Source organism: Spea bombifrons, chromosome 7 (assembly GCF_027358695.1).
Source record: "Spea bombifrons isolate aSpeBom1 chromosome 7, aSpeBom1.2.pri, whole genome shotgun sequence".
Classification (NCBI taxonomy): domain Eukaryota; kingdom Metazoa; phylum Chordata; class Amphibia; order Anura; family Pelobatidae; genus Spea; species Spea bombifrons.
The window spans coordinates 41,172,339-41,316,517 of NC_071093.1; the positions used below are offsets into that span (position 1 = coordinate 41,172,339).

The 144,179-nt window shown below is 39.3% G+C and overlaps 1 protein-coding gene and 1 pseudogene across 1 annotated transcript; both read right to left on the bottom strand.

Moving 5' to 3' along the window:
* Positions 1-21,617: 21,617 nt before the first annotated feature.
* Positions 21,618-85,704, bottom strand: LOC128501325 (heparan sulfate glucosamine 3-O-sulfotransferase 4-like). Its single transcript, XM_053470759.1, has 2 exons — positions 83,556-85,704; positions 21,618-22,527 (listed from the first exon to the last, which is right to left on the bottom strand). The coding sequence occupies exons 1-2, from the start codon at positions 85,238-85,240 to the stop codon at positions 21,891-21,893; spliced, it is 2,322 nt and encodes a 773-aa protein (XP_053326734.1). The 5' UTR covers positions 85,241-85,704; the 3' UTR covers positions 21,618-21,890.
* A 4,041-nt stretch (positions 85,705-89,745) lies between these two features.
* Positions 89,746-89,915, bottom strand: LOC128502492 (uncharacterized; annotated as a pseudogene).
* Positions 89,916-144,179: the final 54,264 nt, after the last annotated feature.

Here is a 144,179-nt window from a genome sequence, read left to right on the forward strand (position 1 = left end):
TTTTTTTTTTTAGTTTTTTTTAAGGAACTGGAAACTGTTTATGTGAATTTTTTCCCTGTTCTTGCACTTGTTATAGAATTTTTTTTTTTGGAGCAGTAATGTATTGATCGGAGATCAGGAAAATATTATTTGATAGCCAGTAGAAGAATCAGTAATTATTCTCCCCCTCTAAAAACTGTTTAATGTTTAAGCCGCGTGAGCCTTTTGGGTAGAACGCTCAGACTTTCGAGAGCCATAAAAGGGAAGATATTACTGATTGTCAGGTAATATTTGTTATAGTCAAAAAAGCCTTGAAGAAGCAGAACATATAAAACTAGAATGGATGTGGAAAGAAAATCTATTTTTTTTTTATTTTTTTTTAAGAGTTTGAAAAAAAGACTCTCAGCAAAATAAGAACCTTTCTATATTAAATTAGTGGAGAACATTTTTATTTTGCTTTATATGTACCTAGAAACTTTTTAAATGATGTGACTCCAGGACTCTTCCAAAAAAATAACCTTTTTAGTCCAAAACTAATAGTAAACACAATGCCAGTTTGGAATTTTCCAATATTTCATAAATAATGGTAGACAAAATTTAGCTAAGTATTGTTATGTTTCACTTGTACCCCAAAAAACCCCCCACTAAAACTGGAAAGTCTTTTGTTTTCAGCCTCGTTGAGATGGAATCTACACGTGCTATCCGCAATCTTCTTACCCGGCTAATATGACCCGGTGGTTCTAGGTAGGAATGGGAAGGATACTAGAAACAGAACATGTTAAAGATTCGGAGTCTCCAGGACCATGAAATATAAGTAAAATAGAAGCGTGTATTTTTTGAAAAGGTTCAATAATAGATGCAAGCTGTTGAAGTCAGCGGAAAAAAGACCTACAATAGGGTTAGATCCTGGATACCATAGCATGTACATGTCTATATGTCACCACGCGTTGGATTTCTCAGTGTTCTTTAGATGGTTATGTCAGCAGAACAGTCTCCATGGTTCTGAATTATATTGTTGCATTTGATTCGTGGAGCTTTTGTTGTTGGAAGATTTTTATTCTTCTGGTTACTTAGTTGCAATCTTTGCCCTTGGGGCCCGACTTGAGCTTCACAGTTACTCTGTTGTTGTCAGAGGATTAGGGATGTATAATGTGTGTAGGAGGAAGAATTGTAAAGGTTCCTTACATTGTTTGCATTCTCTGGTTTCCTTTCTAACAAAGTGTAGCCCTGATAAATCTATATTGCTTGATGCTGAATTACCTGTAACATGCAAGCCAACTTTTTTTTTTTTTCTGATGGCTTACATTCTTAACATTTATCTCTTAAACGTAATGGTCTACAGGGGCTATGTTGCCGATTCTCTGCATTTACGACAACAGCATTTCGGCTCCTGGTGATATGCCAAGTTTTTTCAAGCCTCTGGGGTAGAAATAATGTCCACATTTTCTGGGGTGCACCAATATCAGTCTCCAACCAAGACTAGACTGAGAACGAAGAGGTGGCCCTTACACTTTAAGGCCAGCTGCCACCAGCTGCATATGAGAGGCTGCATGCCACGTTTTTGTGCTCACATAGTGTGCAGCTGGACATATTCAGCCTGTGGCCGGACAGGGAAACTGAAGTGCCAGATCAGGTGTGTATGGAGCGATGTTGGCCAGCAGCCCACTATGCATTTGCTCGATGGTCCAGATGGCCAGTGTGAGCTGGGCTCCAGTACACATGTATGCATCTTTCCGTGACGTTACTGATGGTATCATAAATTGTCACCTATAACACCTGGTCTGCCAGAAAAGACTTATCCCTGCTCATCACAGAAAATTTTTTTTTTTTTTTAAATGAATTTTAAAATCATTAACCCAAGCAATTGAAAAACTTAATTTTTTATTCCAGGATCAAGTAATGGGGCAGAGGAGCTGGAGCACTGACTTAAAACTATGTAACAGTCAAAGAACAGAAAAGAGCAATAATAATCCCAAGATAGTGAAGGGAATGATTACTTTAGAAGTATCCCATTAATGAAATGAAATAAAAGAACTAGCAGACAGAGGCTTGCGAGACCAAAGCCTGCAGATATACTGTAATTATGTTACACAGAGGGCAATTAAAAGCTGTTATTCTCCTGTTCTAATTCTACCATAATTACATCTCTGTTATATAGATAATAACTAAAAGGTTGGCTACTCGTGGACTGAAGCAATGTAAGTAGAAAGAAATATTTTCAAACGAAACGTAAATGAGCTGATTTGTGGAAAATCAGCAGACCCATACTGTTTAAGTTGCTTCAGCAGGATATTTTCAGTAGAAGACGAGTTGCTGCGTACATTTGAGGAGCAAGACCCTAAAAACTCAGTCTTCAGGCATTTTTTTGGCCACAGCTGGTGCCGCCAGATAAGTACCTTAAGGAGTTGTCCCCAACAAAGAGCAGAAGAGAAAGAATAGCCTGGAGTTCCAAAAATCTTACACCACTATCTTGTCTTTCCGTAGTCTTTCCATTTACCCTCACATTTGCAACTTTGGTCCTTGTCATAATAAAAAAGTGCACAGGTTTAGCCCTTGCATTGAGCTAAGCCTGAATAACATAGACATATTTAACTAGATAGGTATGAAGACCTCTTACAAGCCATAAGTAATGTCATTTTTTGTGACCTGTAGAATTATAATCAAGATCTCCAGATCCTAAAATCTCCTGCATTTGTGGACAAACTTGAACCATGATGTCAAAGGAGCAGCTGAACTGTCCTTCTGAGCCAAATTTGAGATGCTCAACCAAGAACAGACAGCTGCTTTATAGCTTCTCCCATGCTGCATCCCCATTTGGGAACATCTCATGTTTAAGCTCTCTTGTACCATTACAGAAGAAAAATCTCCATCAACATATCACTCTAACCCCACCGCAAGGACAGCCCAGACCCAAAATATGAGTAAAATTTCCCCTGCGTGAGGGAGCCAACAAACCCAGATATACACTTTAGCCTTCATTTGCTTCTTCAGTGGGGTATGGTAGGTATCCATCTAAGTGTCCACATCTGGACTCACCTTTACACTTGAGGTGGGCACCAAGAGCAGGGGAAATTTGCATCACATATCAGATGTCTCCTCTTCATTGTTAAATGTAGGTTTATGGGACAGGAGACCTTTATTTCCTTTTACATAATAAAAATGCTAGCATATAGCATCGTACACTGCAGCCCCCAGTCTCAGCTATTGCTCACAAGATAGGGTACAATGTATAGAGGCCTGTGCCTAAGAGGATCTGACTCCCCCTGGCAAAATCAATATAACAGAGAGGATTCTGGGAGTGCAATATCTCATGGGCTTAATAGCAACCCGAACCCCCTGATTCCCTTATAATGATGCTACTGTATCACCGGTTACCATTTCCTTCTTAATATCTCCTGTTCCATTTTTCTTTTATTACTCTCTTTTCTATATTAGACCTTAAAGCATTCAGCGCTTGAAACATGTGAATTATATTTCTATTGATCCCCCTTCAAGCCTACAAAAAAAAATTAAATCTCTTCTATTGTTGCTTTGATACGGCTTTATATACATAATTTCCCCTTTTCACAAATAAGATGACAGTTAATCTATTTCCATGCGCCTCCGTACATTTTTTTGTGCAAATTATTTTACTAGGTCTCCGCTCAGCTCATTAGCTCAAGAGCCGCATTGGACAAAGCAACAAACATTACTTAACAAAGGGAGAGAGTATGGAAACACATTGGTACTCACCTCTATGAACATACACAATTTATTTGCTTTATTAGCTGAGTATTTATGTTCTATTAGTCGTTCCAGACATATTAACCCCTTAAGGACAATGGGCGGTCCCTAAACCCATTGAAAACAATGCATTTTGAGGCCGTACATGTACGGGCTTTGTCATTAAGGGGTTAAAATGTAAAGCTAGGCAGTTAGAACCAATGGGTTCTGGAGTCGTTCTGCCTCTACAATAGCAAGCTCAGCGTCTTCTCCAATATGTCTTTTAATATAAGGGTTTTTTTTCCCATATTTTCCCTTTTCTCCTTTATTTTCCCCTTTTCCTTTTTTTTATTTTTCCTTTTATATTCTCCTTGCATTATTCTCATACGAGGATACTCTAAGGCAGGGGCGTCCAAGGTGCGGCCCTCCAGCTGCTGCAGGACTACATCTCCCATAATCTCTTTCAGCTAAGGGGCTGGCTGAGGACTATGGGAGATGTAGTCCGGCAGCAGCTGGAGGGCCGCACGTTGGACGCCCCTCCTCTAAAGCATGGGCACCGGTATAAGCTCACTGTATGATGCAGTTGTATCTAACTAAAGTAGCAAATGTACATTTGAAGTTAATTATCATTATTATAGAATACTATGTAAGCCTTTGTTTTAGAATATGTTAGAGATGTATGATATACATATACAGTAATATAATTGTATCTTAATGTTGAAAATAAATGTTCCGTTGCCTAGGACCAATGTGCTATTTATTTATAGCTTATTTATAAGAAACGTATAGTTGCTTATTCTTACTTTCAGCGTAGCAGCGGACAGATCAAGGTGAAACAATCTCTGCCACTCGACAACAAACACTAAAGTAACAATTGTTGAGAGACATAGCATGAAGTCAGTGGCACGGCTAACATCTGGCTAAATGACATTATCGGACGACATCATTCATCAGAGAAAAAAAATGATGACTTTTTTCATTTCTACATCTAATGGCTGTTTAATTACCTCCATATGCAACACGGTTTGGTCGACAATGAGCACATTAAAATATTATTAAGACTCCATGGAGGGCAAAAAAGATTCCACAGATCAGATATAAACAAGGACATAGAGTATCTGTAGACACATCAGTTCTATGGTGGGTTTTTTTTTTTTTTTTTTTAACCCCTTAAGGACAATGGGCGGTCCCTAAACCCATTGAAAACAATGCATTTTGAGCCCGTACATGTACGGACTTTGTCATTAAGGGGTTAATAAAAAGGATATCAATATTGACTGATCTCGGCAAGAATGATACAAGCGCTGAGTCGGCTTCGGAGTTCAGGATGAAATCTCCTATGGAGAAATTGTTCGATTAAGACTCTACTTCCAACCTCACAAAACGTTTGCTTTCAAAAGTGCCTTTCTGAACCTTCACGTGGTAAGATAAAAAGATGTGGTTGAAAAACCTACAGCTGTTTATTGTTGTAGGAAACTAACAATACACATAAAAATGTCGTAACGTCTCGAGAACGTTTCTATGAACTGCAACAGGCTTGAGATTATGGTTAATCGTATATGTTTTAGGTTATACATTTATGTCTTCTTTTAAAAAGGATAGGACCAATTATTTCTTTATAGTAAATATGATTTGAAATATTATTAGTAATATTATTATTAATATTATTATGTATTGTTTTATATTGCGCAATCATATTTCGCAGCGTTGTACAATGGGTGAAATATAATTGTTTTTCAATGATTTGCTTAGTTGATAAATGTATTTTAATACATTCACTGCATATATATACCGTATTGGCTCGAATATAGGCCGCACTTTCCCCCCCCACACTTTAAGTCTTTAATGTGGGGGTGCGGCCTATATTCTAGCGCCCGACGCCCGGGACATGCAGTCGGGGGGGGGGGCTCTTGGGGGGGGGGGGACGACAGAGTGGCAGCATGTCTATTAAACAAATATTCTTTAAAAAAGCACCCAACTTTTAGGATGCAGCCTATATACAGGGGAGGCCTATATCCGAGCCAATACGTTATTACTAGGTATTAACAAAAAAAGTACTTTTGGGAGGTATGTGCATGCATATTGTAAAAATAGATTGTAAGCTTCTAAGAGCAGGGCTCTCTTCTCCTTCTATTCCTGTACGGTTGACCTCTGATATTTAAATTGTCTTACTTACTGTACTCTATTGTAACAGGGTTATGGAATCTGCTGGCTTTATAAATAAGTGTAATGTAGTGTTATTATGATTACTGGTATCATCATCAGGAACGATAGATCACAATACTTTGGAGAATCCAATCATTTTGATGTATTCCTATGGACTCCGTCTCCACTACCATCTCACCGGTAATAAGGGCACAGGGTTAAATTTAAAACCCCGTACTGTAAATGTAATCTTGCCTTAATAACTCTCCCACATAGAATCATTTTCTCCTATTAACACTCACGCTATGAAAACTGTCCCCCCCCCCCCCTTCCTCATAAAGGATAGAGGTTTCTTTTAATATATAATGGACGTTTCTCACGGGTGCTGCTGCACTAACTGATAGCCTAAGAGCTACAAGGCAGGATCTTGTATGGTTGGACACGGAAGCCGCACCACGAACGGACCTGATGCTATACCCAGGTTTATGCTAATATATGTAAATAATTATTTACCCCAGCATTGAGCTTTACCTTCACTTCAATTAACATTCTATAAGACGGACGGACGGACGGACGGATGGACGGACGGACGAACCTGGCTCCCATATTACCCATTGACACATAATCCTTGCTCCTCACTGGGATCTGGTTGGCTGTGTGTAAGACCTACTCCTGATACACTACAATTCCCATCAGCCTTACTTCAAACCAAGTCAAAATAAGATGTTCAACTGCTCATTGTGGAGCTTTTAACATAATAATGGAGGTTAAATCACCGCCACTCTCTAACTGTATACATATACTGTGTATATATATATATTCTACGTGGTAATTATTCTTCCGTGAAATGTGTCACCTCGAAGACTGACAAAGCTATTTTGCGCAGCCGGTTGTTAAGAGAGTTTTAAAAATGACATACATTCAGACACAATAACATATATCTATTCATTCTCTTAAATCACTGTGTGAAAAAAATGGCACTCCCTGCATTATTTGAAAATGCATGGCTCTCTCGTCATGCACAAGGCAGGTATCGGTTATATATACAGAAAGTACGTTGCTTTTATTTTTTCCTTTTATCTGATAATACTCCTCCTTACTCGCCGTTTTCTTGTTCCCTCTGCAATCTGCTCGTACTTTCTTCTTAAGGCTGTTAAATAAATTTGCTGAGTTCCCCCCTTAGTGAATGAAATCTCCAGAGCAGGGCACTCTGCCAGAAGATAATAAATTATGCCTTATATTGCAGCCAGATTTCTTTATATATATATATATATATATACTTCAATATTTTTATTTTTTATTTTTTCCAATTTGCTAAATTTTTCTTTTGTTAAGGCAGTGGTTCTTAACCTTGTTGGAGGTACTGACCCCCACCAGTTTCATATGCGCATTCACTGAACCTTTCTTAATTTGAAAAATAAAATATGATTTATTCAAATTCAAAACATAGGTATATATTTAGGTATATATTAATGCATAGGTATATTTTTATACATAGGTGCACAAAATGAACAAAACCATTAAAGAACAAAACCATTAAGAACAAAGAACAAAACCATTAAAATATTAAAACATGATTTTCACACAAAAACAAAACCATAATAATGAATATTTACTGCAAATCAGCGCGGCTTCTGCTGTTGCCTTTCAGAGACCAGTTCAGAAATGCACGGCTTTACCTTGGCAAGTGCCACTCTCATGTCATTGTCGGGCGTGTGTCTTGACCTCCGCCGAACCCACAAGACTGACTCACCGAAACCCTGGTGTTCGATCGAACCACTGTGTTAAGGTATAGGGACTGCATTACAACACCAGACACCATTACATAAGTTATGGTGAGTAAAGATGATGGAAAACCCCTTCCACTAAAATTAAGGGGGTAGTAGAAGTATTATTAAACACTCATCTACAGACACCAGACAAGCCAGAAGGTGTGTTTTTCCCTCAGAAATCTCATGGTGCTGCCACAACCACAAGGGATTCTGGGTAGGCGCATGCAAATAAGGTAAACAATATATATATATATATATATATATATATATATATATATATATATATATACCCTACTGCTCCCCTACTGCTCAAAGACTCAAATCCCACATTAGGATAGGTATATTTTTCCAACAAGACCAATTAAAAATATCATTGTTTTTCGATGGTTTACGTCAGTCTGGCCTAGGCCTAGGGTGGAAGGTCCAAACGGCAGCAGAATCTCTGCCACATAACACCGAGTCAGCACAGCATCTCCTACCTGGCGCTGCTCATCCTTGAGCACTGGGATGCGATATCATACCGGTGGCTCAGCGGGACCAGCTGGAGGCACTGCCTTGGGTTAGGCCTCTCATCATGGCAACTGGAAATTCTGTAGAGGACGGGAAGGGAAGGCTCAGGAGTGCCATACTGTCTAATGCTATGGTCCTTCCCTTTCCTGGATTTATTCATGCAAGGTCCCATATCAACATACCTGGGAACTTGTGGGCTCCGGCTACCCGGAGCCTATCCTTGCAGGACGCGGCCAGGACTGCCCGCTGACGTTGAGGGCGTTCCCTCTGATATCAGTGGGTGTTCTCGCTGACATCGCTGGAAACACCACCATTTAAAGGGGAAATGGGTGAGTAGTGGGGTATGTCAAGACCCGGTTGACCCAGAGAAGCGACACTTCTCCACGAGTTCTCCGGGTCAAACCTGGAGAGCTCCTAGGTATGCATCTTGACCAAGTTGACTATATTACCATATTTTTTTATTATGTTTTATATATAGTGCGCCAACAATTTCCAAAGAACTTCTTACAGTCCATACATTAAAAGGGTCTGACAAAAATAGAACCGACAGACACATTAGGTAAAGATGGCTCTGCCAGCGATATCTGCTGTGTTAACAGGGGCAGAAGGCTCTCAGTGATACGATGGCGCCACGTCCTTGGCAGCTGTTGGTATTCAGGGCACAAGACACGATGCAATGTCCAGAGGGGAAAACTGTGAAACAAAACAAAAAAAAAATCTAATTTATTTGACAGACCAAGGTTGAGACAAATAACAATCATTGTAAAAATGGGAAATTGAATACTTCCTTTTTAGCACAATGGTAAAATCTGAGCCCATGAAAACCGTTTTGATATATGAAATATCTGTGAGATTGGAGGTGTTTTGTTTGGAATTCTAATGTTTTGTATTATGTTGCAGTGAGAAACCAGGACAAGAATACAAACTTATTCCCCTAAACTTTGGTTTAGATCTATATATATATATATATATTATATTAAATATTATATTATTATCTATTATATATTATATTATATATATATATATTATATATTTATTTTTGAAAAATAAGCATTGGGACATTTCATATAAGAAACCGGTATGTTTTTTTATTTATAAATACATCTTTATTATTCTGTTTCTGAAAATATGGTCTCAAAATAGACTATTAGGGATGACAAAGATTGCTATAGAAACCTGAGAAGTGTTCGAGGCCTGTGACTTTACACAAGCACTCTGGGTAAAACATAAGCACATTCTATTCTTTCAGCGAGAATGCCTCGGAAATTATCCACTGCGGCCCTTCCTGGCATCGGTGATATTTAGTATAAACCTCAGAAGATCCTAAGGTCACTCGCAACGTCGGAAGCAATTGATTACATATCGGTAAACAATCACCACCATTATTTCCCTATTGGTCTAAATCTGGCTTTGAGCACCAGGAGTCTTCTCTAACTACCCCCATGAAATGGCAACCAAGCAACAGGGAGACAAAAGGGCTTTTTATTAAGGAGGGTTGATGGGTTGCCAGCATCTCAGTCAGTTTAGAACTGGTAGGAACCAGGGGTCGGTACCTTCATTGCTCATGGTGGATATTTACTGGGGTCTGTGGTGGACAATTTAGCGATGTTCTTTGGACCTTCAGACCCCTTCCCACAGACACTGGTGTCCTTGTATATACATGTTGCCTATCCTCGGCAGGAACTCATTATGGAAGATTGTGTGACTTGAGCTGTAGAAGACATAGTTGATACTCTAGGGTGATCATTATATTGGGGGCAACACTACAAGCGTTAAGGTGGCAACATTTGAGTTTTGGAGCTAACATCTCATGGGTCAGTCGGTGAAATCAAAAAATCTCATCTAACCTGTCTACAAAAATGTGCATGGTGAGGAAGCTGAAGTTTGCGTTCCCACTGATATAGGGCTCATTCTCTGCCCTGCCTGGGGTAAGATGCCACCTCCATGTGCGAGCATCCTTAAGAAACATAAAGTCTTGAAGACTAGTGGTGGACAAAATATATTTTTTACAGTTTTATGAATTATATGTCATTGGAAACTGTTTTTATGCTGTATTATTCATGTAACAAGAAAAAAAACAACTTGGTCCAGAGTCAATAGTCAGAATAACTCTGAATATTTGGTGGTTAATTGTATACTCAGTCATAATCACAGGTCAATCTGGCTCACAAGGCAGCTCCGGTCTAATACATCCTTTTAATATGTGGTCGGACTTAAATCTTGTTCCCGTATCTATTTTGTTAGAGGTGAAAAAAAACAGGATTCTTTATACTTTGCAATATCTTTTATTGATTCAACATAAAAGTGATAGAAAGCTGTTGTTGTGCAACCACGTTTAGGACCACATAAGTCTCTTTTATATGACATAATCCCTAAAAAGAACCAGTTGCAAGGCTTCAGAAGTACAAAGGCACCTCTATGACATGCATAACTCAGAAAGGTATATGTGTGTTTTAGGGCTAGGAGATTTTATCCACACTTAACATATGAGGTGACTGTTTGGAATAATAGATATTAGATAAAGATATAGCTGTATTGGTTCAAGAGAAACTGAGTTTTTAGCTGAAGTTGACACTTTTTATTGGACTAAGGAATGAACATTCTTAAATATACAAAACATAAACAAAAATAAACAACGAGGACAAATTAGAATTGATAATCCATAGGAAGTTTGGCAGACCCAAAAAATAAATCTGACTCCATTAAATAACGGAAGTAGATAGAATGCCTACATTATTAATCAATAATACACATGTAGACACGGAAGCTGTAACCAAAACACAATAATGAACCTTATACTACAGGATTCCAAAACATCAGACACACAACTCAACTATTACACAGGTTATGGTGGGTAAATGTGATGGAAAACCCTTCCACTTAAAATTAAGGGGGTAGTAGAAGCGTTATTATTAATCTACATAATAATCTACAGATACCAGACAAGCCAGAAGACTATGAGCGGTGATCTGGCCACTGCACCTCTTATCTGTGTTTTGTCTAAAGGCTGTCCTGTACAGCGGGCAATTACTTTCAAGGGTTCCATGCATAAAGTGGATATAGAGGCAAAGGTGATAATTGTTGACCTTATTTGCATGTGCCTACCCAGAATCCCTTGTGGTTGTGGAAGCACCATGAGATTTCTGAGGGAAAAAACAAACCTTCTGGCTTGTCTGGTGTCTGTAGATGAGTGTTTAACCCCTTAGTTCCCCTATAGACGTACCGGGACGTCCAAAAAACGCCCACAAAGAAACCCCTATGGACGTCCCGGTACGTCCAGCCTTTCGTGCAGCGTCAGGGACACATCCCTGCCGCTGCACGGGAGACCAGGCTGTCGTTTGACAGCCTGGACTCCCCCCTGGCAGCAGAAGCCGGCATTGCCGGCTTTCTGCTGCCCGATCTCCCGTAACAGCTTCCGGCATGAAAGCCGGTAAGCTGTTACGGTTGAAAGTGCCCGATCGCGCGATCGCGCAGTTGAAACGCGCGATCGGGCATTCCCTTCCGGGTTACGTCACTGCTGACGTAACCCGGAAGGTCATCGGAGGACAGGATATCCCCTGCGGGGATATCCTGCCCTCCGATGAGGCACAGAGACGCTGCGATCTCTATGCAGGTCTGTGAGGACCTGCATAGAGATCACAGTGTGATCGGTGCAGGGGGATCGCGGGGAGGGGAGTGAGAGACCATCTCTCTCACTCCCCCTCCCGTCCTGTAAGAAAAAGCAGAAAAAAAAAAACGGTTAGTCATTTAAAAAATAATATTAAAAAAAATCATTAAAATATTAATATAAATAATACAAAAAAAAATTATAATGTGGGCTGTGATGTCATTGTGACATCACTGGCATGTTCAGGAGGTCCCTAGGAGGACCTCTAACCATTACTGTGTAAAAATAATATATAAAAAATAAAAAAAAATGTAAAAAAATTAAAATAAAAAAAAAATTAAAAAAAAATATATAAAAAAAGATAATAAAAAAATTATTAAAAAACCTTACTTCCCATTGCCCTAGCATAACATCTAGCCATTATAACCCTCCTGCCCCCGTTCACAACCCCCAAACCCGTTAAGCCATAGGCATACAAATTTTACAAAATTGTACACCTAATAGAACGCTCCCTGGTGCTGGGAAAGTCTGGAAAATCTATATAAATTAGGTATTTCTGAAATCAGGACACCTGAATTAATAAACTTGGAGGGGATTTTCCATCACTTTACCTAATTTTGTGAGGATTCAGAGGGAAAATGTAAAAAAAAAATTAGTTTAATTTTCTAATCTTCGCTAGTTTTTACTAAATTTCTCATTCTAAATTTCCAGCTAATCATCCAACTATGGTATCAAACGAAAGCTCTATCTCTCCTTGAAAAAACGATATATAGTTTACATGGGTACACTATTCACAGGAAAAGAGAATCATCGCTAAACCGACATACCCCAAAAATGGCAAAATTGCTCTGGGCTTTGAGGTACCAAAAACCCCTGGGATTGAAGGGGTTAATAATACTTCTACTACCCCTTTAATTTTAAGTGGAAGGGTTTTCCCATCACCTTTACCCGCCATAACTTTAGTAATGGTATTTCTCATGCTACCCAAAGCCTCAAATATTGTAACTTCATGTTGATGAGTCTTGCTAAGGGTTTGTTAAGCGCTGATTGCTGTGTTCAGCGCTTCATCCATGCTTTCTGGCTGGTGCTCTGTGGTAAAGCTGGACCCAGTAACTCTTCAGCCAGACTGTGTTTTTCTGGCTGGGTTGATGAAAGGCTAGCAAGGCTTGAAGGGACCCATTGCACATAGCTTTCTGACTTGGATGAATTGTAAGGAAAGCTGGGATCCTGAGCCTTCTTGGTGTAAAATAAGAAGTGTAAAAAGAGATTACAAAAAAACAAAAACAGCATCTGGTTACTGCACCTCTTCGCCCGAGGCTGTCTTGTACAGCGGGCCATTGGTTTTTTTGGCTCCATGTATAAAGTAGTTATAGAGGTAAAAGATGATCATTGTTGATCTTATTTGCATGCGCCTACCCAGAATCCCTTGTGGTTGTGGTAGCACCATGAGATGTTTGAGGGGAAAAACAAGTTTGTCTGTTGATGAGTGTTTAGAAATGCTTCTGCTACAACTTGATTGAAAACTCGACTTATATCCAATTGCGATGAAAGCGTGACTCACAGAAAATGTTCTGCGATAGCCCTGCTTAAGTAAAAAGCCCTTCGCTTTTTGCCTGAACTGAAAGGACATGAAACCAAAATTCATTGTCTGAAAATAAAGACCAAAACGAAACAAAATATTTGTCTGAACTGTTTTTGGTCTAATATTTACTAGCTAATAGTAAAGAATAGTAATATTTGATGATTTTTTAAAAATGAGTAGCCTGTAAAAAACTCTTTTAATGACTAATCTCTGGGCAACCTGGGAAAAATAATGCCGGAGTACCTCTCTGGAGTCAGAAGCCTCTTTTGTGAAAGGAATGATGCTGTAAGAACCTTCTAATGGAACGGAAGTCATGTTTTTTTGCTGGTTCTGGTGGCTTTGGGTCAGCTCGAGTTCACATTCCTACCAATATACTGAACCCAGTAAACCTAAACTGGGCTGTCGAGTCCTAGACTCAATGTAGGGTCCCACAAATCATTCCAATATTCATCTTGATAAAAAAACGGTCTTGAAAATAACTCTATAAACATCTTGGTGATTTAAAATCAGTGTAAAGCATGAATGAATCAACCCAAGTATCCATGACCATGAGAATTCCACTGTTTTACCTGAGACCCGAGAAAAGTCTGTACCCAGAATACACACGGCAGTTTGACTCTCAATCAATACAGGAGATTAGATAGATGGAGAGATAGATAGATAGATGATAGATAGATAGATAGATAGATAGATAGATAGATAGATAGATAGCCAGTCCACCTAGATTCATATCTATGTCAAATAAGCCTCTCCAAAACCATTTGATTTTGTCAGCGTAAACTTCCTTCCTTTCGAATTACGTCTTGCACCAATAATACTTTAGATACTTAACAAAAGCTCTAGAATTGTTGTCTTTCTTTCAGTCATTACCTGTTTCACATACAAAGCAGCAGTAACCTCTCTTTATCTGCAAATTAGAAGTAGTCAACTATAAAATTACTTAATTATTTGCCAGAAATGACTTTTCAATAAGTTCAGACATCAATCACAGCTTCATTAGCCTCTATTAGTGAGTAGCGTTGATTTCCCTGGCGTGGATCCATCATCATCCTGCGTTGTATGCCATACCAGCAGATGGGTTGGAAGTTGGAATATTCCAGTCTTTGATTATCACATGCAGCCAAGGTCACGAATACCAGTGGTTTTCAGCTACCATTTTTTATTATTATTTTGGTTTTTTTAATCCAAGCCCTTTTGGCCTATACTGTAGATATATTAAAAGGTGACGCAGGCTGCGCACAAGAGGCAGATGGGCAAAGCATGGAGAAAATAATCAAATTGGTGTGTGGGAAGGAGCGTGAAAAGTTATAGAAACTTATGGTAAGCATGATAATTTGGTAAGACTACTGACTTAGGCAAAGCCACCGCATGGTGGGCACACTGCTTGCCACTCACCAGAGACTCAGCCCACCATGAGTCGTGCACTTAGCTACTAGTACCACCCGAATAAGCCGTACCTCAGACAGCTAACATCCAGACTCATGGTGGCCCCCAGGGACCCCCCGCCAGCACTGATCTGTCCAAATCAGCAGATTTGTCCAAATAGGTCTGAAGTTAGAGAAGCTCTCCTTTTTATAAAAACGTCCCGTGACTCCTGCTCATAAGTTTCTTCTCATGTTTAATTCCTTCTGCCCAGTCCACAGTAACCTGAACCCTGGACGCTGTGTCTGTTAATGATATTCTATGCCCAGTCAAGCAGTGTCTTCATTAGTACTAAATCATGGGTTGTGATCTAAACTCTAAAGCCCAAAGACCCCTATCCTGAACCTATCACTCCATATCTTAATGAGTTCCCATGAGCTCAAGCGTCCCTGTTAATGCTAACCTCCTGAGCTTACACATTAAACACTAAAATGCCCTAAAGTGTTAATTTTACCTGGAAATTATGAAGATACACCGGGGCAGCCCTTTCTTAATGCTTATTCTAAGCTCACCAGCCCGGCCTACCAAACCTGCTCTCTACACCGTCTATTCTTCTGTGTCTACTGTAATGTCTGTTGCTCTAATAACTGGCTACATATATTTCATGAACTTGACCCTTGCACTGCCCATACCCAGGCGGTTCCCCATTTCTCAAACCCGAAATAAGAGACAGACACCAGCAGGATTGGATTTAGAAAAGGCCGAGACATTTATTTAACAAATGTCTCGACATAACTTTATTTAACATCTTATAAATTATTGTAAAAACACTTTAATAATAACTTCTGTATAAATACTATACAGTCTTCTGTACACCTGTGTACAAACAGCTGAGGGTTCCCAACCTAAACACAAAACAATGGCTTCACACTACCCCTTCCGCCGGATACCACAATCGCCCAAGCGACCGCGGGTCGGATAGGGGAGCTCCACCTTAACGCTTTGGTTAATCCTGTACAGGGAGGGCATTAACTCTAACCTCTAACCAAAACCATCAACTTGCCACTCCCATTATCATTCAAACTTCTCCAGGGAACTCCTCCGCCACAGCAAAGAAAACGGATCCTGCAAAAAGAAAGAGGGAAAGGGGGAAAGAAAAAACACACAAAGCCAAAACAAAAACACAAAGCAAAAGACAAAAAGAGGGAGGGCGGGCGGGAAACTGCTCCTGTGGTGTTCAGTAATTGCCCCTTGCACGTGTGCTTAGAGGGGCTTTATAGCCCTGTCCCCTTCCCCCTACAGTCACGTTCCTTGTGACTTCCCCCTCGTTCCCTGTGCATTCTCACCTCGTGCTAACCCTTGCTGAGTTAACCCTTTCCTGCCCTAATACCATGTGCACCGTCCTGTAGTGCTGGCAGGGTCATGTTCCCCTTACGCCTATGACTCCAGGGTTTCTTTCCATGCAGCCCTCAGGGACTCAGGGACGGCTCCCAAGAGGGGGCAGAAAGGTTATTGCTCCCTGGGCTGGAGGTCAGGTCTACGCTGGAGGGTCTAGAGAATTTTGTTAAACAATTACCAGGGTTCTATCAACTAAAAACGTCCATCATGGTTCAAGTGTTGTCCTGTAATGAGTGTTCAGCTATTTACTCATTTTATCATCTCTAGCGTAACGTAGGATTAAAAAGGAGTCAAAAGTTGAATTCTCTTTTTTAGTGAACACACCCTAAAATCTTCCAAAAAATAAAAAAATCCTTTTACTAAAAATAAAAGAGCTTCCTACCTTTTTTATGTATTTAGATTGCCGCATTGCCAAGAATTTGTGTGCACCCTTAAGGACCATTGCCATTTTGTTGTTTTGCAGTTCTAAAGCCATATGTAATGTATTACATTTTTTAAACTATTTTTGTGGATTTTTTTTTTTAGACTTCTACTTTGTATTTATATAGAATTGGCTGTGCAGTATTAAAGTTCTGAACCTTGTTTCCAGGCTCCTGAAGAAATCTGCACCGTTTAATTTTTTTTTCGTGTATTTTATGTTTATTTTGTTTTGTTTTCCTTTAAGTAATACCCAATAAATAAAATGCATACAGCGAGCGCGGCTCATTAACAAGTGTTTTTTTTTTTCATCATTCTTCATGATCTTATAGCTATAGAAAGGATTCAAGGGCTTTAACTGTTGCGGCGGAAGATTGCAGTGTGATAAGTGCCTGGGGAAGAGCTTTAAATCTGGAACTGTTTCTTCTCGTTTCTGCAGGATCACCCGGCAAAAAGTGTTTCAAACAAACAGCTCCTCTCGACGTTCCTTCAGAAGAACCCACAACCCTGTAAACAAGTCATTCAAAATCAATAACCACGTCCAGTGTCTGAAAATAGCTTTTATTTATACAGTAACATTTTTTTTCTCTTCCATAAATTTACAATGTGTTGTGTATAAGCTGGTTCTTTTGTTTGGCCTTCTTTAAGCTGAGAACCACACGTGTATCTAGAAAGGGTAGAGAAATGCAGCATTGGAATGAGAGTAGGTCCTGTCCACCCAGAGGCTTGTGCTGCACCATACCTCCCGATAGTCCCGGCTTTCCCAGGACAGTCCGGAAAAAAAAATGGACAGCAGTAAGGATCATAAGCTGGTTAGGGATATCATCTGATCTCCCCTGACCAGCACAGGGGGCTGTCAAAACAACAGAGGCCTGTGGCTTTGCAGCTCCGTAGCAGCTCCGTCATGGCCACCTTGTGACGGTTTGCAGCTGAGCACCGCAACAAGGCTCTTAAGGTTGGCGGGTGACCACGCCCTAGCTCCACCCACTTATGTGGGTGTGGCCTCATCTCTCAACGCCTCTTGGCAAACCCACCAACACAGGTGTCACAAGTTGGACACCTGACATTTTTGGGGGCCATGCTGCTTGGATGGGATCATCCCTACAGTCTCTTGAAGTCGCAGATAAAATATAGGTTGTTCCCATTAAAAAGACACCATTCTTGCACATGTACGGGTTTCTGTGGGCAAAATAACAGATTTTGAAATCAAAATTCCACAGAATGCTGGATTTTGAGATCTTTGTTTCTGCTAACAGGCTAACTTTGCTGCGGAATTCAACCTTCTAAAAGTGGAATGTGTCATAAATAACGAAAACTGACATTAAAAATGTATGTGTTGCATTAAAATGTTCGATACGCCGGTCTGCTTGTAGTAAACATTATGGTTTGGGTATTTTGGGCATTCCCCTGGGCCCCTTCTTTTTTTTCCTGTTTTCTATTCCAAAATGTTACAATTTTTTTTAAAAAAAGCTGGCTCTGTTGAATTTTGGAACCTTTCCTCTTTTTCAGAAGAAAAGATAGGGAATATAATAGCAAGTAGCGTAAGAAATAGAATGTATCAAATAGTTAAAAACTGCCGTATGTATATTGAAATGTTATCAGAAATAGTTTTTTCTTTAAATAATCCCTATCGCTTGATATTATCACTTTTAGTTGTCAGATCTGCGTTGAGAAGGCCATCTTTAATCGCGTATAATAAATTGCTCGGCTGCATTACTTTGTGCAGCGTGTCTTCACCGCCATTTTTTCTTTTGTCTATGGCAACACGACTAAACACACACGCTGATTTATATAGATTGCACGCGGAACCAGTTTTGCCTGCCCTTTTCTCGGGAAGAGCCACTTGAGAAAACTTTTAGAACAGGAAGCTCCTGTAAGAACTAACAGGAAGTTGAGAGTGCAAATTAAAAAGAATCCCCCAAAAACCCAGAAGAATAATTCCGGATTTTTTGTTCTATGTTAAAATAAAAAATATTTTTACATATATATTTAGGGAATAGTTTATTCATATCTCTCTATATATATATATATATTTTTTTAATATTATTATTATTATTTATTTATTTTTTAAACTTGTATTTAGGGTAATTGTGGTTTTGAAGATCCTGCACTGCATCACCATTGTTGGGCTAAAAATATTTTTTTGGGGGGCATAATCACAAAAAAACATTACAGGCCATGGAGTTTTTTTTTTCTTTCTTTCACAAAGTCTTAGGAAACAGAACATGGCATTGTGCGTTGAGGCGTAGCGCTGACCGCCCCAATACAGACTACAGACTTCTCTATGGCGGGGAGATATTGAGGTTACACTCACGCTGGATCTCTTCCATTTAATTACGTTTGCACAAAGGCAATTTCTTCACTGCAACATTATATGAAGAGGCACGATTCCAATATACCATCTCTGAGTTTGACAAATTAATTAACTTGTCACCAGTTATCATGCAATCTCTACCACACAAGGTGGAGGAGATGCTCCTCTTCAATTCACTCATCTACTACCACCGGGCATCGCAATTAACAATCATGCGGTTTTTTTGTAATACATGTGACAGTGAAATAATTAATTCTTGACCTCAGTTCTCTGTTATTTCCTTTTTTTAACCAGTTTGGTTCTAAAACCCTTAATGGTTATACTGGTTTGAGCCTTGTAGTTGTAGTTAAAGGTGTTATCTTACGAATGAATGATTGGGTTGTTGGACGTTGTAGCCGGAGCTGTAAAGGATACACGAGGATCAGGTAATTTGAAACCTTCGCTTGGCCGTGGACTATAAATCTTTTTATCTCAGCCTTTCAGATGGTGATGGAAGTTGTAATCCAGGCGGATGCTAATTCATTGTTCAACCTTGTCCATATTATGTGTAATAAAATGTTAGCCAATACTAAAGTCTTCAATTGGAGGTCAACTGGTCCAACGGGGTCATCAATTATTTTTGTTTGGCTGCTAGTCTGCCTGCAAACTATAGAGCCTCGGTAGCCCTTATTGTTATACTAGGGAATTTAGGACCTCAGAGGTCTGTTCTGGCGATGATTCCATCTGAAGAAGAGACCTCTGAGGTCCTGAAAGCTTAAAGCTTATGTAACAAAACAAGTTTTTCTATGTTGGCCCGATAAAAAATGCGCTAATACGTCTGTATCCATTTTTCTTACTTTGGAGGCTCCGTGAATCACGGCTGATTACCGGATCTGGAGCGTGATGTTCGGTTGCATCGGGTTTGGATCTGAATAATAAAATGTGTGTACCTAAAATGACTTGAAAAATATCTATGCTAAATCTGTTAAGAGTTTAATGGTATTTATATCCTTTACAAATATATAGTCATTTTAACTATTAAAAAAATAAATTGTTTTTTTTAGGTCACCTTTATACATTTGTTTAGGGTATACGTGCATCATTCCGAATAAATTTGGGGTATCTCACAATGTATCACAGTATATATAACCAATTAACTTTTGTATCAACCTATAAACTTAGGGTAATAATGAGTTTTAGAGCAAAGTTTACCCAGACGTGGCTACCAAGAAGGTTAATGTTCCCAGGGTTGTGTTGTTTTGAAGAACATTGCATTTTTTTATATTTTCTCACGGTGTTCAAGACCTATTTTACTTAGTTCTCAGCTATCTTCATGGTGCTGAATTTTCATTACTACTTAACATTATGATAGTAGCGTCCTGAATGGACTGGACATGGAACCATGAGTTGCACATAATCTCGTTCCCAATGGAATTGTCTAGGTTTCCAACTCATATTGGTTTTCGGCCAATTTGAGGGACAGCTTACCTCTACATCCACTGCTTCATGGCCACAGACATTGTAAGATAATACCTGCCACATTATCGTTATTCGTCTGGTTATGCAAACATTTATATTTGTGTATTGTTCCCAGAGAAGAGTCGCTTACTTCCGAAGATGGAACCTCTGAGGCCTACATCTGTCGAATGTTCACCGACTAATACATATCACACATTCTGAAGACTATTCGCTTGGCAACAAATTATTTAGGGGGATCCTTTAACAAAGTTTCATAATACCAAAGGAAATGTGTCACCTGTCTTAGTAACAAATTAAGATGTAGTATTCCATTTATGCAGCAAATAAAACCATTTCAAAATAATATCAATAATTTGACACATTCTTGTAGTTTTTCAGTGTTCCCAAAAGCCTACAATTCAACACACACAAACCTATGATATATATGATATATCGTAAAGGATCTTATCAATTAGGTCTAGCCAGATACCCTTTCTTTTGGCTATTTCCCATGTTGCAAGTAACAGGTGGCTGGACTATACAAGCTGCGTTGGAGAAGGAACGCCAGTCCTTTACCATGTTCCATCACTTCTATTGTATTTAATGTAAAGCCCATCATCATATAACTGTGTCCTTCCACCTACCATCATGCCCCAGGTACTTCCCAGGGTAGGCCACCTGGAGCTCTCTCTCGTCTAGGGAGTGGCTTTTGAGTGACAGGTAGATGTGATAACCTTAAATTAGGAGTAGACCGGGAAGAGCGTAGGGAGTGAGTATGGCCAATCGCCACTCCCTTGTATAGAGAGAAAAGAAAGCAACCCAAAGCAGCCTTTTTCCCCAGAAACATTGGGAAAAACCCAGAAGGTTCCCAGGTATGGCCTCCATTAACATAGTTCCCATATAATAAACAAACTACTGTATATTACTGTGTACTCTGCAGATTCTGTTTCTTAATATCTTAGGGGCACTAACCGAGAGGAATTTAGAATCATTTTATTTAAGCCTAAGTAGATAAAAGGATTATCCGTCCCATCTATGTTCGAGCGGAGACATGTTTAAAAATCTGTCTCTCGTGGCCTTTGAGAACCGAGCCGATGGTCTGTAACAATGTAACTCAAAGCGCATGGAATCATTGCATGCCTTCAAAACTGCATTATTAATTTATGCGTTCATTTAGCAAAAATGTAAACAGTATCATTGATACAATGTTAGCCTTTTTCAAAGGTGTGTTTGGTTGTATATATATATATATATATATATATATATATATATATATATATATACAAACACACTGGACGCTTATAAAAGCCCTCTGGAGATTTGGCATTAACACAATTGCTAGCCAAACAAAAGTAAACAATATCTGGGAAATGTGTAATAAATACTTGCTCTGTGTATTATCCTATACTTCCTAGAACGACTTTGTTCTTGTACGCAGTACTTCAATTTGCTTTCTTAATTTAATCCATATGGTGTAACTCAGTATGCATTTATCTCCATAATATATGAAACTATGCATATATATGAATGGTATAGTCATCAATATTCATATATGATGTATAGCTAGAAACCTGCTTTATTTAATTATGTGCGATCGTCACCAGCGTTCTCTCTGCATTGTTCAAACAAGTTCCCCCCCCCCTCCCAATGTGTGTTCAACTTAATCTAGCTTTCCAATTCTTCTTTCTCCCACTGGAAATCCTCCCCTGTCATTTGGTAGAACATAGCATTGAACGGTTTGTAAAATTTCTTCAAGCGGTGAATGACGTCCGGGTCAATTTTTGGATGAGTTCGACCCTTGGATTTTCCCAGGCACCTGGGAGCTCCTGTGTCTTCTGGCTTCTTCAGACATGGGAAGCCTTTGGTTTTATTGAAGTAGAAATATTTGTCTGTAATTATTCTGCGTAGCCCTAGAAATTCTTGGACTTTGGCCAGTTCCTCGGCTGGGTTGCTGATGAGACGTTCTCCGCTCACAAAAAGGATTTGGGAAAGGGGAAAGTACTGCATCCAACTTTCTAAGTGTAAAGCATAGATGCCTATTCTCAATGCACTCCAAGAGGCATCGATCAGTCCCAGGGTTCTGTTTTTGAAAGCAAGAACTTCAAAGGTCGGAATCTCAGGTTTTTTGGAAAGGGTTTGCGTGTAGTCAGATATGGCACGTGTCACTGGGTTCCGAACCACCACTATGAGCTTGGTGTCTTTGGCCATGGAATGGATTCTCCGTGGTGCTTCATTTGTTACAAAGTAGCTGGGAGTTTTCTCCATGGTGATCTGTCCTTCTACCGTCCTCGGCATCAGATCTCTGCACGCACACAAAAAAAATACACAAAAAATTAGATTTAGTGATCTACTCAAAAAGAAGTTGAAACACGCTGAGAAGCATTCTTACATTTTAGCCAAAAGCTAAGAAAAATAATTATCAGGCCCAGACTAGCCATCTGACCCAACGGGAAAATGCCTTTCGTTTCTAGCCATTGGCTGTACTTATTTAATTAAAGTGCAATAATAATAATAATGATAATTGTCTTTTAAAACCATTCGATTACTAGATGGGATACAGGCATTTTTTTTTTTGGCGCCATTCACTAATTTCTAAGTCCCCTATCATTATATTCATATTATATATATCATATATATTGTGTTCTTATCATATACCGTATTATATCCTTTAATACGAATGTAGCCTCAACCCTCCTGAACTTATCAACTGAGGTTGTAAGATCGAGCAATTTTTACCATTTTATGCCTCTTTATACCATTTTACCATTGGTATTTTTACCAGATTCTAAAATATATAAACAAATACCCAAAATGTATACGGTGCTAGGTCAAAGTCTAAGTCAAATATCTCTAGAGCATTGTAAAGATTTCACTCATGCACCATCTGGTAATAAAAATAAAAAAAGGCTTCCATCATCAGACCTCATAAATCCACTTTCACTCAGGAATTCTGCATGCGCAAGCCCTAGACAACTTTCTAAAGACACATAAACAGCAAAAACTTTTTTTTTTAATGGCTGATCTAAAGTGTATAATTTATTATAGTTTTTAGAATATTAGGTGTCTGATTCCAAAAGCATTTTTGTAAGCATACAGATAAAAATTCATTCATAATTGACGATCATAAAGGATTTTGAAAAACTGTAGTCGTCCTCATAAGTCACATTCAGAGGATCGGTACCGCCAATAGAGTTTGTTTGGCAATATGGAACTTAAATAATATTGGTAAAGATTTTCTGCCTATATCCTCACATTCTTTAATTATATTAACATATATAATATATATAATAATATAATATATAACATATATATAATATAATAATATTAATATATATATATATATATAATATATAATATACATATATAATATATATATATAATATATAATAATATATATATAATATATATATATATATTATATTATAATATATAATATATATATATATATATATATATATATATAACATATATAATATAAATATCATATTTTTTTTTCTTTTCTTAAATTTCTTTTAATGGATAAAATATGTTTCCTTAAGTTTCCCAATAATTCCAATTTCTTTATCAATTTTTTTTACAAATTAAAAAAAAACAAAAATTTCGATGACATCACATTTTTGGATTCTTAATAGTTAATACTTTCAGGAGTAATAATCATGTAAAAAGTCAACTCTTTGTTATTTATAGCATAAAAACGTAAAAATTTTTAGGATATCATTTTTACGAAAAAGATCAAGTTTGTTATTGCAGAAAACACTATAATATTGCACATAACCTGTGATTTTTTTTTTTTTTTTAATTTCTACAACAGAAGAAGAGCTACATGATATAGCATTGAGATGACAGGTCATTTACTCTGCTATGACTAAAGAAATAAAAAGCCACCATATGTAATATGATGTGTCGGCAGAACTCGTGTGCCAATGTTTGCTCCGGCAGAATCCCTTTTTTTTGTTAATTTGCTGTTTTTTCTGCACTCCTCTTGATAGGTTATATATGATGGACAGACAGCAGATGGGGTCTGGAAAAACGAGTACCTGGGAAAAGGCCATTTGTGTAATATTTATTTGCTGTGTTCCAACGAGTTATTTATTAAGGACAGGATGATTGGGGCTGGCTGTGCGTATATTTGGCCACGGGATAAGACAGGACAGAGCTGCGTATGGATGATGAATGAGCCTTGGCAACAAGACTTTTTCTGAGCTTTCAAAAGCATCATTTCCATATCCCTTAGCATTGGCCAATACGGAACATCAAAGCGTTCGACGGAAACTTTGAAGACATAATGATTGATGCATCGCAACAGCGTCACCATTCAAAAAAACTAAGCATTTGTATCCGGAATCTATTGCTTTTTAAAACCTTCATATCTTTTTTTATGATTTTATGCAAGATCATTAATCATTAAATACTATAGGAAAAATAGATTTCACCAGTAAGGGCAGTAAAGTTATGGAAAGCAACCCCAAAGAGAACAGCATGTCAGGTCCAGTGCATACTTCTTAGCAAATATATTTTGTATTTAATCAAAAAAAATATGTTTGTCTTTTCCCACATGGTGCTTTACTTTGATTTCCAAATTCTATTTAATTATCTATTTTAACTAGCAGCAAGAAGTGAACTCCCTTAAGGTAGTTCCCCTGTAATCAGACAGAAATCCTTAGGGACAGTTTGGGGAGTCAAATGCCACAAGCCCAAGGCTATCTATGTCACGTTTTGACCCTTCTGTTAGGGTGTACTCATACTCATACAGTGATATATTCTGGACCAGGTCTAGGACAGCGGCCCCCAGCCCCCAAACCCCAATGTAGCAGCTTAGTTTGCTTCTTGGTCAGCCAGCCATGTATAATTTCCAGCAAAAGATTTCACATTTGGCGATTGCGCCACAATACTCAAAATTCAATGTTATGATAAAAGAAACAATAATAATAATAATAATAAAAATATATATGAGAGTTACAAGGAGAGGAGAAAGATAAACGTACGGGGACTGGTTAAAATAAGGAGGGAGCCGCAGACAACGAGAGATGGTAAGTCAATAAAAAGGAGCAGGCGGGGGCTGGGGAAAAAAAAACGAGAAGGAAGAAAATAAACAGAGAAGGAGCTGTGTCCTGATTAATGCAAAAATATGAGTATCAAATGCGACAGCAGAAGTGAGAATGATTATTTCAGAAACCGTATGAAAGCTAAATGGCAATGCTTGGGTAATTCTATGTTCTGTAACTGACAAGAGGAAGGATTAGACAGATTATAAATAGCAGAGAAATGAAAACAATTAGAAAGGAGGAACGGAAGGCGAGTTAAAATAACTGTGTTCTGCCACCGAAAAAGCCTTTATGTCAATCACATTTAGGGTAAAATATAATGAAAGAATAGATTTCCCCGAAGGATGTTCCATTGGATTAGACATGGAGGAGAGAGAGAGAGAGAGAGGATGCTGATATAAACCTCCAACACGCCACCCCTCCTCATGTTTAGATTGCAGGACGAACCGGAGTGAGAAGGAATGAAGGGACCTGTCAGCGGAGAGAAGGTCCTACAGGCGTTAGAAATAATAAGAGACCTTCGGTCGCTGCTGTCTGTCACCGGAGAGGGATGGAGAGGCAAATAGACAGGGTACCCCATAAAAAGGTAAAAAAACAGGAAAATGACAAAGGAATCTGAAAAAGATGTGGCAGAAAAACAGAAAGACCCGGGGGGGGGGGGCACTACCTGAATATGATATGATATATGAAGAAACGGTCAAGAGGAAGAAGCTTTACATCACACAGTGAATACAATGTATAATGCTTAGAAAAATGTTCTGTTCCTAAAAAGTAAAAAAAAATGATGATTCCATAGCAAATGTTTTTAAAAACTATAGAATTTTCCTTCTATAAGAAATTGTGAAGAACATATCTATTTTGCTTTGAAGTAACAGGTAGGATGGACAATGTTCTTGATCTGCGACTCTCTGGCTTCTTGGCCATTGCACCTAATAGGGATATTCCATATTTAATCCCATCTGTATTGTCTTTAGTAATTGTGAAAAGGACAGGTTTTAAATGTTGGTTGCTAATGTCCCTGGTCCAAGTGAGCGTCCTTCATTCACCTTGTTCTTAGGACCAATGGTCCTTAAACATCTGGTTCATTGAGATACTGTCAGAAGTACCAAATGGAATAAAGGTACCTAGAACCTTAATGAAAGCATCCTTTCTTTATGTAGCATCAGCTCAGGGTTGTCCAACAATTGAGAAACGAAGAGCTTCAATAAAGACTGTAGCAGCTTCCATGGGCAATCAGTAGCTTTGGATCTTGACTAAAACTTCCTAGAGCAGGTCAAACCCAAATTTTGAGGTCCATTACCGTGAATCCAGGAATAAACTTCATGCGTAAGTGAAAAATATGGAACTATTTTAAAAAAAAGCCCCACAACACTCAGGGACAGCAGTTACTCTAAAACGTAGAGTGAGCCAATTACAAAAATCACTTATGTTCTGCTGAAGATAACCATGAGAACCCTGAGAGCCTATCTCAACTTCTCGGGTACGTTCTGTGTCCTTAGTGCTGTAAGGATGTGATATCATAATGGGTTGCCTTCATTCAATGAAGCTACTGAAGAATAGTAATAAGCTAATGAAGAATGGTAGTAGAGCAGAAATGGAGATTTGTGCCATTGGAGGAACAAAGCTGTGTCTTCTTATTAAACATCAATATTGATAAAAAATGATGCACAAACCTTATCTTCTAATAATGCACGTTAGGAATGAAGACTACAGACACTGAGCTAATGATGGCGGCACCACCGGCACCAAACTCTCTACCATTCTCTCTAGAAGCAGCATTTAGAAGAGGGCAACAGAGATATAGGCTCACCTGGAGAGCTGGAAACCTTGGGGACAACTCTCTGCAGAGCTACCATGTGTTGGTAGGCTTCCATTCTCTACAACCTCCATTGTCTTGAAAATGCCGCATTCCATTTTATAAGTAAATTAACTCTTGTCACGGGGATAAATTTGGCCTCATTTGGGAAATCCATGTAATTGTTTACATTCAATAAACCTTATACACTGCCACAAATGTCTCATTTGTTAAGAGTGAGAAAGCAGCTGACTGTATCTCTATAAGTAGTTTTTTTTTGTTAAATTTCCCCTGAGTGTAATTAGCAGAAAAAGTATCTTTTTCACATTTTTTTTTTTGGTCAAAGTTTTAAGTTTGAAGAAAATGTACCCTACCTCCAAAGCGAAAAGAAAGATATATCTTGTGGATCCCGGTAAATGGAATCATGCTTAAAATATCATGGAACTTGGGACTTTCGCTTATGTTTTTGTTGATGGTTCACCCGCCGCCCATCACAGAAGGAACTGGAAACACTACAGACTAGCTCTGCCGGGAAAGTAAACACATTTTTCCGGCAGAGTCTCCCTGCCAACATTCACCTCAAGCCTCCTTGAAGTAAAGTGTTTGAATAACTGTTTGAGAATTTAAGTGCTTTAACCACGCACAATGGAAGTCGCCCCATTTGCAGGATGTGTGAGTTTTTTGTCATCGCAGCCAACAAGGCCTCTGTGGATTATTTAAATCCAGATTACTTTGTTTATTTCAGGAATCACAGCTGTCATTTATCCGCGTGTGGCTTGAGCATTTGTTAATTTGATAAGATTTTCCCGCCCTCGAGAAGATAATCCTACAAAAAAAAGTTAAAAAGATCCCTTTTTTTTATTTTTTTTTTAGGCAACAGCGTGTCAAGCTGCAGATGGTGAACCCTGGGTGCTGAATTCTTCTCTGACGTGCCTACAAAAAAATTTACGGTATTTTAGACACTCACTACGGTTCGATACGATTGTAACCAACCACAAAGGCCGTTAGAAGATTATATTTTATGAAAATATACACATGATGTGACAAGCACCTGGAAAGGACCCGCAAAGGAAATAAAAAATATTAACCCCTTAATACCTTAACTGTGGGGATTCCGCAATAAACACATTTTGTAATGAGATGGCCTTGTGTAACATTAACTTTTTGTAACCTAGTAAGATATTACATAACACACAAGCATACCTTTTTACGCAGGACAGTCCTAATTTATTCAGGCACCATCCTGCTGTCCTGCCTTGATGGGGATCATGGGTCCGTTAGGGGGATCCTCTGATCTCTCCTGACTATCCCAGCATACGGTGAAATCAATAGTCACAGTACTTGTCTGTGCTATTACATGGTTATACAAAAGGGTTTCTAATAAAAAGTAAAGTGAAAATATACAGTTTGATGTAAACCCGGAGCAGAAACAGAGAAACACACAAAAAAAACACTCACAACTTGCATAGAGAGTTGATTTGATGTAAGTTTAAAAACAATTAATTGGCAGGGAAATGTAGATTGGTATATATAGATATACTCCTGTGCATCAGCAGCCCCAAGTGGTTGGAGGATGCATTGCATCCTCCATTGACTTCAATGACTCATTTGAAGTCTATGGACCCCATTCAAATCAAAGGGGCCCATTCAAGTCAATGAAACACCTGGGGCCAAATGAGGCACAAGAGTATATATTAAGCAGTCATTTTACAATATGTACTACCTGTTTTAGAAGATTAAAGGATATGCATTGATATTTGCTGAAGAGCTGACAATAATACAAATATAATTTTAGAAGCTTTGAACCACTCTTGGGTCCTAAAGGGCCGCAGATTCTAAGCATCACAGATTGGCATCACAAGTTAATAGAACGATTGTTACAATTACACAGCTTTTAGATGCATTTTTTTTGGATAAATGTAGTTGTGTCATAAAATTATTCAGTAGAATATAAAAGATACATTTTCCACAGGCAGTTGAATCTGGCCTTTTGTTTTTTAATGTAACGATTGGACGGTGTCCACCAAAATAGCTTATCGGCTCAAACGTTGAGAGGATTTCCAAATACTATCTCTTCCCTTTCCGTCAGAGTGGGTTTTATGAAAAGCTTTAACCGTCATATGCCGGCCCCCCCTTCCCATTAAAACTGCTAGGTTGGACTAGCGCAGTTAGTACAACGGTAGCCTCAACGTCCTGAATGCCAAATGGAATTTCATACTTCAACGCGGACTATTAAATCAGAACACTTTCATTACACATAGACACTTAATAAAAGACTGATTCATCTTTTTTTGTGTATTTTACTTAATGGGAAATGTCACAAAATTACGTATCGTCCAAAGGCAGTGATTTAATGGTTAATTTCATGCCCATGTTATTTAATTTTTATATTTGCGTGAGATCGGAAGAGCGTGATGGCGCCAGCTATTAGGTTTTAGGGAAATGCTCATGCTAAGCTCTGTCGCCTCTCCGAACGTAATCTAATTAAGCGCCCTTTCCATCAATGGTTAACATTTATATTGATATATATCAGTTTCGGAGATCTCTTCCTAAAATGACATAATCTACACATTTTCATATGAACAAGAGACCTCCGAGGTCCTGAAAATGTATGTAACGTTACATGCTTCTCAACTTCAACTAACAGGGGAATTTAACCCTTTCCATGCCCAGATTTTGCTTGTTATTGAAGCATGTTTAATGAGTGGGTTAATCGTCTTTCCTGGCTATTTACCAGGCGCCATTAAAATCAATCCGTAATGAGCATGAAATATTTAAACATATATAAGCACATTTAATTAATAGACGTACCTACGTACATAAAGATGTGATTGAAATGAAAGCCAGTAAAGGAACGCCTTTATGGTACGTAATAGAATTCAGTTCTTCCTTCGTAAATAAAAAAAGAAACAACAAAAGAAATTGGGTAGAAGCAACTAAATGACATTGCAGAAAATACACAGCTATTTCAGCCCACACATCAATTTGAAGAATTCTTTTCCAATCTGAAAATCATTCTCAAGCAACAAATTGGGACTTATTCCTGCATAGAATGTTCCGTTAACTCCTTTTTGAGCTAAAATAACAACGGGAGTATTAAAAGAAAAAGGGTAACTTTGGCTTCCGTGGATTCACCTTGAAGATAATGAAGAAAAAAGAATGTCCTATAGCAGCTTGCAGCTGTCAGTACAATCTCATTCTCGGAAAACAAAAAAAAGACAGAGACGCGCTTCAAACAGGCTATTAACACACTTTGAATATGTCGGTGAAGTACGTGAATCTCCGTGTTCTCAGAAGCCCCCGACATACCATTCGAATCCAGATTATGCTGTTCATTTCATAACCACAGCTGTTGGTTGTTTGTATGTGGCCAGATAACTCATTACCATAATACGTTTATAACATCCGCTGACTTACCAGCCGTGCCTGTAATAATAAGAATTACTGTAATTATTATGATCTGCATATTATTGATTACGCAACATGGTCGGACTAGACCGTCATCGTACTAGGTGTCAGAGAGACCCATGGAAAGACTCCTATTGGTATCATATTGGCAGCCTAGCTTGGGAAACACCACCTTATGGACATGTATCTCATGAGTTTTTAAGCCAGATGTTCTGCCCCCCGTATTAAATGGTATGGTCCAGTACCTTTTCTGATCAGTTTAATTGAGTATCCTTCTCTAAATATATGGTGGTGCCAGATGTTTGTTTAAAGGAACGGTCTTGGAATGCTTTGTAGAAGAATAAAATTGATGTCCCATTATCTTTTCTGCGCTTCGTTACAGTGTTTCTGTGCCGAACACCATGTAGAGACCTTAAATCCCTCTCCCTTTGTTGATGTTCTCAGTCTGAGACCCCAGGGAGAAATGAACTGGTTGTGAATTTAAGTGGTTTTATTGTTCATGGAAAATAAAAAAGTGTGTTAGGTATGAAGAGAGTTAGTGTAGAGTCATTAAATTTCAAGTCGCTTGGCCCAGGAGATGAGAAGTTCAAGCCAGAACCATGCTGGTTAAAATGCCTACTCCAGCATTTATGTCCAGAAAGACATGCGCCAGATCAATATCTGGTGAGCGAGTGCGGATCGGATCAGCTCAGGTCTTGGTACAAATCCTACAATCTAGAAATGGATCGACATATGGCGCATATATATATATATATATATATATATATATATACAGTATATACGGTATATATGTGTGTATATATATATATATATATATATATATATATATATGTGTGTGTGTGTGTTTAAATTCAACTTATTGGTTAAATGTTTTTGAATTTGTTCATCAAAAAGATGTTAGCTTTTAGGTTGGAAACAATCTCTAACTGGAGATGTGCAGTGAGGCATATGGCTGCGATTGAAATCCAAACCAGCAGGGGTACTGGGGTCAGCTGCAAATTAGTTCAGATATCCTGGAAGAACTGAACCTTCGGTTCACATCACATCTCAGACGGGCACATAAGGGAAGAAGGGAAAAAAAAGAAAGCAAGAAGCAGGAACATAGAGATAGATAGATAAAGATAGACAGATAGAAACGTATATATGGATAGATAGATAGATAGATAGATAGATAGATAGATAGATAGATAGATAGATAGATAGATAGATATGGATGGAGGGATAGATAGATATGAATAGATATATATATATGGATGGATGGATAGATAGATAGATAGATAGATATGGATGGATAGATAGATATATAGATAGATAGATAGATAGATAGATAGATAGATAGATAGATAGATATGGATGGAGGGATAGATATGGATAGATAGATATATATATATATGGATGGATAGATAGATATGGATGGATAGATAGATAGATAGATAGATAGATAGATAGATAGATATGGATGGAGGGATAGATAGATAGATAGATAGATAGATAGATAGATAGATAGATAGATAGATATGGATGGATAGATAGATAAAGATAGGCAGAGAGATAGATAGCTAGGGCACCATACATCGATGCATGTTGTAATAGCCATTGAATCTTTATTACACAGATTACGTTTGCATTTGCACAATATAATGTTTTATATAAATAACCACAAGGAGCCGCGCGGTACACCCCGCAGCGCAATAAACAGCCTGGGATTCTAACAAGATACAATATTATTCCAGAGATCAATCTCCCGTCTGACGGGAAACACAACAAGTCTGAGCTGACATCTCCAGGAGCATTTAGTCCTCGAAGCCTGGGCTCTTAAGACTCTTGTGCAAACACTCAGTCTCTCTCATCGCCGGTGACATAATCCCTCCGGCCTATGTGTGTTTATAACCGGTCGTTGTCACCGCTGCCAGCTCCCCAAAACCCAGCAGGGAGCGAGTCGGGTTATCAGCTGGAGGGGAATAAAATGCACCGTTATCTGAGGCAGCAGAAGCGTCTGACAGCTCTCCGGATGGACATTAAATCAGCGTGCGTGGAAGTGATGGAAATCACTCAGGCAGCTCCGATTCAGCCTCCATGAACGGAAACTGCAACTCTGGCCTCGACAGAATGAAAATCATAAATCTTTATTATTCCCTGTCCTAGTCGATTTCTAACAAACTACTTGCATTGGAGGTAAATGTCCGTCCCCCCCGCCCAACAACACCACATTCCCAGTGCCCCCCCCCGCTCCTTCTTCTTTGGTGGAAAATCTATATTTTTCATATTTTTATATATGAACTCAGCATGAATCTAACGCTGTCCTGAAGAATTGTGATCTAATGTTGCCGGCGAGTGAAGGGTTTGTGTAAGGGGCGTACAGATGAAACTTTAGAGTGTTTAATTCAAAGTTCTAGAACCTTGACTAGAACACGATCTGACAAGCAATTGCCAAGCTGGCCTGAGAGTGGCCCTTCCCGATTATATACATGGATTAACTTAACTATTCGTACATCTTTAAGTTCCATTTTTAGCTAGTTTGACTTCTTCCATGCTCAGCGCACCTTCTCTGTGTTGCAAAAGTGGTGCTACTGAATTGTGGAAGTTGGGAAATAAATTGAGAAGGATGACCATTTCCGCTCTCATAATCTTGAGTTATCTTGAGTGCGCCACAAGTTGTCTGCACGTTTAGCGTAAGATAAGGGTTTGGTGAGTTAATGGCTCAAAGTGTCACCAGCTGAATATGGAACCAGATAAATATCATTTGGCAAATAAGTCCACCAGTCCCCAACTCAATAGATGGATCAGCAGCATCGGCAGAGTTCTGAATGCTAAGAGACTCAAAGCATTTAACTATGATGTCATACTTGTGCACCCTTAGTCTGTGCTATTGAAAACAAGCAAGGGGCAGTATCCATCCATGTGTTAAATAAATATACCGTACATGCTAATGAAAACAGCCTACAAAAAGGCTGCATATTAGAACTTTATTCAAGGTAATATTTCCTATTTATCCTTTAGGTGGCCCTGACACTTCCCCAAATCCTACATTTTACAGTTCTGCACATTAAATAAACATATGTATCAGGGTTTACAGACTAAACTAAGAACTATATAGATATATGGTGTTAAAACCCACTTTATATGTATATTCTGTGGAAAAGTATCAACGTCCTGTTCTCTGGATCACTATAATCATCATACCTGGGGACCCTCAGGTTTGACCCGGAGTCTCCGGGTGAAGCCCTGCTTCCTGATCTCCGGTTCATTTTATTTTTTTTTTCAGGCAGAGCAACAGGATTTGACCACGCCCAGTCCCAACCCAGTTCTCAGCCAGTTCCCACCCACTAAACGGTATCTGTCCCACCCCTTCACAAAGCCCCTCCCCCACAACAGGGACAGCCTACCTAGGTAGCCTACGCTGGGAAGTTCCTCGCCCCCTATTAACTTGTATCCCTTCTATTGTTAAGTTGCTGTTTGTTGTTGATTGGCTCAGGTAGCCTTTGTATAGACGAATGATAAGACGTTCAGGACATGAAATAAATTAAGTAATGCTGGCCACAAAGGGAATTTCTAAGGAGAAGCTGGAGTTCTAATTGACTAGGGGGTCGTTGTGGAACGTTAACCTCATTAGCTATAGGGTACAGTGGTGCAGGACATAAAATTTAAATAAATTAATTTAATTTTATTGTAAAACTGTAATCTTCTTTTAAGACTGTTATCACATTTTCAAATGATTATTAGCCAGATGACTTGTATTTTTTTTTAAATTCTAACGTAATCTAAATGCAATCACTTTTATGCCTGTCTTTCTACAGCTCTTACCGCTTTTGTGTTCTCTCGAGGGTTAACATAGTGGGAAGCCTGCCAATTCTGCACTATTTATGCAATCAGAACGCGACTATCTATTTCCGAAGAGTTAGAAACATAAAACAGTAATTATGAAAAACACTTAATTAAGGGGGTGATGTTTTAAATAAAAAAGAATGCGGCGCGCTGGAAGGGAAATTAAAAATCCACGGCCTTATTTGCATGCATGATAGCGAAAAGCATGCAGCTAATTACCAGCATGAGGTTATAAGAAATAACTCACACCGCTGTCTGGGACGCCAGTCTGTAGGGGACCTGGAGCAAAAGTTACATTGGCTTCAATGCATCATCATGAGTAAATGCGCATGCACCCGCCTTTCCCATGACTGTTTTCTGATCCATTATCTAATTGAGGACCCCCTAATTTTCTGCCGACATCCAATATTAAAAGCCATTAGGGTATGTCACATTAAACCCCCTTTCCCCCGATATTTCAGGTGTTCAGATGGTGACACCTGTATTGGGGTTGAGGTTAGAGGAAGAGAAGATCATGGCCACAGGGTGGGGGTTAGTCGGGCAGGACCACCATACCACCATGCAGCCACCAAATATAATAAGGTGGCAACAGCACAGACTTCTATTGATCTTTTCAGTTTACTGGGAAAGTCTAGGAACATTAGAAGATCTCCCAAACCAGTCCATGGTCCCCCATTGCCTGAAAAAGCTAGGTGAGTCAATGAGACCGCCCGAAAAATCGGGTGGGACTGTCCGACGAAAACAGTGACACTTGGGATGTATGCATTACTTTATTAGAACTGTGTCTGTATAAAAATCCATATATATATATATATATATATATATATATATATATACCCAGCTCATATGTATATTAAAGAAGCATCCCTCTAAAGTTCCTGTTATTATTATTAATATTTATTGTTTTATATATAGCGCCACCATATTCCGTAGTACTGTACTGTCAACACCTGCACAGTAATCGTTGCCCATTAGATTATCTCTTTAAGATTACAGAAGTTTGAAGCCATTGCGGAAAGGTCACATGATCTGCTCCTTTTGTTTCTATTAGAAAAATACACACAGTAACAATGTAACAGTTATTTATTTTTTTTGTCCAAGACATATCCCTGTGGGCCAAGGATCCGCTTTTATAATAGCAACATAGTCAACCATATTTGTTGGAAAGCTCTAAAAAAAAGTTTTTTGTTTTTTTTTTGTCTTTAACCCCTTAAGGACAATGGGCGGTCCCTAAACCCATTGAAAACAATGCATTTTGAGCCCGTACATGTACGGGCTTTGTCATTAAGGGGTTAAATTTGTACTTAGTAAACATCTATCAATCGATGCTCATTAAGGGGAGTTTTGAAACATTTTAGGGCATGTTCTCTAGATACCATATTAAAAGATACCTGCTGGGAGTACCGGCTATTTTCATTTTTAATCTTCGCTTTACGGCATGCGGTCCCTTTAATTCTTTGAAGATTTGTTTATGGAAGTAGGGGGAAAAAAAAGCAAATGATCTTTAACACTCAGACTGAACCACGCTAATTATTAACTAACAGAGAAAATGGGTCAATAGAACAAAGAGATCTGGGGTCTGTATAAAGAGATTTACTGGTGCTGGATGGCCCTAGGATTCGAATTCCCCTGATTAGTACAAACACCAAATACAGAGCAAATTAACAAGGCCTAAACCTGCTTATCGCTTGTCATTTACGACGAATATCCAGCCAACGCTAAACACTGGTATTGATTTAACATTAACAGCTTGAGATCCTCTCAGAATAAAATGCGGAACAATAAAGGACGAAGGAGAGGCTTCTCGTTAATGGTCCACATGCGCCGTTAACACTTTTTTAATTGCTTCCTGTAATGGAGATGGATACAAGGCATACGAGGAGGACTTAAGATCCCCAATGTCGTTGTTTTAAAGGGGCACCGACGTTAAATAAGCTCTTATTTGGCACGGTCTCCATTGCATCTCTTCACCTGCACATCCCAGAAGACCCAGGTCGAGGTAGGTAGGTGCTGGAGATGCTGGGTCAAGTATAGGGTAACCCATCATATAAATACCCCGCTAACTGCAAATTAAAAATACATATGGATACATGACTAGGTGCTTTAGTATGTTTTCAAATATACCCGCCGCAACATATGAAGAATAAGTTAGATTCTTAGGTGAGTTCTCAATAATGACCTTCTGAGATCCTTTCTTGAGTTATGGCTACCTAGAGACATAAAGTGAGGTGGCAGTGCTGTGCTGACATGCCGAGAGGGAGGCAGCCCATGGCAGCTGCATAAAATAAAGCATTTTATAAATGTATAAAATTAATTGCACATTATACAGCTAAATTCAATAGAAAATTAAATTTTTTGAAAGTACTGCCCCACTATCTCTTGTGCTCCTACATAGAAATAAAGTCTGAAAATATTTAATGCCATGTAATACTTGAGCTTGAGCCAAAGTTGGATCTCCAAAATATGATTCCGAACAGGGCCGGTGCTAGGGTAAATTAATTAATGGATCACCCAAGGACTTATTCTTGGACCTTGCATCCAATGAGGGGAAAAAACAAGATTTCAGGCTTCAGGCAAGACTGGCTTGTGTGTCGGCAACCTATGTGAATAAAGACACACTAAGAGTGTAAGCACAAGATAACGCAGCAATCGCGCAGGTTCAGCATTTTTCAGCAGCATAAGTCCAAATTTCTAAACATCAGCACTTTTTAAATATGCCCTGAGCCACGAAACCCTCTTACGGACTGCCTTGATTCCAAGAATCCAAGAAATACAGAAGTCCCCATTAGTCAGATTGACAACTTACACATAGATACGCATACTCCCCCCCCAGTATATAATATTGATATTAACTATTTAAACGCCAGATGAATTATTAGCTCAGCACTAACCACGGAGCTGTCCACTACTGCAGCACTCAACACATTAATACCGATGTGTCAAGATTCTCATTAATTGTGAATACAATTTTATTTATTAATATCCTTTCACATTAGATCACCATGACTAAGAAAAAAGGCTGAAAACGTAATATTAATAGTCTGCTGTACGCGGGGCTGACTGCTCTCATAAATCATTGAGATTCATCGTAAGCATATAAATATATAAAACGGTGGTTTGTATGATTTATCTAAAGGTTATACAGACTGTATTACAAGGTAAATATAATCTAATAACAAACATCTTTGGGCTTTGAGTCTCGGGACCCGGGGGTTTATTTTTTTTAGTCCCGAGTTAATCGTTGGAAGCTGAGAAGGCAAACAGTTATTAACAAAGACTGAAAGGCATCCAGAACTCTCCGGATTCGGCACTGGAACTTTTTCGGGTCTCAATAGAGAGCGGCCGGTGTTAGGTAATAGCTGTAGAAATTCTTCTATGCATGGTTTGCGGAAGATGTATTAAAAATGAGATTCCACGACCAACGCTGATGTACTTGGACACTCCGTTCACCAAAGAACAACAAAAGTTCTAAAAAAGTTGTTATAGTTGAGTTCTGCCCAAGTTCGACTGCGTTCCGCGGGAAATATCCCTTTATCTACCTTCCTAGCCTGATACTTAGTGTTCATTTTGTTAAATTTGTTAATTCATATGAATGTCCAAAAAAAAGGAGGACGCCAATGAAACAAATAAACACAAAGAAGAATGCGGTGAATTTTTTTTTTCCTTACTTTCTCTCACTCACTCTCTCTGACAACCGTGTCTTCAAGTCCACTTCTCCTTCTCCTCTCCTCCTCATCTGCTGCCCCGCTGCTCTATCTCTGATTCTGCTTCTCCTTCTCCTCTGCTACTTTTCTCCATCCCCAATTCTCCTTCTCCACTGCGTCACCTTCGCCTCTCCAGGTGCATTCTTCTATCCTCTTCACACGTACCACGGGGACAACCTCTCCCCCCAATTGGAAGAACAAGAGGAGAGGTTGTGAATCAATATAATTGTTTAGAGATGTATAGTTTGAATGGTCACTTCATGAATGCTGATTTCGTGGTCTCTTATCCCATTCTTATAAAGGCTCCCTGAACCAATCAACAACAATCAGCACAATATGGTAGAGATGACGCAACGGGGAGGTATATTCATGCAGGGAAGATGGCTGCTCCCATGATAGATACATTGGATGAGGTTCTACCACATATATGTTCGTTATACAATCACCGAACATAATAAGATTGGTTAGGATAAGGAAAAATGGTAGATATCAGTTAAAGAAGCAATGAAATAGGAATAGTAAGTCGATAGGGATAAGATACTCAGACACTGCTCCCTAGGTACTGTATATCTAAAAAAAGAGGCCAGAAATGTATGCAACGCTACATGTGTTTTTACGTTGGCCCAATATAGGGTATCCCTCTGTGGTCCATGTTCTCGTGGACCACAATGGCTATATACATTTTATATATTCCTGCAAATTAATAAATGAAAAATAGGGATTCATAGCATATGCTGCCTCCAAAGAAAATTACTTTGCTGCTAGATTTAAATGAAAAACTAAAAATATGCATTTAAAAACATGAAAAATATATTAAAAAAAATCTTATACAAATATACACAGCTTATTCTTTTTTTTTTTTTTTTTATTTACACTCTACTATCAATCAGACCTAAAGTGTTACAGGCTTTGTATCCCCTGGTACGTCATCAAATCCATTTCTTCTCATGGCTTCTAGAGGTTACAAACAGCAAATCATCCGAGATATAATCTTTTCCCTGAAACTAATCTTTATTGAAGAACTCGTAACCTCTTGTAACCTTCCTCCTACCGCCTCGCAGCTCCTGTCCTGCTTTACCGGAAGCCTGACAGCTTTTTGGAAGGATGCCCGCCCTGGGAGAATATTAGATAAGAGTGGGGTGGGACACATCCTCTCTGAAAGGTGTCAGAAGGGTTCTCTGTGATTTAAGCCCTCCGTTGATCTGGCCGCAAACTGCAGGTAATGCTTGTCTCCTGGAGTTCTTTTCACCACAAATGAACCATGAACATAAAAAATAATAAGAAGAATAGAGCGACGGTAAAAAGAATCAAACAAACTGTGATCACACTGCAGTTTATGATCTGTACCTGGTATCCTTTTGACATTGATACTTCAAGGACCTCTATTATATATATATATATATATATATATATATATATATAAGGCAGAAGACCTTCCAGTAGTTGGCCCTAGCTAAGACATTTTTAAAAGACATCTCTATAATAAGACAGACTTGGGTAACTAGTTAGCTACTGCATATGTAACTTCATTGTTTTCCAGCTGAAGAGCTTAGTAGCGGCTTTTACGGCTTTTTAAAGCTAAATTAACAGCAAATCGCTCAAGTACCATCAAAGTCAAATACAAGTACCCACAGTTTATACCCCAAATGCTGTTTACAAAGCGATTTATGATATGTAAGAATTATCTTCCTGTCCGCTGTGTCCCCGGAACCACGGGTTTTATTATCTAGTACGAAATATGTATGAACTTTCTCACATTATTCGCCCCTTCTTTAAAACGTATAGAGAAATCAGAGCTTTAAAATGTTAACCTCACCTAATTAACTCCCGGGATACTAAACATACTCCTTTGGCTCAAAGATACAGTAAACATAAAAAGAAAAAGCACTAATATTGTCAATGTCAAAGAACACAATGTATTTTTTTTTTCCATAAAATAAAAAAAATTCAAGCAGTTAGATTGCTTGTGCTCGGTATTTTTGCTGGTGTCTTGGTTACTGATATCCGGTGGATGCTGATACTGAATAATACGATAGGCCAAATGACTCAAACGCTTAAAAATACATTGCTAAATTTGGATGGGTGGATTTAAAAAGGTCCCCCCCCCATTAACATTCGCTGGATACATTCATAGAATGACAAGCTTTCATTTAACTCTCTTAAATCTTTACAACATTCTGTATAAACAAAAAATTATAATCCCAAACTAGCCCATAGGGTCACATTTACTGTACCTATCGAAGACCTAAATAGACCTCACATTACAGGGAACCTCTAAGACAGTTAAATCAGAATATCTGGGAGCTTTTAAGAAGGCAGGGGCCATGCTTTGAGACAAGCGCCAATGCTAGCCAGACATAGGTGCATGGATAGCACTAAAAGGCATAGGAAAGTTTAAGCAAGTGGGACCTGCCAAATGCTGCCCCTGCCCACCAGGAAAGGTATTTCTGAAGTCCGTCAGGATCCCAGGCATGCATTTCAGGTGACATTTGGATGACATTATGTTCTCCTTTTAATGCCAATGTCATCAGAAGGAGGTAGATTTACAGTCAGAATGAAATTAGAATGGTTAAAGCATGTATAGGGATGGGATACAGGCAGAAGAAGATGCCATACTATTCCGCCCCAAGAGATACTGGTTTGGGGCTGCCAAGTAATTGCGATTTCTGGGCATTTCCCACGTATCAATGTAATTAACTGATTTGATAAGCCTTAAAAAGAACTACGTATATGCCAAGGCCAGTCAACACGACTTCAGATTGACAGCCATCTATCTTTAATTGAACTGCAGCTCAACCAGGGCCATATTAATCTTTGGCCACCAGCGCCAGAAAGATGGCACTCCTCCCCACGGCCATTTTTCTTCTGAACGCCTGATATGATGTCATATCCCGGCACTCTGCCCGTAAAGCACACGCAACTTGGTGCAGTCTTCCATAGTTTTAACTTTTAATAGCATTTTGGCATGATTTGGGCTCATAAACCCCTGGCAAACTGGAACCAGCCGAACTCTGAATACATGAAAGCAATGTCTACCCATATGATATAGGGAGAGACGCCTTCAAATGAATCATACGTACATTGATCATGATCAAAGATTGAACTGAAAATCTATCATGTTAATACAAAGTAATTGTCAAAAAAAAGAACACTAAACTTGCTTGATGTTTTATGCCTTTAAAAAAAAGGTAATTAACCTATTACCTGCTGAGAGGATGCAAGCAGCATGTAATATATACTGCCATGATGCCTAATGAGAATACAGTGTTCTGATCCGTGTGCAAGAACATCAGGGTATTTCTAATAGACGGGGATCCCACGCTGAGCATTATGTGAGATCACAGATGATGGTGTAGCAATATTCGTACAAAGTGTGAATGGAAAGTAAGAGGTGGCGTCTACCGTTCTACGTAGGCTGAAGTCGGAATTCACTGGAAACGTTGCAGATTCAAAGCATTTTATTTATAACTTAAAATCATGGCGTAGAAATGCTCTTCTTCGATTCTTGATTTTGTAGGGGCCAGGGATTGGGAATTTTATCAGCTCTAGGCTACCATGTCATCGCTAGATAGGTTCCCAACTCAATTAGGAATCTCTTGATGGACCTAGATTAATCTGGGTTTCAAAGTCTAGCAAAGCACCTGCTGTTTGAAGTCAGGAAAGATCTTAGTAGAGCAGGTAATAGTTGATGGGTACCAACCAGGGGTTTTGGAACCGCGGAGTAAATACCTAAACAAATGAAAGACACCTTCTTATCTAGAGTGGAAAACAGCAGATAAAGGGTCTAGTCCAGTAGATGAAAGATACTTGGTTTAATGGATCTCTGTAATTGAGTCTCTTTTAACTCTAATTATTAAAGCTTCATTCCATCAGTAGTAACGCCACATTTCCACTGTATTCCACCTGAATTTCATCATGCAAAAAAAAAAAAAAAAGCCGGAAACATGACTATGATGTCATACCAGAGAAAAATATGTCCTCCCTAACCCAAATACTGCAGCCCTGCCCATATATATACAGTATTAGCGAGGGGCAGCCAATATGGGGGCTTATCAAAGGAGAGTATTTTTGGATGAATGAATCAAGATTAACCCCTGATTGGACCATGCAGAAGGGAAAATATACATACTATATTATTTGGAACGTTGGGGGGGTGGCTTGTATTTAGAAAATTATTGATTACATTAAGTTTCGCGAGATTGCCATACATTTAAAGAATGAAATATAAAACCCACCAATATCTCCCTGTAAATCCCCTTTAACGCACCAGGATCTGCAGTTTAGCCATTAACATAAAGCTTAGAACATCAACGCGGCGAGTGCTTCTTCTATAATAATAAAATATCCGCCGCACAGGAAAATCATCGCAGCGAGGGAGATTAAAAAATAGTGTGAATCCTGCCAATACGGGTTAAGAGCGACAGAATGTTTCTGCTGAACATATGATTAAATAAAAAAATTTAAAAAAAAAAAACCCATATCTACGGGCTATATTAAGAAGACCGTAAAATAAAACGGCAATGGATTTGCGAGGATTAATGTTAGTCTAATAAACTACACTTAAAAGGTCAGCGTTCCTATCAACCCGGAGCCAGCGCTCCCTCGCAGGTGAACCGGCCAGCGCTAACACCCTGAGTATAGCCAAGATTAAAATTCTGTTCTCGGGCTGCAAGCAGACAACATAAAAAAACCTAAAAGGCACACGGCAGCCATCATATTCACTAAAGTGTATCGTAGCGGCATAGTCCATTCATGTTGCCTGTTTTGCAAACACATAGTGGGATTTTGAAGAAGCCCCCCCATATGCATTTGCGTCTTTACCCACCCTCATGTGTTAAAATGTGTTGAAAGTGCTTCCTTTCAATCATCCCCGCTGATTGGCTGAAAGAATAATCAAACTACGGAGGAAGAGGGCAGCTGCTGCAGCAGGGCTGCCTCTTCTGTGTAAGCAAAGTGCTTCATTTATTTATTTACTTATTTATTTGGGCGAGAATACTAAAGGCACTCACAGAGGGTCACTCACAGAGTACCCAAATATACAGTTGAAAAACGCGTGCCTTTTATTTCTCCTTCCCAGTTTTATTGGTCAATGTTTATTCACAGAGCTGTTATTGGACTTGGTTTTGTTTGCAAATTGGAGATCAATATTTATTAAGCTCAAACACACTGCGTTATAGGAAAATCCTGATTGCTAATTAATCCTCATTAAGCAGCTATAATTAAAACCGGTGATCTGCATTGTTGATTAACCACTCCGTTCTCACCACCGTAAGGAGTAAGCAAAGGGAAGAGGATTCATGTGAGTCAGGGTGGTAATAAACTATAGATCTTTTGAGTCACTTGTTACACTTCATCTAATTCTCATTTTAGGTAAGGTGGATCAGACATTATTGAAATCCGGCTTCGGGAAAACCCTGACTTACAATTGATACCAGGGATGCTTAAAACAACCATCCACTGAAAACAACCACTTAATGAGGTTTGAGGTCTAAGAGGCAATTGAATTATTAATAATTAAGAAATACTGTATACATTCTAATAGTCAATGTTTTTAAGGATCGGCACCCAATGGTCATTGACGGGAAAGGAACTTTCAGACCCATTACGTTTCAGCTGCCCTCAGCCCAGATAATGGAGGTGCCCAACGCATGATGGTGATTCTGTGAAAGAAGGGTCTACAGAGTATGCTACGTCCCCAAGTAAAGTGTAAAGGGGCATTATTCTGCGGCGATTTGCCGTAAATATTTACCCCATCCGGAGGACATCTTTGTATTCCTTCACCCACTAGCACACCAAGGATGATTCCTATGCTAGAGAAGTCAAACCTCATTATCTCACCTGTACCAAAGTCAATGGAATTTCTAGGCCTCAAAGTCTAACTCAGAGCCTTTGTTTAGCTATTTTTCACAAAGACATAAACATTCAATAGACTGACATGTCCAATCAACACATGAGATATCCAGATACTTCTAACACTACATTAAGGCTCAAAAATGACCTTTAATATTACATTCCCATCCACTGAAGGTCAAAAGTTGATGGAAAAATCAATCTATTGGAAAAATGTTAAATAAACTTTATTGAAAATGCGGTTTCGTAAACAGACTGCTCAACTTACAGTTAAAATATAGTTCCCATAAATACTGAAAGAGAGAAACATTGAAATGTTGTCATCTAAACGCTACGGGAATTGTTCAACTTCTAAGATACAGATTAATTAAAAAATATTGATATATTTTTAAAACAAAAAATTCACATTTGGAATATTTATTCAACAGATTTTTTTTCCGATTGTAATATGCGATAGATAAATATATTATCTGAAAAATAAGTTTTGCTAAAAAAAGAGAAACATTTAATACTAAAGCACAGACAAACCCTTATTTCTCCTTTATTATTTAAAAACAAATGTTATTTTCTATTATGACCAAAAATGCGGAGGTAAGATTGTGAAAATGTAAGAACAATTACATTCCGATAATGTTTTTTTTTTTTAATATAGAATATTGTGACTGTTGCTATGGTAACAATGGCATGACCTTGACTAGCATGATTGTACACTCAAAGCATGGGTTTTCGATTTTAATTTTTATCACATAATCCGGTCACATCACCTTTTGCCTTCATACTATGAATAAATACAAGTTTCAAAGTAATTGTTCCAACCAGATTCAAAAAAAATTATTATTATTTTCATATTTATATGTTAGTTTCAACCAAGAGCTCCTGATTTGCATGTGGAGCTACATGTTAATGTCACAAAGGGGGCGGAGTAATATTTTTATTTAAATCCTGTTTCCTCTTCATCCATGCGTATGTTCGCTTCCTTAAAAGTATGATGTCATATCCCAACAGTAAGAAGGGCAGAGGGGGGCTGGTAGAGCTGTCCTGGGTTAGGGGGGCGATCAAGGGTTAATCAATATCCTTTGTGAATCGACTCTTGGAAAAGGTTCTGATTTTGAAAAAAAAAAAACACAATTGTTTGACCCAAGAAAAAAAACCCCCACCAGTTTCTATAGAAGTTGGGATTCTCTAAGTGTCTGCTTACATCATGAGAATAAGACACCTGACCTGCCAGACGATGTGAAGGAAGCCACAGTACAATTTGCTCTGACAACCAACATTTTCTAATTATGCCTCTAACAACAATTCCTGGAACCCTCGCTTTCTCGTACGTCAGTTCTTGTTTTAATTGATTTAATAACGTTCCACTGTAATAATGCATTCACTGGGGATCCTAGTCTACATACCAAAGGAAGAAGAGAATTTCCCTTATTCATACGCAGAAAAGGTAATGAATGAATGCCCTCCTTGAAACGACTCAGACATCTCTCTCGCTGTCACTCACCATAACACCAGGACCACAGCTACTGCCATCATATTGTATTATCACAGCGACAAGTAATGTTTACAGATTAGATCTTTTCAAAGTATTACCTAGAAATATCAATTTCCAGTGGCCGTCGAAGGGGCTTTCTGTCTGAAAATGAAAATCTTTATATCTACGCCAAGAAAGAACCTACAGAACACTATTCCTTAAGCTCCGCTGTGTTGAATAATACAAACAGCTCTTCAGGACAGCCATGCACTCAATTACAGAATGTAAATTAAATCCGACGTTTGAAAAAAATTATTTAGTATAAGAAATAAACCAAATATTCAAACATTCGCAGCTTGTATGGTAAAAAAAAAGGATTTTTAACTAGAAACGGAAATGGTTAAAAGTCTTATTTAAAGCTGAAAACCTATATTTCTAAGAATTCCGTTCAGATTGCTAATAACATTTGATTGAATGTAGGGCTAATGTTCGAATTATATAGAAACATACAATTTGACGGCAGATAAGAATCATTCTGTACAACTAGATCAAATTTAAAAGTGTTTAATTGAACGTTCTAGAACTTTGAACAAAACACAAAAAAAAGCCACAGCGCATCATTTAACAATCCAAACAAAAACAGAAACCTTTTTAGCGCTGGGGACTCTAATAATCCTTTGGAGTGGGAAAGAATGTCTTATGGAGAAGTAAAGTTATAGGGTAACGATGGGCAGGATTAATGTAGGGATTGGGCAAGCCAACGAGCCTCTCTCTAATACCCCATGGGCAGAAGACCCTTGTAGCTAGGAAACCCTGCGGTCCTTGGGGCAAATGAACCGAGATACCTGCCCATAACATCAAGCATGGCTAAATATTAACAGCGGTGTTGCGTTTTCTCGAACTTTTGATACACACATTCACGTTACTTTAGAATAATAATGTAAAACATTAGTTATAGCCCGAAAATCAAGAAAATCAGGGTGTCTATAGATGATTTAATGGGAAATACGTACATAAAGCATAAATCCCTCTACAAGCCAAAGAGCCGCAAGACATGGAGAATGTTTTCGATTTGTTGGTAAAATGTCTTAATTTGTGGCATTACTAAATGCTCCTACATGATTTAGCTGCCAAAATGGTGAATAATTCATTTTTATGTAAAGTCTCATAGTTCAAACCAATGCTTCATATTAGTAGCTTTTTTATTTGCAACTGCAATGTTTCGATGCTTGGTGCTGTACATGTTAAGAAAAAACTAATCCTCAGTAAAAATGAATGAAACAATATTATGTCCAATAGATTATATAATTAAAAAAAAACTAAGAATAATTCCGCTTAAAATGTTTGCTAAAGATGAGTCCCTAAAATATTTTCTTCGTTTATGAGGAGTCATCCAAGAGAAGACAAAATCCAAATGTTTAGCGTAGGCTTTTGCTGGGCACTTGCTGGTCCACGTTGGACGTACGGGCTTTCTAATGACTTATGGTCTCAGCGCCACGCCGCTCACCTCAGAGGGAACATTTGAGACGAGATTATCAGAATTCACCAGTCCCAAATAAGTCTTAGGCGGTACAATCACTGGAGCTAAGGCTACATCAATTTATATTTTATTTAGGAAGAAGTAGAATTGGTGGCTGGAAACGGATAGATAATCAAGATCAATATATAGTCCCGCATGTTCATTTTCACCAGAATATGAAATGCCTTCTCAAATAAAACTCAAGGTTGTACAAGGTTTTATTCAAACAGAACCCTGTTCTCTGCTGCTCACAAGGTCGCCACGTACCATGAAATGTTAAGAAATTCTTTTGATTCTATAGCCTGCTCTGAGCTAAAATATCATCCATTTGATGTTGTCAACACTTCCATTGTTTTTATGTATTTTTTATTTTTCATAAGCATCTCGAAAAATAAATTCTTTACTGCCTATTATTTAAAGCCTCAACTCATTGTCATTTAGAAGGCTGAACACTCTGTTTCAAAAAGCTCAATATTAGTAAATGTAAATGTCTGTGAATGGATATAGAAAAATCAAGGTTAAATTATAGATTTTTTTTTTTTAGAAGGAATGATCGCATCTTGTGATGTAAAGACAAAATTACTGGGAAAATCATCTTTTGTTTTAATGGGTTCTTGGGATGTCCTCCTTGAAGGCCTCCATCCTCCACATCCCAATGTTCCTCCTCTTTCCAAATATTTATTTTTCCATCCTACTTTTCCTGCTTTCTAACCACTCCTCCTAAATCCTTTGGTTATGACGTCATCCTCAGGCATGTAAGGATGTAACTAAGCTGCAGACCCTCTGGAGCCCAGGAGAAGCAAGCGTGCAGAATGGTAGCCCACCGACCAACAATGGTGCAGAACCATAGAGATACTAATCCAAAAAAACAAGGTAACTGTTTGCAGGAGAAGGGTTGGTTTCTTGGTGGGTTTGGCCAAGTGAAGCCCTAATTCCCCAGGTCTCCGGGTCAGTTTTTCCTTTCTCTAGGCAGGATTGCCTACTCACTCTCCGCTCAATAAAAAGCAGGGTTGGGCTATCCCTGCCCCTACGTGCTCCTGGTAGCCTGGGAAGGTCTCAGACATGTGCATGACATCATTTCTCATATTCTCATTACATCATTGTGGGGCTAGACGTCTTAGACTGTAGATTGGTTGGAGAAAGGGCAGTGTGGCACTCCCCCATGACCTGATATCAAGGAGGAACTGTCCTAGAGGACCATCAATCTGTTATTAGACTCGAAAGGGCAAATCAATAGCCAAGATTCCAAATAGACCGCACAAGCATCAAGCACATCTCTTTTTAATATCAAACACCGAGGAATGAACAGTATACAGAATGTTCAGGTGTTTATCACTTGTAATGAAACTGCTCCAAATGCAGACAGTTTAAAGAGATGGTGATTAACTGTTACGGTGACCCCGGTGTTGTGCCATAATTTACCGCAGACATTTATTAGAGCCATGAAATTACGCGATAATAATTATTTGTTGGAATTATGTTATCTGGCAGTCTACAAGAAAACATCCAATTTATTGTTATTATTAGCGGTTGGTGTTTAATTGTGAAATGTTTTATTGAATAAACCCAGGCAAGCTGAAATGGTCAGTAAAAAAAAAACAAATTCGAACGTAATCTAGATAATAGCACACGGAACGTAGTGCTAATACTATAAAAATGCTGCTGGAGGAAAGAGAGAATATAATATCCGTATGAAAATGGAGTAATATAAATTGGTACAAGAGTACAAGAATTCCGGTATAAAACCGGGGATAAAGCAGGTTTCTACTAAAGAACGTATCATTCATAGGTTAATATTTTCTAGACAAGGCATCCTTAAAAACAGACAAGGTAGGGTCAAAATAAGCATTACTCTACATATCATTGTAGCTTTAGCATCTAGGATTTAATAATGGAGGTCAATCTATGACAAGTAAATAATAATAATAAAAACAATAATAATAACTAATAACTGAATAGCAATCATCACATGGATTGCAATGGAAACAAAATGATAAAAAACAGAGATATAGTTTCCTAGATTCCACTTTAATTCCATATGATAGCTGAGTGTTCCCTTTACATTTTCATCTAGTCCCTCCTGCAAACGCATGGACACATTCTCCTATATAAATCCCCCCCCCCCAGCTCTTGGGCTTACAGATGATGTATTCCGCCATGCGTTTCCATGGGGTGAAGAAACTCGTAGAAGGAACTAAAATAATAATAAAACAATATCAGATATTTTATTTTATTGAAGTTTGGAGACAGATTTCACTCCCAGAATATCTGTACTTATTTCACAGAGTACGGGAAGATGGCACAAACCTGTAATAATTTACAGTCAGGCACAAATCATCCGATACAATAGATACGGGTGACATCTCTTTTATTTGTACTCCCTTTTTTCTTTTCTTCGTGCCAGAGACTCCACGAAAAATATTTGACATCATTTTCTTTAGCTCACTGACAGGAGTTTCATATAATATAAGAATCTTCTCTGAATAGTCCCATAGAGACCTCAAATTTGTTTTTGTTTTTGTATAACACAAACTTTTGTATTATTTTAGTCCAAAACAACCTGCAAGCAAGTTCCCTTCCAAAGGAGTCAGTTGACAATAGTTCATAGGTTCTAGCGAGACGCCAAAACTGGCTACCTTGCTGGTCTTCAGCAGCCTCAATTCTCCTTGCCACTTATAGTTCAACTAAAGTATTTTGTCAAAGCGGCCATTCCACCATTGCTTATGCTGGAATGTCTTTGGCATCAGCGATGTATCCTGACTTATGCCGGCTAGGTCTAGGATGGCTGGTCCAGAGGAGGTGGTCCTCCAGCTACAAAACCAAGAGGCAGATCACCCTCTTGGGTGATCAAGCCACCCCGTGTCCCATTGCATAATGGGCCGGTAACAAGGGAAATCAGCACAGCCTCCATAGACTACATTAAAAGACAAAGCATTGAGGATGTCAACCACATTGGGGGTGGCTGGGGGCGCTTCAACGTAGATCTATATAAAAGTGTTTTTAGTGAAAGGCCACCTGTAAGCTGGTCCTATAGACTTGGCCAAGTAGCTACATACCTAGAAGGAGAAAGGCAGATGGGAAACTATGGGCTGGATCTGCCCATTCGCAGGCATAAAACATCGCATGCCGTCGCACATATCCAGCTGTTGGCCATATCTACTATATCAGGGGGCTGCTGGCCTTAAAGTGCCAGGGCTACCTCATAATCGCCAGTCAGCCCCTGCTTACCATCACTGTTTATAGCACAAGTCAGGAGAAATATCCAGATGTATTTAAATGTATCAACGGGTTTATAGTATAAAAACGGGCCCTGTCATCGCCTGCTCTCACAGCACATTCTTATAGGACCGTGATGAATTGTTGCCTGTAAAGAAAAAAGAGAATTGAATGTTGTATTTCTTTCACCTGGAAACATTCCCAAGAAATATGTCATCCACAAGCAGAGAAATGTGAAATGTGGGGGGGGGGGAAAGAGACTAGAATTTTTTAATCATTTTTAGGTGGGTTATCGCCTTTAAAAACGGCGGTTATTAGGCTATAATGTTTGTCATTATGTATTGTGTATTGCAGATACTGAAAGTTGAGAAGGCAATAACACGGAGATAGCTCTTGGTAGTGCATTATACTAATGAACTGAAGCTGATATTGAAGCTTGCAGGGGTACTGTTTACTGCAGGTCTGCCGCGGCCTCTGACGGTGTCTGCATTGCCGGCACGAATACTAATACCTTCGGATATTGTATTCTTTTCAGCCTAATAAACACTTCTCTTTTTATTATTTCAGACAACCTTCCAGTCTTTATTGCACTTTATGAACAAACACCGGGAAGTTGACATAAGAAGAAAACCCGTCACGGGTGCTTACCTTGTGCCCAGGGGGAGGAAAGGTTCTACATTTTCGAATTGTGACTTTCGCAAGAAAATAGGTATTCATCTCTGTTTTTTCCTTCCTACCGAGAATAAGGAGCTGGATATACCAAATGGACCAAATAGGCAATCTCCAACGTGTACACAATAAGGCATCTAGCATGGGGTGGATGAACCAATCAAAGCAAAGACGAATTGGCTCAGTCCAGACACCATTTTATCCAAAAGAACTTCTCCTCATCTAGCAAAGCTTGATCTCCCTCTACCTGCACACAACATGAGCCAGCAGCCCCACTCCTTACTGCACACAACGTGATCCAGCAGCCCCACTCATTACTGCACACAACATGATCCAGCAGACAAATTACCCTCAATAGAGCCTTGATATAGAACTCTTGGCTGTGCTGTGACGGTCCAACCATAGAGCACTTTGCTTTAAGCCTTCTAACAATGTGTATGGTAACAAGATATTTGTCTAATTATTATGTTTTTGGGGCATTTTCATCCCAGCTCTTTACTACTGTGTCATAAAATAGCAGAATGTTAAATAATAGTCCTGCCTAACAGTCAGTGAACAATATTGATTTCTACCATTTTAAGCAAATTAAACGCTAATCAATCTTGTTAATAGTTTAGGTTAGTATATTTAATAAACAGGGCTGCCCATGGGAATAGATTTCCTGCTATAATAACCTAACTACAATAATAATACGAAATAAAGATTAGGAAACAACGATCATTTTATTGTAACAAGAAAACTAGAAGACATTGTGCCAACTTGAATATGAATTTTTAATGTTGATGGTGAAAAAATAACATTATTATTCATATAATGCATATAAACCAAACCTTTTATTTGTTAAACAATGAAGAGGGACCATGGTTTATATTCAGGTAAATACACCATTATTAATTGATTGGCTGCAGTACATTTTAATATTATGACGCTATCTTTTATTTGCAACTTCACTGTCTGGGTAAGATTTACGGTTTCAATGATGGTATTAATATCACACTCTTGGGGACAATCTACCATTCAAATGCCATAGCGTCGCTATTTTGTATATCAATAGCAGTAGTAAAGATACCGGCAGTTCATGTTAATTGGATAAAATCAATTAAAATTTTATTAAGTAAATCCATAGCAGCCAACGTTTGTCCCTTAAATGGACAGTCATAAGGGAGAGGTTAAATGGAAAACTGCAAGGTTAGATATTATGGATTTTCCGTAACACAATTTAATTTGATGGCTCGCATGCTTGCATGTTTATTATTGTATTTTGATACATTTAAAGTCAACCACACGCTTTAAATAATTTGCATTGGCCAACAGAATATGAGAATTAAAAGCCAAAGGAACGAGCGCTGGCATACAGAAAAGGCTTAGGCTAGCTTTGCCATGGATGGACTCAAAAACTGCACTCGAAAGCCCTCCTATAAGGGATATCTAGAACTAGAACAATTTTTATCTGGAATGATGGATTGATAGAATGATGGAACCAAAAAAAAACAAATGTATATTACCACTTTCATATGCCATACAGCTTGTCCATTGTAAGCAAAGGGGTTCAAGTCTGGAGTCACCTTAATGCTTAGACACCCAAAGTATCTGTGCTAACCCTCATCATGCGACGAAGATGACCATGATGCATTATGGTGTGGCCATTGTGGAAACCAGACCCCACCACTCTTCTTTAGAGACTGCACTGCCTACAAGACCAAAGCCTAAAAAGAAGCAGATTCTCGGTCACCCTAGGAGGATAAATGCCACCAAAAACAAGAGGTACACCCCAGCGGGTATAATAGGGGGCTCTGAGCATCGATGAGGCTTCAAGGACAGAGAGCTGAGGATCTTCCTCATTTATAGGTTTTTGATGTAAGCAATATAGTTCAAGAACCTCATCGGTTAGGTGCTGTTTGGACCGATCTTAGCGCAGTGAGTAAAGAGGTTCATGTCTAGACCCGACTTTAGAACCCCAAGAAAACCCTAAAGGAAAAAAGGCACGTTCTGTCTCAACAGAGAAGGGACAGCACTACAAATTTTAGCTCGCTTGTGTCATTCCATAAAAAAATGACTAATCCCGCTCACGAGGTGCCTATTTTCAACTAAACCAGTTTCACTCCTTGGTGTGTACATATGCGTGTATTCAGAGCCGGCCTTAGGCGTTGTGGCGCCCTGTGCGGACTACTCCTCTGGCGCCCCCCCTTCTGCCCCTTCAAACTACCCCCCCCTCAAACTACCCCTCCCCTCTGCCCCTTGTTTTTTTTTTACTTTATTTAACATGAATGATTTTAAATAAAGTTTAAAAAAACAAACAAAAAAAAAAACCAATGTTTTAAGTTAAGTCCCGGGCAGGCGCCCCTGCTACCATGGCGCCCTGTGCGGCCGCACAGGTCGCACACCCCTAAGGCCGGCCCTGCGTGTATTCACATTATTATCCAAAATATGAGGTTGAATTTTACTCACGCTTTCCATACACTTCTGTTCTGTATTATTCCCTTTTCTTTCAGACTTTCAATGCCGAATTTAACAACTAGTTCTGAACCGGCATTAACCTTTGTGATGTTATGCCTGGATTAAGAGGCTTTTATTTCTTTTTTTTTGGGTCGGTTTCCCATGATAAAATAAATTGAATCCTTGATAATCATCTGGTGAGTATGAAATTAACACAGGTCAGCACTCATGCGTGGTTGAGCGCATTCGCCTTTGCAGTGCTGAGCCTCTTTGCAAATTTAGGGGATTTTTTTTCTTTTCTCTTTTTATTTATTAACACCATCTCTGCTGGGTATTTCACAAACCCGCAATTTACTTTCCGATAGCAAATTTGTTATAATATGGGCTCAGACTTAAAGATTTTATCAAATCATAATAATATTTCAGGGATCTCCTCTGGTTCTTTGAAGGAAAATTGATGATTTTAATCATTTACATTCTTCAATATCTTTGCTAAAAATTCTGTATCAAGCTATAATAGTGATAAAAAAGTTTCAATATTCTGTCAAAGTTCGAAACAGTCTCTCCACCACAGACATCTCTACGTATCTCGGTCAACGTTTCATTCTCTAACATATGGCATACGAGTGATGGATGATCCTCTAAAAGCTTAAAGTGAATATATACCTCCCAATTGTCATTCTTTGGCCCCGAAATCACTTTGTCCTCCTTTTTCCTCTTGATGTTCCTCTTTTCTAGGAGGTCAGAATGTTTGATGGGTATGAGGGTATCACAGGGTTCTACAGCCCTAAAAACTACGACAATGCATATAGAAACAGCAGTTCCTCTGTCAAAGCCTTACTCAATCACATAAATAATAATCACTAGTTTACAAAGTCACATATAAAACGTTGAAATAACCTTGCCACCCCCCAGCCACGCCACTGACCACATCCCCAGAAAAAAGGTGTCCCTCTTTGACCATTTGAAACGATGGGAGGTAGGTGAGTATGTGGTAAATCTCTTAATTCCAACCATGTTGTAATGGTATCCTAAACAGAGTGTTTCGTTATGATTTTCGCCCTGCATTAATCAAAATGAATGAAGGGCCAATCATGATGAATTTGTCCTGTGAGAAGAACAGAGTTAGCCCTTCATAGCGCATCAGTTTAATCATTGAGATAAAATATACTGTTTAGCAACTAAGGTTCCATAGCAAGATCAATCTATTCAAATCATATAAATGAAACCCAACTATTTAATGCTTCTCAATAGGTTTTCTGCCACATGGGCAAATCATGTGTTAATAGGAAACAGCAATGTATAAAATGATGTATATGACTGTAGTCCATCACTCGTCATAGAATCATCATATTTTCCTGAATGGTTGCAGCAGGACGGACATGTCCATGCTATCGGTTTGGCCTTTCTATCCTCTTTCCCCTTTTTCCTCTCCAAGCCAGACTTTATAAAGTACGCATGAATAATGACCAAGAGCTTAATACATTATTGATGCTGGTCGGGGAGAAGATGATAGCCAGTGAGTTACACACTAATAGATCACAGGTCCATCCATATGCCGATAAAATAAGCCCCTCCACAGACATATGGGACGTGGAATCCTAAAATAAACCACATTGGTAGCTAACACGTTAACTTCTGTTACTGGATCAGCTTGTCTTAACACGTGCCAGAGGCCAGAAGACGATGGCTTCTCAGGCTACATCTATGAGTTGTGTTGTTAGAGGAACCTGTAAATGCACTGAGATGCTGTTGGGCCCTAGGTAAAGGAAGAGAATTAGGGTCTCTGATGGTTATACCAACATGGTATGCCATGGTCAACGTGCAGAACCCTTCAATGGATTCTTTGGAAGGTCCAACTGAGTCTAGCTTGGGGATACAACTATGAGGTTGGAAGGGTCCAGACGGTCCCTTTAACTAGGGATGCTGATTATAATTCTATGTTTAATTGAGTTAATCAATGTAGTTTTCCATATCTCTCCCTCTCCCTCTCTCTCTCTCTCTCTCTCTCCCTTATCTAGGGAAAATCTTAGGTCACTTCCAGTTTTAAAAGCATGAGCTTAACCTCAGTTGACACAATAGAGAACTACTCAACGGACTCTATATAAAAGCTATACCTGTGGATAAACAAATATAAATAATGTGGAGCTGGCTTAGAACATCCATTACTTATGTCCTAATCAGAAGCAAGCAATTTATCCATACAATGTGCTGGAAAGAGGTCAATTTGCACATCAGCAGAATTTCCCCGGTACACAGTTAAACTGTTCAAAACTCAAATTTGCTTTATTGTTTAAATCGTGAATATGTGAACAATCAGCAAATGTGCAGATCATGAATCTAGGTGCTGCAGAATGAGGCTGTGTCAGAGTACGCAATAAACTGGTCTAAAAAGAGAATGTTGCGCTGGACCAATTTATTTTATAGCTGACCTTGGATGAGGATCTTAAAGCAGCAGGACCCAAAATCAAACTGGACATGGCTTGTTTGAATGCATTGGTGGAATATAACTTAGTATTCACTCTGGGTTCGTAGAGAATATTGTAATTAGGTGCTGATTCCGAGAAGATCCCTGCTAGTACTCTAGGGATAAGATGTACAAGGAGCCACTTAACAAATACAGAAATGGAACTTTGGCTTTTACTTCTGTACTCCAGATGAACCAGGACAAGTTAAGCTGAGCAATAAGAGAGGAGCACAAGCTCATTCCAACTCAGCCACCTCTAGAAGAGACCTCTGGGGTCTTGAGAGATGATAGTACTCTGCATTTTATTCTATGTATACTGTACTACTCCACTAAAACGTGCTAGAGTGCACTTAGCGACCTCACAATGTGATTCAGAATGTTAGAAACATGTAGCCACAGGTATGTTTGGTCTCATTTGCTACAGAGAAAGGTGGTCAAGTCCTTCCTGCTTATTTAGTAGGTTGGAAGAAACAAGGACACCGTTTAGATTTAATAATCACTTATTACAATGGACTTCAAGTGGAAACATCTTTTAGCATCTAGTGTGTGCATGTAGGGACATTTTAACCCCATTTCTCTGCCTATCAGGGCCAGACTGGCGACCTGGAGTGGTAAGTTGGGGTGAGTATGGGGTGACCATTGCCAGCAACCCACCAAGCACTTGCCCACTGTGCCAGATGGCAATTTCTGGCCTGGTGTATACCCATGTGTATAACATCCGCAACAAAGTATCATACAACAAAACTTCACATTTTGAGCAGTAAATTAAAGAGGTATTTATGGGTTTCGTTCAATGAAGTGTGAATTTTATCCTTTTTCTCCTTGGATTTAAATGTCAGATTTTATGGCCCTAATAAATACATATTATTTTCTAATATTTTACTTCAGTGCGTTTGGGAAGGATTCCATCGTGACATTTCTAAGTAAGGTCAAACCGCTCGAAACCTTGATGTAAGAAATATATGGGATTTTCCTTGACTTTTCTTAGTAATGATCCATTTTTAAGCAATCTAACTCAGAACTGCTAAGTTCTCACATTTTATTAAGTCATGTTATAGAAAGGGCTCCACCAGTTTGAAATTAAAGAAATTCTAATATTTTTAAAGTATGGTTGCCATTTCAGTGAAATCCAATGTGAAAGGAAAAGAAAGATACATTAATGTCAGTAACATTTACTTTTAATGCAGTGAAGATGCCAACCGCGGAATTAGGCGGCTTGGAGTGCTGCCTTAGGGCAACGTAAAAGGTAAGTACGTCGTCATGAGACATTGTTGTTCCTAATAGAAGGCAACAGAGAGAAGCTTTATGATTCTAATTATAAAGTAGAATAATATCAGTTCTAATGAATCTATGTTATTGCATGAGGCCTTGGGATGACTCTTTGTGGCTCTGGACTTGTGGGAGGATTTATTTCCTTCCAAAAGTCCAAAAAGCCATCCATATACCATCAAAAAATGTAAAATGTCCCAACCAGGAGACTTTTGGCTGGGGGTTGAGGTGGCAAAGCTAGAGGTGAAGGCAGATGGGGCAGGATGGCCACCTGCCTTACCCAATGTGCAACACTGCGGTGCTTAGCTTTAAGGTGTCGCTGCAGGAGATTTATTTTTGAGCTACTAGGGCCAGCTAGAAGAGGTCAGAAGATCTCCCCAACTGTCCCATGATCCATACTGTCCCCAAAATATTTGTAAAAGCTTATGTTCTAGCAACTGGTTCCACCATGGTGGAGTGGTCTTCGATGGGATTGTACCATGGAAAATGGGATGGTTAGGAGGTATTCATCCTGCTCTCTGTTGTGTAGGACATGAAAGCATAGAACATCTTTTTTTTAAGAAAGAGAAACATATGATTTTTTCCAATTTAATGGTATTTACGGTGCATAAACCGTGTGTTTTTAAATAGTTTATAAATTTTCTCTCTTTGAGATTTAGGCTTTATTTACGCTTCCCCATTAGTATTACGGCAACCATTGGTGGGTTAGTTGAGGGTCTTCCACTCCTCTTTTTCTTTCCTCGCCTTGACGAGTAAGATAGGCGGCTGGACCTAGGTAAATAAATATAATTTGGTCGGTACGGATGTGTAGAAAGGGATGAGACTGGGGAAGAAGAGATAGAGTTGGGACAGAGAATATGTGGGGGCATCAATGGATATGTGTGGAGCTGAAGACCACTCCACCATGGTGGAACCAGTGGTTAGAACATAATAAAAAGCTTTCACAAAAGGTAATAGAAATAATAATAATAATAAAGATTTATATTCAAATAACCAATACAAAGAGCCCTATATAATGTGAGCGCATTGTAATGGACAAAAAAAATAATTTAAATGCCAGGGTGATTTGCAAAATGAGAGTCTTGGAACGTACTGTATTTCCTTCAACAACCATCCAGCACCCAAGGGGTAAATTGCATACCAAGTCAAGTCCTTTAGCAGAATATGAGATGATTAATAAGTGCAGGGAAGACATTTAAATAGATCTGAAAAAACCCGGATCCTGCAATCCCTCTTCAGGAGTCAGCCCTACGATGGAAGCCTACATTCCCATGAGGATATGGTTTTAGCACCGGCATGGGCAAAGGTGTTTTTAGGTTATCCTACGTTGGCAGCAATATTACTCACTGTCTCCACGGGCTAAGAGTGAAGGAGGAATGCTGCTTCGTCTTTCTCTCGACATTTTTCAAGAAATAAATCTCCCAAGGATGGTAGTAGGGTTGCCATTTCATCACTTTAATGAGAATCACTTGCAGGTCCGAATCTTAAACAGCATAACGTCGCAAGATACATATTGAGAATAAAAAAAAATGTGGAAGAAAGATCCATTATGTGATATAATTATCCATTATGAGATATAACTCACACATTGCTGCCATTTCCAATTTTGCCTGGTTTTGTTTGAAATACATAGTCCTTCCAAAGGAGACCTGTCTCAGTATCAGCGCTGTTCGACCATTTAAAGTAACTGATATTGTATCTACTAGGAAGGAATAATTCATTTTTCAAATATTTATCACGTCAACACAATGGCAACAACACTTAAAAAGGTAGCGAAGTAGAATTTAAAATTAAAAATAAATATTTATATATATATATTTCTTTCTACTTTTTACAAAAAAAAAGGAAAAATTGCGCAATTATTTAAGCGGTATCTACTTATTTTTTTTTTTCCTAAATCTTGTGTCGTAAAGAAGTGAAATATAGTTTATCAGGCATTAAATTGTTATGAGATATTTAAATTGCATACAAAAAGCACAAATTGTGACTATATGGACTATATGGACTATATAGGACTTTATAACTTGAAGAACGTAGCTAGATTTATAGTTGGCCAGTTCTTTATACTTGCTGCGAAATACGATTGCACAAAAATACTAAAAATGTTGATTCCGGGATACAAAACCAGTACTACTTATGTAACGTCGTAACTGATTATAACATTTGTTTTGTTCAGATTGTGTGGTTGAATCAAAAGCATATTGATTGATTGAATGTAAAGATGTTCCTTGAGTTGGATTAAACAAGGACAGACCCTTGCTGTACTCAACTGGAAAAATAACAAATGCAATCAATATTCTTTCTGAACAGGAACAGTTTTTACTAAACATATATTTTTGATGCATGACATTCTATTAACGGCCTTCCTAAAGATGTAAGCAAATCACAATTATTACAACCGTGATAAGTTACCATATAGTTTTATAAAACATATCTTTTAATACCTTCAATTCGCTTTTAGATCGGGCATGTTAATGCGTTACATCATTGATTACATCATTAATAATTACTCATATTTCTGGGAAATTTCCTAAAGCAGAGGCAGCTATCGAGGGTTCAAAGCTTGTAAAGCGTCTGGGTCCATCAACACTAGAGTAGAGGTCATCATATTTTTGCTTTTCTTCTTAAATAATTTGGGTTTGCCACATTTGACCATGAAATTACCATATCTACTATAATGATGTAAGCAGATGTAACACTTCCTATATCATAATGAATTGGAGATCTTACTAGCCTGCTTGACGAAACCCACTATAAAGATGGTGGCACCAAGACATTATTACATCACAACAAAGATATTAGCTCACTAATAACAACCTTCAGGATGCCCATAAGAGTATATAGCTGAATAACAACAGCAGTAAAAAATATCACATAAGTGCACCAAAGTAATTTATTAATGAATTAAGGGGCTCATTGTTGAGTAATGCATCTTACCTCACTCAAATACATAGGGGTTTCTATGACATCATCAGATCATTTCTTTAATGATAAACTAAGGAAAACCACCGATTCATCTAAAAAATAAGGGTTCTCAAAATGGCAAAAAAATTGTATGAACTTCAAATTATATAAACCCAAGACGGGAAGGTGATTGATAGGATTCCACTGTGAAAATGTGACATTGAGCGGAATCCTAGATCAAATAATGATTCTTTAAGATGTCCTTCCTAAGCAAGTAATTGTAAATCATAAGAAGATTACTCTTATTGGCAAAACCTAGGTCATAGGATGAAGTCTTATGGACAAATCCATATGTGTGTGTATTAATTCACTGCAAGCACTGCACACAGATAAAGAGTTATTGTAGATTTCTCCATCCATGTATGGCCTCATGCGGAATTGCAGTATGATGTCATTATAATCACTTGTTAGCGTATGACTCATTTGGAACGTCTTGTTATGATGTTACATTTCCTGATTCCTCATTGAGACGTCTTGAGCGTATTTTGCGACCTGTGCTCTGGAAGTCTAAAACCGAGAAAGCAAGCGGGGACGATAGCTGACATCTTTTCAAACAGCATGTCTTAGATCATAAAACTCTGGCAGACACATAACCCCCTGACCAGGAACGTCCTGGGAGGTTGCGGTTACTCTGTGCTCAGAATAATAGGTGCGTCTCAGCTGCTGCTGAAGGTCAATCACTGAGCGCAGGATGAAAGGGGATTCCCATGGGCACCCCATGGAGGATAAAGCTCTGTGTGTGTATATCTTTTCCTTAATTGCGGATCTGACATTTCTGCTTGAAGAGTCATAGAAACGAGCGGAATTGTGCATGGGTAACCTTTTGATTTCCAAAAGGGGCTCAACGCTGTGAGCACAGGGAAGATCGAGGCGTTGAATGGCCCTTAGCCAAGAATGTTAGAGGGTCCGTACCAAACAAATATTATATATTATTATATTATATATATATTATATATATATATTGTGTTAATAAAAAGTGGTTAATTGGTGTTATCCTTTCTCTTTTGATGGCTTTCCCAGCGAACCCTACGGAGCTTTAGTATCTGCCTCTATAGTATCACCCTTTATAGATACGCCACCTTTTTTTTGCAACCAAAATATTCAAAGTATTGCGCATTAGTATCTTTTTCAGTAGATTTCAAATATTAATATTACTTGCCTTGCATGGGTTGCCAGTAAAAAGTAGACAAAGCACATAGTGGACCTCCTAACAGATGCCTTCAAGCTAAAATTAAAAAGAAAAAAAATCCCATCTGCACAAAAATATCGAATAAATGTTAAATAAGGTGCAGCTTATGATTTTTAAAGGAAATGGTCCTTATCTACTGCCAATTTATGTTTTACTATATAACTATAAGACGAGCATAAACCAAAGCTGTCCATGCATGCACACCATCTGAGAAGAAGAGCCTAAGGACCATTTGTTGTAGTAAGAAGCTCTCACGCAGCATACAAATGAAAGCTGGAGAATTATATATTTTTTCTTCTGCAGTCAAAGTGGAAGGACTATCTCTGCGTCTAAGCGCGCTCGCCCAATCATAATATTCACCATTTTCACAGCAATAATCCCCCCGTCGTCTCCCATCACTCCTGGGTAATGTTTTCTAATGCCTATGCAAAGTTCTCATCAGATGTAAAAACTATATTTAGACTTCTCAACTCTTAGATTCGTTCCGAACACGGAATGAAGAAATCACTGTAACCTTTTCATTACCGGATAAAGCATTATGATTCAAAGGTTTCCATAGAATGTTGTGTTAAAACATCTTGTGACCCGATTTATAGTGCGTATTCATTATTCATATTTTTCCCATAACTATGTATGGTTTTGTACCGGGGGAACATACCTGGGGAGTTTTTAGTGGGTACACAGCATTAGAAGTCTCTACTTTCCCTCTCCATATGGTGGACCCAGGTCAGAAGGGACATGGCTGTGGAAAGGAGTGGGGCGAAAGGAACAGAACTAGAATTGTAGCGGGTAGAGCTAATGCCGCTTACCGCACCTTGATAAGAAATGATTGCCGCCATTTAGCTGCCAGGCCAAATTCCAGGTGTGTGGACTAATCTTTATGATGTGCGTTGATGGAAACCAAAGGAACACTAAAATAGCGCAATTCGTGCGTGAAATACGTGCTGTAGACAAAACGAAATTACAGGTTATATAGGCCACCAAGAACTGGAGGAATGGTCCTGCAGACTATGTTTCATGGAGACATGGAAAGAGGCTCTCTTTTTATGCCCCCCAAGCATAGTGTGCAAGGTCATTCTTGAGTTCTTGGTGTCCTATATAATATGTTATTTAATTTCCATAGATTAGAATAGAATGACATGGATGAGTCTCCTTATTTCATGGGATCTCCAAAGATAACTCAAGTTGTAGTACCACCAAAAGCACATGAGTGTCTTACATCCAGAAGTTAGGTGGCCCTTTAAGAGTTTGAGCAAAGCTTGATAGCTGATATCTCTCAAAGTTGATATCACTTCATTAAAATAATGTTCTGGCACCTACCTATTTGCCTCCACCCCAAAAAAAATTATATATCAAGGGCAAGTAAATAAAAAACTAAAAACCTTTGCCTCTTAAAGTTCAAACTGGTGATAAAAGAAAGGAAATCCTTAGGAACACCCCGTACTAAAACACAATGTGAGAGGTTAATCCACTTGCACTCCATCTGTAAGAGTACACTTTTCCAATCATCCCACAAGAGTAACCTTTGCCCCAAACACACTATTTGAAATCTAAGCTAAGTATAAACAACTTCAATTTCCAGTTGTGGATACGGCACCAGGGCTACCCTCGGGAGGTGACCGCAGAATATAGTCCTACACACCAGGAGTGCAAATGGGTTTACCTCTTGGATTGCGTAGGCTCTAGAGGCTGAATGGAAACTAATGGCATTTTTTAAAAAAAGATCTTACTTAACGTGTGTACTGAGATTTGCCCTTATTTGGCCTTCAACTACAAGTGCAAAGTCATGGGGTTACTATATATGTTGTATGTAGTGTAATACTTCACCGATGCGACTGCATACCGCACTGCACATAAAATATAATTTGATGCATTTTTTACGAATTTTGTAAGGAACAGAAATTTTATTTCTGTTTTTTTTTTAATATGGGTTTGTTGATGAGAGTTTTTTTCCAGATATTTGAGACATAGAAAATGAAGAATGAGGGGAGAGGGCAGAGGGCATACACAAAAGACTTGTGCAAATGGACGATGCTGACACATTTTGAATTTCATTTTTGGTCCATCTCTTTCCTGCCCTTTTGGTTCGGAAGAAATTCTCAGGGCTTTGTACATCTCTTTGTTCAGAAACAAAATTCATTGCCATTCATCCTCATTCACTCTCTGATGCTCTCCCACACTCACTGTCATTCTCTTTCACACTCAATGTCCCCCTTTCTTCTTTTTCCCTGTCTCCATGCTCCACCACTCCGGTTCTTCTCTTGCCTCTTCTTGTGCTTTTTTCTTTGTCCGCTTCTCCCCCGAGTCTTCTTACTTTTGTTCTCTTCTCCATGAACCAGTCCTCCTCGGGCACCTTTGCAAAAGGGGAGGCTCGCTTCATGGAGAAATGGATGAAGAAAATAGACACGGGGAGAAGTGGATGAAAAAAGAAGACAGAAGCGTCAGGAGAAGAAGCAGAGCTATGGGAAAGGAGACAGGGACGCAGAAGTGGTTGGTGGAGAAGGTAAGGAAACATTAAGAGAGAGAGTGTGAGCATGACAGAGTGTGAATGAGAGCTTGAAATAGTGTGAGAGAGCATGAGAGAATAAGAGAGTGTGAATGAAAAAAACACAAAATGCAGATGAAAGTTTTGAGCTCTTCATTTTTGTTGTTTCGTTCACCATGGAGTCTCTACAGAGCTGTCTATCTAAAAATCTATGACCACACTCGGTACAGGTCTCTGCACAGAAAAACATATGTGATCAGTATTAATGGTAAGCTATACCCAGTTAATGGTAAGCTATAGACAGTGTGCAGTGTGATCTAAACCATCATAAATATATAGAGAATTGGAATCAGTGGTGATTGCTGGGAGCTTCAGGACAACATGGTGCCCTATGGAAACTCACACATCACTAACCAGTGCTTTACGGTGTCAGTGGGGTCTGTGGATTGTAATTAGCCGAGGCTTAATACATGTAATGTGGCCATTAAAACCCCATTTGAAAGCATTTTCTCTTCACCGTTACATATCTAACAGTGATGCCTGCATGCTATTATAATTCTTAGCAACCGAAACCTTTTGTGGCCCAAGCTGGAATCAGACATGTGACGATAATGTTGACCATGGAATGCGAAATAGCTTTGAACATTAGCGCTAATAGCTTTATGACATGTTCTCTCTTTTTTATTTAAACCATGGAATTCTCAGAATTACTGGGTCAGAGCAACAAGAAAGAAACATGGCATTAGTAGGCAATATCCTACCCTTCGCTACAATAAATATCCCAAGGACAGGGGCTACATGATTCCAACTATCTTCAGCTTTAGAAGACAGGCACCGATCATCAGATACACTTACAGTGACAGATGTATCCATTTGCATATTCTGAAGGAAAATTAAGCTGAGCGTTATATTTCCAGAACCTTTACATGACACGAGCCCTGGCAGCCTGATGTCTGTACATATTATTATTTTTTCATTGCAGGGACTTCATGTAAGATGGATGTTCCTGTTTTAGAAATGTGCCACTTGTTCGCTCCATTGCACACAAGCAAAGAGTATTAATGCAGCTATGGTGTCTTGTGTGTATAGACACTAGACTTGTGCGTTTGGATTTGTAAGAAAGATTAGCAGAGAAAGAGAGGTGCAGAACAGCTTCTCTTTCTCTGCTAATCTGTCTTAATTATTCAGGCCTGTCGGAGTACTTCTGCGAAAGAGCGGAGTCACAGGTACAGCCTTTCCCCTGCTCCTCCAATCAGAGCCCTTTTGCGTAAGTGCGCAGAGAGGCCTGGTTCACGAAGAAACGGATAAAGAAAGAAGACATGGGGAGAAGTGGATGAAGACACAAGACCGAAAAACAAGAATATGCAAGAGAAGAAACGGGGCTGTGGGAAAGGAGACAGGGACATGGAAGTGGTCATCAGAGAAGGCATCCAGAGGGAGCATGAGAGAGAATGAATGAGAGTATGACAATGTGAGAGAGTGTGAATGAGAGAGTACGAGAGGGCATGAGAGAGTGTGAGAATGTGAGTCTCCAAGAGAAAATAAACCCCAGCCCCGTATACAGCTTTGTACACAGTTGTAACCCCCAGTTCTGTATACAGTAATAGAGTAATTGAGGTCGGCATTGACAATAAACTGGTTTCATCTAATTTTGTTCAAATAAACTCCTTTTATCTGCAGAGCTGGAGGCCGCCATTGTTGTCAGTCATGTGATATGTTGGGTGACTTTCCCGGCTCAAACATCACACTGAGCTGATGCTTTACGGCAATGCTAATGATGTCTGCTCATCCATAGACAGTAAGTGCAAAAAATAAATATAAAATAAAAATTTTGTGAACAGAAAGAGAAAAGCATATTTTACTTTTGCTGTCTATATTTGTCAAGATAAAGAAAATAGCTTAAATGACTGGAAGCAGCTCGAATGCGATACCCATCCCAAAAGCTGGCACGAATCTGCTCTCTACAGATATAAGCGGGGGAAATACAGCTTAATCCTCCCCTTGTTTGTCTCACAGTACGCTGCTTGCTGAATATTGAAGGGATTTTGTTCTGTTTGCAATTATTAACAATGTTTATTTTTTTTCTACTACTGTGTTTGTACTAGAAAACCCCAAAGTCACATCTCACCCTCTAGCTTAGAGTACATTTATTTTACTCCCCTGGGAGAGGATATACCCTACAAACAGACAAGCAAACTGTATTTCTTTAATCATCGACAATTTAAAAGAAAATGTAGTAAAAAAAAAAATCACACCTTCTTTTACCCATTTCGTATGAGTTTGAGGCAATTCAACTTAAAGGGGACCACCCTGATAATGCGTAGAAGCTGCAGCATCCATCCTCTTTCTTGGTCTGAGCATTTTGGCCACTGATTGGCTGCTTGAAGCAGCCAATCAGTGGCTGCAAAGCACTTCCATTAAAATAAAAAATTCCAACCAGACCCCCTGCCTACAGCCTTTGCTGAGTGGACGCTGAAGCTTACTGTAGGTAAGTATAGCAATGCAAGGAGACGTGTTTGGCCGAAATGGAAATAGCTGGGCGGGGGAAGGGGAGAATGTATATGGGGGATTCCATATTCCAGAATCCCCCATGCATTTACAAAAAGGAACCAAATGTCAAATTAAAGGGACCTCTCAACTATCATGTGGATTGAAGTGCATATGATGCCTGGACTACCCTTTAATTTAAAGAGGACTGCCACATTCAAAAGTACCTAAAGCCCATGTTTTTGGGTTTTTTTTTTTTCTTTGCTGCCTTAGGGATTCAGAGATCTGTGACAAAAGGTGAAAAACTAGCATAACGGTGTCCTCCAGATAGCGTATAACATAACAATGGAGTATAACAATCTTCAGCTCTCCTGGTGTTGTGGACTACATCTCCCATAATGCTCTAACAGTCATAACGCTGGCAAAGCATCAAGGGAAATCTAGTTCACAACATCTGGAGCGCCGACGATTGCCTGCCCCTGGGTTTAACCTGTTAACACCATTGCACGGGCGTATAATATACTGATCTCTAAAACGTACGGACCCGCTTTATGTTCTAGCAATGTATGGATACAATATCCAATTGTTCTCTGTATGTGGGATTACTGCTGTAATTGCTTCTCTAAAACACGGCTATAATAGATTTTTTTTAGATGTCCTTTGTTAATTCCTGTCTCTAAATACCGCGCAGGTTCAGGTTTTAGTTTATTATGTAAAATGCTGATCGCGCAGCCTGCATTGGTAAAGAATTTAATGACATCCCTTTTATAAGAACATCAATCGAGTTTCACCCCGGCTTTATTGTGATGCTGAATACAGAATTTTTGCGTTGTGTATGTAAATGCTGACAATGGTGTTACTTAACCAGCCTATTCCGCCGTTCCCAGCTTTTCTTTGGTCATTTTTTTTCTCTCCGATTGATTTTATTTTGGCGTCTCAGTGTAAATAGACAAGTTTCACTTAATAGTTTAATTGAGTTATACAAGTGTTACTAGGGAAGAAAGTGATATCTCTATTATCTGGCTCATGTACGCTCCGCTGGAGACACCGTCGAGCGGGAAGAAGACCGGTATCAGTCGATAAAACACACGAGAGTCCACATTACTTTCTCAAGATATTCCCCAATTTGTTGGATGGATGTAGGTGGAGGCCACACAGAAACATAGCATTTGAAGGCAGATAAGAACCCTTAGGTCCATCTAGTCTGCCCATTTATGTTGATGTAAAGTCTCAAACTTGAATCAGTCCTTGGTCTCGTCTTAAATATTCTTATTGTGTTACACTCTACCACTGTTGCTGGGATGCTATTCCATTTACCTACACCCTCTCGGTAAAGCCAAAAAGGAATAGTCATCATTTTTATTAACCTTTTAATTATTTAGCTACATTTTCTTGGATGGGTAGATATATTTTAAATAGAGAAAAGCAATAATATATACAGTAAGTCTTATCCCTCGCATGGTGTAGGAGTAGAACTGACAACGGTCTTCATGCTTGATCTTTTTCCGCAGATATTTTTATACATTATACTAGTTGGCCCTTTCTGAATCATTTGTACTTAAGTATTTAAGCATTATGCATACCCCAAGCTATGTTGTTCAATAGTTGGATATATCTTATTTACAGAAAGGCTGGTAGATATCTGAAATAAACTTATAATGGAATTAGTAGATCTATGTATTCCCACTGGAAGCTTATTCCAAGTATCAACTACCCTTTCTGGAAACTGAAGATATATTATAAAATATACTCAAGGCCAATATAGCCGACTCTCTGGAACCCTGCACCCTGCTAAGGTATTACATCACATGTTGATGTAATGATGTCCTGATGTCATACTCTGTCCATATTATATGTATACGATATGACATTATGTGTTCTGCGGCAGTGAACTCACTAGACCCCCCCCACCCTTGGACCCGCCACCCTATACATCCCTCCTTAAGGGATAAAGACAGAGTAACTATTATTTTAAATATATGTATAAGTTAATATACTATATTTATATAATTATATATATATAAATTATGTATAAATATATATTTTTTGTAAGACCCCCAAAAATCAAACAGCTACCCCAAACTGTTCCTACCAGTTTGGAACGATTGGCAATCGTGGTGTATATAGTAGGAGATCGAGGAGTGGGATGGAATCTGTTTGATGGGTCCTTATTTTCAACCTCAAATAACAAGTGGCTATGGTTAACCCCTTAAGGACAAAGAGCGGTCCCTAAACCCATTGACAACAATGCATTTTGAGCCCGTACACGTACGGGTTTTGTCATTAAGGGGTTAATAGGAGTTCAGCGGAAGGGAATGTTATTGTCAAGATGCCGCAGAACATATACACACGGAAGAATCGGAGTGAATTGACTGTAAACCATCTGCTACAAAAGCTTAATAGGCATTAGCGTAAAAAAAAAAAGAAGAAAAAAAAAAGAAAAGGAAAAAAAAAAGTTAACCAGTTTAATATTAAGTTCTTGATTGTTTCCCAATAAAACTTGTGTAATAAGGAAATAAATGCATAAATTGCATGCATCACCCACATCCCACAGGAACGCGCATGCTGCTTAATTTGAATCATTTTGATGCAATTAAAAAAGCTGAAAAGGATTTAAAAGGATTTGAAAGTCGGTAAACAAATTGCAGTTTGAAGTGCTGTGTTTTTCACCAAAGCGATTTTTTTTGTTTGGAAACAATCTGCTAAACATAAAAAGCCCTCAGCCCTTATTCAAACAGAGCTGACAACCTTGAATTATCAGCCGCCGGAGTACTTCCATTATTTATCCGTTAGGATCGGTCGGCGTAGTCCATGTGCTTAGAACGCTCGTGCATGCGCTCCACAGCTCTCACGTCGCAATCTATTCACAGCAATTGGCTGAAAGTCAAGGTTTTTGTAAAGAAGAATACGAGACCGGCGGGAAAGGGGTGGAGAGGGTCAACGGCAAGACCCAAATGGACGAGGATTTTGCGTATTGTGAAAAGACTCCAAATACTGTAACCAAACGTATTGAGTCACTAAAGGTCAAGAGATACCTTCATGGCTAAAAGGGTTTTTTTGTATTGTTAGAACATAAAAGTGGTGGGGTTTCTAAAACTAGAGTATCACATATCCATCTCTCTCTCTCTTTCTTTCCTTCCTTCCTTTGTGTCTCTCTTTCCTCTCCTGAAGTCCTTATTTTCTAGGAGCTTTGCTGGGTATGAGGGTATCGCAGGGTTCTACAGCCCTAAAAGCCCCAATAATGTGTAAACTAAGCAGGGAATGGATGTATAAATTAAAGAATGTAAATAAGATAAACAATATAAATAAGATAACATCCCTACTTAATAGTGTTCATGGCTACTGATAGTTGGTGGAGCTCTTCCCCTATCCATGACTAGGGGGGTCTGGCAAGGTCCCTTGTGTGGTTCTCTCCTTAAAGAACCAGGAAGCCCCCTCTTTGTCCCAGTAATACCTTTGTAATGTTTAAAAAGTGGTGTTCTCACCATACCTGGGAACTCTCTGGCTTTTTGACCCGGAGATTGCCAGGTGGAGCACCGCTTCTCTGGTTCTCCGGTTCAAGACCTGAATCCTCCGGGTCGCGGAAGCGGGGTCTTGACACGCCCCGCTCCCCGCCCATTTTCCCTGTAAATGGGGGTGTTTCCTGCTGCCGTCAGCGGGAACGCCCCCAATGTCAGCGGCAACGCCCCGACGTCAGCGGGACCTCCCACTGACATCAGTGTGCAGTCCTGGCTGCGTCCCGCAAGGGAATGTTGCTGCTGTTTGGATAGTTCCAATGGTTGTTATGGTGATAAGGCCTTTTTTTTTTAAACTTGACACCCAAAATACTTTTTACTCATAACCCCCAATCTATTTGCGTTTGTTGTGGAGTGAGGATAGAACACCCGCTATAAAATACGTTAATATTTCAGTCACATTGCGGCAATCATGTTATTGTGGAAACAGTCCGTCTAATTTACTCTATTGAAAAAATACATACTAAACAAGATTGCGATCTGAAAAAAGAGTAAATATGTGTTTGAATATTTATAAGCCATGGAGAGGGGGAACTTTGACTGGAGGAGTCACTGTAGAGTGATCAGCGTCGCCAGTCTCCATTAAACTGTGATTAATTAAGCCTGAGATATGCATATGCTAATTAATTAGACTGCAATGTTTATAAAGTTTGCAAGTGCAGCTGATTATTTAGCAAATCAGTGTCACATAAACCAAAGTTTTTAACTCTCAGAACCTGTCAAATCCGCGCACGAGGTATTAGATGCAATTTGTAGTTATGATTGGCAAATTGACTTTTTTAGATGTTGGATTATGCAAGCTTTCATTGAGAGAGAGCTACCCCCCCCTTCTATCCTGTCACCTTCTCTATCTCTCTTTTTCTTCTCATTTTCTTTCTTTCTTTCCTCCTCTTCCCTCCCTTTCACTCTATTTCCTTCCTTCTTTCTTTCACCCTCTCCCTCTCTTTCACTCTTCCTCCCTCTCTTTTATTCTTTCTGTTTTTTTCTCTCCCTCTTCTTTCACTCTTTCTGTCTTTCCCCTCCCTCTCTATAACTATTTCTTTCCTCTCCCTCCCTCTCTATCATGCTTTCTTTCCTCTCCCTCTCGTTCACTTTTTTTTCCTCTGTCTTTATTCTCCCTCTCCCACTCTTTCTTCTCTCTTTTTTTGTTTCTTTCCTCTCCTTCTCTCTCTTTCACTCTCTCTCCACCCTCTCGCTCTCTCTCTTTTTCTCTCTCTAACGCCTCACTTGCCTTCTCAAATCCATAGATAAATAAAAGGTTTCATTACTAATGTTTCGTGCAGGTCTAAGGCCACTCAGGCTGACCAAGCAAAGTAGAAGAAAATGCTCCACTTACTCCTAACTACTAGTCCTCAACCGCTACACCTTGAGTGTACTTTTTGTAAGCCATGCCACAGAAGACGGTACATTTCAATACTCTTGTCCAATCAGAACGATGCATTTCATTTCAGGGTCATTATACCCAGGCCTATACCTGGCTGATAGGTGGGCGCACACTAAAAAACCAGGATCAACCACCCAAGAGGCAATCGAGATAGATGGCAGCTACCATTAACCACTATTAACCCAGTGTACCCGATGACCACCGCTGGTATGTTTATTCTAGTATCTAGTAGTTCTTTCTTTCTTTCTTTCTCCTTAAATATATTTTACTTTCAGTTAAACATAATGGCATTATATCATTATTAGTTCCCACCTCAAGTGTTTAACCCCTTAAGGACAATGGGCGGTCCCTAAACCCTAAATGCATTTTGTCATTAAGGGGTTAAAAAACCTGAGGTTACTCGTTATTAGTAGCCAACGCGCATTCCGATAATAACAGCAGTAAAACATATTGGTTCTTGTGACCTAGGTGTCTCCCACCTCTTAAACTTTATTTCCCTAAGGGCGCTTTTTCCTCTAATCTTCCATTTACAATTAAACAGAGTACAGGCTGACTCTGCAAGTGAATTATTTATGTGCTCGATGCCCATTTACTGGAGGGTTCTTGCTGATCTACGTCGTCCTCCCTGAATCTTGAAGTATCCGTGGCAAGAACGAAAGACTGGAGGCTTTCAACAAAGTAAAAATTATTATTTGCCTGCAATCGTTGCCGTTTTATAGAGCTGGAGATTGCAACGTGTGGCACGGTCTCCGGGGAACGCCGCTTCTCGAGCTAATGATACGGTCTCGCTCTCGCAGCGAATGCCGTGTTATTACGCTTTTATTTCATATTTATGAATTTAAAAATACCAACAAGCGCCGTGTATCTGTATCGTGGCTTCCCGAGCTGTGGCCGATGGCTGCCAGTGGTTCGCGGAACTCTCTTGGTGGTCCATAAGTTGATTAAACTATGTATATGATATTTAAATATATATTTTTTTATATAATATATTGAAAGTTTCGCTGTTTTCGGGTATCGTGTGCATAGAACTGTCACACGTCTAAACATCTGACATTCACTAACGTAGTAAACCAGCAACTGTATCTAACAATGACTAATAAAGTATGATGTCATAATAAATATATTTGGAGCCCTACCCCTGCTATCTCAGTATATATATATATATATATATATATATATATATACTGTATATGTATATATCACAAGTAGAAAATGGTTTCTTGTCCCCCTTGTAGAATGTTATTGAGCTTCTTGTGTGATAAGGAAAGATGTCTGATGTGAACCGATCAATATGTGGTATATTTTAGACTGATCTGTCCTGCCTGAGTGAGATCAAAAGAGCATCAGAAGATTGATTTTCAGTTTAAAGGTTTGTCATGAATCAGCTTACGCTTTCAATCCTCATTTGAACTAAGGACCGTTGCCCGTTGGCTCCCAGGACGCCAATATCTCTGAGCTTCTATTGCAGAATCTCAGCCATCTCGAGGGTCGAGCTCGACATGTCAATGATGGACTCTTCTGGGTTGCGTGTTCTTACGTGTCTTTGATGGAGCATTGTGCTTGTGATTCTTGACATCTGTAGCCGTGACGATAACTATATCTCTTATCTTCCCCCCTTCTTCCACAAATCTATATTACACTTATGATGTACACCTTACTGAATGCGAGTTACAAGGAAAGATATCTCATCAGAAAATGATAAGCATCAGTAACTCATTAGTGGTAAAGGTTCTCCTTAAGCAAAAAACCAAGTGCTGTACAGTAATGTAGGTCAGCATTGTTGTCAGTCATGTGATATTTTATGTGACTTTGTCTGCTCAGACACCACACTGACCTGATACTTTATGGCTATGCTAATGAAGTCCGTTCCTATTTCCCCTGACAATAATCCTAGACTTCAACTAAATACTCTTATTTGGTAAGAAGGTTGTATACGAGCAGAACCTTCAAGGTCAACAACGAAAAACCAAATGTCTAAAAACTTGGGCTGTAAAATTAGAGCTTTAAGTAAAAAGCAAGTTGATTTTTGATTGACTAGAATTTGAATGTTTACCCAAATATTGGTTATTGGACTTAATTCATGAACATCAATGATCTTCTGGTCCAATCCCTACACAGCTGATTTGTGGTTGACGCTGCCACACAAGACATCCATTTCATACCTTCCGCCTTGAAAAATCCTTTTTTTTTTCTTAAGGATTCATTTTGTTTTCCTTCTTTATTGTAACATTTCCCCATTTATGTTTTTTAAGAAGGATTCCTATAAAGGCAGGCTAAAAGCATATTTCCCCCTAACGAAGGCTGGGTTGGTGATAGAAGAGAGAGATGAAGAGAGATGCTTTTGACCTATGACAGCGGCGTCCAACCTACAGCCCTCCAGCTGCTGCAGGACTACATCTCCCATCCTCCTGAGCAAACCCCTTAGCTGAAAGAGCATTATGGGAGATGTAGTCCTGCAGCAGCTGGAGGGCCGCAGGTTGGACGCCCCTGACCTATGAAGTAGTTCTAATACTCTCAAACCTATTGGCTACTTGCGTCACTGGAATAATTTGGGATTTTTAAGTGTTACAAGGGGATATGGTAATTAAAATTAATCAATTATAGTATGTGTTCCAATAAAAATAATCATGCATACACTCACACATTTTCATTCAATGCGCACACGCCACATCTCTATCTCGGCATGAAATGCCGACTTCTTGTCAACATGTTGAGACGTGTGGCTGGTTCATAGCAGAGCTTTCTCTTTGACGCGATTTTGACACGGTGGCATCACAATGCGTTTCTCCCTGGAAGAGCAACATAGTGTCATCCCGTTTCTCTCGTGTAAGAAGGTGAATGAGCCTCAGACATTCAGTTGGAGCTGCTGGCAGAGAGCGCTGTGTGTGAAACGCCTGATTGTCAAAAGTAAATGGTCCCTGTGAGCAGCTGCTTATCTATAGGCAAGGCATAATGCCGGGGAGGAATAACACCTTGGCAATCGTGCAAGTATATAGCTATAGAGTACATATATATAGTGCATGCACTATACATACTGGTGTGTATCACTATATATATATATATATATATATATATATATATACTGTATATAGGTTGGGATAGCTGTGTTGGTCCAGTAGTGTAGCTATACAGTATATATATATACAGTATATACAGTATATATATATATATATATATATATATATATATATATATATATATAGCTAAGCATAGAGAATGCATCTTGATATCTTGTGGACATATATGTACATAATATATTCTAAAAACTAGTAGAAATAACTACGATATGTCCAAATGATGTGAAAAGAATTGGGTTTTTTTGTTTCCGGAGAAAAAGTATAAAATGTGTTTTCAGAGGTTCTTAAATTATATGTTTTTTTTGCTGAAAGCTGCCATTATTAATAATTATGACATGCATGTCTGTTGGAAAAATAAAGGGTTTTTGGTATTTAAGCAAGAGGATTACTGGTTGTTCCATCCCTCTGTTGGATTACAGAATTATGTATGATCATATCTCCTTGCAAAGCTTCCCTTTAAAGATCAGCAGATGGTTTGCATTTAAATAAGTATCAGATCCAACAAAAGTAGGTTTTTGTGCTTCTTTATTGCAAAGTCTGAAATCTCAATAAGCCTCGGAGTATTGGAACAATTTATTCGATGTATTTGTGGTCAGCAGAAAAAAAAAACAAACGGTGTCAAAAGCAGAGCAGTGAATTATTTACCCGCCACCAATTTTATTTATTACTAACATCTGATTAAAAATACATTTTCAAAAATATTGTGTTTTTTTTTTAAATTTTTGCATAATATATGTTTTTCAGGAGTTCTCGCTCGGTTATCCTAGCCTAGTCTACTAGACAAAAACCCTGACTCCTTATCATACGGTCTAATGGGAAACAATAGCTGGACATTGACCCGGCCAGACACTTGGACTAATGGAAGCTTATGGAGGAACGGACTTCATTAGCATTGCCATAAAGTGCCAGCTCAGTGTAGTGATTGTGTAGGCAAAGTCGCCTAAAATATCACATGACTAACAACAATGGTGGTCTCCAGGACTGCAGATAAAGGCAGTTTATTTGGAACAAAATTAGATTTTTGTCAATGATGACCTGTATTAATGCATCCTCAAATATTGTGTATGATATATACAGTATTTTTCGGTTCATTTTTGACCCGATCATTTTCGGACAACGAATTCCATTTTGGTTTATTTGGGATGAAATTTTGGTGGAGGTTATGTCCGCGGAGATGCGGACAGAGAAAGAAGAGAGAAACGAGAAGAACAAGAAGATGCGAGACACGAAACTGGAACAGCAAGACACGGAAGTGGTCAGCAGAGAAGGGAGGGAACTTTGGATAAAAATTTGTAGGAATCTCCAAAAACAAGGCCAGACCCCCACAGGAAATGGAGAAACCATTTCCTGTGGGGGGGTCTGGCCTTGTTTTTGGAGATTCATACAAATTGTTGGCAAATTCTGTTAAATTTGCAATTCCGAATGCACAAGCCTGATATATGAAGTTATCTATCCCTTTTCCATGAATCTGATTGCGTCTCGCAGGTTTCCGAGCAAACAGGAACTCATTGGTAAGGAAGTTAATTAAACCCCATCTGTGATGCCGGCATGCCTGCGACTCGACAGCAGGATTATATGAAACGCACAAAGGGGGTCGAGACTTTTGAAGTCCGCTTTGCAGGTTAGGTGCGTGGATTGACGGAACACCTCCAACCATGCCCTTTGGTGCAAAGAATTCCGAAACAAGCTTGCTAGACACGAGAAAATAATGATTCGAAAATGTCTTGATAGGCTAGACAATGAACACAGAGCAGAAATGCCACAAAAAGGCCTAAATACTGCAAATTAACTAGTAGAAACACGACATTTCATACACAAATTATAATAAGCGTGTAAGTTACCGAATTTCCCTGCTCCGTGTAGATTTTTCAGCATTTTTTGGTATTTGATGATAGATGTGCGGAGAAAAACATTTGGGAAGGAAGTCTTCATTTCAGTCGATTACTGGCTGGGTACAACCTTTTGAAAATACTTCTCCGCGTATAGATAGTTAGATAGGAGAGACGGGTTTTTGAACATTATTAGCTCGTAAAGCACGCAAGACTGCCATTCTATTGATATGCCGACGATGTCTATTTGACAAGTAATTCTTTAATAAGAACAGATTAGAGACCAAGGTTTGAATTTTTTATTTAAAAACCAAAGTTGGCTCCCTTCCTGGAAACAGCGTGAGACGCCTCGACTCCCTCTGCCATTTAATTTTACAAACAGGGCAGAATTATTCATGAGAAACCATTGATGAGGCTCCTAACATGAGTTAAAGTCAGGAGAGTGAGGACCTGGCTTCTTAGGGGGTCCACACTCCTATGGTGGGCTTATGGACAATAACCGTCCAGCACTTGCATATCCATGAAGCAGCCCTCACAATCATGGGTAACCACAAGAGAGCCCCCTGGAAAGATAATGCCACCCTATTCTGCCTATTCCCTACCCATTGGGGCAAGGGTAATATTTTACCCCCCATCTCCTGGAAAAGAATCTTTGGATGCCCATGTTAAAAAATGCTCATACATGCAGGGAGCACCTGTTATAGCTTCACGCAACCATGTACGATCTTCGATCATGAGACCAGCATTGCAGGAGAAATAAGTTCTAAAGTTATAAAAGTTATAAAAATAATTATTAAGTATATTTTATTTCCTGGTGATGCGATGAGTCAGGATGAGTATTTCCTCTATGGTGTTAAGCAGGTGAGCACAGAAACAGTTAAGAAATCCCTCTAAATAAAATAAAAGAAATATCCCTCTTCATAGTGAACAGGACTATTAGGTGCTCAATGCATACCAACAAAACACATTTTTCATAAGACACGCATGTTTCGCTGCGCTGCTCCAACCTTTAGGAGGACACCACCAAGAGCATTGTTCCCTAGCGGAATGCTTCCTGACCCGGTCCTCAAGGCACAGTAACAGGACAGGATTTAGTAATTACACCGTTCTGTCCCAAAAATCTGTTGCTAGAGCCATGTTTAATGAATGTTATAACAGACATTGCTGCAAAATGTTACTTAACATTCAAAGTATTACAGAAAAATCTAAATTTAAAGTGTTACATTATAACATTCTTATATCTAAGTTATATTGCGAAATGTTGGTATATAGATCATCTAACATGTAGTTTTTAAACACACAAAACAATTAATTCAACAATTTACAAAGATAGAATGTGCCGGCAGATCAGATCCATTCGGCCCCCGTCTAGTCTGGCTGTTTTTCCTGCTGTAAAGACTCAAACGTTAATCAGTTGTTGGTCTCGTCTTAGATTCAGGAGCCGTATCCCTATCCCATGTGTGTTTAAATTCCCCCTCTATATTATCCTCTACCACTTGTGCTGGGAGGCGTAGCATCATCTCCGTAAATGAAACCATGCGTTGCAATAGTGATACAGACTGTCTGTGGTCTATTACACACAAGTCCCAGTAAGACGTTTATGGCAAAAAACAAGCAATGTTTTTCATGGAATACTACACAAAGACACATTATCCAGTGACAATGCAGAGCCAACGATAAGGTGTCGTTTACACAATTAGCCCAATGAGCCAGCCAAAATATCGTTGCTTTTTCTGAAGCAGAGCAATTATAAATGTATTCAAGGCAACAAAAAACAGTATGACTTTTGCTAGTCCATGTGGGTTTTTGCGAGTTGCAGGCGAGGCCATGTGAGTTGAGTAACAACTTGCATATCCTCTCCTGAAACCAGCAATAATTACCCTTCAAATATACTTAAAAAAATAAATACAAAACAGAGGTACCCATAATCCCCACTTAACCAACACTCTTCTTTCTCCATCCCATGTGCTGTGGTGTGGGAGGAAAAAAAATAAGTCCAGCACCCCTGCTCAGGGGAATGATGGAATTATTTTTTTTATCCATCCTACACCGTGCCAGAATTCAGTCCTTGCCCTTTTCTTGGATTCCGGAGCCATATTCCTACTTCATACTTGTTTAAGTTCCCTTTACTCTATTAACCTCTACCACTTCTGCTGGGAGGCTGTTCCATTTATCTACCACCCTCTCTATTGCACTCATAGACCCCAGAGCTTCACATTTTTTAATCTGTTAACATGGCACGTGCTGTGCAGCGCGAACACAATGCCCTACTCATCTGAATCCGTAATGTTCACTCCACTGTTTGTAAAAGGCCTTTGTATTTGCTTAACATAGAATCGGTAGATTTTAATTACTGTACAGGAGGAGAACGCGTTGTCTCGTACTTTTTGATTTTCAATTTATTATTTCCCCCATCTAGTCTTTATGCGATCAGCGAACATCCTCATGAATTCATTTCTTTCTCTTTTTGTTAGATCTTTGTTATACAAATATTTAGGCTTCGTCCGAATCTCGTGACTGTAAATCTCATCCAAAATGCATTTGTTGTCATACAAATAAGTGCCTCTTTTCGCTTATTATACCATTCACCATCTTCTGTAATTTTTCAGGGAGATGTCTGAACGCAGAGGACAAGGAAACTAAAGAGAGTCACTAGCCGATCAGACAGAAGTACGGAGTAGTCAACGGAAAGCGCCTCGGGCAGAAAAAACGCAGCGCTCTATTTCTGTATAAATGCCTGCGCATAAATCACCATGTCTGCTTAATGCAGCGACTCAAAATCCAAATGATATACAGGATGACAAACGCAGCGTATTTACCTCTCATTAAAGCGCCTATTATGTAATAACATCGAAATGCTATATATATCAGGCTGAAATAGTACGTGCACTCCATTTCCAAAGATTTTATTATGGAATTCTGGGGTTTTATTGTCATATTTTCCTATAGGGGTGGCACCTATTGTTTTGTTCCATGGTAATGCGGTTTGAAGGGCCACACGTAAGGGCAAATTATAAGGACTATCTCAAAGTTTATACTGTTTCCCATTGATGTACGAAGGCTAAGTCAACGCAACACATAGCTTTAGAAACACAGTTAATTAGAACAGTATATATTTGACGGAATCGTAAATTAGATTATTTGTAAAAATATGTTGGCATGTTAGAAAGAAACACAAGCATAAATTATCATTTATATCGACTGGATCCAATCTGTTTTCTCGTACAGACATCAAAGGAAATCTTATCGTGAAGTGAGTTTATTCTATTTTTTATTTTTTTTATTTTTTTATATCTCAGTATGTTTTTTTTAGTTGTTTTGTTTTTTAAACGTAGCGATCTGGATTCTGAAAACAATTTATGTTGTCTCAAAAATGATGAAATCCCTGGTTCAATTGACTTGATAAGTCATAAAAAAAGAAAGCTTATGGACGCTTATATAGTACGTAGTGCTGGTTACAGTTGTTTGTGTTTATAAAGGTAAGTAAAGGAAGTTTGTTATATTGTCTATTTAATCGTTGGGAAAATGTAATTTGTTTCCAACATGGGAAGAGTCAAGATTCCCTTATCCTGGGCTGAACATACCTGTGTTTAAGCATTTGCATTATTTATGGGAACCTTTCCATCTCAAAAGCCCGCTGCGAACTGTTATTTTTCTTAGTGCTGGATGGTGTTTGCTGGTGATAAGAAATTCAGACTGATGTCTGAAAGATACAACAAAAACATTATTTCTTTTCCGAGGACATGAGAAACCCATCCGTACGTTTTGTTCCACCCTGCATGTTATGGTTTTACAAAAGAAAAAGTAAATATTTTTTTAAAAGAAACTTAAAGGTTGAACCAAAATGCGATGTATCCTAATTCTTTAAAATCACAAAACTTAAGAGTGAAACAACCCTGGAATTTGAAGACCTTGGTGGGCTCCTAACATATGGTTCTGCGTGTTGTCGGCCCGGCTTGGACAAGGGCCACTTTATGGAATTGTAATGAGTCATAAACCCCTTGTCTGATTCCATAGACATTTAGGTAAATGGCAAAACGGGATATTAATTCACCGAAAGTTTGGGGAAATATCTACCAATGACCACAGCTCAATCTCTACACTGAGGCTTGTGGTAGGAAGGTCTTGGATCTCTCTCTGTGCGCCCTAGGACAATTGCCAACTTGTCCATTGTAAAAAAAATTCAAACCATTCACAGTCGCTCAAAGTACAAAAACAAAACAGCAGGAATCGTCAGCCGTCCAGCTGTTGCGGAGCTCTAACCCTGATGATCACCTGCCTAGTTAAATGAGTCTTATACCTAAGAGAGGTATGGACATGGCCACCTTTAAGGCAGTGATAAAGGTCCAACTGCCCATCACAACAGGGAACCACACCAACTAGCCATTGTGCCTGACAAAAGTAAATGGAAGATAAGGTATAAGAGTTGAGATGGAGGTAGGAAAAGAAGGGATGATGTGATGGAGGGATTCCTGTATAGGAGACATTGGAGAGAGAAGAGCCTAGATGTGAGGGTGCTTGAAGAACTTTTGGGGACTCCCCAAGCAGAGCTGTCCACAAGGTGTCTTAAAGACAGCCCTGTGTGTAGATGGAAAACAGATGGAGAGCTGCATCGGATGTAAATTTAAGAAGACAAAAGACTCAATAAGGAATGTTTTTGCAGATTCCATTTAACTTGGTTTCAGTGAAATTGTTAGGGAATCACTGGGTGATGCTATGTTGATTACAAAGCACTTTATTAGGGACCTTGTTCTATATAGCAGGCACTTTTAGAATCCACTATTGTGCCTAAATGATGGTGAATAACGATCATGATGATAGCTGTTTCGTACTCCAAGAGAAAGCTGTACTCAGGGACTAGTGGATCTTATTGAGATAAAGGAGGTTTATGGAGTCTATTCACTAAACGGAGAGTTGACCAACGAGTTTGCAGCAGAGGTTTCAGCTCCTTGACTTCACTGCACATTATGAAGGGCCAACCCCAGTGAGTTTCTTCTGCAGTACTAGCTTGGCTGGCCCTGTATAATGCATAGTTGAATCAGTGAAATCTCTTCAAAGTTTCTTTACACATTCAGTTATACATTATACAGGGCCAGCTTAGCCCTTCTTAATGGGTAGACATTTCACTGTTGGCTTTTCATAATGAGTAGTGATGTAGGAGAAGGATGCTAGAAAAAGAGGTCGTCATGTAAAACCGGGGGTTTAAGTTTAATATAAGGCTTAGGCTTAGATTTAATGTAAGGGAGTTTTATTTTACTTTACCGAGAGGGTAGTAGATAAGTGGAACAGCCTCCCGGCCAGTGCAGTAAAGGCTAATACAGCGTGGGAATTTAAACATGCGTGTTATAGGGATATGGCTCCTGAATAGACCAAGGACTGATTACGCTCTTTACAGCAGTAAAAATAGGCAGCCTAGATGGGGCCGAATGGGTCTGATCTGCCATCAGATTCTATGTTTGCTTTGAACAAAGCTTTTAATTCCCAATGGCAAACTGTGTGTCTGAAGTCTGTAGCTGACGTGGGGTAAGTGACACACGAGAGACTTTGCAGCGCTGATTTCTAAGTGATGTAATATCCTTCTTTAGTTTTTCATCATAATGGTCTTTGTATTAGGTTATACATGTGGGGAAATTGCATTAAACGTAGGGCTTTCAAACCATACACGTTTAATTGAGCTTATACAGACTCTACGTGGTTCCTACTTACTTCTGCCAGGGTAAATGGTATTTTGCGTTAGAAACATCATAGAACTGCAACATTATATTCAAAGGGAAATATCGAAAAATGCATTTGTCAGGTTAGGCAATTATTCTTTTTATAACCCTTTGTCTGCCGCAACACTTTCACCTACAATGTTTCTATAACCGATTTCACAGAATTATGCAGAACAGAAACAGTATAACTACAAAGACGGGAATAACGTTATAACGTTAAGTGAAAGAAATCAAGCAGGGCTGCGATTGTTACGATAATCCCTGTGGCTCAGTGTGAAGTGAGAAATTAAACCACATTAAAGAAAAAAAATGATATGCAAAAATTAGTATTTAAATTGGCCTAATTCCATTTTCCATTTCACTTCTTAGTTTTGGAGGGTATACATGCCAAGTCATGAGAACAATATGTCTGCTTGGTATACAAGACGATAGTTCTCATGCCCTCTTATTTTTTAATTCTTCCTTGAACTTGATGGACTTGAGTCTCGGTTACTATGCTGCATATGCTATAGACACAGACCATGCGTAGTTAATGTTGATTTATTAATTAGAACACATTTGGAGTTACCTCTATATGTTAACCAAACTAATTGAAGGGGCCATACTGCTTAGAGGACTCCAGTGATCACCACCTATTACAGTAAAGTCAACATCTGGGCCAACCAACAAGCATCTTACTTTGGAGTGGGGTACAACGCAATAGGTAAAGAAAGTATTTATGACAGATTTGTTGGGATTTGGTTAACACCTGCACATGCCAACCAATCGTGTGACATCCAAGGAATTAAGTTGATATAGAAAATGTGAAGGATGGTAACACAGAGATATGAATCTGTGATACAGAAGTCTTCTCCTTGCAGGTAATAATGATGTATCAATGTGACTGTAATGTATCTCTAACAATTTGGTTGTCATGTATATATCACGTTAGGTGATGACTTGAACTTGAACTTGACGCTAACAACACTGCTCAGCTCTTCTTGGGGGGGGGGGGACAAAATACATGGATTTACTGACAGCAAAGAAAATAGAAGCCCAGAATTTCGGTTAAACTAAAATCAACAACCAAAAACCATTCATGAGGATTGAGGAGGCCAAACAAAGCCTCCAAAGCATATTCATGCATAATCAATGACCTGTAGGCTGTAACTGTTAATAAAGAAGGCAATTGAGATCCTGTAGATCTGAGATTGGCCAACATTAATTTATGATTCTGAAACTCCAACTTGAATAACGTGATCTAGATCTATTAATATAGGTCTTCAGATCTATGAGACTATAACTCATCCGATATGTTCCTTTTCTTTTCCTCTCTAAAATTTCTATTGTTTCCACTCTTGCCATGGTTTGTTTCATATCACCTCCCCACACACCAGTTTGCAGAGTAACAATTGTGCTAGAAATGCACAAAGTTACTTTTATATATTGTAATATTTATGTGAATTTTCACATATTCAAGGACCTCTTATGTAGCACATTAGAAAATGCAGATGCTGAGTGAATAATAATAATAATAATAATAATAATAATACACTCTCCAACACTAATAAGTAAAAAATGAGGCATCTGCTGAGCCATCACATATAGGCACAAAGGAAACTGACACCAATCCATCCCTGAAATTACATAGCTATGTTAATTGCATGTATATATCTCCCTAGAGAGGTATTGATATCAGTATGAGGTCATGTAACATCTAAACACATTTACCCAGCAGGGTTTGTTAGTATGTATCATACAATTCATCATTTAGAGGCAGTGTTCATCAAGGTAACATTTTTAGTAATTATTTGACCTCTTTTAACCAAACAAGCAAGAAGGCTGTTAGAATTACTATAAAGGGTTAAGGGAAGCCCTGTACTACACTGGTATTTTCTTTACTACATCATCAGCTAGGCTCACAAGTCATTCACATGCATGTAATAATACTTTACTGATCTAACTGGAAAAAAAATATTACAACATATTTTTAGGACATAAAACAAAGGGGATCCTCATTATTTGGAAGTACTTACCGGTACCACTCCAGACCTTTCTCATAGTTCCTATCAAAAAAATGAGGCTCTACACCAACTGCCCTGACATCAGGGTGGGCTCTAAGAGCTTCCAGTAGAGCCCTGGTGCCTCCTTTTTTCACCCCAATAATAATTGCCTGGGGCAGTTTTTTCTCCCCATACTCAACAGTGCTGTTGACAAAGTTCCTCCGACTGAGGTCCTCCTCGGTTGTGCTGGATTCCTGAGGGTCTCTCTCACCAAATCCAGTTTGAGATTCTGGAATCATTTCTGTTGCAGCCAAAGGAGTCCTATCCCACCTAGACATACCTGGCTGAATTTCATTACCTGGAGGCTCCAGGTATCCTGAGTTCCCCTTTGAAGTAGATATTGATATCCCAGAGTATGATTTTGTAGGACTTCGACTGTAGTCTCTGACTTCAGGGTATAATATACCGTCTTGTACAGGAGGAGATATACTGTCAGTCCTGCTAAAACTCTGCCACAGGCGTGTTGGGTTGTATAGTGAAGTTGCAGGAGATGGATCTGTAGTGCTGCTGGATTTGTAATCAGACACAGAGGGGATCTCGCTGGGGTTAATCAGATTCTCTGTTGCTAGACCATGAGATGAAGGATGGGCTCTTATATGAACAGAGAGGCTGGTTATGGGAGAGCTTTCTGAGCTGTTTAATTTAAAGGCAATGGGGGGTTTGGGATTGCTATCTGGGGTGCTGGGTCCCAGATTTCCAAGGGGGACAGGGTGGCTTTCAGAAGTGCTGAATGTCTCTGTTATGGAGAGGGCAGGAGCTCTCTCAGGGGTACTGAATGTATCTGCTATGGAGAGAACGGGAGATCTCTTATAGCTGCTGGATGTCTCTGCTATGGAGGGGAAGGGAGCGCTGTCCGAGGTGCTGTATCTCTCTGCTATGGAGGGGAAGGGAGCGCTGTCCGAGGTCCTGATCTCTAAGGAAGATGGGAGTGTAGCAGCCTTATCTGGTTTACCTGCTCTCGATATAAAGGAGGTTATGGGAGTCCTGACTCCCACTGTAGTGGAGAAGATGTTTGAAGCGCTCTCCGAGGTGCTGGATCCTAATTTTAAGGAAGAAGCTGCAGCTCCAGCGCCAGAAGTCCTGGTCCTCCGATCAGGTCCAGATGAGTCAAAGATTCCAGACTCAGGGACCACATCGCTGATCCTCCTAAAAGTTGGAGTAATGAACGAGGGTCTCAACTGTAACTTAGTGTCTTCTGTGCCGACTGAGGACGAGTGAGGGGACTCAAAACTGCTGGATCCACTTACTGTAGACAAAGACACAAAATCCCTGGAGCCACCAAAGGTCCCCCGACTCCTTTCTATTCCTGGTTGGGACTTCAAAGGTACCTCCGGTGAGCTGCTCCTGCTGCTGACTTTAGAATCCCCACCTTTCCTCTCTCTGGGTCCTTGTGGGGTCTCAACTTCGGGGATATAAAGAATTTCTCTCCTGGGGGTCTCAGGGTTTTGAGAAGCTGTTCTGATTGTCCCCTCTGGGCTAATCCCAGGTTCTGGCTGCAGATAGACCCCCGTGTCCTGCAGAGGGAACTGCAATGAACTGTAACAGCTGAGCAGGCTGTAGAAGAGGTAAGTGACAGACAGGGACAGCGTGAAGAGGAACACGAGTTTCCGTGGAGCTTTAGTTGAAAGCAGGGCAGCTCCTGGCCACCACGGGGCCATCGTGGATCGCCTGCCCCAGACCAGCAGACATGGTTTCAGCCGAAATCGTGCATGGAGCCGCCGAAAGAATCAGCCCCTTGACGGAGAGAGTTCTTGTGATGTCCAGCAGGAGGCGAAATGGAGCTTTGGGGCAGATGATGTTGTGGAATCTGTAGCACCAGCTACCACTGGTCTGCTGCTGCTGACTCAATGTCTCCTACCCCCTCTGCTCCATGAGCATAGTCCTCCTCAAGCTTGTGATGCTGCTGGACCTGCCAACGGTGGGGTACAAGAGGAGGCATCACCGGCAGCTGTCTCCTGTTTGCCCACTTTCTCTGAAGAGCTTCAGCTTATCACCTTTGGTGTGCCAAAGACGTCTTGCTCCTAAAATACCCCTCCATGGGAAGAATATGGGGTTCAGGCATAGACACGCACACCAGGAGCCACCACAGCCTGTTGCAGTCAGGACAGTTTGCTTGAATGTGGTCAGGAACTTTAAACCGAGGAGAAGGAGGCGTCTGTGGCTCCGGTGCAGCTCTACAGGAGTCGGTAAGCTCCGCCTCCATCACACTGAGACTCACCGATCACCGAGCCACCAGCACCATCTAGCCTGACCATCCACAGACACCGAGGGGTAAGAGCGAGATGGGCTTCGCAGCTCCAAATGTGGGCAACAGAAACAGTGGATTCGGAAAACAGAATTAGATATTCTGGGTCATATTTAATGTTTTTCTTCCAATATGCTTTATTTTGCTTTCCATGATTAGATTGTGTGTTCCTGGAGGAACCTGTGTCTGACAGTCTTATAATATCTGATGTCTCTAAGAAATGATTTCAATAGAACCTGGGATCACAGTACTGTCAGGGATGTAACATTAGAAGTCTTTGTTACATTTGGATAAGGTGTATCAAAGCCCTTTACAAGAGATACTTTTTATATAATTCTATAATAACATCAGCTGAGATGGCTAATAGGAACCTGCTGGATTGTATAGTGTGCTCAGCTTAACCCTTTGCGCATCAGCGGCATGGGCAGGCTAGCAACCTCCTTTGCCTAGGATAAGACACAATGATAACAGGGGCTGAATAAACTTGAAGGACACACATGTTACCCCAAAATCCCAGGTTATGCTCTCTAGCTTGTTCCAGCAGCTGCTGTACACCAATAAGACTGTATAGCACAGTTAAGAAGCATAGAAAGGATCCAGTGCTCCGGTGCTGAGGATGTGACTTCATGTAACTCTGTATGCATCTGTGGACACCTTATGGACAACCTAATGTTGTAAACATTCCAAAATCTTCAGATATAAGGAGCTCAGAGCATAGTTGCCCCACTGCCTCCTTGTTACCCCCCCCCCCACACCGCCAGAAGAGTGTTTAGTGCAATGTGTGTATTTCACTACTATCACAGTACTTCTGCTCAATTCCTTATGGATTCTGTAAATTCCAGCTACATCTACTAGTTCCCAGATTTTTCTTTTTTTAACCCATTCCCTTTAATGCGCATTTGTAGTCTTGGTAGCTTTATGCAGTATGTTGCCGTAGGTTTTGCTTTAATGTCATAAACTCATCCTAAACTCAAATGTTTTCTGAGATAAGTGCCTACAATGGCCCTCATTTGATCCAGAATAAATGGATTAGCACCAAAATACTCTTACATGCATTTGTGAGGAATCCCACAATAGCTCTCACCTGACAGCACTTTTTTTAATGTAATTGTTTATATAATGTCAAAATAATATATTCTATTTTAAAAACTATTTCTACCCATATAAGGTAAAACCATTGTATATGCTGCATTTAGATTTGAGTATATTCTACTTATTTTAGACTGTAAGGTATATACAGCAGAGTCACTGAAGATCTGAAGATGCCCGTGTTTTATAGACTTTGGAGAGGTGACACTGCAGAATTGTTAGTGTGACTCTTCTAAGCATTAATGAAACCTATTAAAATAAATGCTATGGGGGGAGGAAACAAGTTAGATATAATTCAATCAAAAATATGTGAAACATATCCCATTTGTATTATTGAATAAAAATCAATTCATTTGGGGGTTTTCTTTCTTCTCTTTTACATGATCAGACTTGTGAATGTGTTTTGTGATCAGGGATCACATAAGGTTCAGATATAAGCAGCTTGATCTTCTCTTCACACACTGGGATTGCTTATTCACAGCTGGAAGCCACTGAGATGCCACCAGAGCCATATGGAATTCCTGTGGGTGGCAATGGTTTGTCTTGTGGATGGGTCCTGGGGGGGATAAGACCCCCTACAATGGCATTTAAACACGTTTTAAAGGAGTGTGGGGGACTGTAAAATGTGACTTAATTATTTTTTCCAAGTAGAAGCAAACATATAAATTGTTATATATATATATATATATATATATATATATATATATATATATATATATATATATATTAGATTTATATTTCCCATGATTTATCTTGATATGCTCCACTGAATTAATTAATGCAGTATTACATTTAGATCTCCATCATATGTTTTATTGTCATTAAGTGTTTTGTCCTTATTATGGTATATTACTCAGGTTTTATTCATTCTCTCATGCATAATTTCTTCTCTTCCACTGTTTTCAATTTCCCATACTATTTTTATTCCAATTAAATCTTAAACATTTCTATTTCTTCCTACTTTTGCTTACCCTCCTACACACACACACACACACACACACATACACACACACACACACACACGCACACACGCACACACACACTACTTAATTCCCATCCTCTGTTTCTCTTTTCTTCTTCATCACTCACACTATTTACATTACTATATTTTTTAATCTTTTCACTTATGTTGAAACTATTGTACCCACTTTCTGAACCTCCAGGACTTTATGACCACACACCTATACCATTTATCAACTTGCGTTAAGCTACCATACAAAGACACACAACACACATACAACATGTGTCCCAACTTTCTATCTTTAATAAACCATTTTTTTTTAAATAAATGTATTCTTTCCTTTAATTTTGATGTAATTGTATAATCTCTCTAAAAACTGTGCCAAAGGATATGCAATTTTTGTGCTACTGTGCCAATTAGGTCTAAAAATACAGATTACTTCTCGTAACCATGCGGTTACAAGATGCCTCTCGACTTATTTCATCGACAGGATTATTTGAAAAAAATATAACAAATATTGTGTAAATATTACCCAGGCATCTAGTGATAAAAGACGAAAAACTAGCACATTAGATCAAGGGTTCTAGCTGTTCCTGGAGAGGAGACAAGCTCTTTGCTGCTCCCAGCTGGACATTTTCTAATTCAGCATAGTTTCAGATCAAATATTTTTTTAATCCTTTTATGATATATATATATATTTATGGTTGACTTGATATTTGAGAAACTAGGGAGTCTTAAATGGACTTCTCCATACAAGAACTAGACTCCTCAAGAAGGTAGTCTAGTATAAGTCTAATATTTTTTTTATCTTTTTTACCATTTTTCTTTCAAATTACCTAATTGTCAGTTATTTTACACTGCGAATGCTTATTAGCAACTGTTTTTCATAGCAGTTATTTTCACATGTGACAAACTGTTAAAATTCTTAAAAGTGTCTTAATATATTTTCGGTGGGAATTATGTTTGTGGTTTAAATAGTATTGAATCAAAAAGTAGAAATAAACATGATGCTGATATAGCCTGTTCAGGAACATTTGATTAATCTATACAAAGGTATGAGAAGACTTGAAAGTAATGGTAATTATGATATTCCAAACTGATTTGGCTGGGAACTGGTTCAGATCCAAAGTGCTTAAATGTTCTAAAGACTTTAGGTGGTCTTAGACTCAAGTGATGGTTGGTGAGACATCTGATTATGGTCATGTTGACCATGAGCAATGATTTGGAGAATAATAACAAAAAAAATGTTACTCCAGGCAGACTGGAAAGCCGGATTCCTAAAAATATTTTAAAAAGTCAGAGTTTTCTTTTTCTTTATTTTCAACTTTTGGTAACTCTGTATCTTTTTCTTGCCAGTATCATATTTTACGGCTTTCCATAAACTTTAGGAAACTTCTGGCTTTGTAGATGTTCGTAACCTGGTTTGGGGCAAGTTCATCTTTCATTAAACTCATAGCAAGGCTATCAAAATGTCCAAAGCACATTAAGAAGGCACGATGCCCAATGTGTACTATCCACTCACGTACTTCCACAGAAGGGCAACGCATAGAAACGGATTCAGTAAAGTAATTATGTACGTCTTGGAGGAAAGAAGAGAGAAGAAAGATGCGATAGAAAATTAAATGCTTCAAGTACTATTAAACACTCATCTACAGACACCAGACAAGCCAGAAGGCTTGTTTTTCCCTCAGAATCTCATGGTGCTGCCACAACCACAAGGGATTCTGGGAAGTGGCATGCAAATAAGGTCAGCAATAATCACCTTTTGCCTCTATATCCACTTTATACATGGATCGCTTGAAAGTAATTGCCCGCTGTACAAGACAGCCTTTAGCCAAAACACAGGCAAGCGATGCAGTAACCAGATCACCACTCGTGGGTTTTTTTTAAGCAACAAGCAGCCATTAGCCACAGCACTATGATACTCACTTCATGTTCAAGGGTACACACATGAGCTCTTCATCATGGTTACCAAGCGTGACCACTTCCACGCACATTTCTCTAGAACTATAGAAATTATCCCTAAAACCTGGATCAGCCTTAACAGGATTCACAAGCATAACGTTAACACGTGAGGCTTGGGGTAGTACGAGAAATACCATTACATAAGTTATGGTGAGTAAAGGTGATGGATAACCCTTCCACTTAAAATTAAGGGGGTAGTAGAAGTATTATTAAACACTCATCTACAGACACCAGACAAGCCAGGCGGCTTGTTTTTCCCTCAGAGATGTCATGGTGCTGCCACAACCACAAAGAATTCTGGGTAGGCGCATGCAAATAATGTCAACAGCAATCACCTTCTGCCTCTATATCCACTTTACACACAGTTCACTTGAAAGTAATTGCCCTCTGTACAAGGCAGCCTTTAGACAAAACTCAGGTAGCTAGTTCACCACTCATAGACTGCTTTTCTTTTTTTTCCCCCTTCTGCAGAGGGCTGCCCAGTTCCCCCCAAAACCTGCCAAAAGTCCCACTTGAACTGCATGAACTTCTGCTGCAAAAGCTCTGACATTCTTCATTATCAAACAGCAACAAAGCATAGCTGTTTTATCCTTAATAAAACTTGTCAGCCTGAGGTTGCAATACTGGCTTAATACTTGAGGCTTGGGATAGCACAAGAAATACCATTATATAAGTTATGGGGGGTAAAGGTGATGGAAACCCTTCCACTTAAAATTAAGGAGGTAGTAGAAGTATTATTAAACACTCATCTACAGACACCAGATATCTCAAGGTGCTGCCACAACCACAAGGGGTTCTGGGTAGGAGCATGCAAATAAGGTGAACAATAATCGCGTTACTTTATTTTGGGGGTAGTAGATACATTGAGCACCAGCCCATCAGAAGTGGCAGAGGCCAATACAGCGAGAGAGTTTAAGCATGCATGGCATAGGCATAAAACTATCCTAATTTTAAAATGAGGCCAATGATTAAGTAAGGTGGGAGTCTCTACCGCAGAAAAAACGGGTAGACTAGGTTTTATCTTAATTCTATGTTTTTATTCTTCCTGAAGTCCTTGTTACTCGAGACACTCTAGTGGCTGTATGTGGGATTGCATGCAAAATGCAAAATAAACATTCAAGTTGTGGCACAAGATCTTTAAATCAAACCAGCCGAGGGGTAAATTATTTGCCTGTCAACCCCTTACCACCCCCCATGGAACTCCTGATGAAGTCATAATAAATACCCTCTTTCAATAGCATGCTATGGCATATGGAATATAATTTCAATGACAACTTAATATTTCTTATAGCCATAAGGACCCACTAGGTAGTGCTTGCCCTGTTAGATACTTTTTTTTTAAAAAAAGGCTTTTTGTTAACCCTAAACTGTTCAGTGTACTTAATTAAATGAAGAATATGTTAAGAAAACAAAAAAAAGAATCCTGCCTGCATGCTAAGTAACAGCTGGTCCGTCGACAAATTGTTTGGAATATAAAGCAGGCACAGGACATATACGAGCTATGGATGTGGAAGATGCGACAATGCAAGAAAGAATTTGGGCTGAAATCCATAACACACCATAATTGTATCCAAATAGTTAAAAATAAATGACTGCACTGAGCGGTCGGGCACACTAACGTCCTGAGTGGGCAATTAGGAGGGGGTGTTGAACGCACAGAGAAAGCTCTTGGTTAATCCTTAGTTTTGTCATTAATAAAGTGAATTGCTGTCTATGCACCTTCTGGTATAACATTAAGCTGGCTGCAACAACCAAGACATTCAATCAATTAGTTTGCATTATTCACAGCACATCATTAAATAATAAACAACAGCTTAGTTTGCTTGAAAGATCCCTAAAGGATATGGTCGTTGAATTGTGTGTAGAGAAAGGAAGGGGATGGAATCTGGGCAGATGAGTCTTGTCTGTATCACTGACGGGGACGGAGCGCAGGATAGGATGAGTTACACGAGTGCAACTGCTACAAAGTATTATGTTTGAAAGGAAGTGGCTATTTTATATCAGGGAAGCTGAAATATGTGGTCCGAGGTGGCAGGAAGTAGCATAACGAATCAATTTCCTGTTGCCTTCTTCACGCCCGACCCTGAAAGGCTGCCTGAACCAATCAACAACAATCAGCGACTTAGCAAGTAGCAAGGGAGATAATCCCACAGATCCTTAGAACAGGAAGTTAAAAAAGATGGCTGCCCCCCACTGCATGCATATTATAGAGGTGAATGCCCAGTAGGCCGCTGGGCCGCCAGAGAAGCGGCAGATGAGCTGCTGCTGCGCACGGCATATACTCGGCCATGCATTTCGCGGCCGCGCGTATATCCAGCCGTCAACCGCTCGTACATCATGAGACGGCCGCTCATCTTATGAACAGATCTCCTTTCCTAAGGTTTATGTATATTTTCTAAAAGCCTGCTTCTTTGTGTTTTTTTCTTTATTTGCCTTTTTTTCTCTCTGCGATTCCGCTGCGCTTCTACATTTCATCCCCACCGCTCTCCCCCTCTTACGCCATTGCTCTGTGTAAAAAACGCTGCCTGCAAAGCCATTCCGTGCGTTGTTTTGTTGACTGCTACTTCTCTATCTCAGACCATATGGCATGAAGTAGAGAGAGTGTATTTAGGAACTATTAAAGTAGCAATTCAATTCAATGTGTTCTGCCGGAGCCTGTAGGATCCCAGTTGGTTTATTCTTCTTCTACAGCGACTGTATTATTCACATCTTAATGCTGTTATTTCATAGGGTCCATTGAGGGGAGATTAAAGAAATCACCGGGATAAAGATGTACTCCTACATCATTTCTCATGCATAACATTTACTGGCCCTTTTCAACGTGTTTACTCTCTCCCAAATGTTAATATATATAGATATATATATTGTTACCTGGCAACCTTTCAGCGCTCTCCATATGGTGTAATTACTCCAAACATGTTTCTCTATTATCTTCTCGGTCTTCAGAGTATGTTTCTAGTTATACTTGGGTTACCGAGCAGTATGGGGTAAGGGCATTTAAAACAGGTTAACCCAGTATGGAAGTGCGGTTAGTCTTCATTGTGACCTTGGGCAAGTAAAAAACGCTCAAAAGCAGACCATGGGGTGTTGGCAGATTGCAGGTCCTCTGCGGCAGAAACCGGTGGGAAGGGGGTTACCATTTAGCTGTGATAACCGCTCGTTACCGGAAATACTAGTAACCCTCTCGAAGGGAATCATTCATTATAATGCCTGGAGATCATTCGCAAATAGCCATTTAAAGCCACGAGAAACAGTGATACATAGAATTCTAGTTAGATGTATCTTGAGAACTTGGATCATACCTTAAAGCTCACCATGAACGATCCATTATTATTCTTGAAGACCATCAGGCTTCTCTTCATTTTTTGCAACTTATTTTGGATTTTTACATCAGTTTCTCTTACTTACTAGAACATTTTAACCACTTGTTTGAAAGAATATTTCAATATCACGATTTTGCTTAGCAAGCTAAGGGTCTGCAGAACAACTCACCTGAGAACAGAAAGCAACTTAGTAGTCCGCCCTATGGTGGGTCCCCACTCGGGATGATCTCAAGTTACATCTCACTTGTGCCATGATAGAGGACACATCTAAATGAACATATCAGCCTGATCCTGCCACAAAGGCAGCCCAGAACCGAAAAACCCGTCAGATTTATTTTCCACGAGGGAACTAACAACCTCAGACGTACATTTCAGCCTTCATGGGCTTCATCTGGGGGTATCAGTCGGTATCCACCTAGGTACAAGTGAGCAAGAAGGTCCACGTCTAGAGATCTCTATGGGGAGAAATTGCATACAAAGAGGTATGAGGACAACACCGAGAACGGACAACAACTAAATATCATCCCAACTCAGAAAAAGGGATTCTTACTGCTTCCTTTGTTTAATTTTAAGAAAGTCAATGACTGTTAATATGAGCAAGCTAGTAGTTGAAGAGTTAAGAAAACACTTACTATTAAAAGTAGACACACATTGTGCCAAAATGCATCGGAACAACAGGTGCTAACAATTACAAAACCATATATTTAGACCGCAGGGGACCAACGTGAAATATATTGTTCATGTTTCGGCAGTCAGCTCATTCCCGCTAAATCCATTGTTTCTGTATTGACTGTTCCTGCTTGTTTACCGAAGGAAACTCATTTTTTTGCTTCCAGAGCTCCTGAGTCCTGGGCCTGTCTTGAAATATCAAGTAGGAGAGGACTTTGTCTCTGCCGGCTTCAAGAATAAAACTTGTATTTACCATTTTGTAAACCTTCAGAAAAAGTGTGTATTCCATCTTGTTAACTTTACTGTGGAAACTCCTTTGTCACATTAGGACTCACAAGATAACTTCTAGAAAACAGAGGGTTTAATTGTATTTCTCTGAAACAGATCATTTTAAAAACAGTGCAGTTTTTGCCCCATATTATAACGTTTTCAGGCAGCTGCATATTAGCCATTTGTACGAGTTATCACTTTGTTAAATCAACCCAATCTACTAAACAAAGACCCTGACTCCTTATCATGTTGGTCATGGTAAACAATAGAATGGCTCAGTGTTAATCACCTAGTTGGACTCTCCTACTAATAAAAGTCTATGGAGGAATGGACTTCATTAGCTTTGCCATAAACACTCAGCTCAATGTGGCGTCTGAGTAGGGAAAGTCACCTGAAATATCCCATCACTGACAACAATGGCGGCCTCCAGGTCTGCAGATAAAGGGAGATTATTGGAACAAAATAAGACAAATCCAGGTTTTTGTTACTGCCAACCAACATAATGTATACAGCGCTGGGGGTTATTACCATATACAGCAGTTGGGAGTTATTATTGTATGCAGCACCATAGGGTTACCTTCAACTATTAAATAATAAAACTAATAATAATAATAACTATTATTATTATATTTATTATGATTATTATGTTGATTATTATTATTATCTTTTATTTCTGCAGCGCTTCCTACAGTTCATAAATTCAACAGGTCTGACAAAACTAGAATTGACAGACTAAGACTAAGACAAACCGATACATTAGTTTATAATGAAGAGGCAATGTACATTAACCCCTTAATGACAAAGCCTGTATATGTACGGGCTCAAAATGCATTGTTTTCGATGGGTTTAGGGACCGCCCATTGTCCTTAAGGGGTTAATGCATTAATGACATAACTTCATTCTATCTGATAATGCAGCGTGGATTTTTTTGAGGCGTATGCAGGCCCTCAATAGCCTAGCACTTTTCATAAAGTTTTAATGTCTCTCCAAAAATGATGTTGTTCGATTAAGCACGATTGTCCCGAAACATAATACACTAAGCACCATATATGATATAAAAAAAAAACAACACAAAAATAAATCAAAGGAGTTCCCTGCTGAACAAAGAATGATAATAACAAAGGAAACCAAAGAGATCATGCCTAAAAAGTGTTTTATTGCATTATAACTCATTGCCAAATTCCCCGAGTAATTTAAATACAGTCAAGCAGAAAAATATATTTGTATAATAAAGCCTATTACTCGCACAATGAAAAATAACAGACGCAAGGGATTTTCAACTCATTATAACCTGTGCACGATACGAGCAGACGATTTCATCAACCTCTGGGTTAACAGCTGGAATTACGCGGCCTCCATTATTGCCTAATTTCAATAACGCATTCCCGCCGATGCTCTCCTGCGGCATTTCGCGCTCATATCATATCATCTGTGTTCGTGTGACACACGGTGTGTGCGTGTTTAATAACACGGAGCTGTCATTGGGAAATATGTTTTTCTCCTCCCCAATTAACAACAGTCCCTTCTCGCTTTTTGCGTTTTTGTAATTCTTAAATTTGAGTTTTTAGGCCTTCGTTAATAAAGTGACTGAAGTACCCTCGATCTCCGGGCCAGGCCCCCCCCCACCCAATTTACCTTAACCCAATAACGACAGACACATGAAACTGGGGTTCAGCCAATTTTCCCAACCACCCAACCTTAGGCCCAACACCTCGTTGCTTTAACAGGGCAAAGACTACCAATTGAACTCATAAATATAATATATAATATCAATAAACATAAATAATTTACAAAAAACCATAAAGCCTACCAGGCAAACTAGGAACCACCACACAGGGATGGACATATCAAGATGCCCAAACCCAGACCTGAGGCTCCCAGCACCAGGAACCTCAAACCAAATGCTCTCCCCCCCAGAGCATTCACACCCCCTAGATGCCTGCTAAGCTACCCACATGGCCGTGACAGGAGAAATACCCCAACATACCACAAATACCCCAACATAACACAATAAACAGGGCGGGAGGCCGGGAAAAACAACACAAGGTGAGGTGACTACAAAATGGCCCTAAACCTCGTGTCACGACCCCTTAAGTAACTTTCCCCTAAACCCCACCCCCAACCCACCAAAACTGGCGCCAAAGCCTGGCTCCACTCCGGAGCCCAGTCAGGGCCCACTCTGGCCATGCTGGCCCCCCTGCGGGCATCAGGAATCCTGCTGTTGCTTGGAAACTCTACTCCATGAAAGTGTTAAATATAATCTATACTTTAAGAGGCAGAAAAGTATAAAATAACTCACGGATAGTACGTTTTTATACGCGAAGGGGAAAAAAAAGGCCATTTTGTAAAATGGCATGTCTAGGGCCATAAACTTCCAACTCACGATGGCGCATCAGTATTATTAACAGCAAATCACGGCCTCAGCGCCGTCAGGAACATATAGCAATTTTGACGTCCTTAAAAAAAAGCAGTCAACTGTATGTGACTTTTAAAATCATGTTTGTGGTTGTAGTCTTTAAAAGGAATCTATAATTAAATGCGTTAAAGTCCCATTTAACTTAAAACATAGCCTTAAGTGATGCAGCGTACAGGTTCTAAATGAGTGGCGCTTTGCATTTTAAAGCCATATTTTTCAATTGAGAGAGACATTTATGATGAAATTGCAGTGGTTATGGAATGTGTCTGTTATTTTTCTCTATGTGTTATGACTTGTTAATGTTCAACAACATTTATTTGCCCTTCAGGGGCCAAAGAGGTTGTCTGCAATTCATCGGCAGCCCACCCCGTGAAACTCAACAACATAAGAGGAACGTTGACATTTTGAAAGTTTGATGGGGATAATGAATTCTGATCACGGAAAGTTATCTGGAATGAAGCTGGAAGATGGGTCTAGTTTCTGAGCTTAATGCAAATGAGTTTGTTTAAATTCAACAATTTACAGTAGACCCACTAAAAAAGCAACTGGACTGAAAGCGCAACGAGATTTCGCCGCAACCCGGTTTGACTCCCAACTCACTTCAAGGTGCAATGGAAACAGTAGCAACTCATTCATTCGCAGATACTCAGGATGCCCCTGAGGTCCAAACTTGTTCTGTGTTTTAATAGAAGTACAGACAGATTTTTCGATGTTGTAGAGCTCTCCACGCTCACCCTGGCAACATATCTACAAAGGAACTCCCAGCCGGTTTGCAATAGGAATCATTAATATTCTAACATGCAATGTAATATAATATATATATATATATATGTGTGTGTGTGTGTGTTAGGACCAAGTACTTAAAAGCAATAAAACATTCATCAGAATGTTAGTCTTTGGATGACTATTTCTGTTAGCTCTATATATTTACTGTAAAATAATGATCTCGGAACACAAATGATCAATACTAGGATTGCATACACTGAAACATCTGCCTTTCAAGGTTTCTATGGCAAGTAACCAAAGTCAAAAATCTATTCTAAAGCGTAGATCTCAAAGAACAGCTCATTTTTTATTTAACTGTTTAGTGTAGGTATTCTCTGGCATATTGGTACCAATTTGTACCAATGAGGGTAGCATAACATTTATTAATGTAGCCTTCTCTCTATAACTCTCAACGATAGTGTTTGTTGTATAACCGTCTGCTTGTAGAAGTTTAGTGCATCAAATCACTGTTGAGACGAGAGGATGAGGATGAGGCAAGTCACAGAACTTGTGCAGTAAGGGAATCACTTGACTTGGACATGTGACCAAGATCAGGGGCAACTTCTCTTCATTGGTTGATGCCAGACGAGCCCCCTGCCGGCGACCAATAAAGTCGTTCTTACGGACCTGTAAATCCTGGAGCCAAAGCCATTGGTCTCCCCAGCCCAAGTTGCTCTGAGGTGTACCTTGCCCAGGGAGACTAAAATCCCCATTCCTCCCAGGCCACGTTGCTCAGGGTGGTTGTCTAGGACTAAAATCCCCATCCCTCCCAGGCCAAGTTGCTCAGAGCAGTTGTCTGAGTTGCCGAGCCCTCTGCCGGCCACCAATAGAGTCCCTCTTACAGACCTTTAAATTCTGGCGTGATCCTACTGATTCCTATTAACCCCTGCTATACTATAGAAGACTGGGGCTAGAAAACCAGCAGAAAACAAAGAGAAAAATGAATACGAAGAACGTATATGAATATTCACCCAAAACAAACCCGGGAAGGGGTGAAAATTTTGTCCAGAAACAAAAGCGAAGACTTCGCCGGTGCCCAAGTATACTAAAAAGTATCATTTCAACAAACTTACAATCTTGGGAATTTTTGGTTAGTCTTTTGTAATTAATTAATTGCAGTTGAATGAAATCCTAATAGGAACACACTGTACCTGCCACTGTTTTTAATTCTTCATGTAGGACATTCCTTAGTTTTATGGTTCGCCAAAAAAAAAATGCTTTATTGAGTAATTTCAAAATAATTAAATACCAGTGGGGTCATTTAATGTTTCATGCTATGATATTTGATGACTTGAAAAATGAAGAGCGTATTGCAAATAATATAGCCCTAAATACATAGGATTCTCCGGCCTGTTATGTAGTCTTTTCACAGTTTGCAATCCTCCGAGAAGCATTTTTTAGTTGTTGTTAAGAAGAAAAATGTCCCATCGTCCCATAAAGTGAATTGCCCGATGTTATCTAAACACTGTGAAACGATGATAAAATAAACCAGGATACAAGGCTTTTTTTTTGGCTGGAATATGTGTTCTAGCGGATACAGAGTCTGATATAAGTTAGTGTGTGTTGGACTCCTGAGAGTAAGCATTTCCATCTCCACATTCATCTCTCAGAGATACGATACAGAGAAACATGTAGCGTGGGACTCGATGGAGGAAAAATCGGAAAGGAGCGGTTAAAGTCGAATTGTGTGCTCCACCACTGGGAGTTTCATTCCGAAACAAGCATTTCTTCAACTGCAGGTACTTCAAACCACGATAACAGCTGACTTCAAGCAAAGAAAAAAGAAGAGAGGCTCACCCTTGGTATGGTGATACAGAGCATTCTAGATACACGATACATTGTTACAAAGAAAAACAATCGCTTGCCAATTTTCTAGAATTTGTTTTATTCTGCAAATCCATTCATTTAAAAAAAAAATGAAAAAGTTCTCCATCTCCATAAGAAGAACCTTTCTTCCACATACATAGTCAAGTCTTTGAGGAAGATGCACCAAGTTAACTATGCAGAATTTAAGATTAATTCAGCCCTTCTTCAGGGATGAAAGTTGCCATCATTGACCATTGTAATGTGTAATGAAGCTGGTGAGATGGATCATCACCCATACACTCCAGCCACTCTATTTCATGTCACTGTAACTCAACTGCAACTCCAGGTTTATTGAATACAATACTCTGAATAATTGAGTTTCTGGCTTTGAGAACATTAAGACATCAATCCAGATCACAAATAATTATTTCACAAGAACCCTGACATAGTAGATAAAAATGAACAAAGATATTAAAGCAGTTCTTGAGACCAGCCAGTATGAAATACTTTATCACATGCCACGGTTTACAATCAAAAGCCAAGTAATCAAGGCTGGGCAGGTAGGGTGGTCCATTCTCCCTGATCGGTCACAGGCCCTTGTTAGCCCTTGTAACCAGCTACCCGTAACTGAGCACTTTGGCTTTGGTGCCCACATGGACTCTCTCTGGGAATTGGGTCCCGTTTCTGGACTTTTGGGCATAGTTGCCCCATTGCGAGCATGGAGTGGGGCAGCATAAGGTGAGGTGCTTGGAGGAGCATGGGGGAGCAGGGCAGGGGGACTTATTTTTAGGTTTGTACTGTGCCCCAAGATTGAAAAGTTACTGAATAGCAAATTTGGCCTTAGAAGAGGGTTGTGCAACCAGGGCATATCCTCCTGGATAAAATCCCGGTAAAATCCAAATACAGGCCTCTCACATACTTCTTCCATTAGTTTTTTTAATGAACTCCCAAAGTGTGTCATTACTGGTACAAGGCTTACTCTGGGCACATCAATGATTAAGTAAAATGGTTGTTGTTGCATGGATAATCACCAGAAGCTAATGCCAGCGCTGTAATAACATGGAATTAATATAGATGCAAATGTAACACAATTGCTTGAAATGAGCTATTTACATTGGGGATTTTAATTCATACAGATCCACGAGAAAAAAAAAACACAACATAAATGAGAAAATATTAAGCAATCATAGGCATCACAATATGCAAGTATAATTTTGTCTAATATAGTACAGAGGCATGCTAATGTTATACGGAGAGGCACTTTGCACAGAATGCTGCTGAACAGCAGTGGATTTAACTCCTTACGGGAGATCTACGATAAAGGTGACACGGCGGGGTCACTAATGCATCATGATAATGCTAGTTTAGCAGGATCGAGATTAGTCCAGTTTTGCTAAACCCTTTCTCCTGCGCCATCAACGATGATAAAAGACCATTAGGAGAGGCCATTTAATCAGGACTATGTGAAGACGCAATTGTATCATCGTTTTAGAGGCTTATTGGCTAGAGATGGAAGTATTAGACTAGCCATTGGGATCTTAAAGGTAAAGCAATATTACCTGTAAGTTTCTCTGTCACCTGCCTAAGTGCTCACTCACCTTGGAGAATTTTTTCCATCTTATTTGGCATCACGTACAGCTAATTGAAACAGAATTTGAATCTCGTCTTAGATTGAGGAAAGCTAAATGCCTACTTCATGCATGCTTAAATTCCCTCGCTGTATTAGCCTCTATGGCTAACCATGCAGTGACTGGGCTCACTAACCTCCGGACTCGCACATCTTTATTATTAAAGGAAGCAACTGAAATTCACTAAAAACATGTTCTTCCAGTTAGAGCCTTCAATAAATCATACTGATGATTCGTAGATGAGTTGTAACTCACGGACATCCCTATGCAGTATGAAGGACCATAGTCACATATTGATTTAGGTCAAAACAAATCCATCAAGTACAACCTCGTTGTTGATCCTCCAAATTACATACATGTATATTCTATTTTCTAAAAAGTAATTGAGGACAAATTTAAAGGCATCTATCGAATTTTATAGACGTCAAGTCAAACAAGAAGGCCAACGTTGGCTCATCCAGCTCAACCATTCTTGTGGAAGAAGTCCATTAAGGTTGCACGGTGGTATCTGGGATTTTAAATGCTCGGCTCGCTTGAAAACTCCTCTTTTAGTTAGAAAACTCACTAAATAAGCTGTGAGGTTTAGTTTTTTTGAAAAGAAAATTCCAGATTGCAATCTTTCTCATAAATTCTTCATCTCAAAATATACGGTCCTTCATACACGAAGCACGAGCTTCTTTTGGATATCTTCTCCATATAAAACAAATCATAATATTTATCTAAATCCGACCCACGATAGCCCCTCGCATTGCAAAATTCAGTCTGTTGCTATAGTTATCGAGGAAGTATTTTATTCAGGCCACTGGAACTATCCCATTAACGTGATGGGCATAGGCAAATTGAAAAAAATGGAAATCAATTTTAAGGAATCTATCTCTGGAAAACACTTGTTACGCCAGGTTGATCAACCATATGACACAAGCAGTCAGTCTACTTGAGAATTCAAGTGATAGAAATGCTTTAGCTCGGCTTTGGTGACACAAAGTAAAACATTCTCCATTAAACTAGGAAGAAAAGTTTGCTCTAAAACCGTGGAGCCTTCAAGGAACATTTCTACCTTCCATCTTCCATGACTTTTCTTACCAACATACTTTGTGTCTTCTTGTATTCACGGTATTATTAAAGAAGAAATAACATCTATGGGTATCATATGTCATTATGATTTGACTATGTCTACTTTATGCGACGAATGCGAGTTTGTTGATTATTTTGATGTAAAGAAATCTTAAAGAGTTCCAGTTTTGTTATTTAAAAAAAAAAATGAAAAATGTTAAAATTATTAAATTTTAATTAAATATTAAGTAAAATATTCATATTAAAATATCAATTCAACATCAGACGTGCCTCAGTCAGATATACTGCTAGTAATAATATTTTAATAGGCATACTCTTTTATACATGTCGTATTTCTGCACATTTTTGACCGCAGAAAATCAATGCGTCAGTTCAATTAAATTGATAGGACTAAATTGGTAGATCCAAGGTAAAGGACATTTCCAAAATATATATAATTAGAAGACAAGATTCATGTAACATATTATTAACCCCTTAAGGACAATGGGCGGTCCCAAAACCCATTGAAAACATGTACGGGCTTTGTCATTAAGGGGTTAAAAGTAAAGAAAATGAATTCCTATGGAGGAAGTCTACAAATGGATAGAATTGTTGATGGGAATGACCTTAATGTCCATCGCCATGTGGAAGGATCCAGCAAGTCCCCACCAAGGAGAATGGTAAAGAAGACAGAGGGTTTTACTTTTGTTATTCGGGTGTGGAGCATGAACAAAGTCTTGAATAGATACAAGTGAATGTAGGAGCCCAAAATGTATGTTCCCGAATTCCATTACCTCACTCTACCACGAAAAAAGGAGAAGACATCCTCGATAAAACCTCGTAAATCAAATGTTTAGGTCATTCTGAAGATGTGTTGGTTGTTACATTGGATGGGAAATAATATCAAAAATGTAGAAATACGTATTATCCCATGTTTATGTTTTCTTTACACAAGAACTCAATGAAATGTCAAAGAATGACCTCTGGGTCAATAAGATTTTACATGCAGAGTGTTAAAATCTCAGGTTTGCAGAGGAAGCGTTCAGAAGTGCGTTATTACAACAAGGTACAAAGGTGTTTGGAACGTTAGATGTAAATTTTAAGCCTTAAGCATTCTTCTACTTGCAGTAAAACTTAAAAAGTCTACACGGCAAGGATGTTCTTCTAACACTTCTTGAGGATCGAGGGTATTTTTTTTTGTTTTTCAAGTGAAGCTGCCAACAGTTAAGCTATCATAGAATATTTTTATGGAAGTGTTAAGCAGATTTCTCATGCTGTCAATAGGAGTTTAAAAGAAAATAATGTCAAACTATACTTTTTGTAAAAAAAAATGCCTTCTGGACTTAAGTCAATAAAAGGTCACCTCTACAGAATTTCCTGTAAGATCAAACTCTTAAGGATCATTCCATACAATGTTTTTGTTTCGTTTACACAATCTAGCCACATTACCTATGCTTGTAGCATAGTCATGACAATTGATAAGCCACCATGACATAAGGGTCTAGTATGTGGGCCATTAACCAGTTGAGAACATCCGTATTCCCTGTTTTGTGCCAACTTAAATCATTATAATATAGTTGGCACAGATACAGTTGTGGATAAATGGAATAGCATTCCAGTAGAAGTGATAAAAGCTAACACTGTAAGCTATCGTAAACATAAGAAAAGGCCAAGAACTAAATAAGATTTGGAATCTTAGAATATGGTAGTAAATGAAGAATAAGATTCCAAACCTTACTGGGTCCTTCACATCTTTTTAATGTTTCGGATAGACTTGTAATTATCCCTAATTGCTTCTAGATTGTTATGTTCCTAACTTTCATGTTTAACTATAGGCTCCTATTCTCGAGTAACTAGGCCCAACCGTGAAGATGAGTCTTCTGGGATCACCAACACAAAAAAGGAGCACATGCTGTATCACGTAGAGTGCATCAGATGTTATCTGGATCCCGTCTTACTAAGAGAAGTTATAGTAGATATAATATTACCAGAAGGCCTCAGTGCTGGTTCTCTGGAACTCTCCTCTTCTTATAGGAGACAAGGTAGAGGTGGGCGAGCTATGTTTTTGGGTGAGGTTAAGGGTGCCGGGGGTATGGGTAACCCTAGTATGGAGTGTCAAGTGACACTCACGCAACCTGGACACCAAAGGCCTGGTAAACATGCCGTCCAATGGAAGTATTAGCGAATACCTTATACCGTTCCACTATTTGGCTTTTTCCACCATTTTTAGAATGTAGGGAAACGTTTTTGCCAACCTCTACATATAAAGAGATGCTGAATACATGAGACGCGCATGGAAATTCTATGGTTCTTTGTGTTGAGTGAGAATTAAGCATTCCTGCCTTATATGATATGATGAAATGAAGCTGAGGACGGGGAAATGTATTGAAATTAAAAAAAAAAAATACACGGAATTGGTAACTGTTTTTTTCCGCTGGATGATACCAACGTATAATTGGCTTAGATCAGAAAGAGAGGCATAGAATGAGCATCTGCTGATTAAAAACTTGCATGCACCAGCATAACTTTAACCTTTTCTGTATCCTAATTGTGCAATGAGTGTGCGGGCAGCAGCTACGAGGATTAATCTTTCTAAGTCTGTTTTAATGAATTTGATGGGGTAAAATTTAATTAAAAGCATTAGCGGGGTTTTGTAAGTGATAGACGCTGTATGTACATTTTTCAGCATTGGCCGCTTTTATTAATGGAATCGTTTCTGTCGATAACGCTGCGGTTGGATGGTAAGAGTGCGCTATGGTGGCTTGTGAAATTCTGATAGCTAATTTACAAAGTGTGACGCCGAAAATGACTCCTAAGCAATTCCATCGATTGGGCCAAAGAGTATCTACTGGAAAAAAAGTGTTTTATCACAAAGGTGAAATTGTGCCATTTTCTGGTCTAGGGGGGACGGCAGCCCCTCTCCTACATAACAGGGAATCAATCACCCTCTTGGGTAGCCCTATCTATATATCTCGCTTTCTCTATCTATCCATCCATCCATCCATCTATCTATCTATCTATCTATCTATCTATCTATCTATCTATCTATCTATCTCTCTCTCTCTCCATCTATCCATCTATCTATCTATCCATCTATCCATCTATCTATCTATCTATCTATCCATATCTATCTATCTATATCTATCTATCTCTCTATCTCTATCTATCTATCTATCTATCTATCTATCCATCTATCCATCTATCTATATATCCATCTATCCATATCTATCTATCTATTTATCTATCTATCTATCTATCCATCCATCCATCTCTCTATCTATCTATCTATCTATCTATCTATCTATCCATCTATCCATCTATCTATATATCCATCTATCCATATCTATCTATCTATCTATCTATCTATCTATCTATCTATCTATCCATCCATCCATTTCTCTATCTATCTATCTATCTATCTATCTATCTATCTATCTATCTATCTATCTATCCATCCATCCATCTATCTATCTATCTATCTATCTATCCATCTATCCATCTATCCATCTATCCATATCTATCTATCTATCCATCCATCTATCTATCTATCTATCTATCTATCTATCTATCTATCTATCTATCCATCCATCCATCTCTCTAGCTATCTATCTATCTATCTATCTATCTATCTATCTATCTATCTATCTATCTATCTATCCATCCATCCATCTCTCTATCTATCTATCTATCTATCCATCTATCCATCTATCTATATATCCATCTATCCATATCTATCTATCCATCCATCTATCCATCTATCTATCTATCTATCTATCTATCTATCTATCTATCTATCTATCCATCTCTCCATCCATCTTTCTATCTATCTATCTATATCTATCTATCTATCTATCTATCTATCTATCTATCTATCTATCTATCTATCTATCTATCTATCTATCTATCTATCTCTATCTGGCATTTAAAACAATGTAATTGTTTTCATTTAGAACTATAATAATGTGTAGTTTTTTATGAAACTTATGTTAAATAAAATACAGCGAGATTTATGAAATGTATAATCATTCCGTTGGTTAATATTTGCTGTTGGTTTTTTTTTATTATTTAAATTATTAACAAAAAATCTAAGGAAAAGAACACTGCTCTGGAAAAAAAAAAAGATATTGAATCTGTAGCAATTTAGGAAATCATAATTTTATTTTGCTAACACAGAGACGAATGTTTTTGCTGCTTAGTAACAACAATGGGGGGTTTTTAATGCAGAAAGCCAGCGGTGAACGGGGATAAATAATTTAATTTGTGAAGCTAGAAGCAAGATAACATGAATTCCCACAGCAGTTCTGAGCTGGTGGGTCCGGCCACGTTCCCGTCTATCTAGAAACCACATACTCGGATGGGGGGTTACAAGGATTTGTAGAATAGCGTAGCAATTTCTTAATGTGTTCAATTATTTTCTTATAATAATTATTTAACCCCTTAATGACAAAATGCATTGTTTCCAATGGGTTTAGGAACCGCCCGCTGTCCTTAAGGGGTTAAAACTTGTGAAAGGGGAAGAAATTGTCCTACTCAACTTTGGGATAAAGAAGATAATATATATATATATATATTGATTATTTTCCGTTAATATGGACACATTAACGGTCAGGGTCGGATACTTTTAGGTGCAAAGACACCCACCACCATGATGGACACGAATAAATAGATGGATTTAAGGTGGATGTAAGATGGGGACAGTGTTCTAAGTTTTACTTTCCAAAGAGGGTGGTAGATAAATGGAACAGCTTCCCAACAGAAGTGGTGGAGGCTCATACACTGGCAAATGTTATGTTTAATTCCATTGATTCCATTGAACATCGGGATAAATTCTCAGGTTGGCCATCATACTCCTTTTACAAGCAACTCAATTCTTTTTGAGAACATCCTGGAAACACTTTTAAAAAAAAAGTCTGCTTATTTGAGTTCCAAAACAACAATGGCGCTGATATTATTCAATGTTTTTTTTGGCTTCCTAACTCACTTCCCATAATGCCGTGCGGTAAACAATAGTGTCTCGGTCCTCGCCACCCGGCTAGGAATAAACATCTGCTTCTCAGCGTGCAACAGGCCAGAGAACATGGAACATCAATAAGCGAGCGGGGAGCCTACAACTAAAGCTCAAAAATTGGATGAACTGGTAACTTTAGGGCATCAGCCAGTAAAGTATTATAATTCGTATACTTTCAGGAGAGCCGTGAAGACGTACTGCGTTTGAAGGACCTTCACTTTCACGACACTCGCGAGTTAGGACATAGTTACAGCTCATCCGTTCCCCCGTAAGATCGCTTTGCGAGAAGAGACACATCACAGCAGGACCTCAAAGTCTTACGGCCCTGAAAAGTGGTCATAAAACATTCGCCCGTGACATTTCTTAAAAATGACAAGGATAATTCCATTTTCAGAGAAAAAAACAGCAAAAAAAAAACCTACCGCCAATTTAACGATCGATGAATCTAAAGTTATCCCAAACAAAAAAAAAACAAAAAAACTTTTACCCCCCCAATTAAACTATCCAGCCCCCGCCGCTATGACAAAACATGGAATTTTTTTGCCGCTTGGTAACAACACCAACTTCGCAGATCTCTCTCCTTATCACTTACTTTCTTTGCTGTCATATACACGAGTACTTAATACAAATGATTATGTTTAATACGGGTAAAAAATATAAAAAATCCAATAACAATTTTAAATGTTCAGGAATCTAGAGAGAAACCTACTCCATTTCAAAACAACTTTCACATCTATAAAATAATTTATTTGACGAGGCATAAGTTTTAATTGTACGCTCGTCTAATATGTAATATTAGATGATTAAAATTTTAATGTGAGCTACGTTATTATAGAAACGTGTTTTTTGTAATTTAGTCTTAAAGTATCTTTTTTTATGCTTTTTCCGATTAAAATTTAGACGTGGTGATATAAACGGGAACAGAAGGTAAATTGTAGTCATTATTGCCTAAATGAGCATTGAGAAAGATTAAATTGTACACGGTTGAGTGCTTTGTAGATTAAAGGTTCAAGCTTTTGGTCAAAGACAATCAATAGGCTGATTTATGACTACATTAACCTCTGGATGCAATATATATATATATATATATATATGAAAGAGGGCACAGAAGGGCCTTTTATCAGAGCCTTTTATTATATTAATAATTATTTTATTATATTAATAATTATTTTATTATATATATTATTATTTTATTATATATATTATTATTTTATTATATTAATAATTATTTTATTATATATATTATTATTTTATTATATATATTATTATTTTGTTATATTAATAATTATTTTATTATATATATATATTATTTTTTTATTATTTTATTATTATTATTATTTTTTTTTTTTTTTTTTTTTTTGGCAGCCGCTGGGCTTGAAGTGCTAGGGCTACTTAGTATCCCCAGTCTAGCCCTGTTTACATATATATAGACTAAAACAGACAGCTGGTCAGATTTAAAGGGTGTGAAGGAAATCGTGAATTATTGCAGCATTGTAATTTTTGTATTTGATTCCATGTTTTCTAAAGCAAGCAATTCGCGGGCAAGCAATTCGCTTACACTCGACAAATAACAAAAGCCGCTAATGTCTCATCGTGGCTATTATAGGTCCTGTCCTATCAAACCTTGATTTGTGTGGCAGAAACAGCAGGCTATAAAGCCCTACACCTGTTGTACCCCTTGTGTCCTCATTTAATTAAACCCCCCTTGATGACAGATCAATGATTTCTAAATGGGTAAAAGCACAGGTTGTTCCTGCAGCTGGTGATGTGAAGTAACCCCGGCAGGAGCCTAATAAAATTACTGTTACTAACTTTCGCCATAATACAGATCAATAAAGAGCAAACCGGGAGATCTTTCAGGCTTAAGAATTGTGAGCTTTGTATATGGTGGAAAACAGCAACTCGAGTGGGAGGAGAGTTCAAATCAAATATTTCCCTTTGTTAAAAGTGATGTACATTAAGCCTGATTAACTCCCAGTTTGCTGCCTGCAATGCAGAGAGCCATTAGCAACTGTGGGTTTTGAAATAATGATGTGTTAAACACATTACTCAGCCAGAATAAACACTGCTGCTTGCTCGTCTATTCAAGACACGAAAGGAGGAAAGGAAGGAAAAAAAGAAAGAGAAAAGGGAAAGAAGGTAGGATAAAAAAGGAAGGAAAAGAAGAAAGAAAGAGAGAGAGAGACAAAGAGAGAGAGAGAGACAAAGAAAGAGAGAGAGAGAGAGAGAGAGAGAAGATGGGAAAAGGGGGAAGGAAAGTAGAAAGGAACAGAAGGAGAGAAGGGACAGAAGGAGGAAAGGAAGGAGAAAGGAAAAAGAAAAGGGAAAGAAAGTAGGATAAAAAAGGGAAGGAAAAGAAGAAAGAAAGAGAGAGAGAGAGAAAGAGAGAGACAACGAGAGAGAGAGAGAGAGAAAAGATGGGAAAAGGAAAGTAGAAAGGAACAGAAGGAGAGAAGGGACGGAAGGAGGAAAGGAAAGAAAAAGGAAAAAAAAGGAAAGAAAGTAGGATAAAAAAGGGAAGGAAAAGAAGAAAGAAAGAGAGAGAGCGAGAGAGAGAGAGAGAGAGAGAGAGAGAGAGAGAAGATGGGAAAAGGGGAACATAGAAAGGAACAGAAGGAGAGAAGGGACAGAAGGAAGAAAGGAAGGGAGAAAAGGGAAAGAAGAGTTGAATGCCCTGGAGAATGAGAAAGTAATAGGAGTGATACAGTGTGAATTTGCCACAGCATGTAATGTGTCGGGCTGTGAACAATTTGCCCGGTTAATTAGAAGTGACAGGAGCAATGAATTAGCAACTTAATAGCAACTTGTTTCTTGCTCTGATTTAAATCCTGACATCTAGGTCGTTAGAGAGTTTTCCCCTTTGACTCGGAATGCATCTCCAGCCCCAAGTGCTGCTTAATACACGATCCGTTATAAGAAAACCATCCATCAAACGAGCCAGTGAATTCTGCTGATGCACCGCATGGCCTCTGCCAAAGTAAGACAGGTAGAGCGCTCAGGCAATATGATAGATACGCTGCTAATAATCGGTCAATACCATTGTTTAGGTCGCTGTCTATCACAATGGCATCGTGGGGACTAATTAGACGGTAACGTGATGAATGGGTGTTAAACTCAGCTTGTCCTCTAGGGAATTTTGCAGTATTAATGCTGACCTTTCCCGATCTCAACTTTATTCTATGTGAATACAATTAAATCAATTTGTCATAGATTTGCATTGTAGCAGCTTGTTCTGAATTCAATTAAAGAACGACACTCCCAAAACAGGTTCCGTGCCATAAACTGTAAATTATTGGGCGTTGGAATAAACTTTGTAACTTTGGCTCATAATACTTCATATTTGGAGGTTTCAGTTGAAATAGAGTATGCAGAAAATTCTTCAATCCATCATAATAGTGGTTCGTTCAATGGACCAAACCCAAGGAGGTCTGTTTACTAAGGAGAGAGCTGAGAGGAGAGTTTGCAGGTGAGTTGGGGTTTCAGGTTCTTGACTCCACTATACATTATGAAGGACCAACCAGCTGTACGAAGAGCTTGACCAGCCCTGTATAATGTATTGTTAAATCAGTGTAGGTTCTTGAAAGTGTCCTCACCCGTTGAATTATACATGGACAACTCAGACCTTCTCGTTGGAGTAATTTGCTAATGATGACCCTTCATAATGAATAGTAAATTGAGAGTTACAAGCCTCCCTTTAGTGAACATACCTCAGTAGAGATAATTTTACAGAATTGAAACCACATTTATCCAGAATTGGCTAAAAAAACATATATATATATAGATCTTTTTATAATATAGTTATGCTAAAAGCTGTAAAGAACATATTTCCTCTTATGATCCATGTTTAAGCCTAGAATCTGCAATCGCCAACCAATCATAATGTCTTCCTTAATATTTTAAGGGCATCTTTAATAATATAAAGGAATTTAAACATGAATGGGATACACTTGCAATCGCTCGTTTTGGCCCTAGAAATTGGCTAGTGGCTAATGAGAAGCGGTAGCCATTGGGGGAATCCCTGTGATTTAAGACCTGACTTGTCTTCTTGCATTGCGTTGGATACTGGGACCTTCTAGAATACGCTGAAAAGCCTGAAATCCTGAGGTTGAAATCCTGGCATACGGGTCTTTCAGTTATCTGTTGGGATTCAGTTGATACAGGCCAAACGCGAAAAGAAGAATGTAAAAAAAAAACATGCATGGGATAATGGGATAAAGCATATGGCTCCCGAGTCTAAGTCGAGACCAAGAACTTATTAAGATCTGAGTTCAGGGGAAAAAAAACAGGCAGACTAGATGTTTTTTTTTATCTGCCATCAAATTCTATGTTTTTATTAAAAAAGCACCAAAAAATCAGTATGCTGCATAAATTAACACAGCTAATGTGCTGTAATCATGCCTCCTCAATATGTAAACGCATTTGTAAAGTAAAAAAAAGAAAGGTGTTAACAAATGTAAACTCATAGAACTGGTTTTTATGCTCATCTCTTCTTTGGTTTATGACATTGTATAGAAAACATGGATTCTTTAAGTGAGGGGCTTATAATAGCACATGTAGTTTAATCCCTGGAACGTCAGGGTAATGCAGTTCCCTGAAATGAAAGCTTTACGATGTGTTGGAAGAGTACTTTGTTCATCAGTAGCCACGGGACTTCCGTTGTCTGTTTTGACATGTCTTATCATTCTTGTCCTTTCTTGCTTTACTCTTTTTCCTTGCTATTCTGCCTCGAACTGTATTGTTCACAACTACACGCAGACCACACGTGTTAAGAGTCTCGTGAAACCTTGGGCTATTGACCAATTAGAATCCAGTTGCCCCGTCACTGCCCCGTTGCTGCTGTGTGTGCAGTCTAATTTTGATCGTCGGCCAAGGCTGAACCCAACGTCCCCTGCGTTTGCTCAAGTCCCCCCGAAGCTAAGTAAATGCTCTATTCTCGTCTTTTACATATCAAACCGCACTGGTTCTCGAAGAGCGTGAGTTGACGTTACGTTATTTCAGGATCTGAACTAATTTGCTGACTTAAGGTATTTTCCGTCAGCCAACATTGAAAAATCCAGAAATTCTAAAAAAAAAAAAAAAAAAAAAAAGAAAAAAGAAAAATCCAGAAATTCTAAAAAAAAAAAAAAAATCCATAAATTCTTAGCAGCTGGTATGTGGTGAGGTCCAAGGAACCCATAGGAAATTTATTTTACTAAAAGGGTCTTGAAACAAGCTTGACAGACCTTGTTAGGCGACTATACTGAGTGTTGGTGCACACTTCACCAAGCCTCAAGCTAATGTCTAAGGACACTGGGGACCCTTTTTGAAGCGATCAACCTATTTTTTTCTAAATGATGTAACCATTTCATCCTGAAAAGAACCCACAGTTTAATTTCTTCTACAGCTATAAAAATAGGAAAAAAAAAAAAAAAAAAGTCAAGCGTTATAACCAAGGACAAATCTAATTCAAAGGCAGAGCTGAAGAATGAGTGCTTTACAGGTTTCAAATGGGTCTCTCGTATTTTCTCATAGCAGTTTACTTCAAGGGCTTGATATTCTGATTTCTGCCAGAGGCAAAAAAAAAAAAAAAAAAGAAAAAGGCCTGTTTAGACATTGCATAAAATAAAAGAAGAAAAGGAGCAGGCGCGCTTTTAGATAAAACTAAGAGATTGGAAATAATAGAGATTTTTTGTATGCCATTGCTGTAGAAGAGAACATTAAGGAAGCGGGTTTTTTTAACAAAGCGGAGATTAACAAACTAACGGATATTAAGGGAAATGTAATTACAGGGTGAATGTTAAAGATTGCCACGGATTATGTTTATTTGCCAGTGGCCGAACAAAGCGGCACCCGATCTGCCGGGGCATTATTAGCCCAATGTGCGACATGGCCAGTCCGTGCCTGCTTCTGTACACTTCTAAGGCTAGGTTTCCACTTGGGTATTTTTCCTGCGTTATTTTCTTGATGAAAAACGCCAGGAAAAACGCCAGGAAAACTGCCACTGCATTTACCTGCGTTTTGGTGCTTTCTCTGGCGCTTTAGCCTTTCTGTGGAAATTGCTTTTTTGACCTTAGGCAGTTTTGCCAGCCTTTACAAGTTAGAATTTTCACCCAGCTGAAAGGGATTAGGATAAATGGCAAGTATCTGCCCCCTCGTGATGTCATTTCCTTGGTAGAGTTCTACTTAAACACGCCCCGGCGGACCCTTTTGTCTCTTTTCTGTGGTTTGTAAGGCATGCTTTATTCCGAATGTCTGCTCCTCTAGGAAGATTGGCCCCAAATGATGGTGCAAATTGCAAGGGCTACTCACTAGTTGAATAAGCTTGGACACATCAAAGACAATTCTGGGTGCCATGCTGCAGATAAAAGTTTTACCACAGTACTGGGAAAATGGCGGCTCTTCCTCTTCCTGGGTCCTGCCCCTTTTTTGTAACTGTGGAAAAAAACGCCATAAAAAACGCCAAGGCAAAACCCACATGGCTTTTTCATGGCGTTTTTTCTCTCCCATAGACTTCTATTGGAGAAAAATGCCAAGATTTCCTTTCCGTGTCAACATGCTGCGATTTTGAAAAACTGCCACAGAGCCCAAAAAAGCAGAAAAACGCCAAAGAGGACTGAAAGAACGCCAAACAGAAAAACGCTAAGTGGATATGGCATTGTGCGATTTCCTATTGAAGAACAGCTAACATCTGGCCGCAGCATTTTTTCACTAATAAAACGCCGTGTGGCTGACTTGGTGTTATTATGGGCGTTTTTGCAAAAAAATACCCAAGTGGAAACCTAGCCTTATGGATATTTGAATTAGACATATATCAACATTAAAAAGAAAAATACACCTTATGCTGACTCCTCTGGATCAGGCAATTCTTGGCTGCCCTTTGTTATCATTTTTATTAATGGGCGAATGGGCTTCGTGCGTCCTTTTTATTGTCTGATAGGGTCTTATACTTGATAAAGCCATCACTCTTATGTAGGTTATCAAGATCCATAATGTTACTTGGTTTGGAAGCTAATATTTAAGGTCTGGTGCTGAAAAGGTTAATTTTACATTTCTGTCCATGAGTAAATTAATGGGAATAAATTAATGGGAAATATGGCACTGCTCTTGTTATTATTGTTGTTGTTGTTTTTATTATTATTAAGTGTCAGGGACCAAGTGTTGAAAGTTTGACTTTGATAATACTTTTGCGACACACACACAAAAAAAAATAACCCTTAATCTTTATTGACTTAATTTTATTCCTTGATGTGATCGTCTGGTATAAACTGCCATAAACCCCGCGTAGCTCGGAAGGGAACGCATTAAACTTTTCAAACGTCAAAAATGTTATTACATTAATGAAAATAGTGGAGGACAAAAAATGTACATTATTAACACCTAGAAAATGGTTAGAACAAGTGACTCAGAGGATGCATTAGATGTAATCGTCTATTCAGTTTTTCTTTTTAAAAAAAAATAGGTATTACGATCTTGACGGGAAATGTTTTGTGATTAGAACACTCATTCGCATAAAGAACCGAGTAACTTTAATAAAGCTCCGATTTGTTGGTGTACGTGCCATGGAGGTACTTAAATGACACCTTGAAACCGGGCATCCTGCCATCCCAACAGATGGGTGCGAGAATAAATGGGTAAATTATTAGTCCGAGAGCCAACAACTCCACCGGGGCCGTTATGCTTGGCCATGGGAGTTAAAAGGCCCTCCAGCTCGAAATCTCTTTTAACATCGCAATAAAACCTAAACTCCACGGTTGAAAATTGTCAGTAAAGACCCTACGTACTGTACTGTTTATATGGAGAACCTCTTCGTTTCCGAAGGCAGATGGCAGATATAAGTCCGTCATAAATTAGCCCGACGGTGGCATTGGTCCAAGAAAAATACCTGGAAAATCAAATTGTTATTAAGATGAAACAGATGCAAACATTAAAAACAAAATTATGATATTCCACCGGAGATGGGGAAAGAAATAATTCACACCACTCTTGAGAAGCCCATCTTGCGTTCAGAGGTGATCCGGAATGCGTTTGATCGTAGGTTTCTCAGATCGTCCGCCTTTACCCCGCTGTATGATAAATGCTACGCGTTGGTACTCTACTTTTTGTCTGACATTATTATGTACTGCAGCGTTCCAGCAGCTCCAATGTTCCTGTTGAAAACTTAATGAGCTACACAAGCTTTTCAGACCTCGCACATCTCTTCTGTGGACGTAGAAAGGACTTTTCGGATCAGGCAAGTTCATTAACAATGTCATCCGTGAAAAATGTCCACGTCGCTTCATTAATAAGCAAGTTTGTACCTGCAACGTGCTACAATCCGGTCTGAAATTGTTACACGGTTGGGATACAGTGAAAAACTTACACCAGAAGACATCATTGAACAGAATACTTAAAAAATACAGACAATTAGGAAAAAAAACTGTAATATTATATAAGATGTATTTTAAAAACCACATTGTTGGCATCTTGTAATGGTAGAATAGGAGCCCTAGGGCAGGATAGGTCAGGAGGCCACAAGTAGGTCAAAGGTACCTGGGTCAGAACTACATAATACAAATATCATGCCAAATCAGCGGACAGAAATCAAAGCCAAGACGAGCCGGGTCAAAAAAAGCAAAATAACAAAAAAACACCAACCAGCCGGACCGGAGCGTGGTCTGCCTCGTGAGTGTCTATGGAACGGGGTAGCCGGCTCGTTGAGATAACCTACTTCCCCCAGATGACATCATAGGATGACAGAGAACGCCTGAGAAGGACAGCTCCAGCATTGGAGCATCGGGACGCCTTCGGAGGTAAGTCGTTACACATCTCTTAAAATAATCTACCAGTGAGTTCTAGGAGGTAAAGAAAAGTACAGGTCAAATCAGAATCATTCCAAGGGATTATTTTTCAGTTTTTAAAACAAAACGTAAAGCAGGCATTTCATAGCAGGTATTAGAGAACAAAGTCAGCTCAGTTTCAGGTGCCACCTGCTTCTCGTATTTCCAGAATCGCTCGGTAAGCTTCAATGAGCGTGATGATTGTCTAATGAAAAGGTATCATTAGTATATTACTGCAATAACCCAGGAGATGATTCTTAATCAAATATTTCTGCTTGTTTAGAGAAAGAAAAAAAAAAGACAATCATCTCCATTGCATCAAGTGTTAAATCGAGAGACGCTGCTTGGTAACGTGTAAAACGCAACATTAGGATGTTAAAAGTTACACATCGTGAGTTGCACAACAACTATTTAAGAACTGTGCTCCATACGTAAAACCACTTAGAATCCATTAAGCCATTATCTGTGTTTATGTCAAATGTAGCTTTCATGCACGATGAGAAACCTATATTTTGCAGACTGAAAAAAAAATAAGAAGGGGGGGTGAATGGAAAAAAAAAATCTCCATCTTAGCCGAAATCGCTAGGTACTTAATTTCCTTCTCAGGGAGCCCGGCAATTTTTCAGGGTTAAGCGAGAAAAGTTCTAATTACGGAATATAAGAAACTGTTTCACCGCTAAAGTTCTGCTACATTCCATTAAAAGCACATAAGTGCATTGGAACTGAGAAGCCTGAAATATTAAATAATTCTATACCTGTCAAGATGAGAAAATGAAGGCATGGCATGGAGGGTGGAAAATGATAGAAGAATCAAAACATCTCCTCTTGTACAGTTGAAGCCATTGCGTATTATTCGGCCAGAGTGTTGACGGAATAACAAGTCAGATGTAAATGAAATCCAGATATGTGCGACCAAGGACCTTAAGAGAATTCCTTAAGGTCAACTAAGGGTTTTTCACAGCCAAACATGGAGAAAAAGATCTCTCTGCTCCTGCACTAGGCCACCAAGAACCCAGATACCCCGCTAGGTATAGATACTGCTCCAGTTTTTCAGGGTTACCATAGATATTAAATGGGAAGTTTGCAGAAGAAGATATGGATGAAATGTTGGATGTAAACCCATGCCCACGTGGTCTTCTTCATTCCAAGCTCTTGGAACTTGACCCTTAAGTGTGTCCATCAGAGGTCGCTCCACACAAATCATGATGACCGTCCTCGGTCAGAGCCCACAAGCCACTGAGAGTGTGGTGGGAAGGTTTTGACCAAACTGACTTAACAAATTACATCATTGAGCTCCATTGGTGTATGAATTAGTTTCATATGTTGATTAAGGGATACAGAAGAACACATTTGTGAAAGACAATCAAATAATAAAGAAGGAAATCCAAATTTTAGACAACCTATTTCCAAATAAAGTGTCGTTGGAAGGGTTGCACATGTGACTCACGCATTTCGCTTGCAAGACTTCTGAATCACGAGTCATCTTAAGCACTTAGTAAATAGCTACAGATGTTATTACAGGTTGAAACTGGAAGCAGCGTCAGATACTTCTAGGTATCGGTATAAGAGAACCTGGAGTTTTTAAGTCATACAACTCACGCTTATCATAGCAGATTCAGACCTGGGGGGGAAGGAGCTTTTTCAGCCAAAACTAAGAAAAAGAGCGTGAGAGGCACAGATCCTGCGTACAAATATATGCATAGTGTACAAAATATCCGGCACAGGGCATCAAGGGGATAACTATGAATATAAAAAAGTATCCGAGGCTAGATAAGCAGCAAATAAATCATAGAAACGCATATTTATGCAAAGTTGAAACAACTACATAAATATAGAAGGGCATAGGTATAGCACTGAGAATTTTTAATGTCGCGTAGGAATTTGATCAAAACGAAAACACATCAGAGATGCGCAGGCGGTGAAACATATGTACAAAAAATATGAAGAAATGAATGTGGGTGTTTTTTTAGAAGAAAATAATAATCTATTCGGCATGCGATTGTAGGAATGGGGGAGAGGCCGTCACCCTTTGGCTCTGCCCTTTTGCAGAAGTGAGGCCAGAATAATACAGAAGAAAGAGAGGTGCAGAAAAGGGGTGGAGCCTCTGGGCTCGGCGTGTGCCCCGAGGCTCCGCCCTTTTTCTGAAGTACACATGTACAAGAGAAGTGTTTCTGCACCTCTGTTTCATCTGTATTATTCTGGCCTCTTTGTGTCTGGAAGCCACAGTACGGATCTGACACTTATCCTGATTGGAGGAAGGAGGAAGTGGGTGTGTCCTGAGACCCTGCCCTTTTTTTCCAAAGTTCTCCAAAAGAAGTTCACCAGGACGCCATGTCCAGTTGTCCATGGAGAAGCAAATGCAGAAAGAAGACTTTTTGGAACAGCGGACGAAGAAAAAAGAAAGAAGACAGAAGAACAAGGGAAGAAGAAGAGTCAGGAACATGGAAGCGGTGGTTGTTTTTTTCTATATTGGCCCAATGTATCAACTTCAAATAACGTTATACCTGCATCAGTTTTTACGGCTACTACAGGAAACAAGTAAAAACAGTGTTTATATGAGTGCCCAGTGTGCCCGGAGCCTCTAAAGAAGAGGGTTTGATCACAAATAACAGCCAAATGACGCCGTAAGAATGCTTTTATTGTCCTTTGATAAAAAAGGTTTTATAAAGTTTATTTTGCAACAGCTGAACTATATTCCCATGTTCACTATTGTCTGTCTGGTTTACAGCTACTTTGTCTCACTGTCCAGAAAGCTGTTGGCTTTGAGATTTGGCTCCTCGGATAATCCTAGGGCTGTTCTAGGCTGTTACCTTTTACTATTCCCAATGACGGCAATTTACAGCTCAAGTACAATATCCAAAAGAACCATCAAACTCCTAACGTGTTATGCCAATAGTTAAGGTATTAAGTGGCCATGGCAGGAACAAAGGGTTTAACATTTCTGACAGAGATTGTTCTGCACCATTCACCTCAATTTTTACATTGCTATCATTGGAATTATATATATATATATATATATATATATATATATATATATATATATATATATATATATACGCATTTGGTGACTGTTATAGGGGAGAAAGGAGGCAATCAGCCTTAAACATGTGTAAAGTATTTTATACAACCTGTTAAATTATTTAAAACTGGGAACTGGGTTGGCTGATTTTCTGTTAAAATTTTGCAGGCTCATTCATTCTCACACTCTGATTCTCATTCACTCTCTCATACTCTGATTCTCCTTTACTCTCTCACACTCTCTGAATGTCTACCTACCTTCTCCGGCGACCGCTTCCATGTCTCACAGCTCCGCATCTTCATGTTCTTCTTTCTTCTGCCTTCTTTCTTTGTCCGCATCTCAACAGACATGTCCTCTCGGTGAACCTCCGCAAAAACGATGATGAAGAGACATCCTCTCCCCCGATTGTACTTGACAGATCAGGCACTAATTCTTTCATTAAGGAAAGAATCCTAAAGAAAACCTCAGTACAGTTTAAACAGAGCATTACGGAACTATAACGTATCACGCATTTCCACCATTAACTGAATACAGGGTCCGTTTTATTTTAACTTGCCTCCACTCTCTCTGTAATTTAACCTGATGCTTCAAATCCGCAATTGTGTGTAAAGGTCGACTGATCAATGGATATTGTGGCAAATTTTTGCTTCTCTATTCAACAGAGCACTTATAAATGATTTCACTTCATAAAATATACAGGACTTGTCCTGCAGCGTCTGTCTAAGCCGGGACCGATCAATGCACACAAGCAGCAGAGGTCAAAATATTAGCTGGGAAGGTGTTATTACAGATTGCCAGTGAAATCAAGATCACCTATTAACCATTTCCCCATGGATTTTATCACTAATTGTGGTTCCTTTCATGTTATCTCCCCCACTAGTACATTATGGCATTTTTCCCGTCTCTTGGTTTCAGAAAGAACTGAACTCACTACTCTAATTGAATCGTGAATGTTACTCTCTATCTGAACAGCTTGGTAAAATGATCCGTCCTCTTAGTATCTCCCAGCTCTTAATGTGTCCAGGGCCGCATCGATATCTCAGACGCCCCTAGGCAGGGCTGATTGTGAAAAAGGAAACTTTCCACATCACCCAAAAACGGGCTTTCATTACAGGGCTATGGAGAAAGACGTGCAACCTGGTTGTCTTAAGATGGAACCCAGTTGTCTACCTTGTAAAACACTCCTGGAAACCGCACACGTAGTACAGCAGCCATCAGGGGCCATTTAAGAAGACACCTTTTTGGTGTGTGGGGGGGCTAAAGCAGAACAGATCACAATGGATAATACTACGCTATATGGACAAAAGTATTGGGACACCTGACCATTACACCAACAGGGACTTTGATGACATTGCATTCTAAATACATAGACATTAATAAGTAGTTGCCCCCCCTTTCTGTGGCTATTCCATGAGATTTTGGAGTATTTTTGTGGGGATTTTTGCCCATTAATCCAGTAGAGCATGTGTGAGGTCAGACACTGATGTTGGATGAGAAGGCCCAGCTCCCAATCTCCATCCCAAAGGTGTTTGATGGCGGATAGAAAGCTGTGGAACTGCAATGTTCATAGTATGCGATTAACCATTGTAGATACGAGCGTCTTGGGTGCTGTGGTTCTAGACCAAGTAGAGAGACAATGCATGGCCTCCACTGGCCTGTACATTATGCTAGCTAGTGTCTAGTGTATGTGTAGATGGAAACATATGTTAATATACCGCTTAATTGTGAGCAGGGTATAACTCGTGATCCTACAGCAATCAGACTAGCAACATTTTGTACAGCAGGAGCTGGAGCATATCAAATGATACTCATACATCAGCTTAGCGCTCTCCATAACTGACGATGGAAATGAATTGGGTACACTGAAATCATCAACTACCAACAAATCTGATACCATTGGTGTATAGCGGAGACGGTTCCGTTTGTCATGAACATTTATTAAGCCTCCAGACACATCCAACTCTAATGGCCCTTTTGGTTGAACAGCAAACATCTTAAAACAAACACGTCTCTGCTGGAATCATTTCCGATAAGCCATTGCATCCCATCGGGGAGCCAGCTTTATTTTTATAAATTAAAAAAAAAACCCACGGCGTTCAATAAAAAATGGTTTTGTTAATTATAAGGAAGTAATTAGTTGATATTCATTCCTGGCGGGTGATTGGAAAGAGTGGGAGTATCAGACGAGGCATTAAAAAAGTCCTTTTGTGTAAATTGTCACTCATATGTGAGGTGGGCTTGAATCAATCAATCAATACAAGGACTTAACCAACAGGTCAATGTTTCCACCTGTGCAAAGACCTTCCTCAGGACCCATGAGCATGGCTCTTTTACGATAGTTATGTTTTGTGGACCTTTAAAACATGTCTTCATGGTGACGCAAGTTGAAAGCTGCATGGTAGAACAGAGGGCCACACCAGGGTTGACTAATTGGCCCCTGGTACTTTAAGGCCAGCAGCAGCCAGAGGTATGTGCAGCCGCTGGCTGGATAAGTCTGGTTAGATGTTAGGTTTTTACTCTCACATTGCGTGCAGCCGCGCGTATCCAGCCAGTGACCCCTTACTGCAGGACCCGCTTTACCAGCAGATAGGGTAAGTTGCCTAGTGGGAGATCCTTACACGGGGCAATTCTTTAGATTTGCCCCAGAGGGTTCAGAATAACAGCCGGCTTCTAGATCAGTAGTTTGATTTCCGTGGGAGAAGTGTTAAGCTGCACCCCTAATATTATGCCCCACTCTCCTTCCAGAAAAGTCTAGCGCTGTCCATCTCAGCGTTGGTGGCTCCCATATGTAGACCTCTGAGCCAGCATCCCTTGCCCAAATCCAATTGCAGGCACACTACACTTGTAGTATGCCCTTAGTATATAAGATTTGTCATTTAAAGGGTCCTCGCAATGAATGGTATAGGTACCAACCGACTTGTTGGTCCTAAGTAGAACTTTGGAACTTTTCCATCGCCCACTGTGCTCAGCTTGCAAAGCATTTAATCTAAATGTCCAAAAATCTCTGGTTTTTAGTGCTTTGCTATAACACTGGATTTTTAATATCAGACTAAAAAAAATAATATGATCTTCCAGTTAGTTTATCCTAAATGTTGACATCAAGTAAACCATTCCAATTCCCAGAATGTTTCAATGCTAAATAGCAAGTCGTTCCTCAGTCTACATTCCATGAATCAAAGCCTCCCTTCCCTAACAATCACAAATCACAAGCTGATTCTTTTTAGTTACACATTTGTTTATTTTGCTATAATACCGCTGATTAAATTAAATCCAGTGGAAAAAGCCAAAGAGAAATCTTTAGCGAGCATTACCACATTGCCCTCAGCTATCTGCATGTGGAAAACGAGAGAGGTCGCAACATGATTAACACCAGCCTGGGTTTAGACTGAATGTAATCAGGTTCAGCTGTCTCTTAAGGCTGTTTGGCGGGGTTGAAGGAATAGTAATATAGGTTTTTTACATTGATTTAAAGGTGCTGTTCCCCCCACTCTGTACACTTTTATATGTAAATGCAGCATGAGAGACCAGGCCGTGACTGGCATGCCGCTTTCAGAAAGCACCCCATACCCACCCAATCTGCCTCGGTGGGTGCTGCACCGTGTAGCCACCCCGAGAATATCCCCGACACCATGTTGAGTGATCATAAAAACGTAAAGTGCAGTCTATCAATTCCAGTCGTCGGCCATGCTTGCGTTACCAGGCGGCCGGCGGCCTTAAAGTGCCGTCGCTGCCTCATGATCCACAATGGGCGGTCTCAAAACCTATTGAAAGCAATGCATTTTGAGCCCGTACATGTACGGGCTTTGTCGTTAAGGGGTTAAGAGTCTTCACATCGGGAAAGACTACAGTGAGATCTGTTATGGAGCCAGTCTGTCTCAAGCACCAATTTAACATCTCCCAGCAGGCATATTTCCGTTAGGTGCGATGGTGTTCACACTAAACTATAACGCTTTAATTACAAGACATTACCGGAGGCCTCATAATCTCGCAGACTGTCGAGGGATAGAATGGTGTCCGTCGAGTATGGAATCCGACTCCAGGAACCCGCACTAACCTTTCTGCAGACGAGAACGCTGCCAGCCAAACCTTGTCATGTATTAATAAAACAAGCTTAAATATTTTATACGCACGGAAAAAGGCAACAGATATACGGTGATCTGGCGGCACATCAGCATGCGCTGTCTGCACCGCGCGCTGTGCCAGATGCTGCACGGTGTCTGCAGAATGTCAGGCGGTGTGTTCAGGTGAAATGATGAAATGCAGGACTGAATTGTACGTTGGCATACTTACACCACTACGGGCAAAGAATACAAATGATGCACAATCTGAAATAAAATATTCAAATAAAAACATTTATCCAATTTATCCATGTTATACACATAAGGTAGCTTCTAATATAAATATACTGTTTAGTTTACTCTTTAAACGCTTTTATATATATATATAGGTTTTTTTTAGTGTATGGAATGGTAAAATATAGGATTTAGGAAAAGGGAAAGGGCAAATGAATATATACTTTTCGGAGAAGGTGGTAGATAAACGGAACAGCCTCCCTGCAGAAGGAAATTGAAATAAGCATGGGACAGACATAAGGCTATCCTGAATCTGAGAAGAGACCAAGGACTGATTGAGTCTTTAAAGCAGGGGAACCATGCGGATTAAATGGGCCCAAATGGGTCTGATCTGCAGACTCTGATCTGGAGCACTTTTTCAAGCAGGAGATACTTGCGGGGAATACCGCATCATATAAATGCATTATGAAGTCAAATAACTAAACTCCAATATCTTAAAGAAATAAAATAAATATATATTTTTTTTAAAAATCCCACTTTTCAGTAAAAGGAAAATAAGATCTAAGTATTGATTACTATCGACCTTATCTCCTGATTATTAATATCAGCTCCAAAGCATTAAATGTGCAGTGGAGATTGTGAACCGCATGGATACATTGTAAGTTCACAGAGCAATTAGAAAGTCCCTCGGCGTAGCCATTATAAAGTCTAACCTAAGACGAGGAGATGAGCGGAGACTCACTTAACCCTGAGTGTATGCTACAAGGTGACAGCGCTGGCCTGCCGGGCCTCGGAGTGGATAAAAGAATTAGACAGAAAGCGATATGATCATATATATATATATATATATATATACAGAGGCCCTTAGGGAATGTTTGGATACTTGACAATGTATATAACACAAAAACACAGTAATAAAAGGGAAAAATGTTGAAACAGCGCCATCTGCAGTCTCTTCTCTATAGGTGCAATTCACCAGCAGAAATCATAAAATCGATGCGGTAAAAGAAATATAGAATTTAACGGCAGATGAGAGACATTTGGCTCATCTAGTCTGCCCATTTTTCTCTAATGTAAAGACTCAGACCTTGATTATCCTTGGGGGTTAGCAATTATTATTATTATTATTATTTTTACTGTTTTTCAGGGGGGAGAAAATATAGTTTTGTTGTTCCCAGTGCAGTATGCCGCGAGATCCCTTTGAGGAAACATACATACATTTTGTTTGCCACTGAGCTCCCAATTTCGTTTTTTCCCCCTTTTTTAAATTCTTTTGTAATCAGCCAGCAGGGGAAGCAATGGTAGAGTCCAGCAGGGCTTAGAAATTCCCTGCTCAGGCTCTTCTGTCCTCAGGTGAACTTCCGGTGGGTGCGATCAGGCACTCCTTTAATGAGTGTGTACCGTGCGTCGTCACAAATAATCAGTCAGCAGGAAGCCAGTGTCAATAGACAGCCTGATCTCCCGTGTAGCGGCAGAGAGATGTCCCTGCTGCTGCAACAAAGTCAGGACGTACCTGTACATCCTAATGGGCTCCTTGCCACACGTTTTAAGGACGTACAGGTACGTCCTAAGAGGACTCAATTGGTTAAATGTTAAAACTAAAATGTTTTGTGTCACTTTGTCTCCAGCAAAGTCTACTAAGTAAATTGGCTCTTAAAAATGTAAATTGTTTCATAGACCAAAACTATGGCACATAAGACCTAGAGACAATAAACGCACGGGGTTGGCAGCTGTGCTCCGGGAGGCCTGGTTAACGGAGCTGATACCGGGAAGAAGCGGACCAAGAGACAATACAAAAGAACCAGAAGAGGTAAGAGAAGAAGCAGAGTTCAATTTTCCTCTAGGTAGAACTGGATCCTTAAACAGAATTGTAATTATTCATTCATTGTAAATACATATTTAGGGTCAGTTTTCCTAAAACCTGCAGTGTGGCTTTAAAATGTATTTATTGCAATTAATGTAAACAGACATATTTTCGAGAGACGTTAAGTGATTTCTGGCAAAACACAACCACTGATAGAAACACACATTAAAGCAGAAATACAATTAATAAGGATGTTGCACCGCGTACAACTCATTTTCTAGTCTGAGTCAGGCAGAAGATTGGCAGAATTACTGAAAAGTCACAGAATTCTGCTGTGGTCGAGGAGAAAAAAAAATCTAAAGATTCTGAACTATATCAAAAGAGACTAAAACACAGCTGGAGAACAGTCTGCGTGTTTATTTTACCATCCTTTTTTGCATTGTGCCAATATGGGCATGTAAGCAATGCTTATAAAAACAGACAATAGAATAAAGGCTAAGGGAATTAGAGGCCCCTCATGGATCTTTAAGGAAGGGGGGGATATAAATGGTGGTCTCGGCCTGAAGTAAGGGCAGATTGGGCATGCCAGCAGTTCTATCATTGGCAGGTGCAACAAAGTTGCAGGTCTGTAGGTTATGAGGTGGCTGAGGAAGGGTCCTACCTCCATCATGTCTGGTTCCTTCTGGACAAGAAGATCCCACCTGCCCGCCTAGTTATTGTTTTGTGGGTTTGTATTATTGTTTTTCTAGTTTTGTCATTGTTTTTAGTGACAGCTGCAGTTCCCCTTTTGGCCAGCATTTGATGGAGGGTACATGAAAGCGGCTTCCGCTAGATGTTGGGGAGGAGGACCCAGCAGGTGGCTCATGGCGCTCGCTGGGCCAGGACTCTTGGAGTTGGGGGGTTAAATGCCTGCTGTGCCAGGCTCAGGAGCTGGTTGGCCGTTATATGGTTAGCGTTATCTGTTATAGGATGTTATCGCTGGCATGGGATAAATAAAGATGTGACCAATGCCCTTACCCATATGCTGGTGTCATGTCGTTATTATGGGAATGGGCTAAGGGGCTGGGATACAAGGATCTAGGCCTAAGCAGTCAAGAGTAATTCTGGGTAATAATAACCAAAAACATGATAAGACCCACTCAGCCCCTTAAGTCCATATCTACCAGCGCCACTCATTGTGTTTATTACGATGAAAATCCCTACGTTCTGCTATTGTGTTGTTTTATCTGTTTGTTTTCTCCCGTGTGCACTCGATCCGGTGCGAATCGGCTCTCCGGCTGCTCCGTAGACACAGAGGTGTTATTGCATAAATATTAATTAGCTGCCCCTGCGAGTTACACATTTGTACCCTGAAGTGGCAGTTTAAGTTTCTTTTCCCTCAAGAGTCATGCTCTGCTAATTCTCACCTACAGCTTCGCTGTAAACAACTCGTTACACTATAATTAAAAAGCTGATTAGTTCAGGGCCAGAAAATTGCTATTTAAAGGTCACTGCAGGGTTCTCATTAATGTTTTATATTGAATGAGCATGCACGGAACAGCTTGTATGAACAACGAAGCCATGGATTGTTCAGCGATCAGTGGGAAAAAGCTGCCTCTGGCGCTGTTATTGCTGTCCCCGGTAATCGCACCAATCCCACCACCAGGAAGTTGTCCACGTGAGATCAGTAGCCACAGGCCACCTTTCACTGGGAAAAATAAATCCTCTGCCTTAGTGGCCAATCCCATGCTGGATACACACAGCCATAGGGTGCAAAAGAGTGTGGCTCATGGCTGTATGCATACAGCAAATGGCTGCAGGCATCTAATTTATTGCCCATTGGGTTGCTTTCCATTCCAATTTAACACTATTTCCTGCCTCAGATTAACCGCAGAGCACACGGAGCAATAACTCCAGGGCCCCAGTGCCGTGAGAGGCCCATACCGCTCATGTGTATACCTAGGAGCATTATGGCTCTGGCAAAATGGCGCCCCCTGCAGGATGCGGGCAGGAAGTCCCACTGATGTCAGTGGGCGGTCCCATTGATGTTGGTGGGCGGTCTTGGTGACATCACATGACACACCGCAGTTTAAGGAGGATTTTCCTTGGGGAAAGGAGGAGTTCTTGGGGGGAGGACTAGTGAAACAGAAATTGGATCACTAACCCAACGAGAATATTTCATGACGTTTACATCCGCGGAAATTCTGATGGGGCAACAAAGTATAATCCACAAGCGTCTGCAGGGAGATGGGATTTGTTCACCCCATGGTCCACACATGAGCAGGCACTGGGAGATTTTATCCATGGCAGCAAAGTTCGATAGTCAATCTAAACGAGTCCAATCTGTGTAAACGGGGTGAAGGCCTCTGAAGCAGGCTTTGAAACAAGTACTTATTTTTATAAGTATTTTATTTTTTTAAACAGTATTACTGCGCGGATCTGTGTGCCGATAGGCGCAGTGTGATCTCCTTCTTCCATTCTGTCTGACTTACTTTCTTAATTGGAATGGAATCTGCCTGCGTGTCTAAGTAGCAGACAGTATTGATTCATTGACAAAAAGACCTTGAGATATTTTGTTTTCCTTCTTGAAATAGCACAGAATTATTTTTAAGTAATTAGCTGGCATCGGCCGGTTCTTCCAACTTTGCGTACAGTTTCAATAAACAAAACAGCATTAAAAACTGAATTATATTAAAAAAAATAATGAAATTATGTAAGGACTCAGAACTATAGCTATCAAGGTGTGCTGTGCAAAGGCAAATGCCCCATTTCAAGATTCAAATTATAGAACATTAGAGAATATTTAATAGACTTGTGCAATAATAATAAAATAAGGAGAATACATGTAGCCAAAACGCACCTAACTTCTTTACCAGTGAGAGCCACCATTTAACTACCAGTTAGAGGGTTCAGATGTCTGTTACTCCCAATTACATTACTGGTACCCCTGGCTACCCCTGGCTTAGTATATGCATCCTTCCTTCACACAACCAGAGTGTCGTGCCACCCTGTTCAGAAGCCATTTGTCCACTCCGACATAGCGAGATCTGACAGGTCTTCCATCCTTCCCTTCACACAGCACTATCTGGCAGGTCCTCCCTGACTCCTAGCGCACAACACAATAAGTCAGAGCCTTAGTGTGAATTGTCAATCAAGCTGGATGGGGCATTAATACAATTACACTGCACTTTGCTTTAAAGTCTACCCAGTGTGGCCAACACAGTGTGTTATATAAATTCCTATGTGAATAGAAAAAATCTGGCATTCTAGATTATATAGATTTTTATTCTAACACTTTCTGACTGTAATAATTTAATGCGGTCTGCAACAACAACATTGGGTTACCTGTCCCTGCTGTGTTTGTGAAAAAAATTGAATTCATTATTAATAAATATGTGTTTCTTTCAATTGAATATAATGTTTTTGGGGGGCTAGATATGATTTTTATCTATACAGTAAAATCAATGTTAATACCATGTGAGCCTGCAATATAGCTGTGGGGCACTTTCTGGCTGACATTAGCCATATACATGCTGTAGAATTTCATTATTTTTCTAGAATACGGTTAAGGAGAAAATAGTTAGGATTTATACAGTGATAAACTTCGGTTCTGTTAACATACAAAAAAATGTAAATTGCAATAAATATTAGAGCAGAGCAAAAATAAAAATTGGTGTCAATGTAAAGAAAGCCATCAGTGAATTACCTTTAAAAATGCAAATAATTATATTTTTTAATAATGATACTAATATCAGACATAAATGGAAAACAACATCGCAAAATATCTTGTTACATTACTGGATATAGCAAAACTTTTATTGGATTATATCATTAGATTAATTTTACAGTGATCTGGATAATCTAGAAGTCATTCTCCTGAAATCCACTAGATGGCGCTATTGCACCAAGTATTTTAAGGCGAGCTCTACCCATAGCGCATGGAGCGCACATCATGTACTCTTATTCCTTTGCTCTGGAGAATTACCCGGAACATATTATTAATTGTACTAATCTAGCAGAGCATCTTCCAAGGGGACGGAGGATCCAATCCTGCGATAAGACCTCTGAGCATCTTTTAGCAACTTTTTGTATGACACAATTAATCTTCTAGAGTATTGACACAAATTCAACGTTGTAGAGCTCCGAGCTAGAGAAGAAGGCTCAATGTGTAAATTTTTTTTCAACTTTAAAAAAAAACCCTAATTTTATAGATGTGACACAACAGTTTTCTTATCTTAATGAAAGAAATGAAGCACATTTAGGAGAGATAACGTCCCAAATGAGCAACTAAAGCAACCTTTAATGAGATTTGAAATAACTTTAAATACATCGGAAAGTACATACGATCTTAGATAAATATGATAATTTTGCCAAAATTAACGCAGGTGGGATAAATTCCTTGTTTCACCCCTAAAGTAAGTGCGGGTTTACTTTGGTCTTCCATACCAGGCTTCTTTTTTGGTAGATACACTTTTTTTGCAATTCAGTGCTTTATGGTAGATTTTTCAAGCCCCAGCCTTGTTACTTTTCACGACGCACAGCTGATTGCTGAAATGAGTGTCGTTGTTGGTGAGTTTTGACCTGGACACACAGGACGTTTCTGTTCGTAAGTAGCAGCATTACTGTTGTTTTAGGGAATTGTCCTTATTTCTGTGAACCTGACAATATGACTAAAAATGTACAACAGTTATTTTTTAGGGTAATGAATCTTCATATACCCACCCTCAATGATTCCCTCAATCATAGGGACTAGCTCACTATGCTCAACAATGTTTTTTTGATGCCCCTTCGCTGTCTTGTGCTTCGTGTAGCCATGTTGATATTTAGCCATGTTATGGATAGGCACAGCCCAATAATGAGCGGGAACTAGGCTTGGCCCACCAAAGGTTTCTCAATCACCTAACCATAAATGAATATGTGTAATTCTGGACATACATCTGTCATAACCACATCTGCCGCGCTGTAGAATCATTGAAACATGGAGATTCTGTCCTGTTGCCCTGCATGATATTTGCCCTGCTTTTTGTTTTCCACATTTGGTTTTCCTTGGGTAAAACATGTAAAAAAAAAAAAAAAATGGCAATGGGGAAAAAGACAACAGCATTTCAGAATTGGCATTTCGTCAAAAAAGATGGACCTCTGAAGACTTCTGGGCAGATTTTCGGGTTCTGAGCACATAAGGAATAAACATATGAATCCCCTCCATCTAGATTGCGTCTGACAATTTCTACACGGTTGCGACATAGGGCACGGACCCCTTCAGTTGATCACAGATGTGCGCTCGGACAATTAATCGTATAACGAGCTCCAGGAAGAACGATGTTGGTGGTGGAACCAACCACATAATGAAAGCCTCCAGATAATTCCATGACCTATCAGGCTTCCGGGTTCAAATCCGTCCATTGGTATCCGCGGTGCTAGAATTTAATAGAAGTTACTTTTTTTTTGTGCGCTGCTTTATTTCTAGACTAATTGCTGCATTCGCTACCTATTCACTGAACAGTTGGTCCTCCTTTCTTTTAATCAGCATGATACAGAACTTAATTGGAATCTTTCATGGGCTGCTGACAAATATAGTTGAATAAATCTGGAAAAGGAATACGTTAAGGATTCATAATGTCTTATCAGCTGTTTGAAAGGCGTTTGTAGCTCTCCTGTCTTTAATTAACCCCTTAAGGACAATGGGCGGTCCCTAAACCCATTGAAAACAAATGCATTTTGAGCCCGTACATGCACGGGCTTTGTCATTAAGGGGTTAATAGATAAAGTCTTAGGGTATTATGTTAGCTAAAATCCCTGTAGGCTTGGGGTAGAACAGATGCAAGCACATTGCATTTTCTCTGCGTTCCTTTGGTGCAGAATTATCACGATGACCCTTGAACATTGTATCATTGGTTGAAACTTTGCGTGAGGACTTCACCATTATTCTATGATCTGGTCCAAAAGTCTTCAACTATTCCTTCACTAGACACAACTTTAACATGACCCGACGATTATTAACCCCTTAAGGACAATGGGCGGTCCCTAAACCCCATTGAAAACAATGCATTTTGAGCCTGTACATGTATGGGCTTTGTCATTAAGGGGTTAAACGTTATTGTCGATTAATAATGACAATTTTGTAAGAGTGGGTGTTCTCGAAGGGGAGAGTGCATTCGGAATGAGGTTAGTAAAGTTGTAATGTTATTTATACTTCCAATTTATTACGATAACACTTCTGCATTATTCGGGGCACAGTTTTAAGTGTGATGTCAACCCCTTTCCCAGTTGTTAGATTCCCGATGCAGAATGTTATCGCGGTGAGCACATCTGTGAAGAAGCGCAGGAAGAAACAAGTATAAGGAAAAAGGGACGCTCAAACGTCTAACCGCATCTCATGGTACAGCGTCTGTTCCATATGTAAGAGCAATCAAAGGAATAAATCTTTATCTTTAACAGGCATAAATTATATGGCGTTATTGGAACTGGAATATCGTTTTGCACAAGTAAAGTAAACTAAAGTTCTAACAATAGGTTCACATAGAAAAATAGAATGTATCAGCAGATAAGACACCTCTAGTCCGCCCAATAAAGACTATCGTCTTAATCAGTTCTTGGTCTCGTCATAGATTCAGGAGCCATATGCCTACCCCATGCATGTTTCAATGCCCTCACTGTACTAGCCTCTACCCCCTCTGCTGGAAGGCTGTTCCACTTATCCATCACTGTATATTACATTCAAGGTTCTGGGCCTCTAGTTTTAGATCATGGCCCCTTGCCCTAGCATTTCTCCCCCTTTATGAACGTAAGTGTTTCTATCACAAGGCCCTTTCTCTTTTATCACCCCCAATCTATACAAGGGAGAGAAAACCTCCCTTACAGAAAGATGCTGACAGCGCTGTGACAAGAAGGTGAGGACGCGGCAGAGAGAAGACAACTTGTAAACTCTTTGTAAAACAAAACTTAAGAATAGCAATTCTGTCTTCTCTTATTATCCGGCCCAAACTTTGCCTTCCCTGCATCGTTTTCATTTACTTGGCTCATCTGTCTGCTTTTAACCTCGATATGAACCTCAAAGTGAAGGGCAGGAGCAGATCTTTCCGAAGCAGAAATTATCGCATGTATTAGACATTATGTGCTATAGTGCATGAACTATGAATTTTCATGATGTGCTCCTCTCCGGTGGATTCAGAATTCAGTGACAGTGACTGTACCACTTACAACATCACTGAATGAGGTATTTTTAAAGGTAACTGAATGAGTTGATATCTTATAAATTCACGTATTTCCTTTGTATCTAACCGCACGCTTAAGATGCCATAGCTCTAAACCATGTTTGTTTGGGGAGTCCCTAAAAGTAGCTGAACGTCGGGCAGTCGCAGCTCCTTTGCAGCATTTACTACATCAGAGGATGGACCCTTGGTCAAAGATGACAGCGGAAAGTCTAGGAAAGAAGGTTTGACAGATGTCAATGTCCAAAAACAAGTCATGGTCGAATACAAAAGAGTCAACGACATAGTAAGGACACCCAAAAGATCACCAAGGCTACATGGGTGAGTGGGAAAGAACAGAAGGGGGTGTAAGTAGGGAAAAGGCACGAAATTCTGTACATGACTAGAACATCATGACGTCAAGCCATGTATCGGCAAAACACAAGAAGGATGCTGGACATGAAGGACAGTAAGCAGGAGAAAGATGCTTGTATGCAGCCCGGGGAGAAGCAACCAGTCAGAAGGGAGGACGTCGCTGAGAGTTCTGCCATTTTGGCGGAAGTTCACCTTAGGGCGCCACCGTTTTGGCGGAATTTCGTACCAGATTATGTCTGATCTCTCAATTGGGCGAAAGGATGTTACCAGAAGAGGTCACAACAGGTTATGTCTGCGGAGATGTGGATAAAAGATAAAAAGATAGAAGATGAAGAACAAGAAGATGCGGAAGCAGAAGTGGTCAGCACAGAAGGTAGGGAACCATTTAGAGGGTGTGAGAGAGAGAGCGTGAAAGAGAATGAGAGTGTAAGAGAGTGAATGAGAGTTAATGTGGTCCAAATGAACCACATGGGCACAGAACATGATCTGTTGCCCATCTGCACCTATCTAATATCAAAGCCATGGAAATTGTTGAACAAATAAATGATTTTGCAATACTCCCATGAATATTATTTCAAGCATCACCCAGAAACTTCCAAGAATCATCTCAGATACAAGGATTCTATTCAAGTCTCATCTATCCAGATCTTTACATACAGCTTCAAGTGATCTTGATGCGTGGGACTGAGTGGGATGTTCCGTGCGTCAAAGAAACTCAACTTTATCTCCCTTTTGATAAATGTTTCCAATCTCCTTTTTATAAAGGATTCTATTATTGCTGTTGTTTATGACGATGATCTCTTTATATATCTCAGGCGACTGCGGATCATTGGGAATTAAAATTTTCTCATTGGCCTTTTTTCAGTCAACAATTTGAAAAGCTTCTAACCCCCGATCTTTTCAACTCTCAAGTAAAACGTTCTGGCTGCTTCTACCAAACTTCCAAACGTAGACTTTGACAGCAGCTCATCAATTCTGTAGAGACTCGGACCTTAATCAGTCCTTGGTCTTGTCTTAGATTCAGGACAGCAGCGAAGGAATTCCTTCACCGCATCAGCTTCTACCACATCTGCTGGGTGGCTTATCCAGTACCCTCAGTAACGTATAGCTTCCTTACATTACAGCTAATAACCATTTTTGGTTATAGAAGATCCAGCCCAGGCTGTGCGAATTCAGCATATTCTGGCCATGAAAATCTATTCTAGACATCAAAAAGCGATCATAATTCCTTAAAGTGATCGGTGTTAAATTGGCTGAAAATACTTAAATACGAGAGAGTGTGCTTTGTGAACGCGGAGCGTGACAAATTCCTGTAGAGGAAGGCATTATGAGAGATATGGTTTAAGATTAACCCCTTAAGGACAAGAGGCGGTCCCTAAACCCATTGAAAACAATGCATTTTGAGCCCGTACATGTACGGGCTCTGTCATTAAGGGGTTAAAGTGAGCCGTACGGGTCAATAAGCTGAAAAGATCTGACATCACATTGTGATTTCTGCGAATATCCAGATATCCGCACTTAACGTAATAGAAAATGAAACATTTTCTCTCTCGTCATCAATAACCCAAACCGTGTGTTTTTTTTAAAACACGGCTAATGCAGGGAAAGCGAATCTTGGGGTAATATGTAAAGCGGCCCACCAAGAAGCTTTGAAAGTCAAATTCTTCTTCCCTGCATTTATTTATCACGAGAAAGATTTCTAGTAGTGGAGGTGAAATATGATATCATTCGGAGCTTTTCTGGAGAGCCGTTTGGACTTTCAATATGTATGTAAATCTCAGAGGGAGCCATGCGTTTTGCATAATGTTTGTAAAAATATTCAGACCCATATTTTAAATGTTGCATCCAACAAAAGTCACACAATCCACTACTCTTGGAAAGTAGAAATAGAGTTTATGCAGACGGGAAGAAATCTTTCCTCCTTCTCTAGAAGAGCAGATTGTACACGATGATGATGATGATGACGACAGAGAGACCCACGCGTTTCCGCGGGGAGATACAACGCAATTTAATAGCCTTCTGTGATTGGATGGGGATTCTATTGCGTTCCGGCGCCGGTTCCTACCCCCTCAGAGATGGGATTTTCTGATTTAGGTCAAAAAGAATTGAAATAAGAAGCAGTGGAAGGAGTGACAGGAGACAGAACGTTGTGGTTAAGGTTGAATATTCGGAGGAACGGTCTTGTGGGGTACCACATCGTTCCAGCAGTGGTAGAGGTTAATACAGAAAAAAATAGGGATCACATAGGGTTTGAGGTTTTTAGAACAGAAAAAAATGGGCAGACTGGGCCAAATAGTCCTTATCTGCCATCAAATTCTATGTTTCTAAATGAAATAGGGATAGAAAAATATAATCAGAGATATTCCAGTTTATGGTCCCAAACGACTGACTTTCAGAGTATATTAAAACCTGTCCACTTACTATTTTTTTCAGCTCTCTCAATTCTCTAAAATGTTCATAATATCCATAAAGATCATTTTACTTTCTTGGGGGGGGGAGGGGTGGTAGGAATTGCCCCAACCCGTAAGCAATTTCTTACAGAACCAACCACCAAAGACCTGTCTTTTCCTTGTATTTACTGGTATTCTCTTTGGTAAATACTGATCTCTGCTTGACGGTAATGTAACTAGATGGCAATCACCGACTATTCAGGTTAGTGAGGACACGTACGTTTCTAGCCGTCCAGCTTGCACCGACGCTTCGGAATAAGTATATTTCATGATTTTGATGGCAGGTGTCTTTTAAGAGCAGCATTATGCATAGTAAGTAGGTTAATATCTGCTAGATCACACTTTAACGGCCCATGACAATGACATCCATTGTTTTTTTTTTCTCCCCGTAGACCTAGAACTTCCAACATGTTACATTCTGACAATCTGTCCGCTTTAGGCTGTCACAAATCCGTGACGGGACATGCCACGGTTATTCTTCAGGAAACTTATTCTAAAATAAGTGAAAGCAGAACAGGTGGCATTTGCCATATTAATGTCAGCTATATCCTAGGCTCCCTCTCTGTCGTTCTTGGCTGCCGAAATTAGTTAACTGAATTTTAGCAGTAAAACTGATCTCAAGTAATTTTGCTGTTCGACTAAAGACAGAATTTTCAAAACTCCAAACTTTTGGGGGGGGTTTTTAAATACTTTATCTCATCTTTCACAACAGTTGGTGACTATTTTTAGGTAAGAGGGGCTTTGGGGTGATCTTTTATGCCTCATATCTTCTTCAGTGTGACCATTATAGTCCATACTTGAGCTTATATCTCAAAGACCTCGAAGAGGTTCTGCCATGGACTTGGTGGGACCCACTGTGGTGGAGTAACCAGAAGAATACCGTAAGAAGAATCGATTGCTCGCATTAGAAGACCAATATGGAGGATTTCTACCTAATGTAGAATAGTTAGCATATTTTATGAACTAATTGATACTGTTCCATGAGATATATTTATATATATTTATATATTTACCTCTTTAAGGTATCTGTAGAAGGCCTCTCAGACCCGATAATGAGGAGGACTTTTTGTATAATATCTAAACCTGATAAACGTGAATTTAAAATGCCACTGATATGCGTCAGTTTTTAGCACCAGAGGGCTTTATCGCCTAGGAATACATGAGAGGTTAATTGGCTTCAAGTTCCAGAGAGCAAACTGCATCTCATCTGCCCTTCGGGGAAGAATGCTTAGAATATAGAAACTAGGGAGAAATAGCAAGGCTGTTTTACATTGTAAAGAAAATATTTCAAGGCGCAGCGGTATGGAAAGCAGTCCATTGGTACATGATTTATGATAGAGATATTGGAAATGTTTGGCTTCTTTCATCTACTGCTATTGATTATATGTAATCCCGCGACCCAAAGGAGAACATCTTTAGGGCCAGTACAGCTTTAAAGTTCCAAACACTTTGAGCAAAGAAAAAAAGAATGGTTTTGGTGTCTAATTAAAGAAAATGACTATGCTCGGAGAACGCACTCAATAGATCTCATGTGAGTCAGAAAAACAAAATTGTGCTATTTTAACCAACAATAATCATCACCTTTGCTTCTGACGGGACCTCGCTATGCACTGCCGGTACTCCTACATCACTCTCCCTGCAGCTATTTCAGAAGCACTTAAACGTAAGGACGGATAAAGCATTGTGAGTCGCATAAACGTGCTCTCCCCTGCATTGTTACATCGGTAACAGGAAGCCGATACAATCTTTCCGCTTATGATGTTCTTCCCGAAGGCTGATGTAACGCTGTGTGTGACAACAGGGAAGCTATAGCCCAAGGACAATAATGTCTATTCTATCGTGTGAAAAATGTAAGTAAGATCATTAGGGCTCTTTGTACGGTGTGAAGTCTGCATTGTTCAACAGATACATCGAGGCACCTAGTTTAGCAGAGTTCTACGTATCATTCATGGATGGGTCGGAAGCCAAACGTTAAATGCATTGAAAGTATAATAGGTGTGAAACATAGCCCCTATATGCTATATGTAAATGTATACAGAAGAGGTCATGATCTTAAACTAGAGGGTCAGAGGCTTAGATGTAATGTGAGAATGTTTTACTTTAAGGAGAAGGTGGTTGATAAGTGGAAAAGCCTCACAGCAGAAGTGGTAGAGGCTAATACAGAGATGGAATGTAAACACGCTAGCTTGAATCTGAGACCAAGGACTGAATGAGGCTTGAGTCTTTACAGCAGGAGAAACAGACAGAATGGATTGGTCACAGGGTTCTTATCTGCTGTCAAATGCTATATTTCTATATGTGAATTTATATAACAAATTAGGAAAAGAATGTGAAAATGACCATGGAAATGGTAAAATTCTTATTTTGTCAATTCACACAAATCTACAAAATCAAGACTAACCGCCCTACACACAAACAAAATGAACAAAAATGAAGCAAAAAGCTCAGAATTTTCCTTTGAAAAACCGTGGGCTCTTTAAACTCAGACTCTCTCACAATCTCATCCACATTCTCTCACACTCTGATTTTCATTCATGCTTGCTCACACTCTCTGAATGTCTTCCTACCTTCTCCACCCACTGCTTCCATCTCTCGCAGCTACTTTTTCTTTAGCATATTCTTGTACTTCTCTCTTAGGTCTTCCGTATCCTTTCTTCATCTGCATCTCTGCCGACATAACCTTCCCATGAACTTCCGCAAAAAAATGCAAATGGACAGGAAACAGAATTCTTCGTCCGAAAATTAAAGGGCCAAAAACTAACCAAAAAAATTGTCTGACTCATTTTTTGGCCCATTTAGTTTTAACACATATTCACTGCTGGTAACCTGGAACACAAAATGATGATATTCTTTTAAAGAGGCAACTTTATCATTATTGGGATAACATTGCACAATAATATTCTAAATATACTTTACTGGACAACGCACGGCTGTCACTTGAATATATTAGAATATCTGTCTTGGGGACCTAATCTTGGGGCCCATTGAGCCACAAAATTTGCTGTGTGAAATAATGACCTCAATACGTTGGGTATCCATGAAAAACTTTTCTTTCTATGATAGCTATCAGGTCTCTCGACAGTGAATGAGCTGCCATCTAACTGGTAACTGTATCTATCCATTCCGAGGTCATCAGCCAGTTGCACTTGCATTTTCCAACTGCGAAGAGCGAATACCTGTCTCGGTTTAGTCTCATTTATCATCGGAATTCTGACAGCTTGCAGTGTGTTTGTCTACGAAGAAGATTTCTCTATCCAAGCCGTATACTTCTCGTGCTGCAGAACCATTCATCTCCAGCCGAGAATCAACAAATATATAAGATATTGTGTGCGTGTCCAAGAGAGTGTGGCGGGTACATCTGTCTTTCAATGTGTGTAAAGTATGGGTGTGTGTGTGTGTGAATGAGAAACGTTGACTTGGATTAATGAATTAAGGCATGAAGATTGCTCAGTGGAAAAATGAAGCTCAGTTTATAAAAGGGCAGTAAGTTAAATCCCTCCGAACATGGCAACCATGACTGATTAGGTTCCTGCGCCGCCCTCTTCATTCATAATGGAACAGCAAGTAATACAACGTATTTTATTTTCAATAAATAAACTTATATTATTATCATTCATTTTTTTCTTAGTGTCCATTGAAGCTAAAAAGTAGCCCGAGGACGCACATATACAGCTGTCGGCCGCACTTACGTCATCAGGCGAGTGACTGGGCTGCGTCGTCATCGCCAGTCGGCCTCGGCCATGTTAGTTGGAAGCTTGTAGAAGAGGCCAAAACCCTGAGCTCTCATTAGAACGATAAACCAGCTTCAGCACCTTGACCAGCTCCTTTTTGTATGAATGAAGGTCTGAATCTTGAAGGCACTGATCTTAAGCACAGCATCTTTAAGAGACGAGTTACGCTACAGCTGTTCCTTCTCTAGATTGTTTCTTGGTAAATGGTCTTGTGTCAAAGGATTTTAAATGCTGCTTTCTACTGCGAAAACTTTCTAAAATTGTCTTTTTGATTTGTACGTCGAATTAAGAAACGCGGTGCTTTTTAGAGACAGATTCTGAACAGAGGTGAGTAACTGCCTTGATTTGATTCAGAAGACAACTTCTTAAGACAATTGGTCAAAAAACCGTAAGAATGTTCAGTTTCAACAACTCCAGGTTATCAGACGGCTTCATAGGTTTGGCGCCAAAAGAAAGAATCAAGTCAACTCATGTGGCCCAGTAATAAGGTAGCCCAGAATGCTCAACCTGCACTACCCAAACTTGTCCAAAATATATTTACAGAAATAGGATGACAAAAGATGGAACACAGAAAGGATTCAGTCATGATTTAAATTCTGCTTTGCTTTCTTGTTGCTCCAGACAGACACCCTGGTGGCAACGTGTGAAATTACAAGTAGAAAACAAACAAGCTTCAGTTGATGACCCAGGGGGTTATTGCCTCCCCACACCCTTGCCAGCCAACCCCTAATTCAATGGAATTAGATAGAGAATTTTAATGAGGGAAATATATTTTATGGAGCTACAAGAACCTCTAAACCTAGAACATTCCATGTTAGACATACTTATTGTCTCCTGGTTTCCACAAGATGACCTACGTTACGTTCCCACTAATGAGGTTGAAGGACTCAAAGAAGCTCTGAACTTGAGAAGGAACCAACATTAGTAGAACTTTGTTCTTCAGATCATTTTATTGAAATCCCAAGAAGGCAATTAGTAGTTATTCTTGGGGTAGTTTGACCTTTAGTGAATAGACCTCGACATTCTATAATGCTAGTGCTACAATGCCAGTGTAGACACATTATAGTTAAAAAAAAATATATAATAGTAGTGTTCTATAGATAATTATTCTCCATTTACTTAATGGACACCATAAACAGACCATTCCCCATCAACGCTGTTTTTGAGAAAGAATTGTTCAGTTTTAGTAATAACATAAGTGAAAATTAATCAAAAAAAGCATAGTTGTATGTGATGTTTCCGTGACAACCAGATGTTTTGGCAGGTAAAAAAAAAAGCCTCTTTGTTTGATCTTGTTCTCGATAAGGCTGTTTATAGAATTCTTTTGTATGAGCCGTCAGTAGGTTTTACTCCTCCACAAAAATAATTTAAACTGCGTCGATTAGGACGTATTTCTCTATTTCCGGGAGAAATATTGATATAAAACACCTGCATTTGGATGTTTTTCTGGTCTTTGTTCTAGCGGTTCCACTAAATATAGATTCTTGGCAAAATATCCGTTTCATTTGTAGCTGGTAGTTTATCAGCCGCGTAGCCCAAGTACTTTTAAAGAGTGATAGGGAGGAGATGCGCTATTCATTCATCCACAGTTATGTTTTCCTGCATTTTTTTTTTCAATTCCGACAAGACGCTTCGGATTTGCATGCACGCTATTTTTTTTTTTTCCGCTTCAAAAGCCATTTTGAAAATCAAACTTTTCATTCTGCCTCAAGCCATAATAAAGGAGTTATGAATTATATATGCTGAAACCAATGAAAAATCTCTCATTTGGTTGTGATTAAAAATCTGGTTACCGCTGACAGAGAGTTCCCTCACTCGCATGGAATTGCTTTCTTCATCATTATGCACGCCGCATTAGTAACATCATTCCTTATATTGTTGAGTGACAAAAGCCTTCCCATAAATAATTATTTAATCATGTGAACTTTTGCCTCATTCATAACTTTCGCCAGGAACACTTGAATGCCATGCAAGGCCCCGGTTTATTTATTTATTTATTTATTTATTTTTACTACACACAGTTTCTGTGGGGTTTTTTTTACATGATAAAATGATAAAGAATAAAAGGACAGCTTTGCTAAGAAGTTTAGCATCACATACACTCATGGTGTGCGGCTGCACCTACGTTCCGCCTGCAGTTCCACATACAGCCAGCAGGGTGTCTAGATTGAGAAGGCCCTTAGGTAGGATCCTTTCTGCACCTCCTTCAAGCAGCCTAGTTTGGACGGGGGGTATTATGCACATTGAACATTGTCTACCCTGTGATTGTTAGCCAAATGTTTTGCGACACTATGTTATAAGCAGGCCGGGGCTGGCAATCTGCATGCCTGGGAACTCTCCGGGTTTCGCTCCGGGTTAAGCAGCGCTTCTCCAGGTTTTTCGAGACACTACAAGGTAAGCAAGACCACCCACCGATGTCAACAGGTCCTCCTACCCAGCTCCGGGTTGCCGGAGGCAGAAAGTTCCCACGTAGGGCCATCGTGCACACCAGGCAAATGCCCCATTGGCCGCTACCTGACTTCATCAGGTGCTGTAGTGCGTTGTCACCTGCTGGAAATGACCGGCAGCACCTGCGTGAGCTTAAGCACTTGTCATGCATTCTCTCATATTCTGCCGTACTTGCGTCATTCGCTTGCAAGTAATTAATTAAGTAATTGATTAATCCTGAATCTGGCCCTGAGTGTTACTGTAGGCTACCAGCTCGTGTTTGCCCCCTGGTTCCAGCCCCCCCCCTGAAAATGACTGCCCTCGCCACACCAATTGTGCAAAAAGCAGAGAATACGATCATAATAGCCTGACAAGCACTAATGCAAGGTGTAAGCGTATACCAAATCCATAAGACAACTTTGAGTATGTCTAAAGACTGAGAGTCTATAAGAGATACCTGTCAATTTTACCATAGTGCGAGAGTGCGGGCGACAATTACGCTCCCCCATGTTTCTGAGCTCGGTCAAATAAATGGATGTTCCGAGGAGCAATGCTGGAGGTTTCCGTTTTGCTTGAGAGTAAGTACAAGAACAGCAGGAAATATCGGAGAGTTAATGCGTCGAGCATTGAGTTACGTGCGTCCTGTAGATAACTAGTAGGGAGGGCTGAAATCAATCTCTCCGCAGAGATATTACGTCTCCCTGGAGGAATACGGCGGAATCATTGTCTCCTGGCCTTAACAGACAGACCGTGCTTAAAGATTAAAACTGATGTGTATTCGAGGGTTAACCAGGGTGATTATTAGTCCATTTTTAGTTAGATATACAATGGGCTCTGTTGGGGAATCACCCACCGTGGAAACAAATGTTGGATTAGTTAAAGTATTGTATTATTGTAAATCTGGCCGGGAGAAGATATTAAATGAATTGAAAAGCGGCATTTCTTCTTTAAATCTCATCCATTCCGCTCTCGCTCACACACACGCATCTTATATGAGATTAGTTCTGTTGTATAACGGAATGACAAATGTTAAAATAACGAGTGTTTATCAAGTCCCATCTGGACGGCTACACGTGTCTTGAAGGCCCTCGGAGGCTTAAATTCTGGAGACCAACAGGTCAGCTTTAGTGCCGAAAACGTTGATTTTCAGAGGATGCCTCATTTACAATTACTGTCCAGAAATATCATCAGTTTTTTTTATGACTTCAGTTAAACAAGGACATCCATCAAGCTTTTTTACCCAGTCCTTAATTGTGTTAGACAAATAATTCAAACATCTAGTCTGACACCAGAACATCTGGATAGATGTTTAAAAAAAATAAATAAATAAATAAAAAGAAAAAAAATTATTTTTGATGTAATCTGTGATTATTATTATAAACGCTATATATTGTATGTATAATTAATTGATTATCTTTAAATTGATGTAAAAGAGAGAGAGAGAATGCATAGTAAATTATGTTGCCCAGTGCACACAAAAATGGTATCCATAGATGGATCACAGAAAGGATTTCATATGGCTATACATAATCACTACAGTTAGAGGATACAATAGATTCCTAATGCCCCTGGTGGACATTTGAGGAACTGCAGTTAAGAAAAGGCTGATTCTATGTTATGCCATTGCTGTGTACATGCTTAGTACATAGTGATTCTAAAACAATTCCACATAAATATATTTTTTTCCAGCTATTAAAGTGTTAAAGTGCAACATTTTTTTATAAGAATTCGTTTTCCGAAGCCAAGAAGAAGAAAAGGCAGGTCAAAATGTGTTGACCCCATGATAATTATATGTAACAAAGAGTAAATAGCCCTTACTGTGTTAGATTCCCCGTAAGACATTGCAGAATTTATTAACTTGTTCCCTGCCAGGGATGTAGTAATGTTCCTGTTTGGCTTCATCTGAATTAACAGCTGGCGACCTTTTGAAAGGCTCAGCATGACGGAATCGGTGTCACTGTTCAACTTCACCAACTACGCAACCAGAGGCAAGAGCGGTAATGTTTTACTCTTTTATTATATCTCAACGAGAGCAAAATCTAAACACATTTAAGGTCTGGCTGGATTGCGACGGTTATTTGTTAAAATCCAGACGGCAAGAAGCCGATTGCAAACCCAAGAAGAATTACCCGTAACACATTAATAAATGCTGTCGTTTTGCTGACAAATGTCCCTAATAAGGTATTTTAATGGGATTCCGGGATAGGCGAAGTTGAGTAAAACAAATATATCTGAGTATTACTTATTCAGGACATCTGTGGCTAATTATATTGCGGGGATCACGTGGCTGGCATGGTGTACGGCCGATGCCTGTCTGAATTTGATTACACTTGTTAATCACTTGCTGTTGGGGGAACTCTGACACTGTCCGGCACGGCAGAAAGCTTTGATTTAGAGACATCCTTGCCGGGAACTCATTCGATAGACGTATTGCGGCAGAGACCCCCTCCAAGTGGTCCATCAATCACTGTTTAATCAGAGTGCACCCCAAGCGGCTCATTGCTTTTTGTAGCTCGGAGAAGGGGCGGCTTTGCAGTTTTTCCGCCACAATGTTTCTCGCCTTCCTCAACAATGGTCGGCAAAGCTGTGCGGTTCTCATTAACCTCTTCATTGCCGAGGGAGCAAAAAGTGCACCCTAGCACTAACATCTCTAACAAAAATATAAAAAATATGACCATCTATAGGAAATAATGAACACCTTAATACCAACTTCAGTGTCATTCCTAGTTCCTAGTCCAATGGTGTTTGGTTTTTACTGAATATATTAAAGGGAGCTGCTTTGTAACAGGTGAGAACTGCTGGATTTTAGGAAGATCTATGATATTTATTTAGATTTTTTATTACAAATCTGTAGGAATTTTAGCTAAGTAAGCCATGTCTCTGATTCCAACGGATGCATGCATTTGTTTGAAAGCATACAAAAGAACCTCAAGGGAGGTCCAGACTGGCTCTCCAGACAATAGCCTGTTGGGACGCTGGCCAACAGCTACACGCACTCACCCAATCTGTCACTCCAGCACACTATGTGAGCATTAAAATGTGATATGTGGTCGCTCTTATCCAGCCATCAGCCGCACTTATGTAATGAAGCAGCCACTGGCCTTAAAGTGCCAGGGCCACCATGTCATTGCCCTGCCTCAAGGCAATAACCCCTGCCCAATCTGTGTCCTGGGTATCAGCCTGCTGCCATAAAAATATATTTCCGTTCCAGCCACAATGTCATCTCCACACGTTAACCTATGCAGTGCTTTGTGTTCTTGAGGAAGCCTACTTTCAAGCAAATTAATTGACCAAACTGTTGACCAAACGCTAGAGCTGATAGTATTATTTACTTGCC

Excerpts from the sequence above, each read along its gene's own strand:
- LOC128501325 (XM_053470759.1), bottom strand. The coding sequence starts at position 85,240 with ATGGCCCCGTGGTGGCCAGGAGCTGCCCTGCTTTCAACTAAAGCTCCA. Across the intron at positions 22,528-83,555 it reads AAAGGTCTGGAGTGGTACCG|AGATCTGATGCCGAGGACGG; the intron begins GTAAGTACTTCC and ends GTGTGCGTGCAG.